The sequence below is a fragment of the Polypterus senegalus genome, chromosome 11 (assembly GCF_016835505.1).
Source record: "Polypterus senegalus isolate Bchr_013 chromosome 11, ASM1683550v1, whole genome shotgun sequence".
Taxonomy (NCBI): domain Eukaryota; kingdom Metazoa; phylum Chordata; class Cladistia; order Polypteriformes; family Polypteridae; genus Polypterus; species Polypterus senegalus.
The window spans coordinates 73,717,154-73,861,332 of record NC_053164.1 but is presented as its reverse complement, the minus strand read 5'-3'; the positions used below and the strand labels follow the sequence as shown (position 1 = coordinate 73,861,332).

Sequence of the window (144,179 nt, the reverse complement as noted above, 5' to 3'; positions counted from 1 at the left end):
CTTTATTTTCATGATGAATTAATTTTCCTGAAGATACTTATTCCAGTACAAGACTGGGAACAAGGCCTGCCCCACAGGCATCAGGAGCTCAGTGATCTTTGAAGACATGCCAGTTCTATCACAGGCTGCACTAACCTTTAACACCCTCACTCAGTGGGTCAATACAAAGTTACAAGTTAACCTAACATGCATATATTTGGGATCTGGGAGAAAATTGGAATACCCAGAGAAAACCCTAGGACACACAAGGAGTCTGTGCATTCTCCATACAGCATCAGATAACGTCAGAGGTAGGATTTGCACCCAGATCTTCAGTGCTATGAGGCAACAGTACCAAACACTGAATGATCATGCCGTATTTAACCTTTTATTTTTTATTTGACATATATATCTCTATAGGCTAGATTCTTCAAAGTATACTGTTTTAACAACATTTAGAGAAAAGCTGTTGATAATATTGGCTTATTAGTAATCATTGTGATTTATAATTATTACTGTATAGTAGTATAGTACAGTATTGTATAGTAGTTTTGTGTCATGGCTTTACTGTATGAGGTATGTGATCTCTTTTCTGAGTTTTAGTGCATATACAGTACAATTCATGTTATGAGACAGTACAGTCTGCCAAAAATGTATTAATCTCACTTCATGGTATTGTGAGTTGTTAAAAGAATTGTACGGTAAAATCAAAGTTGCATTAGTACAGTCATATTTTAACTGGTTCTCTATAAAAATTAAGTATAGAGTGTACTAGGTATTTACTCTTGAAGTAAAGCAAGACAAGTTCATTTTTCTTACCTGCATACCTTTTGTGCTGCTTTTTGTGTATATTGTTTTTAAATCCATCATATTTCCTAGCTGCTTAAGTATCTGATAATTCAAATCCACCATGAAAATAGAAGGAGTAAGAAAGCAGTACACAATGGCCTTCTGCTGGCAGTTAAATCCCACGTCTCATCTTTCAACCAAGATTACCTAAACTGCAAAATTACTGGTATGTGACTAAAATTTAGAAATGATTAAGAAAGTGCAAATCTGTTGTTTGGCTGTTGCTCCTTCTGGTTTTTCTATACTTTATCAATTTATCTTTGTTTTATGTACTACTAGATCATGGCATGCTTCCACATGTACCTCCATCATTTTTACAATAAGGTTTTGCTTGTAGAGCAGGAGCCAATGGAGAACATGCTGGGTATCTCTGGCACTGCCCTCCAGTGGTTCAAGTCCTATCTGACTGATAGGCAAGAGTTTGTTAGTCTTGGCAACAGCGCCAGTCACACAAGGAGTTCCTCAGGGCTCTGTCCTCTGCCCTCTTCTCTTCTGTATTTATATGCTTCCCCTTGGCCATATTATTCATAGCTATGGACTGGGCTATCATTTTTATGCAGATGATACTCAACTCTACTTCAATGTTAAAAGTGGAACTTCATCAGAGCTTTCTCAGCTCACAACCTGCCTTAGTGAAATTAAAACCTGGATGGAGCAGAACTCTTTAAAATTAAACTGCAACAAAACTGAACTCCTGCAAATTGGGACTAAAATGCAACTTAATAAAATGAGCTCCTTCCCAGTCAATAGACCTGCCTCTACTGCAAAGAATCTTGGTGTCATTTTTGATTCCTTCCTTTCTTATTCCGCCCACATAAATCACATTAAGAAACTTTCTTACTTTCACCTCCGTAACATATCCCGTGTTCGCTCCTTCCTCTCCTTCTCGATTGCTGAGAAACTTGTCCATACTTTTATCACATCCCGCATAGATTATTGTAACTCGCTGTTGGCAGGTGCCCCTTCTAATCTTATATCTCAGCTCCAGCTTATTCAAAATTCAGCTGCAAGAGTCCTTACTCGAACCAGCAGCAGCGAGCACATCACACCCATCCTGCTCTGTCTTCACAGGCTCCCTGTGTCTTACAGAATCGAATATAAAATCCTACTAATAACCTACAAAGCCTTAAATAACTTGCGCCAAACTACATTAGTGAACTTCTCCATCACTATGTGCCTGCCCGCTCACTAAGGTCCTCTGATTCTGGCAATCTTGTTGTGCCCCACACTAATCTACACTCCATGGGTGACAGGGCATTCAGCTGTATAGTGCCCAGACTCTGGAATGACCTACCGAAATTAATCAGGTCAGCTGATTCCATGAATTCTTTTAAAAAACAACTTAAAACTCACCTGTTCAGGAAGACTTTTAGCTCTACTTGACTTCATTCCCCTTCTCTCAGTTTACCTCTCTGTCAAGATGCTCATGTAACCTGTGTGTGTGTGCTAGACCATCAATTCTGTTGTCTGTTAGGCTTTCTCTGAATTTACTGTCTTAATCTTCTTTATTTATTTATTTGCTTTTTACTATGCTATATACTGTATACCCTGCCGTTCTTTCTTATATTCTGTAAGTGCCTTGAGCATGGGAAAGGCGCTATATAAATAAAATGTTTTATTATTATTATCTACCATAAGTGTTTGTCTTCCCATACTGTTCTCCCAGGACCAGTGTATATGTATTGACCCAAGCTCTTGCTATTCTGGTAGTTCTTTTGGTCATGGCATCCATTCACTATCCACAAAGCTTAATTAGCAACTGCCAAGAGAGTCAGTTGCTGTTTTTTAAACATTGTTTTATTAATGTTCTATAGATAAAATCTGAATCTTTCCAAGTACATTTTTTATAAGGCAAGAAAGAACTATTTATGTGAAGATATTATATACTCAGCAAAAAAAGAAACGCCCTCTGACTTTCAACTGTTTTTACTTTCAGTAAACTTAATGTGTAAATATTTGTATGAACACTAAAAGAGTCAACATCATAAGACATAAACTAAAAATGTTTCACAATGTGTCCCTGAATGAAGGGAGGCTCAAAATCAAAAGTACCAGTCAGTATCTGGTGTGACCACCAGCTACTTGAAGTACTGCAGTGCATCTCCTCCTCATGGACTGGACCAGATTTGTCAGTTCTTGCTGTGAGATGTTACCCCACTCTTCCACCAAGGCACCTGCAAGTTCCTGGACATTTCTGGGGGGAATGGCCCTAGCCCTCACCCTGTGATCCAACAGGTCCCAGACGTGCTCAATGGGATTGAGATCCGGGCTCTTCCACTGCGAGGATGATCAGCTGTCCTTCCTGTCTCCCTGTAGTGTTGTCTTAGGCGTCTCACAGTGCGGATATGGCAATTTATTGCCCTAGCCACATCAGCAGTCCTCATGCCTCCCTGCAGCATGCCTAATGCACGTTCACGCAGATGAGCAGGGACCCTGGGCATCTTTCTTTGGGTGTTTTTCACAGTCGGTAGACAAGTCTCTTTAGTGTCCTGCGTTTTTAGAACTGTGACCTTAAATGCCTACTTTCTGTAAGCTGTTAAGGTCTTAACGACCATTCCACAGGTGCATGTTAATTAATTGATTATGGTTAATTGAACATGCATGGAAAACATTGTTTAAACCCTTTACAATGAAGATCTGTAAAGTTATTTGGATTTTTAAAACATTATTGTTGAAATACACAGTCCTGAAAAAGGGACGTTTCTTTTTTTGCTGAGTATATATTGTTGTTCATAAATGCATTTTAAAAAGTTATTTATAGATATTCTGCTGTTTAACCGTAATATATAAGCTATCTGACTTCAGGTTGTATGTCTGATCCCTCCATTCCTTACAAAAATAAAGCAGACAATCTTTTTGCTTTGATCAAAAATATTTTAGAAACTGATGTAAAGCTTTGCCAACATGTTAAAAGTCTGTTAGTGAAGCTGAATACATTATTTAATATATTTTTTTTGGATCAAAACTTACAGTATGTTAATCACATCAGGCTTAAGTAAATGCTAAAGTTGAGTTGACATTTTGATGTTTTGTTCGTAGTTGCAATTGCAGGACCATTCAGCTCAGTGATGAAATATGATACTGTTCATCAAGGTAAATAATTTTGAAGTGAACTATAATAAGCAGTAGTTGTATTAGTGCCTAAATGTACAATGGATCAACTAATTTTTATTCTAAGCCTTTATATGCTCTAGTCATTCTTATGTTTTGTAGGATTTTCCAAAAGTTTATTCCTCAGAAGTGTATCCATCCATTATCCAACCCGCTATATCCTAACTACAGGGTCACGGGTCTGCCGGAGCGCTCTGCCACGAATGTCAAACTGTTTTGTTTTGTTGCGTGTGATAAGATATTTTGATTTTGGTTCAAAGTATTTGAAGCCCACTGACTCTGATCTTGTCCTGCCATCAAACAGAGGTACCCTTTAAATAACAACCAAGGGCTATTTCTTGGCCAGCTCCCAGAATCATATTAAGACACGCTGGCAGATCTCTATGACTACAGTGCAAAGAGGATAATGCTCTTTAGTGCACTTTAAAAAATGTCAGTATATTCAATGGTAAAAATACTGTAAATGGTGAAAGTAAAATATATTTGCAGGAAAAAAGGAAAGTTACCTTATGTTCTACTGAAAATTACCTGTATATCTTAAAAAATACATTTCATTATTTTTTACAGCCAAGTTCTGTATAATCAATATTTTTTTACCTTCAACATATGCTATATACCATTTACTGACACATTACAGTTACACTGAAAAAATTGCTGTTAATTGTACTATGTAAAACTGTTAAATAACGAAAGTAAACAACTGTAAAATGGTAAAGCACTGTTTCAGTAACATTGAAGTTTCTATGAATAAGGAAACACCTTCTTTTACGTGTTCCATATTGTTCCTGTTAAACCACATACCTTTGAACAGTAGGGAAGAAATCTTAAACAAAGTTAGCAGACTCATTTTTCCTTGCGTGTTGAAGGTTTTTTGAGGTTATGGAAGTTGATTTATGGTGGGTTGTATTGGATAAGCTGGCACAGCTGTAGGACACCATACACCATACTGTACAAGCAAACTTTACTTCGCCACCAGACAATGTGCCGTAACTTTCTTAAACATTGAATTCTTTTCAATGTGCATAATTAAAAGATTTGTGTTTGCTATTGGTTGTTGTTACTTTACTGACGCAAACTGTGTACTGGTGTTTGATACTGACAATATTTTCTAATGGTTTATTGATTGGCATATTTATTATAGTGCATGGATTTCAGGCTCTGGTTAAATTTTCACTTCTATTGGGATGTGTTGTAAAAAATAAGTTATTTACTACAAAGATACACCATAGACCTAAAAATATTATCCCCTTCTTTTTTACTGTAAAATTCTGGCAACCACAGCTGCCAGTACTTTACTGTAAATGTAACATTTTTTTTACAGTGTGCTTTAATCTTTTCCTCTGTCTCTTACTTCTCTCTCTTTGGTGCTTACTTTTGGGGCATGCCTATCATATAAGTAAAATTTAATTTAACCTAACCTACTGTACTATACATCTGTGCCAAGCGCCTCAGCATATGCAAAAGTATGCTCTGATTGCAAATGGCTCTTTCTGTACACACCTGCAGACATTTTCTCAAATCCCAGACAAAACTGGCTATTACTTCTTAGGGGAACCTTCTGGAGATCACTTACCTGCTAGGTAACTCACAAGAATTGCTTAATAGCCTTTTGAGTAATATAAGGGTTTGTTTGAAGCAGTTCAGCCATGCATTTGGGTGTGGACAGGTATTCAAACAGTCCTGTTATAACCTAGAAATGCTGAAAAGATTTTCATTTTTATGGGAGGGCTTGTAACAGAAATATTATACAAACCATCAGAAGTGGTGTTGTTTGCATTTAAATAATTTATTTTTGTGCTCTGTAAATGTATAAGAAGTTAATTTTAATTAAATGGATTTTTCCTAGAGATAAAACACCACCTTTCAGGGTTTCCTTTAACTCCTGTTGAAGAATCTGAAGAAGTTGACAACTTCATTAAATATTGTGGCCAACTCCAAATCATCTTTCAGTTTCAGGTTCTTTTTATGTTTTATATACAGGTTTTATCATAAAAGTAATTACTCAGTTAACATCAAATTATACCTAAGCTTGTTTATATAAAATACTAAGTAGTTAGTTGTTCCATATGTTCATTATAATGTCTCAAAGACAAGGTCTCAGTAACTTTGAGAGAAAGTTAGTTGTTTCAGAATGTTTAGCAAGGGTTTTACTGATGAAGACTTCACTACTTCCTACTGTTTCACAAGGAACACTGTGTCTACAGTGTTGTTGGTATGGAAATCAGAGGGAAAGGCATCACCTATGGAGTTCCATATGAACCAAAAAAAATCTTCTTTACTGTGAAGCCCATGCATTTTTTGGAGACAGGAAAACAGAGACAAGCTACAGTACTACCAAAGAATGATAAATGGGCGGGAAACTGGGGAGAACAGTGGACCAGGAGATGAGAACAGTGAAAAAAAGAAAAAAAAAATGTGTTTTTTACCAAAAAAACAATCAGTCATGCAACTTAGCCAAATTGTAAAACAAAAATCAAAGCATGGATTATTTGCTGAAAGATTCACGACTAGAATATTTATACTAAAGTAAATAAATTCTATGAGAACATCCAAAACAATGAGTGCACACATGATGCTGGCTTAAATTCCAGGACTGTACCCCCTAATAATCAACTGTTATATGACAACAATGGAACTCTGAAATGTTGGCACTGGTTTAAATTTTTTTTCACTATTTACAGAACATGACAATGAAATAAGTCTAAATTCATAATTTACACAGAAGATGAAAGTAAAAATGGAATCATCAGGAAAAGCCTAAAATAGTTTTCTTGGCAGCAGCTCTGTATCATTTGACTGCAAATTTAAATGTAAGGAAGGAGCAGGAAATGTAATCAAAAATGGTCCTTTGCAAACTTAACTTGGAGGGATATTGTAATTGATGATTAAGCTACTTACAAATTTTAAATTGATTTGATTTTGAGCTGGAGGATTTTAATAATCAGATGCAAGTTAACTGAAATCCAGTGAACTTATTTAAGGACTAGGGTCATACATTTATACTTTTTACTATTAGTCATACTTCTTGCTACCTTGTTTAGAAATAACTCCAGTGTAGTAAGAAATTTGAATGGCTTTACAATGAAGCTACATAATGCTCAGTTCTAATTGGTAAAAATTAATGGACTGTCTTTTGAAGATACTGCCTATTACAAACCACATTAATTTCTTAATACAGTATTTCTAAAATAAAAAAATACGACATAAAAAAGTATGGTCATGTGATAACTGCTAACCTTAGTTTCAGGTGGCCAAACAAAAATTTTAGGCTTTAAATTCAGTGGATGCAGTTTTACCTTCTTTGCAGTCCTCTGGCATGTTGAATATGACCTTCCTGTCTGTTGGGCAAGATGTCGTAAAGGTTTCATCGGCAATCACTGGAGGCGACTGCAGATGTCATCTCCGTGTTGTGATATATTCGGTAGGCTTCCAGTATGTGCAGGTAGCACTGATCCTGTGGTTTCCAATCTCCGTGCCAGGTTCTGAATAAGATGTTTTGACGGTGTTTCCCTAACACTGTACTTCTACTTGAATGCTATCTGAGACTGCTTGATGGAACCGCTACACCAATACATCTGTACAAGAAACACCCTCTGCTGAATTGTGTACACCATCCTTCCCTGTACTGAATTTAAAAGGGAACTGCCAATGCAGTAACTTTGTATACATAGGAGCTCGCTATAGACACCAGTCTGGCAGACAGACGCTGATGTTGTTCTGCCCGCTGACAATCTCGCCAGAAGAGCGCCATGCCTCACTCTGTCATACACGGAGTACTGTTTCCTTTATTTCATTTGGATTGCTTCATTAACATGCACACGTACCGGTCCCGGTACATAACTACAATTGGACGACGTCACAGCCATGTCACAGCCATGTGTGCATGCCCCTCTGTCATGCACCTCGACATACTACACATCAAATGAAACCTCAGAGTCTCGTCTTTCCGATGATATAAACCATTTTGACACACAACAACCACAGTACTGACACTAAGTCCTTTTTTACAGAGAAGTAAATACTTTTAAGAGTTGACTTTTCCTACCTTTGAAGGCTCTCTGCAAGTCAAACATCAATATTTCCGAGCAATATTGGTCTCATTCTGTCCGTAAGGCTCCAGGGAATATAATCCAGTAAAACAATTAGGTCCAAAACACACGATAGATCCTCAAAGGGACAAAAACTCCAGAAAACGTTTCTTAACTTGAGACTAGCTCTGACATTTTTTTTCATTTCTATTGGTCATATCAGACGTAATTTGTTTCTGTCGGCAATAACCATGCTAAAGCATGTTACACGGAAGTGTTAGCTTCTGATTGACACCTAAGTTGGCCAATTACGAGGGGTCTGGGGGGTGACTGGAGCCTCGTATAGCCAACGAGTGTCACAGACAGCTGAACGATGATGCACAACTCCAAACCCTGGTAGAATCTACCAGTTTGATTGGACGCTGTGAGTGACACTCCAAACTTACAGCCAATGAGCAGCTGAGCACGCCGATGTGTAACTTGCCATGCCAACTTGTAAACAAAACCGAAGGGAGCTGTGCGAAGCTGGCATTTGTGCCAGTCTGCAGACTTGGTGCGTGGTTGTTTATTGTGATTTCACCAAGTTTTTTCGCATTTTAAATATGGATAAACGTACAGATAAACGTAAATACACTCTTGATGAAGTAGTAGAGGCATGTACGTGGCGTGACAGTGATGAATCGGACCAGGAGAAGTCTGAGGCAGAGAGCGACATGTGACATGCCCTTGTGCTTTCTGCCTGCTAGGGATTGCTACAATCAGTGGCACATGGAAAAACGCTGAGCTGTGTTGTAACAGTTTGTGTGCATTTTATTAAAAAAAAAATAAAAAATAAAATATATATATTTTTTTGACCCATAAGACTTGTTTTGACTATTTTTTTATTGAGATGTGTATTTTATATTGTTTTTATTATGGAATATGAATTTCCATAACTACTAGACTGACACTATGTGTAGATATAGATTCCTTTAGGTGTAAGCTTTCAGTAGAGCCCTCATTGATATATGTGGGTTGAAGCATTCAAAAGTTATTGCACTTTTTCCGTACGTTCCAAAATGTGGATAATGGATAAACCATAGGTCCCTATCAAAATCACCTGGACATGCCCACATAAAAACTGGTGTAAAAATGTCATTTTTACAGGTATTCTTTTCAAATTTGAAATGTGAGTAGTCAACAAGTTATTCTGTTGGTATATAGTGTGTTTCTGTCCCCACCTACCTACTGCAGCTATAGAGGCCTTTATTTTCACAAAAAAACTTAGGCGAAAACAAAAAAATTCATTTTTTCTGTGAGTTCTAATGTGCATAACTTTTGATCAGTCACACCTACAGTGATTCTGACTACTAAGGGTGAAACTAGAGAATGTTACCTTTACAAAGAGACCAAACATGTTTTTAAACTCCAGATAGTTCAATAACAGCAATGATTCTAATTTGGAGAGGTCAAATTACAAGCGATTTAGCAAAAATGACCCTGCTTGATAAGGGGTTATTAAGACAGTAATGTTATAATTTAGGGCTCAGCCCTAGAATTACCCAGTGGGTTTCTCAGACAGAGATTAAGCCTCGTCCTTGACTAAAAAGGTGCTTTAAACCACACTAACTGAAATGTGCTTCCTCAGTTATGGTTAGAAATAGTTCTAGATTTAGTCTAATCCTGAATTAACTGAGCTTACTTCTTGAAAGAAGAATGGAGCTATTTCAGGAGTAAATGGCAGGTTAAATTAAACCACCAAGGACGCAGGATTAACTTCAAATTAATCATTTGTCAAAGAAGACACATGGATTACTTGGAGTATGTCAATAAAGATCAAAAAGTACCACCAGCTAGACAAGTTTTGGCCAAACGAAGTGAACCATTGCAATATTTTGATGATATTAGTTTTCAAGTACATGCCATGGATATATACTGTATACTTAATGTTTGGAACTCAGGCTTTCGTCTGTGACCCAAGAAGATGGCCTGCGCCAGTTTCTTTGCAGGTGCTCATAACTTTAAGGTTTTTAGCATGTGACACCTTTAAACGAGAAACTGGGGAATAGTATATAAAGTCATTCACAGAGTAGGGCTATTTGTGAATTAGGAGGTCAATACATAAACATGCATGCTACAACCCGCCCATTTATACTGTACCACAGCACAACATTTAAAACAGATGTATTGTAATTTAATGGACAGTGACACAATTAATGTTCCCTGTTTATGTAATTTTTTTTTTATTGTATCACATATGATACACATTTATTGTGTCATTTTTGACTTGCTTAGGTATGTGAGGGGAGTGCAGCATTGAAAACGGACTGTTTGATTTTAAGACAGTTTCTTCATCGTGTCAGTCTAGTACATCCACAGGTAAAAAAAATAAGAATAATGATTTATGGAAAAGTTAACTGACATAAAATAGACAAAGAGCAGTACACTGCTGCTTGACTTTTTAATATAATTTAAATTTTTTTGTAATGTTATTTATAATTGTGCATGTCATTTTGTTGATTATTTTCTCATTTTTTCCTTCAAACTTGTATCCTTTATAATGTTTTTTCTTTATTTATTACCTTCATGAAACAATCTGGATAGTAATTCATAAAAAATGTTTTTAAAATTGAATTGACAAAGGCAATTTTCATTGTTGTTTTTAAGAAATTAATACATTTTCGATTTTTATTAAGTTTGAGAGTGATAAGGTTTCTTTTTTTTGTTTAGGTTCAGATCCATTTCATAAGGCAGATTAATTCTGATATTTCTTTCCAAAAATTTGGGTGAGAAATGTACATTCATTATGTCTTTTTATTTCTATATGTGTTATTGTGTGACATATTAGTTACTGCAACTGCCTTACTACCCTCCGGAATCCAAATTCGATTCAAAGCACATACATACATTTGTGTGAAGTGTGGATGTTCTCTGTGTGTCTGTGTAATGTAGGTTATCTCATGGTACTCCATTTTCTTCCCAAATTCTAAACATGTGCATGTTGAATAAATTGTCATCTCTAAATTGGCCCAGTGTAAGTATGTGCATGCCTTGCAATGGATCATCATCCTTGTCTAGCTTGGTGCCTGCCTTATGTCTTTTGCTGCTGGGATAGCACCTGTAACCCTGAAATGGATTAAGCAGGTTTACAAAATAATTAAGTGCATGTTTCCATGTAGTTTTTCCCTGACATATATAGAGTATTTGATTAATATTCTGTACCTACAGTATGTGGCTTGTTTTGTTTAAGTAATTATAATGTTTTCTTCATGAGGGGCCTAGTAGAACTTCTGTTTCAAATCAAGCCAGTGCATGTATACAGTTCTGTGACCATATGTAATTATTAAATTATCTTCAATATCCTGTTCTGTATACTAGAATAGTGACTGTGATGTTTAAATCCATTTAACTTGTTATCCGTCACAAGCAGATATGAATTAGATTAAGAATGAGTTTTTGGGAAATAGAAGGGAAAGAAAAGCTAGTTGTTCACCCTGTAGCTGCTCTTTAGCACAACATGAAGTTTTTGTAGTGTTTAGTAGGATAGGGGCCACATGGCACGCATTCAGTCTCTTCCTGTGCATTCCCTGTGTGTGCTGAGAGAGAGAGACACACACAGGTGCGTGCGCGAGAGAGACACACACACAGAGGTGCGCAAGAGACAGACACACACACACAGGTGCACGCGCGAGACACACACATGCGTGCCAGACACACACACAAACGCGCGGCAGATACACACACACACAGGCGCGTGCGAGACAAACAAACACACACACATGCGCGCACGAGACAGACAAACACACACACACAGGCACACGTGAGACAGACACACAGAAGCGCAGGCGCACGCGAGACAGACACACACGCAGGCACGCGTGAGACACACACACACACACACACACACACACACAGGCGTGAGAGAGAGAGACAGACACACACACAGACGTGAGGGAGAGACACACACACACAGACACAGAGGCACACGCTTAAGAGAAACACACGCGCGAGAGACAGACACACACACACACATGCAGGCCTGCAAGAGGGAGACACACACACACAGGCGCGTGCGTGCATTGTTGCAATGTTACTTTTCTTGGTTGTTTATTAAATTACGGATTTTTCAAATGTTCATTTTTTTCCCTGTGCTTAAAACTTATTAAAAAAAAGTGTTTTTAGCGAGCGAGTTGTAAGGCTATAGCACAAACTCTTGCAGTGTTAGTTTTCTCTGTTGTTCAAGGTTTTCTTAGTGTTATTCAATGTTTTTACATTTAGTTTACTATTACGCTATGCATTCAGTGGTGTATTTAACTATATTTGTGCTTAAAAACTTAAAAAAATTTATATTTACATACTGTTCATACGGTCTGGAATGGATTAATTGTATTTACATACAATCCTATGGGGGAAATTACTTTGGTTCCACTGTATTACTGTCAGACAAAATTACAGGCATTTTTCGGAAATACAAACCAGTATTACTGAGAGAGAAAATTAAAGGCACAAAATACAGTGACGCATATTACAGCCACATACAAGGTCCCTTGCCATTTAATATAGACTGTTCCTACTAATGTTTATGCACTACTGTTCTAGCGCCCGTTATTGTAGCGGGCTTAATGTCTAGTATATATATATTGTGATGGATGTCTGGCAAGAGTTGCCGGCCTTCACCCCCAGGCCGCCAGGAGGAGCTCTCCCGACAGCATGAACGTGCCCCAAGTTCCAGCATGGCCTCATGGACTTTGTAGTTTTTATACACAGCCCTGATGGATACCTTGGGGACCATAAGGAGTTGCTGTAGCGAGGCTCTTAGACTATTATGTGCCCTATAACCTGGAAGTGCGTCCTGGTCACGTGAAGGGGAGGAATGACGTACTTCCAGGTTGAAGAGAAAGACTTTTACCCTGACCCGGAAGTGGTAAGGATTTGTGGACTGTGGGGCAGAAACACCTCCGGGTCATGGGGTATTAAAGGACTCTGGGAAAGCCCAGACACTGAGCTGAGTCGGGAGGCAGGGTGGCTAAGCGTCTGGGAGAGGAGGATTGTGTATTGTGATTGTTTTTGATTTATCGGAGAATTGGAGGTTTTTTCCAGTTTTTATTGAAATTTAGGCATTTTAAGTCCAATTAATACCCTAAAATAATCTAAAATGGTACAGAGGTAAGTAGTAAACTGCAGTTTTTTTTTTAAATAAGTTTAATAAAAAAAAAAAAGTGTGATTCAGAGTAATACAAAAAGGCCTATTTCATTCAAACAAGTAATGGGTTAACAACCTATAGCTTTTCTGCAGCAACTAAAGTGAATGCAAACAAATTGTATAAGTGTCCCAACTTTTGTTGATTTCTTAAAGACCCTCTATCTGCAGGAAAGCAGTGCTGGAACAAACTGTGTTACTGTACTGTCAGATGCATCACAATCAGAAGTCAAGTCTCTGAGAGTCTACACCTTGTGTGATAGGTGCCTCACAGGACAACAGCTATGAGTGTGTGTGAATATATGTAAGAGTGTGCTCTACAGTGCCCTAGCCTCACATCTACAGTTAGTTTCTGCCTTGACTGTGGTACTTAAGTATTAAGTTTTAGCTCCTCTGAACAGATTCAGAAAGAAAAGAATTCGCTAAATATCAATTAAAAAGTAGGTGTTAATGATACATATTTACAGAGTACAAAGATCAGCACCAATGCAATTGTTTTTCTTCAGACTTCTTATTAATTCCTAATTATATTATATACTGTATTAGTCATGCAACAAGGCAGGAAGAAAAAGTTATATGTCAATCACTATCTTCATAATTTTACCAAACTAATCTAAATCTAGATATAGTTGATTTAGGCATTTGATGATTAAAGAAGCATTTCCATTTTATGTATGATGGAAATGTTTCAGGTACAGAAATAAAATCTGTAAAAAGTAAGAGAATGTCACACATTGTATTAAAACTGTATTCATATGTAATTCAAATAGGCCGTGGGTATTTTTTAAAGTCAATTCTGTTCTTTTTTCATTAGTATGAAACAAGATAGCAGGATTAACTGGAGAAAAATGGATCTTATTACAGATAGTACACATTTTGTTAAGTAAGTATTATATTGTGCTGTCAAAAAGCATCATTTGTGTATTACCAGTGTTTTATATTTCTTTTCATTGTGTAATTAATAGAGTAAAGTGATGCTAAATAAAAAAGCAGTACATAAATAATATATTAAAATAACTTCAAATTTGAAAATTACAATACAAGCATAATTTGACTTATAACATTTTTAAAATGGTTGTGTGATAGACATTAAGTGTTTTGTATTTAAAGTCCTCTTTTGCACACCTCTTTGTTTATTAGAATAGAAGCTGTTATAGTCCTATCCATTGCCACAGAGATCCTGGGGTTTGGATTTTGTTGCTATGAATTGAGAGACAATTTATGTTTCCATTAGATATAGCTGAAAAATAAACAAAGAACATACAATTGAAGCTTTTTTCTAGCCACATTTTGGGAGAACACATGCAGAGAACTGTCAAAGTTTCTTGTTGTTCAATTAAATATCTGGAATTAAAATATGCCTAGAAAAATAGTCCAGTTATGAAACCTGATAAATATCACCGGTCTACAAAAAATATTTTTTCTTTGCTACTGGGAACTTCAGATCAGCAGAGTTTTACACTGATTTCATATATGAAATCGGAATTAAGCTAGCACGTCAGGTTTTTGAAATACACATCATTGATGTTTTGAATATCAATATAATATATCAACATCATATCTGGATTTTGAACTCTGTCTCACCAAAATTGTTTGAATGTCTTTATTCTGAAAACAAACCAGAAGACGATACTAGAGACACTTTAAAACATCCATCCATCCATTTTCCAACCCATTGAATCTGAACACAGGGTCACGGGGGTCTGCTGGAACCAATCCCAGGGTGCAAGGTAGGGACCAATCCTGGGCAGGGAGCCAACCCACCGCAGGACGCATACACCCACACCCACACACCAAGCACAATTTAGAGCCGCCAATCCACCTAACCTGCATGTCTTTGGACTGTGGGAGGAAACCGGAGTACCCTCACGCAGACACGGGGAGAACATGCAAGCTCCATGCAGGGAGGACCTGGGAAGCGAACCTGGGTCTCCTAACTGCAAGGCAGCAGCACTACCACTGCGCCACTGTGCCGCCACTTTAACACATGTTTATGTCAATTTACCGCAATATAAAAGTGAGGTCAGCGTGCCTAAAAATGTTGGAGGCACTCACTTTTGCGCTTGTACTGCACATCCATCTCTCTTTGGAAGAACCAACAGTAGACACCCATCATGCTTGGAGTGAAATTTCCCCAATATCAGTTTTCTATCATGTTTATATCTTGATGAAATCTTTCCTTATGCTCATCGCTGACATCGCCCAGATTTGGTGGAAAAAAGTGGAGATGAGAATGTAAAAAAATGCATCTTCAGGGACCTTCTTGCTCCCATAAGCTGATACACTTTCAGCAGGTTCTCCACAAGCTCAACATAATTCTCTGCTCTGTGATTGCCAAGAAAATTCAGGACAACCCGCACAAATGAGGGTGCTGATTCAGTGGGCTTCAGTTTCCTTTTGAACTCATCGTCAAGCATCAGTTCACGGATTTCAGGAACAATAAAAACACCTTCCTTCATTTTGGCTTCACTTTTCTCGAGACCAAACTCCTTTCTTAAATGCTGAAAAGCATCACCGTTTCTGTCCATCGCCTTGACAAAATTTTCAAAGTAATGGTGAATCTAACGAACAAAATGTCCTGAAATGCAATGTTATGTTTAACAGTAAAAGCTCTGCCTACTGCACCGTCATGTCTGAGTTGTGTCATTATTCTTTAGAGTCATATAACACCTGGTAATCAGTAACAAATATTTTTTCTGCTATTTAAAAATTAATAATAAAATAAAATTAATAATGACAAGGTAAACAACTCACAGCTGTTAATAACATGTGGCATATTCTTTTATCTCAATGGCATCCCTAGTGGAATTACCAGTATTTATCAAAATGGTTATCCACCTTTACTGTCCAGTCACCCTAGTTGTCCAACACCAGGAACATCATAACTAAAAACTGGGACATGCTGGCCGAAAACAGTTTTCAGATTTGGAGTTGGCAAATGAAATCTGTTAAAGTAAAGGTGAAAGACTCCCAGTATCAAAATGCTCGTTGACCAATGTATTCTGTTTTGAATTTTGCCTTTAACTGCTTTGTTGAAGCAGCATCTTTTAAGTTAAAAGCTGACCAAGAAAAAAAATAAGCTACAGTTAAAATCTAAAGATATAATACATGTAACCATAACACTTAAATGAATATGTATCAGTCATCTACTGTACTTACATATTAGGCCAATCTATCCGAATATAAGCCTTTTTCATGTACATTTACTTTAATTCACAATTTTCTTAATTGATTACATTTTTTATACTTGCAGCAAGAGGTCAACAACATGTTGGTGATGTTTTGTTCTGAAAGAGATGTTATAATAACACAAAAACATAAATAAACATAAATAACAACAAAAATGTTCAGTAAAATAAAATCCAGATCTGAAAATATTTTGTCAATATCATGGAGCCTAGACAGAGTTTCATCTTTTCCATTTTAAACGGTTAAGCCATCATTGCATTAAAACAAAAAAGAGACTCCAATGAGCCTGCCTAGCATTTAGTCATTTGCCAGTTCTAAAATAAGTGAGATTCTTATGATTGGTATGTATCACAAAAGGGATTTTGTCCCTGGAGCCAGTGTCTCCAAAGATAGTTTAATAGCCAAGAGTTCATGCTTACCAACATCATAATTTTACTCATCTTTGGAGATTAATAAGCCCTGTATCAGATAATGTTTGAGCAGAATAGCACCTAGCCAAGAGTTCTTGCTTATCAACATCATAGTTTTACTCATCTCTGGAGATTAATAAGCCCTGTATCAGAGAATGTTTGAGGCAGAATAGCACCCACCCCAATACTGGACACAATGACCATTAAATAATGCCTTTAAATGTTCAAATGCTTTGGTGCTTCTGGGGTCTCACAACCAAGAAATATGAAACTCACATTTCTCTAGATTTTAGTCTATGTAAAACTTTTTTGTATGTTAGATACAAGTTTGTTAAGTCTTCAGAAAAGAGTAGGCGTATCATCAGTATAAATCCATAAATAGATTCTGTAAAAATTTACAAAACATCCAGTGCTTTTGCAAGTCCGCATGGTGTTAGGTTATGGTCTTTAGGTGTATTAAATGCCATCTCCCATCATCTCTTCTCTTCTAATTTGGTTGATTAAAGAGTAGATGAGAGGTAGTGGGAATTATGTTAATTATATTTGATTACATTTCCAGTAGTTGATATATAGTCTTTGTCCACCATTCTTTTTATCCACAAAGAAAAACACAGAACCAACAGAAGTGTTTGATGGTGCAATAAAACCATTCTGTAAATTTTCTTGCATGTACTTCTCCATTGCCTTATACTGAGGTTTAGAAAATGCATAGATGTTTCCTTTGTGTAGTCAGGGCATCTGGTAATAATTACAAAATCATATTTTCTACGTGTAGGTACCTCTTGAGGAAAGTCATTGTGAAACACATACTGAAGTTTACTATATTCACGTGGTAGAATACTGATATCAAAGATCGAGTCAGAACCAATTGAAAAAAAATAATAAGTCATAAAACAGAAAGGTATTACATTCTTGCTGCTGGCTGGTGATTAATAAACTGCTGCTATTCAACACAAAGTTGCCAAAGACTTTTATACTGTATGTATGTTACAACTGAAAAAGTTCTGAAGTGAGATGTAGCATATTTTCCATGTAAATGTACCTTTTAATTTGATAAGTGCTTCAGAACTCATGTTTTGCAATAAAACAAATTTCTTGTAATTTTTACATCTGATAAGTGACTGTCACAAAAGCATGGTGCATAAGTTTATTTATTGTTCATACCTGGGAAGGGTAATAATATATTGATTTAGGGTTCCTTTAGAAATTATGAATAAAGATCAGATAGTTTGACACTTAGCAAGACTTTGAGCTTTTCTCTGTTTATTGTCTTTTAGATCACTTCACCACAGTCTGACTGGACAGTGTGAAGAGATTCATCCAGTGAAAGGAAGAGGCTTATATCTATCAATACCAAAGAATGTCGTGGAATCTTGGTTTTGTGATGACATCACTATTTGCGCTTGGGCAGCTGTATGCCCATGTCTCAGACAACACCCATATATACCTGCCAGAATTGGCAAAATCAGCATATCCTTAATGTGATTTGCATTTATTACATTTGAAACCAATTTCATAAAAGTAATAGGTATGACGTGCAAGCGATTGAAAGTGGAGAAATGTAAAGGAAAGTTAAATGTATCCACAGTGCTGTATACTTTTTTCTAATTTTCTAATTACAGTACTGGAAACAAATGAAATTTATTCATATACTGTGTCTTAAAATTTCAAGAAATATTTTATAAAGTTTGTGAACACTGATTAAGTGGAATTATTTGTAGTTTTATTTTAAGATATAAAATTATATTTCTGTTCTTGCAATCAATGTGTATATTCTGAATTCCTTGACCTGCATACATATTTGTTTATGGACCCTCTCATCTGCCATTGCTTTTTGAAAATAATTGCAATAATATGCAATTCCTACAAAGCATGTGTCATTTGCTAAACTGGGATCAATATGATCTTCGAGGTGTTACATATGTTGACACTTCATTAATAGAAGGTACTGTTTACTTGACCTCCAATAAACTCAAGACATGAATACTAGGATGTATAAGATACAGCTGAATTTATAGTGCATGAGGTGAAGTAGTTTGAAATATATGAATACATATACTTGCAAAGGAACAGAACCAAAATCTTGCTATACATAAGAGATATTCTAATCTAATGAAGTAAATGATCCAGAAGAACAAAGACCAATTACCTCATTATTCACAACTTATGATCACTTTACAGATTTCAAGTAATTTACCTCTGGCTACAATACCAACATACCATTTGGTCTTTGCCCAAACTTAATAACCTAGCTATAGAGTCAATTAACACTATAATACATCATATATTTATACTTTCACAGACTTCTCTATAATTAGAAACTTAACTTTCCATTTCTGGGTTTACCGTCAGTTATTTATTTGATAGAGAGATTATGATTTGGCCTTCAAGTTGGTTCCAAGACCTTTGTTGTATATTCTTTTGTCTAGTGCCCCTTTTATAACTGTATTCAAGGTTTAAGTTTTTGTTTGTCATGTTTACATAGTTGCTTTATTATTTGCTTTAATAACAGAAAGAAATGAAACAAATCAAATCTATTATAAAATATTTACATGATTTTGAAAAAAAGATCTGTTGATTACAGTACTTCTAGCACTTTGATAGTGTATATTTACCTAGTATGATTAAATGATACATATGAAACCTCCACACTTTTTTTTAAAAAGACATATACCAATACCTGGAGTGATTTGTGTGTTTTTTAAAGCAACCATCCTCCCTTATTTAGTTAAATTCTGCATGTCATGTGTGTCTCTCAACAGTTGATGATTTCCAGTTTTTTTTTTAACATTTCCCACTGACGGGCTGCATGGTGGCGCAGTGGTAGCGCTGCTGCCTTGCAGTTAGGAGACCCGGGTTTGCTTCCTGTGTCTTCCCTGTGTGGAGTATGCATGTTCTCCCCGTGTCAGCATGGGTTTCCTCCGGGTGCTCCGGTTTCCTCCCACCGTCCAAAGACATGCAGGTTAGGTGGATTGGCGATCCTAAATTGTCCCTAGTGTATGCTTGGTGTGTGTCCTGCAGTGGGCTGGTGCCCTTCCCGGGATTGGTTCCTGCCTTGTGCCCTGTGTTGGCTGGGATTGGCTCCAGCAGACCCCGTGACCCTGTGTTTGGATTCAGTGTGTTGGAAAATGGATGGATGGATGGATTTCCCGCTGACACACACTTAACAAATCATCCACCCCCAATAACATTAGCTGCATGTTTGCCAACTACTAAACTACTAGTTGAAGTTGAAAGCAATGACAGACTGGATCATACTATGACAGAAGAAGAACATGGTGTCCCTGTCCACTTTAAATAGTCAGGAGTTTACAGAGGAGATATAAGCTCTGATTGTATTTACAGTGTATGTTTTTTGTATTTGCATTCCAATTAAGATTGTTATCTAGAGTTTCTAAGTATTTATATTCAGTCACTATTCCTATCTCCTTCTCCAGAATAGTGATAGGTGAACATGAATATTTTTGTCTCTTTAATTTAAATACTATTTCTTTGGTCTTTTTGACATTCAGACTAAGATGGTTCTTATTGCACCAGTTTACCAACAGTCAACTTAAGTTAAATTTTTACTCATCATAATAGCTATAAACCTTTTAACTATAGTGGAAATCTATTGTACATTTATAGAAATAACTAGCCACGCAACCTGTCTGATGGTTTGAAATGTAAGAAATTAACATTGACCTCAGTATTAACGTTTGCAGTGCACCATTTTAATGTATTTTGTAATGCATCCACCTTAATAAAACAATATGGGCCTGTGTATCTGTGTGCCCTTCTGGTTGATATGTCTGTATCATTCCAACACATGGCACATCACAGACATTAACACTGCTTTTGTAAATCTCATACCAAATGAAATATAGCAGAGACATATTCATTGCATTTTTTATTCCAATAGATGCATCACAAATACTTGGAATAATGCATTTTATTACTACAAATGTTTGTGATGTGTCATCTGTTGAACTGACAGAGACATGGCAACCAGACGAGTACACAGATATTTATCCTTTTATTAAGGTAAACAGAAGTATTTCAATAAAAAGTAGAAACAAAAACAAAATAAACTAAGTTTAAGCATATGAGTTTTAATAGAAGACAAGTCACATTTGCCCTTTTCCTAAGACTGTGTTCTCTATTTATTAATTTTGCTTTCTGTTGTAATCAGATGTTTTGCATTTTTTGTCATTTTGTAAGCTGTCATTGGGGTAGCAGCCTTACAAATATCGAGTCCCGGAATTGTGTGCTTTATGCAGAAAATGCAAGTTTTGTCCACATTTGCTTGAGTTTTCTAATTACAAACTGATGATAGTAAAGTGTTGTCTTTCAATTCTTTATTTAGTCCTTAAAAGAAGGTAAAATTGTCTGCTGTTAATACAACAGATCAATTACTATAAGAACAAAAAAATATTCAAATGGGAAATCCTTGAGTTTTTAAATTTGCATACAATATTCTACAAAGAACAAATAATCAATGCCTCTTTTATAAAAAAGTTCTTGTTACTTCTTAAATTGTATAGATAGTTAAGCTATTGAATATATTGTGTAGTTTTTTATTTTCTGTTTTTGTCTTTACTATTTTGTAGCTTTTTAGTCATTCTCTTTAAACAACTCAGTTATACAGTTATAAGTTTTCAACTTTTTTCTGCTCTATATTAGTATATATAATATTTGTCAATGTGTGTATACAATTTAAGTACTTATGACCTTGTATTAAATCCATTAAACGTGCATTTGTAACTTGGCCAAAAATGATGATAATGGCATCTGTGTTTCAAATTATGAATTCTTAAACTATTCACTTGTTGGCCACCATTGCTCTTGGTCTGTGTTTTAATATAATTAGTAATTTATATATTCTACATTTAATGAATAAATGACATGACAGATATTGCCAGATGTCTTTAGGTTATTAGTAATAATATAATTTTTTTTCAATATTATGTGAAATGTTAATTTGTTGTGTACGCTAATGGACCTTGCTTATGTTTAAAAGGCCAAGCCAGGTGTGATGTTAGCTACATTGTACCTTCTGACCAGAAAAACAGTGTTGAACAGACCCTTTGCATTTTTCTGTTTTTTGAATGCAAAACTACTTTTCAGCCAGAGCTTTCAGGACTTATTGGTATGTAGAAAATGTTTTTTATATTGCATAATTTATTTTTATGTAAACGTTAACTAGAAAAAATATTTCTGACGATGTGCTGTAGAATTAAAAAAAATATAATTGAAAGATTAAAACAAAAATAAGAAGTGGCTAGCACTGCTTCATTAAATATTACATTACTGTATAGTTATTTAAGTATTACTCATACACAAAATCACAATGAAACAGCAGATTCACTGGGAATATAACAAATGCATCTTTCAGTATTTTTAAAAATATTTCTGTAACTATTTATACTACAGTTAAATGTCTTTTAGCAAATCTAACAAGCATTGCTGACATATTCATTTTGTAAAGTAAATATTAAGAACTTCTTGGATTTATGGCAGTTTTTTATGGATTTAAAACTAGAGTCATGTTGTTGTTATTGGCTTTCTGATAGAGAAGGGCCTTTGTGATTTCCATCCACATCCAGAAAAAATTCCATGGCAAACAAAAGAATTGTATGCAAAAGTTATATCATTATTATAAATACTGTAGATACTCGAGTATTAGTCGATCTCGCAGATAAGTCGAGTGTATTTTTAAGCTGAAAATTACGAAATTTGTTATGACTCGCGTATAGATAGATAGATAGATAGATAGATAGAAGTCGAGGGTAAAACTTGACAGCTATCAAATTCTTTGAATTTCATAATTATACCCAATGTACCTGGGCCCAGACTTTCAACATTTTAATCTTTGAAGAATTTTAGAAAGTCAAAATTAAAACTCCAAAAACATTTTTATTTATTCACTTAAAGTTAGAATATTTCAAATAAATTCATATCAAAGTCCCTCGCATATAATAAAGTGGTCCTAAGTGTCTTCTTCAAATCCTTCAAAGTCTGATTCTTCGTCATCAGAATGTCCGAATAAAACGTGAAAGTCTTCTTCTGTGATGTCGTCAGCATAAACATCGTCCTCTTCGCTGTCGCCATCTGTTGAATCATCTGCTGCTGATTCTTTGTCTTCATAGATGGCATCATCTTCTGATCCATCCATAGCATTACTGATGCCGCATTTCAAGAACGACTTTTTGATCATTTCTGGTGGAATTGAGTCCCAAGCTTTGTACCATCTGCCAAGCAAGAGAGGACAACGGTGAAATGGGTTTTTTCATGGCCCGTTGTCTTAATAAGTACGGTCTTCTCACCAATACCTGCTACAGTTTGATTCCCTGGCATATCAAATGTCATTGGCGTTTCATCCATGTTACCAATGTTACTGAGATCAAAGTCATGCCTTTGTCTTTGCTTGATAATAAATTTATGAAAGGAACTGACCTTTTCTTGTAGATCTTTCGGCAGCTTCTGCACAATTTTTGTTTGCTGACGAAGGCACGGCCCATATCTGTTCATAAACCGCGCACACCAGCTGGCCGATGCTTGAAATTCCAACAAAGGCTTACCATTGATCGTTAAATACTTTCCTTCTTTTGCCAAATGAAGTGCCCGTATCCGAATGCTTGAACAAGTCACAATGTATCCATTTTGCCTGCATTCCATAATCCAGTCATTCAAGTCCTTTTCCAGACCACTGAAAGGTGAAAGTCCAAAACGCAATGCTTTCTTAGACTTTGGCATTGCTTGTAGAGATGACTTATTTTTTATCCAATTTCTTACGAGTTTTTCGCTAACGCAAAACTCTCTGCCAGCCACACAATTATTAGTTTCCTCAGCACGCTGAATAACTTTCAGTTTGAACGATGCTGGATACAAAGCTCTTGTCTTCTTTTCAGAACTCATGATCATACTGGTAAGAAGTTTAACTTAATATATTGATCTATTTTACTAATAAACTGCAATTAAATATACGTAGGCTAATAATGCAGAGCAAGCTTCTTCCAACGAATTGCGGTTCCAGTGTTTCGCATTTCCTTTATAATGTAAGCAGGAGTTCATATCAGGAAATTCCAATAAAGTTAATTGATAGATTGTTTAAGGGAGGAGAAATTTGGTGAGCGGAGTTGGATGAAAAAAAAAAAAAGAGAAGTGCTTTTTTGTGTAGCTCAGTACGGTATGTCCACAGTTGTATACAAATGTATGTATGGCAAATGGTCCACAAAACTGGGGTGACCATCTCTTTGTGCCTTTCCACACATCGAAGACTCAGTCGGCTACGCTACATAGGTCGCCCGCAAGCCAAGAAGAACCGATGCCGAATTCTGGTAAGGAGAGTAGCGGACTCTTAACACCCGCTCTTACAATAATGACTAACCCCCACCGTGTGTAGGCCTAATTGAGCAGTCAAAGCATATCAGGTAGGTGAAACTAAACTGAACCACAGTATCGGATGACAATGGTTATCAACTAATAGAGCGATAGCCAATAGCTCAAGTCATCTGGACTCGCCTCATTTAGCTTGAGCAATAAAAAATTTAAATGAAATGTTCATTGTATTGTATGTTGGTCCGTGTTTTATGATAGTTGGCACTACAAATTACAGTCAGTGGATTTCAAATTTCGTAGACTCATGTTTTGTAATTTAAGTAAAACCTGTTTATAAGCGTTAGATGCTAGGCGATTTAATGGAATATTAATGGTGGGCGCTAACTTAAACAACAAGCAAGTATATACGGTAAAACATCAGAAACGGATAAGCAATTGTGAATAAAATGGTACAAATGAAGAAGTAATGTAAAACTAAAAAATGCAACCAGTGTCATTCCCCCCACTCTTTGTGTCTGTCCCTCTCTCTCTCTGTGTACCCTGTATGCTTCCTTCCTTCTCACTTCCCAGTTCTAAGCCTAATGCATCCTCTGCAGGTAGTGATTTCTGGCTAAGACCCATAAGCATTTCTAGGGTAACTAGCAGGTCTTCTTTGAATAGAGGTACACCAAGTTAAAATCCCTCTTAAATGTCTTTTGGCCTATTTACAACTTTTCAGCATAGGAATATGTGATATAACATAATGGGCTGGAGAGATCCAACTTAATTATTACTAGTCCTTCCACATATCATCTTAAAAAAGACAACATGGTCTCAGTTCTCCCAAAACTTGAACCATACACTTGCACCTTCAGTCAGCCAGGAAGTATTCTACTCTTCTGCCAGCCCTCAATGGGCTTTCTGTCTTAGTCTGATTGTCTTATTTCAGACTTGTACTGGGTAACTTGTCCTGCTATACCCATAGCTTATATCCTTATGTTAGGAGCTTTCTTCTACAAAGTATTATGCCTGGCTATAAGTAGGCAGAAAGAGGTGCTTAAAAACATAAACGGATGGGACATGGTAATCAAATAACACACCATAGTCAAAACCAAACGTCCCAATAATCTTAAATACTAAAAGAGTACAATGAAATCATTATAAATACCTAGACCCAGTATGTTATCCTAACTCATAGTCCAAAATTGACTTACACTATTCTGTAACTTGTAACACTTTATACTAGAAAAACACCTGATAGAATATCCACAATCTAGGATACAGATTACATAACACTTTAGGTTCATAAAGCATTGCACCTATGACATAATGAATGTGACTTCCAAGGGCACATCCATAACAACTATATGACCCATCACAGTAAAGTGAAATACCAAAAACCCAGGAAAAAACTGTTAAAGAAGACACAAGTTACTCCTTCCTGCACTGGCATGTTGATTTTTTTGCCGTAATCAATGCATATTTTCTCTCTCTCTCTGCTGTGTTTGATCTTTTCTGTGTTCTGTGCCTCATCACCTTTTCCTCTTTTGCATCTCCTTGCCATCCAGAAAACTCATCACAAGTGCATATGGCACATTTTTAGAGTATCTTTAATGACTATGTTATAATTATAATGAAAGTAGCCTGGGTTTACATAAAATAATATTGCTTTCAACACAGTAATTAGCACTCATATAGTGCAGCTCCAGTAAACAGAGTTCTAATCCCAATTCGTGTTTGTGAGGAGTCAAACCATTTTGTCATGTGAGTTTTCTTCCAAAGGAAATGCGGGTTAGGTTGATTAGTTGATGCTGTTGTAAGCAAGTGTGCCCTGCAATTGGTTTTTGCCCTGTTCAGAGTTGGTTTCTTCTTTATGATAGGATAGTTTCTGATTCATCATATTCCCATATTGTATTAATTGTATTAAGTGGTACCAGGAAATAGATCAGTGTTTTCTTCATACAGTAATTTTATATCATCAGTTATAGCGTCTATGTCTAATATATGCTATGTTTTATGATGGAAAACCCACCTCTTTCACTGAATATTAAATGTACATCTTTCTTCAAATACCTATAGTTATATTTTGTGACCTCTTAGCCTATGATTAATTATTAATAATTATTAGTACAGAGTATTTGTGATTTGATTATACAGTATCTTTCTGTAGAAGTCAATCTGGAATTTCATATTAGACTGCCAAATCAGCTGAAGATATCTCAGCTTAATCTTTATTTCACCACTGTCAGGGGTGGATTCTTTGTGTTTTGGGCGTACCTTGTCCTTTGGTATGTCAGAGGACTGGGATTCTGTGATGTTTGGCTTTAGCCTCATTAAGATTTGGCACGAGAAGGGAAAGAGAGTTATATTAATGTATTTATTTCATCCCCATAATTGTAAGGGTCAGTTTATTGGCTAGGTTACCAATCATAATACCCGGCAATAAATATTTAAAAAGACTGCATCTACAAACAGAATTTAATCTTTTGATAACAAGAGAAGCAGAATGACTTATTTTTAGATCACAAACATGGAGAGAAGGCTAATAAGATTTTAGGTCAACAAATCCATAAACAGGGAGTTCTGCAAAGCAATGCAATAATAGGAAATACCTGTGCAACTGGAAATAAAATTATAAAGCATAAAGAGGTAAGTTTCACATTTAAAGAGTGCTATAAATCATTTAAAGAGTACTATAAATCCTTAAATTCCTCTAAGTGTAAAGAAAATAAGTCACAAACTAAGGAATTTCTTTGATAAAATACCAATGTCATATTCTTAGTGTAGAAGAACTTGATAAACCTCAGACACTTTTTGACTTTTCTAGAGTCTCAGTAAGAATGTGTTGTATTCTGTAATTTTCAATAAATTTATTATGTTTTTCCTTAATATATTCTTGGCTTTATATATGGAAGCTGAGTTTTTTATGCAAGATTTTAGAATATTTAGTCAGAAATTATGTATCTGACTTATTTTAAGGGAGTATATTTTGTTTACATTTTGCTGTGATGCCATTTTCTTTTCCTGTTGAGCATCTCTATTTATAGCCTTTTGTTTTTGCATATTCTTTTGTAATTTTTCCCAGAATACACTGGAATGTGCTCATTTGTGACATCATCAAGGCAACATTTTAATGTTTGTCCTCAGCAGTGGCAGGGTATCTGAGGTTTCTGAATATAAAAAGGGCTGCAGCAATCGGTTTTTAAGTAATTACATATTACAGCAATTATTCAATCTATTGAGTAATAAGATTAGAAATACTTTTGCTTTATTTAAGAGCAATAGTAAATATGCAAAAATAAAAAAGACCTCTCTTAAAATTAACAGCTAACTGATTTCCTTTTTTAGAAAAAAACATGTTTTGCTTAAATTGCATATGATACAATTATTTGTCAAAACTAATCCCATTTAGTGAATTTAAGTGCCATATTATGTTCTGGGGTTTAAAGAAAACACTGAAACACAAAAATAAATAAATTCAAAAATAATATATCAATTACAAAGTACTTTAAAAAGGGTATTCATACAGCCTAAAACTAAGGCATAAATCAATAATAATAACACATACAAATGCCTTTAAGTTGTACAATTTGACTTTCAGAATTACAAGTTTCAACCTAACTACAGCTCAGGCATAACATAAGTCTTTTAATGTATTTTTAGAAGGTTTTCTGGCATTTGTAGGAGGTAGATATGGTGTATGTTTGTGTGCGTGAGTCTTTGAAGGAGCATGTGGTGGTTGCAATGAAGAAAAGTGAGCATATTGACATGATTAGAACTGCTCTGCGCATTGATGCAATCTGATGAATGTTGCTGGAATACATAAAAAGGAATTTGCCAGTGTTGGATAGCATACTGCATTTATTTTCCACCATGATAGTGCATTTTCCTTTTTGGCCAGGGGATGTTCTCTTAAATACGTCAAGACCTTTTTCTGCATATCTTGGTTTAACTGCTGCCCATTATACTCTTCACAACTGGTGCTGGATTGTGATGATGATCCCAGTATGTTGACGAAGACAACCCTTGAGACGCGCTACAGGGTTATCTTGTGCTGTGCTGGAGACTCCAGTTTCACTTATATTGGGCTGCCTTGCTTCCTTTTTGAGACCACAGCAATGGTTTGTATTGTGCTTTGGACCTTGAATGCTTCATTAGCATTCAAGAACAAGTTTTCTAAACCTGGGGTCCAGAGTAGCAGCAATTAGAACTGTTTTTAGAGATTCAGGTTGAAACGCAGATAGTTCTTGTCATCTTGCTGTAATCTGTTCTGCCACATGAGCTTGGTATGACCTTATTGGTGCAGTTTTAAAAGCTCAACTCTGTATGGACTTCTTATGGCTTTATATTAGCTGTGAAAGTGAAGAGTTGGTAACATATTGTTGCTCACTCAGAAACACCATAGCTCCTTCAAATTGCTTAAGGGCCTAAAACAGCTCCTCAATCAGGTTCCACTGTTCAGGCTTGAGATCATGGTAGGTGTGTTTTCCTTTCTGAGTCACTGCTGGGTCAGAGAGTGCAGCAGTCACTGGCCATCCTTGTTCCAGCAGCCTAGATAACCTGGGCTAAGTGTTGTTCCATTGAGTACTTATGTCTTACACCAGCATGTGTTGCGATGCACCCATTTGCTGCTGCTTATCCTTTATTTGGGTACATGCCAGTTCACTTTTTTTTTAATTTTCAACAAGGCATCTTGCAGCAGCCATACACTTGGAGATAGCTTGGTAGTTTTTCACAGTGCTTTGAAAAAAACAAGTTCAGGGTGTGACCTGCACATTGCACTGATGCCCATCCATGTTTTTCTGCCAAAATCTTCACCGCTGCTACAACATTAACACCGTTGTCACAAACAACAGCTTTGATTTCTTTGGTGGAATTTCAAATTTGGCAATATCATTCTCAAGCCATTCTGCAGCATTTGCACTCATCTGTATCTCTTCAAGGAGCATTGTTGTCAGGCTGTGGGACTCCACTTCCCAATCTTTCCCAAGAAAGTGACATGTCACTCTCAGATACACCTCTGTAGCGACGCTCATCCAAATGTCAGTTGTGAGTGCAATGCTGTCAGTGTTCTTTAGTTGTTCATACTATTTCTCCGTCAATTCCATGAAGTAGGTTCTTGATGGAAGCATGTACCTGGCATTGAAAGTGGAAATCATCTTCTGAAAGCCTTCATCCTCCACCATGGACAGAGTTTGCTTGTCTGTGATAATGATGTTCAAAGTGCTGTCTGTGAATTCAGCTGCTTGCTCAACTGAACATGGTGCCATTAATTGCAAAAAGATTTCTATACAATGCTGTGATTTACTAAAAATAAAAGTGAAATAATTGTTCATGTTACTAGGCTTAAATATCATACTTTAAGTACATAAGACAGGCAGATATACTATTTATTATGTAGGGTTGCCCTACAAATGCTGGCTCTACTCAACTGCAAACAAACGGAACTGAATATACCTGCTGTATTGGATTGGTGCATTTTTGGCTCCAATTCCTATTTACACCACCTAATATTTTGCTTTCTGTAGTATTTTATGAATCACTGTGAGGTAGGTGTGTGTGTGACTAACATAATAACATGAAGAAGCACAGGCTTTCTGCAATTGACTGCATTTTATTTTTTGTGGTTATTTTCTTGAAGAAAATTTTGCTAACTTAGACACATCATAACTGGCCATCATATGTGTTCATAATCACATCTGGTCATAGTTAATATACATTCTTTACTAGCCTTCATCTCATCTAGTAATCATATTGTTTTGCAGTAAATACTAATGTTAACGTTACCTTGCGTCAGATCTGCTCTGCAGACTACATGTGTAGACAGGATGTTTAGACTGGATGCTTCCTTTTGAGATACTGAAGCATTAACGTTGTGCTATTGTGGTAGGCTATTTTGGTTTTACAACAGGCACACTATAGAAAGTTTTCAATTTTTTTTTAGCTTGAAATGATCCCAAACTTTTGACACTTTCTCTCACTTTCTCTGTACTATCTCTTCACTTTGACCCTCACTATTTTCTCAGTCTTCCTCCATTTTGCAATACTGCGGCATCAAATCACATCATCATGTCAAAGTTTCGATGCAAAGAATTTACTTTGATTATTTTTAGCAATTGAATTACTCGAGTTTCTCAAGGAATATTCATTTTTGCTCTTCTTAATAACTGAGTCTATTCTCTTATTTTGTGACTCTGATTTTTGTTTCTTGTTTTGGTTTTGACACTAAGTTCTGTTGACTCTTGTTTTTGACATTTTGCCCATTCACTAACTACAATTCTCCTGGTTATTTTTCAATGCTTTTTATTGTCTCTCAGGTTACTTGCAATTAGAATGTGGTACTTAACAAGGTTGTTAACTATCACCAATATTTTTTATGATAGCCATTGGTTATTCCTTTCTGAAGGAGAAATAAAGTGGATTATTAGAAAATTACTCAAACAGAAAATACCCATAATCATCTTTATCATAAGTCTTTGACCTCTGGATTCAAAAGTAATTTGAATTAAAGTGTTCTTTTTCCACTGAATTCTCTAGCAGATCAATTGGATACCTATTTGTTCATTAGTTTAAACTAGGGGGCTTCGCTCGCCAACCCCCGTGTTTGGTTTTCCGGATACACACTTTAAAAATGTTTTTTCTTTGAATTGTTGCTATTTCATTAGCTTCACTTTTATTTCATTACTTTGGTAAAAACAATATTTGGAATCTTTCGAGTCCCAATATACTGAATCTTTTAAATGAGGTCCGTGAGACATGTGTTTAATGCTGTTCACGTGTTTGGCCCCCTTGTTTTTTAACCTCATTATGACGTTTTACTTGGTTTTCTACTCTGTCTTTTATGTCTCCCCTCTTTTTGTCCTGCTTTTTTTCCAGTGACACCTGGTCCATGGTGATTAATTTTACACATTAAAATCTTGAAAATTGAGTTCATGAATATACATCAGTCTGGTTTGCAATGGAAAACAAATCTTGTTCTAAACCTTCTTTTTATGCATTGCTCCATGCTCCGATCAATACTATCGTCAGTATATATGCAGTACATTCATCCACCTATTACTTAAAATATGCATCTGATGTAGAATATATTTCAAGGTAAAGAAATTCTTACCTGTTGCTTATTTACTCAACAATCACCCTTTTCAACCTTCTCCGACCTACTCAGTATTTAACCTATGGGAAATGCTAGGAATTAACACACTTTGAGATGTTTATATAGAAAACATATTTACATTTTATGAAATATGCTCCAGATTTAATGTTCCAGCTGCACACTTTTTTCTGTTATATATAAATTAGAAAAATCTACCCAATTTTCCACACTTTACACCAATATCTGTCCTTTAGGCAGTACACAGTTAGTCTTGATGAAAACTCAGTCAGCATTTTAACAATATATAAAAAATAAAAAGAATCTTTACTTCAGTAATCCTAGGGAACAGTGAGAAAGGAACATTTCAATTAGGAAGACAGAAATTTGGTATCTCAGCCATACATAATAATAATATCCTATACTACACTACTAGTGTATACAGATATCTTGCTTAAATGAAAGAATTCCAACCCACCTTCTAGAATTCATTGGGTAAGAAAAGTTCTTGATTATCTCAAATTAAAAAAAATCTAATTCTCTGTAAAACAATATGGCTAAAACATTTTTTAAATATGGTAATAATTTTTTAATATAATCTTAGAATAAGTATGCTATGCTCATTATTGACTCTCTTATTCTGTTAATTGTTCTATTATATTTAAAAAGTTAGATGGAATTTTTCTTCTTTCTCCCTTTCTCTTGTTTTTTTTCTTTGTTTCTATTTTTCTCTTGTTTTCTCTGTATTGCTTTTGAAGTAAGTCATTGTATCTGTTATGTTTCTATTTGATTGGGTAGTATTTCATTGTAATGTTCTGCTTTTCAAAAATAATATATATGTATATTCTGCCAAATAAATGTTTTTACATTTCCCAAACAGAAAATTATGAGATCTGTGTTCAACATTTGGATGACATCTTGAACCAAAGTGCAGAAACAGTAAAAGAAGCAATATATTCTGTGTTGGACATAATTCTGAAAGAAATTTCTGAAAGGCAGAAGGTAGAGAAAATCACTTTCAAATACCTTGAAAAATATTGTCACGTCTGTAAAGGAATGTTAGGAATGACTACAAAATTTATTTCAAGGGAACAAAATAATTGGTGTCATATGTGTTACAACATGTGTAAGCTTTGTTAGCAGATACAGTAAAAAAAAACAAACAATAAGGTCAGAGATATATTCCTAAAGCGATTTAAAAATGTATAAATTAGAAGCTGTGACTTTTCCATTTCAGTGGTACAATCTGTTTACTTTGTTACTTAGAACTGATTCATGACAGTTTTCCAGGTGACCATCCTTTCACAAGTTGCTTGCTACTAGCCAAGAATTTGTTATAAAAGTTATTATTTCCAGGTTACTTTTGTTGTCACAAGCATTCCTCTTAAACACAGAAGGCGTGGTATCTTATAATAAAACCATTGCTATCAATCAATCAATCAATCAACATTTATTTATATAGCACATATTCATACAAAAAAAATGTAACTCAAAGTGCTTTACAAAATGAATAGAAAAATAGAAGACACAATAAAAAATAAACATAAGTCAACATTAATTAACATAGAATAAGAGTAAGGTCCGATGGCCAGGGTGGACAGAAAAAAAAAAAAAAAAGTGGCATATTCTGTAAGTTTTAAGTTTCTTTTTTTCACGCTGGGACTCAGGTACCCATTATTTCCATTAAAACTAGTTACCTTGTGTTTCGCTTTAAAACGCATTTCCATGTGGCAAATTAATATATACCTTGATTATAAAGAAATAACTTTGACTTGACTTTGAAAGAATAACTTTCATGTATTCTTTAAAATTACATTACTTTAGGATAGATAGATAGATGGATAGATAGATAGATGAATAGATGAATATATAGTATTTTACTTGTCACAAGGAGGAAGTTTATATGGTGTACGTGATCTTCTTGAAAGACACTTAAAAGACCCGCGAGACAAAAGATTGGCCACAGAGCGTTTCGCTGGGACCGTAAACATGAGACTTGGTGCCAAGAAATTGTCCCCAGACCGTCTCGCGGGAACGTGGAACATGAGATTCTTGCATGACACGCCCTACGTACAACCAATATCAAATAAGACCGCACGGGCAGCAAAGCACTCAGTTGTAAAGACATGTAGCAGAAGACATGCAGAGAAAGGTAAAGAATATAAAAGCAGTAAAATTCGAAAGTATTGTAGCATCCCAACCAGATTGAAGCCTTTTTTTTTGAGTGACTGTTAGGTCTGATTGAGGGAGGGCAGAGTACAGCATGGAAGACTGACAGCGGGGTATTGATTTAATGCCGTCTGTCCAATCCCAGCCAGCACAGGGTGCAAGTCAGGAAAACTTACTGAAGCTTTAAAGTAAAAGTGCAAATAATGAAACAATTCCAAAGAAAAAAAAAAGCTTTTAAAATTGTATATTCGATTAACCAAACACGGGGGTTAGCAAGCAAAGCGAACAGGGGGCGGAGCCCCCTAGTAATAATTATTATTATTATTTACATTTATATAGCAATTTTCTCACTAGCGGAGCCACTTCAACCACCACTAATGTGTAGCATCCACCAGGAAAATGCAACAGTATTAGGTGTTAGGTGATGAAGTGGTGACAAAGACAGGGGATGATTTGGGGTAAAAATGACTAGGCTGTGGTGGGCAATTTAGCCTGAACATCAGGATACACCCTACTTTTTAGGAAGGATGCCTCTTTTATGACCACAGAGAATCAAGACCGTGGTCTTATCCGAAGAATGGCACCAGTGTCCCCATCACTGTGCTGGGGCTTTGGGGTCCACATTCAGACCACAGGATAAGTGACCCTTTGCTGTCCTCACTATCACCTCTTCCAGCATCAACCCAGGCTTTTCCTAGATGGTCTCCCATCCAAGTATTGGCATGGCCCAATCATGCTTAACTATCCTATGTGGAGTGATATGATTCACATATTGAAGATATGTAAAATGAATCTTACTCTCAGATATAAAATGTATCTCTTGATAAAATATAATTGAAGGTGGAAATTGCATAATAAAGATAAATGCAGATAATCTTTTTGGGCTATCCCTTAATCCGTGTACATTCCAAGACAAAACAATTAAACGTTTCAGCATATATTGTACCATAAATTAAAATATCCTAGTAAAACCCCATTATATGATCACATACACTTTAATATACAGCAGCATTTTAGAGCATGCATAATACAGTTCCAAGCTCCTGCACATGAACAGGAAAATCTTTCGGTTTCCATTGGATCCCACACTTCAATCTATATGTCAAGATGTCTGTCCAAAAATCATTATGATTTTAAGGACTCCAAAACACAAAAACTATTCCCCCATACAAATTAACTCCTCTTATGGAAAACAGGTATTAAGCACACTTATTGGGAAATTATGTATTACTAATTTTTTCTGCCATTTTCTAAATCATAAGGTCACACTTTTAAAATTCATCTTTGGATTTGCATGCTAAGCCTCTCAGAACAGTAAGCTGTTCATTTCTTGGGTTCAGTTATCCTGTAAGAATGTGATACAAAATACCTTTTGTATTTAAATGGTAAATGTGTTTGAAATTGACAATAGGATTTTTTGTTGTTTTAAATGATTTTCAAATTTAATGGTTACTGTCTTAATCAAATATTTTTTTAAAAACTTAATTGAGGATTACTCATTCTATATTTTTAGGTTGTTATATTGACTCAAAATTTGTAAACATTTTTTATAATTAAATCTATTTGATCTCTATGTGTTTCTGCAGATACAAAATAAGATAAAACCAGCCCATTCAATCATCCTGGATGCTATTTCAGGGATCTTTTTAAGTAGCACTAATGAAGATTTTAGAACAGCGTGCTTGAGCACTATGAAGGTATGTAGTTTTTAGCATTCTTATATGCATTCTAACAGTATATCAATGTTTAAATCATTTAAAGTACTCTCTAATTACGTTATTTATTCAAGCACATACACTCACCTAAAGGATTATTAGGAACACCTGTTCAATTTCTCATTAATGCAGTTATCTAATCAACCAATCACCTGGCAGTTGCTTCAATGCATTTAGGGGTTTGGTCCTGGTCAAGACAATCTCCTGAACTCCAAACTGAATGTCAGAATGGGAAAGAAAGGTGATTTAAGCAATTTTGAGCGTGGCATGGTTGTTGATGCCAGACGAGCCGGTCTGAGTATTTCACAATCTGCTCAGTTACTGGGATTTTCACGCACATCCATTTCTAGGGTTTACAAAGAATGGTATGAAAAGAGAAAAACATCCAGTATGCGGCAGTCCTGTGGGAGAAAATGCCTTGTTGATGCTAGAGGACAGAGGAGAATGGGCCGACTGATTCAAGCTGATAGAAGAGCAACTTTGACTGAAATAACCACTCGTTACAACTGAGGTAACAAAGCATTTGTGAAGCCACAACACGCACAACCTTGAGGCGGAATGGGCTACAACAGCAGAAGACCCCACCGGGTACCACTCATCTCCACTAAAAATAGGAAAAAGAGGCTACAATTTGCATGAGCTCACCAAAATTGGACAGTTGAAGACTGGAAAAATGTTGCCTGGTCTGATGAGTCTCGATTTCTGTTGAGACATTCAAATGGTAGACTCGGAATTTGGTGTAAACAGAATGAGAACATGGATTCATCATGCCTTGTTACCACTGTGCAGGCTGGTGGTGGTGGTGTAATGGTGTGGGGGATGTTTTCTTGGAACACTTTAGGCCCCTTAGTGCCAATTGGGCATCGTTTAAATGCCACGGGCTACCTGAGCATTGTTTCTGACCATGTCCATCCCTTCATGACCACCATGTACCCATCCTCTGATGGCTACTTCCAGTAGGATATTGCACCATGTCACAAAGCTCGAATCATTTCAAATTGGTTTCTTGAACATGACAATGAGTTCACTGTACTAAAATGCCCCCCACAGTCACCAGATCTCAACCCAATAGAGCATCTTTGGGATGTGGTTGAACGGGAGCTTCTGGATGTGCATCCCACAAATCTCCATCAACTGCAAGATATTATCCTATCAATATGGGCCAACATTTCTAAAGAATGCTTTCAGCACCTTGTTGAATCAATGCCACATAGAATTAAGGCAGTTCTGAAGGCGAAAGGGGGTCAAACACCGTATTAGTATGGTGTTCCTAATAATCCTTTAGGTGAGTGTATATATGTATATACTGTATATGTGGATGTATGTGGATGTATGTGTATATATGTGTATATATATATGTATATATATATGTGTATGGATAGATGTGTGTGTGTATATATATATGTGTATATGTATATATGTATGGATATGTATATATATGTATGGATATGTATATATGACAGCAACACTCATCACTCACAACAATGACAAAACAATTACATTGACAGTCATGTTATGTTATTTTCAAAATGTTTCCTTTTCTTTTTCATTACTTCTTTAACACACTACTTCTCCGCTGCGAAGCACGGGTATTTTGCTAGTCTATACTAATAAAAGGCAAAGCACTCACTCACTCACTCACTCACTCACTCACTCACTCACTCACTCACTCACTCATCACTAATTCTCCAACTTCCCGTGTAGGTAGAAGACTGAAATTTGGCAGGCTTATTCCGTACAGCTTACTTACAAAAGTTAAGCAGGTTTCATTTCGAAATTCTACACGTAACGGTCATAACGGTCGACAACGTCCGCCATGTTGAACTTTCTTATTTATGGCCCCATCTTCATGAAATTTGGTAGGCGGCTTCCCTGCGCTAACCGGAACCGATGTACATACGTCGGCCGCTATATTGAACTTTCCAACGTCACTGATTCTCCAACTTCCCATGTAGGTAGAAGGCTGAAATTTGGCAGGCTCATTCCTTACAGCTTACTTACAAAAGTTAAGCAGGTTTCATTTCGAAATGAATTTTAATTTAATCCACGGCTTCTCCGCTGTTTTATTGTTCATTTATTACGATTATAGTTATTGTGTAGGTATTTTAGACTTACTTTACATTGTTCAGGTACCCATTTCCTTTATCATTCCAACCGTACCCCCATTAACATGTCTATCGAGGTGATCACCATCGATCAAAGAACTGTCACTTTCCGAGTGGTTTTCATGCCCGGAGATGGCACCTGCCTTTTCCATTCTCTTTGTTACTCTATTGCACGGCCGTATCAGGCTCACTCTTGATATCCGGAGGAACATTGTGTCTTGTATTGAATGACTGGGACAGGTTCAAGGTGTGTACTGATGACGGTACAGGAGATAATTATACTACACAGGAGCACTATAAGAGTGAAATGCTTAAGCCCTTCACCTATGGATCTGCATGTGAGTTGATGGTTGCCGCTGAATTGTTCGGTTGTCGCTTTCAAGTGTACCGAAATGGTCAAATATTTTACACCTTTCGACAACCGCCAATGCCTCTTAAACATCTTTGATTCACAGGTGATGATTTCAGTAGTGGACACTTTGATGTTTATGAATGTTTAAACTCTCAAAAGCTGGATGTGAAGTTATCGATGAAACCGGTTGTATACTTACACTTGATAGATGCCGAATGTCTCTTCAAGACAAGTCCTAAAAATGCTGTTGTAATTGAAACAAACCATGAAACTCAAACCGATTATGACAGCAGCAATCCAAGCTGTGAGATTTGAAACAAGATTACTTTTCACATGGCCAACTGTACGTTGCATGCTCAAGAGTAAGCTCAGCGCACAGCTTGGTCATATTACAATCGGAGGGCCGAACTCACAATGTGGTATACATCCTTAACAAATAATTATTGGTATATTTTCCCTCAGTTTAAAAGGTTTAATTTTCTTCTTAATAAAAATTTTAAGGCAGTACTTCGCCGCTGCGAAGTCCGGGTATTTTGCTAGTATTTAATAAAGTACAGGGGGCACCTTTGTGTGTTTCTATAACTCACAAAAAAATAGTGTAAAAATGTAAAATTACAATAAAAATATCAGTTACGTATCCATTGATACAAAAAAGAGGAATGAATATATTGAGAGCAAGTGGTTTTGGGCACTCTTTCACTTATCTCTCTATTAGCTATCTCAGTACTCACATTGCCCTAGGAATTCAAGCCTTTGCTCCATGTCATTGGCATCTCAAAGTTACACAGGTTGCTGCTAGGGCACTCTCTTTAAACTCTGTTCACCACATTTGATGTAACTGTTTCCTCTTTTTCACAGCACAAAAACAATCTATGCATTATTTACTTTTGCAAGGGCAGAAAATCTTGTAAGCAGGGTACAGTCTAAACAATATGGGGTTTGATACATTGTGTGAGGATAGCCCACCACCTTCACAAAATTGGCAAAATTTTGCTTTTATATATAAAAGATAATTCAGAAGACATTATTCACACATAAAAAGTCAAAATATTTATTCCACCCCTCTCAGTCAACATGTTTATTGCAACATATTTATACTCCACAGAATCTGGTAAGAATCTAAATGCTTTTTTGACAAATGTAGGACACCCAGCCCCTAATTCCTATTTCACTTTTGCACGTTATCTCTTCATGTCCAGGTATTTGAAAGGATAACTAAACACATAGATAGGTTGCTTATACTTCTGGTGAGCTATTTAAATCTAAAATACAAAAATATAATAAGTATGACAAATGGCAGGCTAATGGCTAACACATTCTTTAAATTCATGTTAATTGCCAATACATTTATACCATTCTAATGCAATAGTTTAAAATGTCTCATTAACTCCAGAGTATAATTTCTTCAAACTCTATACAATCCACTACTGGGGTACCTCCCTTACCCTAACAGAATATCCTCATGTTCAGAACTCAGTCAAAATCTTCCCTTCATCTGTGAAACTTTGCCCATTGTTTTCATGGCTTGATGTGCATGTCACGTACTTCCAGAATAAGCCACAAACATCATAAACAAAAAACTAAAGGGTCATGGTTGTCAAACAGGACTCTTGACCAATGACTGAGTGAGAGAGATGGCCTTCACTTCAAAATGCACAAAATATACAAAAAGGACAGAAACAAAACACTTATTTAAATATTAAAGAACTTGTGATATCAACAAAAACATGAAAATATTGAGCAAAGGAGAAGGACAAAAAATAAGGTAAAAAGGGTTTGCCTAAAAATGCATTCGAAGGGCACAGTCCATAATCCAGAAACAAAATCCAAAGCAAAAAGTCAGAAAAAAAAAATTTATTCCGAACAGTAGTTGTAAACAATGACAATTCTTACACTACAACAATAAATTGACCTTTGAGAGATTTACTCCTCAGCTTGAAATATAAATGCTGAGGGTGATCCATCAGCAGTGACTCATTGTGGCTGTGACTTTACGGGTTCCACCTATAAAACACAAGGACAATAACCTTTAAACAAATATTGTATACACAATATATAACTACTAAATAATATTAAAACAAATTAATATTAACAAAAATGACAAAGAATACAAGGAGAAGGAGGAGAGGTTTAGAGCATGTACTGATACAGCACATTGCCATACCCACCACACGACGAAGGGAACACAAGGGAAATAATAATGAAAAATGCCAGAAATAACAACCAAAAGGAAAACATACTTAAGCCAGGGTATAAACCCTGCCTGAAACATAGCATATCTGAATTTTTCTGGGAAAAGGATGCTAAGGATAGAGCTGCCAGACAAGAGGAAAAGAGGAAGGCATAATAGAAGGTTTATGGATGTGGTGAGAGAGGACATGATGGTGATGGGTGTAGCAGAGCAAGATGCAGAGGACAGGAAGATATGGAAAAAGATGATCCGTTGTGGCAACCCGTAATGGGAGTAGCCGAAAGAAGAAGATGATTATATTTCCATTTCCATGACTTCAATGTGTATAGATGTTGATCTTGTTATAATGGTGCATGGGTGGAACAAAGTGCAGTACTACTTATGAATTCATAACACAACTCTTTGGGTGTATGTAAAAGAGTACTTGAAAGAAAAAAATGCAGCAAAGATCAATAGGAATTTGATAAACAGAAAATGAGCTATACGAAGTGGAAAAATATAGCCCACAGCAGTACTCCGCTTATGAAAGCTATAAATTTCTTAGGCACAGAAATGTGTTTAACTGGCTCTCTGACTGAAGTTCACAATGATGTTTTTATGTATCTGTCTGTAACTCCTGTACCCTGTAACAATGATGATGACAAAAAGTTGGAGCAAGTACTGAATATTTCAAAATAAGAAGCATTGTTCACAATTAAAGGATATTACTTTGTGTATTTATGATCTGTTGTGGTATTTAGGAATTCAACTAAATGATTAATATGATACATGATAATATTAAACCATTTTATATAAAAGTTGAGAAAGAAAATGGTTTTTCACATGTAAAATGATGAGTTTTTGAAAAAAAAACAGCAACTATCTGCTTACTTTACAAATTTTAATACATTCAATATTATATCTTAATGTAAACTATTTTCAGGGAGGTGACTCTCAGGAACTGCTGATCAACACAGAAAAAGCTCTTTTGGAAGTGACATACAATCATATTTTGCCAAGTAGGATTTGCAAACAAAGAAAGGTACAAACATGAGCTCAAAATCATTGTGAACATCAACAGGATTTTCTGTAATGGAATATACTTAAAGATGAGTATTGTATAATTCAGTAGGGTACAGTATTATCACAGTAGAAACTCATGTGACATTCTTTTTTTTGGCATAGATTGAATTGTCTAAGAAAATTAAGAATTTTCTAAGAAAATATTTTTATTGAACATTTTGTCTAAACACTTTATTTCAGATCTCGAAAAAAGATGGTGATGGTTTTTCAGATACTGTTCAGAGTAACACATTTGCTGACAGAACCATGTTTGAAGTAGTATGCGCTGCTCAGAAGAAAGGTGTGTAGCTGTTAGGTTAATGCAGAGATATATCATTTTTTTGTAGGCAAATTATCTTAAAAAGTTTTCAAACAAGGAGGTGTTATCTACAGTATATGTGCATTTGTTGCTTAAATTTGAACTTGTAAAATTAACCAAATCAAATTAAAATTTATTTTAGAAATCTGAATATGTATATTTAGCAAACAGCACTGTTACTGTAATAATCAAGTTTGATTCTCATTTCTCATTGACAAATGGAAAAATTGAAAAGTATCTTTGCACTTTTTAAACTGCAGGTAGCCTATCTTGGATTATTTAAGATTTCAAACAAACAAATAGTGTAACCACATGATATATGGATGATTTTATTGATAGATTTTGTTGATTGTTTGATCGTAAATACTCAAAATTTTCACAGCTTTGCATTAGATTAATATATTGTGAAATAAATAGCTGCACACACAACAAAGGTTTGGGGCAGCCACCCATATACTTTTCTTGGCTGCAAAAGGTTTAAGTTTTAAGTATAATGTGTACAGATTTGAGTCCAAAAGAGAACTGACTCCAGTAGGGATGATTTTTAAGGTGGTGCAAAGGAAGTGATGTCATTGGGGCAGAACCAGAAGTGTTGTCATTGGGGCCAGGACCGGAAGTAGCGCCCTCTGGGCCAGAATCGGAAGAAATGACCGTAATCGGATACAGGTGGAATTTCTCGTGTCTGATCTGCAGAGAGAAAAGAGAAAGATTAAGTGCAACCCGCCGCCCCCTGGCTTGGCATAGAACCCAGAAAGGGCATCGGCATTGGCTTGCAGGCTACCCTGGCATTAGAAGGACGAATACTTGTATGGCTGGAGGACTAAGAACCACCTTGTGACCCGTGGGTTTGAGTCCTTGTGCAAGGCCATCCGCTGTAGAGGTGCATGGTCAATCACCAGGGTGAACTCACTGCCTAAAAGCTAGGTGATCACCCATTTAACCGCTAGGGCTTCCAGCTCCACTACCGTATACCTGGTTTTGCGGTCCAACAGTTTGTGGCTGAGGTACATTGACACTTTAGCTTAGCCTGGTGCCAAGACCTGTGTCTGAAGCGTCCATCTGGAGAATAAAAGAAAAAGAAAAGTTAGGAGTTTTCAATACTGGAGCTGACGTGAGGGCCTGCTTCAAGTCACTAAATGCAGCTTCTGATTTCACATCCCATACCACATGATTCTTGGACCTCTCTCGGAAAATGGGGTACAAACAGATGATAGTAGCCTGCTAGTCTGAGAAAGGCTTGGACTTATCGCTTAGTCTTCAAACGGGGCCATTTCAATATGGCATCAACTTTCAAACACTAGATAGCCTAAATATTTGATCTCTGATAACCCGAAAAGGCATTTCTTTGGGTTAATTCGTAGGCCAGTTTCACTTAGTGTCCACAATACTGCTTGTACCTGCTGTAGGTGTTCCCTTCGTGTGCTGGAATAGATAACATCATCCAGGTAGGCAGTACTATGAGTTATGGGTACGGAGCACTTTTTCCAGATGCTGGAAGGTCGCAGGGGCCCCATGTAAACCAAATGGAAGAACACGATATTGCCAGTGACCGCTAAGGGTGCTAAACGTGGTCTTCTCCTTTGCCGAATCCATTAAGGGAACCTGCCAGTACCCCTTTGTCATATCGAGGGTGGTCAAGAATTTAGAGTGTCCTAGCCTATTGAGGAGGTTGTCCACACACAGCATCAGATAAGCATGGAATCGGGAGACCTGGTTATACCAACAGAAGTCATCGCAAAATCTCCAACTCCTGTCAGGCTTTCCCACCAATACGATAGGACTGGACCAGGGACTATGACTCTCCTGTATCACATCTAGTTCCAACATTCGTTTGATCTCCAGCTCCACTTCTGCTTTTTTGCCTCAGGGAGGCAAAATGGGTGTTCTCGGACTACTACCCCAGGTTCAGTCACTATGCCATGCGCAACCAGTGAGGTTCACCCCAGGTTTTCATTCACTACCTCAGGGACAGCCTAGATGGCTGCTTCCAGCTCTCATTGTTGATGGGTGGTCAGATCAGGACCGAAGTTAAGGTTGGATTTATGAGCAAAGAGTGAGCAGGGCTGTCCAGAGGAGGGATTGGGATTCCTGTCCTTCCATGGCTTCAGCAAATTTACATGGTATATCTGCCTGCTCAATGGATGATTTGATTATTTTACCAAATAGTTTAGGAGCCCCTTCCTCTTCTCAACCTCGTACGGGCCCTGCCAATAGGCCAGTAAGTTAGAATGGGAGGTAGGACTGAAGACCATGACACGATTTCCCAGTCAGAACTCCCGTAGAGATGTGCCACAGTCGTAACAACAGGCCTGAGTTGCTTGCACCTTTTCCAATTGAGCTTTGAGAATGGGTCATATTTTAGCAAATCTATCGCGTAACCGTGCAATATATTCTGATGTGTTTGTCAAAGGGAGGGCCTCTTCCTCCCAGCCTTCTTTTAGAATGTCTAATATGCCTCAGGGCTGTTGTCCATATAATAATTCAAATGGTGAGAACCCCGTAGAGGCTTGTGAAACTTCCAGATATGCAAAAAGAACGAGGGGAAGGAGCTGATCCCAGTTCCTTCTATCCTCACTGACCACCTTATGAAGCATCTGTTTGAGGGTCTGATTAAACCGCTCTACTAAACCATCAGTTTGAGGATGATACACCAAGGTTTTTAAATGTTTTATCTTCAGTAACTTAGCTGTTTCCTTGAATGTTTCCGAGGTAAAGGGCATCCCTTGATCCGTGAGAATTTCCTTAGGGATGCCCACTTGCGAGAAGACCCCTACCAACTCCCACACAATAACCTTTGTTGTAGCTGAGTGCAACGGAACAGCTTCAGTATATCAGGTGGCATGATCCACCAGGACCATTATATATTTATGACCCCGGGCCGAGGGTTCTAGGGGTCCCCCCAAGGTCAACTCTGACATGTTTGAATGGGAGGAATGAGAGGAGCATGGTCCCTTCTGGAAATCTGCCGCAGTTGGCATTCCAGACAGGATACTCAAAAGCGACGGACCTCCTCATTGATCCCTGGCTAAACAAATTGGAGCTTGATACCCTCTAGAGTCTTTTCGGCCCCCAAATAGGCTCCGAGGAGATGGTTATGTGCTAGCTCACAGAGTTGCCGGTGGTAAGTCTGTGGGTCTAGCAACAGTGACCGCACCTCCCCCTGTGTTCAGCTACCCGATATAGGAGGTCATTATTGAACACAAAGTGAGGACCCTGTGGCATTGGATGGTGAGTGCAGTGGTCATTTATCAGAACGACTACATTTTTCACAAACTCAGGGGAGTCATCATTCCACTGTTCCCTTTTAAAAGAACCCGGAGTCTCCCTGAATTGGAAATGCAGTTGGGAGAGAGGGTCGGAGGCGACCTCAAGGGGCGTGGTTTCCTCCCTTGCTGCCGTGGTGTCTGTGTTTGATGTATCAGCATGCGACGGTCCGGGAGTTTCCACATCATTATTGGAGGCCACGCTCCTTCTCTCCTCCAGCTGTAAACATGATGTACAGTCAGCCAGGAACACCTTCTCAGTGTCCATCACTAGGCCCAACTGTTGTTAATGGATGGTGAGTGTTATGCCACTTTTACTGTTCAACCAGTCTCTCCCGAGTACGACCGGGAATGTAGAGTATTTCGTGACAGCTACCACCAGTCTTTTTACTGCCCCATTATAACTGACAAAGCACGAGGCGGACTTATACTGGCAGACGTCCCTGTGTACACAGGTTATACTAGTCTTAAGTTTAAGCCATTGTCGCGGTAACACCAAGTGGCAGGCAACAATTGAAATGTTACTGCCAGCTTCAAATATGGCTGATGTTTTAATTCCGTTCAATAGCACCTCCCCTGTATGCTAGGAAGCCAGAGGGTTAGCGAGAGCACAACACTCCCCCTCCTGTGCCTTCGCAGACCCCTTGCTCACCCCAGGAAGATGGACGCAGCTCTGGGGCACTGAGGTAAGGACACAAGATTGTCCAGGTTCACAGGGGTCCCTTTCTGGTTCCCCCGAGTAGGTCTCTGCCTTTATTGCCTGTAAGATCTCCTTTCTGGTTCCCTCGAGTAGGTCTCCGCCTTTACTGCCTGTAAGATCTGAATCATTAAGGCCATGTTCCTATTCGGCCGACCCCAGGCCGGCTGGGCGAGATTGGCTGGCAGGCCTCTTGAGTAGTAGCGTACATGCTACCTGCTCGACTATTTGTCGGGTGTTATTAAATCCCGGTCATAACCAGCACCAGACTGTAGTCCACAATTTCATGGCTTGGGGAGGCGTCGGAAGTTGGGGATTGAACTCCCACCGCATCAGTCTCTTCTTCTGCCAGCCTGGGGCACTCCCACCTTTGCCAAGGGTCTTTCCCTTTGTGGAGAGGTCCATTCACCCGGGAGCCCATAATCAGTCCCCCGTGTGTTCCCTTCTGAGCCCAGCCCTAGTCCGTAGGCCCTTCGTCCACTTACCCACAGCTCCTTAACAGCCCTTGGGTCAAAGTGTGCCTCGGGTTCCCTCTACCTACACCAATCGGCTCCACAGTGGGGGCGCGGGAACAGTAATTTCCCACCTGTTTTCTTAGTGATTGGATGTTTGGACAGTGTGTCCAGGCTCTTTCTAGGTCCATCTTCTGATTCTTTAAGGAGGCCATCTAGCCGACTATGCCACTGTGAAATAAATAGCCAGACACACAACAAAGGTTTGGGTCAGCCATCTGTATACTTTTCCTGGCTGCAAATGGTTGGAAGTTTTAAGAACAATATGTACAGGTTTGAGTCCAAAAGAGAACTGACTCAAGTAGGGAGGATGGCGGGTTTTTAAGGTGATAAAAGGGAAGTGATGTATTTGGGGCCGGGACCGGAAATAATACCGTAGGATGTTAATCGGATACAGGCGGAATTTCTCGTGTCTGATCTGCAGAGAGAAAAAAAGAGAGATTTAGTGCAACCTGCTACCCCCTGTCTTGGTGTGGAATTAGCATCTTCTGGTCCCTTTGGTTGCCTCTCAAATGCATGTGTGTAACAATATTAAAAGCCTGGGATGACCGTGTATTAGTAAAGTTGTTATAGAAGAATGGAATAACAGCACAATTGCAGTCAAGCAGATGTAAAGGAAAAACTAAAGAGGTGACGTTTTAAGAAAATTACTTTACCATTGTAGAGTTACAGAGAGTTGCAGCCACAAAGCTGAATGAGCTCTTACCAAGGTGGCTTCAGATGATATTAGATAATAATGAAAAGGGCTGTAAAAATTAGATGGTGATGGTGAATTAAATTTGATGCTATACATGTCACGAAAGTAGATGAGGCAGGTGAGGGGAGATATGCTCAATATTTTTTGTCCATATGAGAATACTTGTAGCTGTACTTTGAACTTGTTGCTATCAGTTGATACTGTATTTCAAGCAGAAATACTATTAAAATGTTAAGCGTAACAATTCAGTCAAGTATTGATGAAAGTATGACATATTTTTTCTTCATCAGAGAAGGAGAATAAGTGTTTGACAATGCTTCATAAATGGTAAAAAGAGATGTCAGAGATGTGTTTTTCAAAACTGAGAGTGCTGTCATGAATAACCACAAGACTGGTAACAAAAGATGACGAAAAGAGTTGGAAAAAGCAAAGGTCCAGTGTGCGTAATTAAGCTGAGCTACAGATCCTATATGAAGCCGTTTTGTTTTGCTTGTTTTTAGATGTAGGAAATTAGTTGACATCCATGTACATACTGTACGTTGTTAGGGCAGACAGTAATCTTGTCCATGCAGTAAGTCTGTGTGGACATCTCTTCACATACTTTGATCTGACAAGAAACTTGTGTTGTTTTTTTTTGGATGTTTAGGAAAATGCCATGGGGTTCAATGCTACTGTGTCCAGGGTGGGTTTTCTGCCTTAAACTCCATGCTGTCAGGATTGATTTAAACACCCACAACTCTGATTTGGAATAACGTGTGAGAGAAGGTTAATGATTTAATAGCATAACATTCTGAAACCCTGCTTAATCTGACTATAGGGATGTCTGTATCCCAATCTCAGTAGTACTGGGCCCAATTCAAGAGCCAATCTTTAACAGAGAGGCAGAAAATCATAGAAGCTGTGCTCACACACACACACATACATGCATCCATAAGGCAAACATAGGACTGCCATTTAACTTAACACGTACATATTTAGGATATGAGAGGAACACCCAAGGAGCCGGATAAAAACCCTTACAGACATAATGAGAATGTGGAGACTACACACAGATAGATAATGAAAAATAATTTTTAAAAGTAATTAATTTGCATGGTCTCCTTTGGCAGTAAACAGAATTCTGAACAAACGGCCATCAGTACAAAAACATTTACATTAATGAAAATAATTTATTACGTAGCAGAAAGGGTAGATCCATTCATCCTTTGCCTAAACCCATGTATTTGAGTTGGAGCTTAATTCCCACTAAAGTGAGTTTCCAGTGGTTTAATAAAAGTGGTACTATGAAAAGATAAGAAGGGAAACCATCTTGTATTTACTTTCACTAATCTAGAGATTCAGTAAAGTATTCCTTTTACCGCAATATTACTGCTTTATTTAATTTGTTCTTCTTAGCTGTTGTGGCAAAGGCGCTATATAGGCGTTAACCCGACACAGACTGACGACGGAGGCACGTGTAGAAATAAATAAAAAGGTTTTTTAATTTTTCTTCAGCCGTGGGGCGTGTCTTCCCCATGTCCCACAGGCCCAACACAGTCCCAAAACAACGCACAAAATAAATCTCCCCAATCCACACTCTTCTTCCTCCACTATTCCTCCCAGGCAGCTTTGTCCTCCTCTTTCCGACTCTGATGTCCTGAGTAGTGGCTGCAGGCTCTCTTTATAGTTCACCCGAATGTGGCTGCATTGCCGCCCACTCGTGCTCAGGGAGCCTTGCAGCTCCTCGTGATGTTGGCCACGGAGCCCAACAGGGATGAGCTCCAGTGTTCCAAGGTATTGGCCCCAATGTAACCTCAGGGGGGCTGCCACCAAATGTTCTGAGGGATGTAGTGTGCATCCCATGGCTGCTCCCCCAGATCCATTATCCAGGCATGGGTCCTAGCTGTCCGCCACACTGTATTTATGGAAATCCTTCCAGATTTTCCATTCAGCAACACCTTCCTTCTGCACAAGGAAATAAGGAAATACATACAGTATACTGACTGCATTTAACCTTTCAGACATAAGGAAGCAAATGTTTTTATGTTGCATTACTGAGTACAACATTTTGTACATTGCTTCATGTTGTACTAATTTTCTACATTCTATATTGCTGTGTGATACTTTACTTTCTCCAGTTGTCTGTGCTGGGTTTTTCTGGACAGTCTTATTTCTCTTCATATTTCAAAAGATGTATGTTAGGTTAATTGGTGGGTCTAAACTGGTCTGATGCAAGAAAGTTTGGGTTTGTGCCCTGTGATGGAATGCTGTCCAATTCAAGGGTAGCTCTGTCTAGCATCCATTGCTATCAACATCACTCCTGGTACCAAGATCCCTGAAGAAGTCTTAAGTGGATGATGCAGAAAGTGAATACATAGATATAAATAATTGTGGGTGAATAATTCTTTAGCAAATGAAAGATTAGAACGTTTATCCTTTTCCCTAACCCACTCATCCAGAGCAGGGTCACAGGGCAGCTGGAGCCTATACTAACAATAATTGGACACAAGGCAGAAATAAAACCTACACAGGCCACCAGTCAATCGCAGGGCAAACACCCACACACAGAAAGTAGGACCTATTCAGCAACACCAGTTCATCTCATCTGCATGTCTTTGAACTGTGGAAGTAAATCAGAGCACCTGGAGTACACCCAAACAAACATGGGGAGAACATGCAAACTCCACACAAAGAACACCCAGGATGTCAACCCTGGTCTCATTACTGCAAGACAGCAGCACTACCAATTCACTGCCATGTTGCCTGATTCACAAAGTTTAATGTTCAAATATCTGGAAATTACTTTAGAGAACTTATTTTTTGTGCAGTACAGTAAAGATATGTCTACACAAATAAAATGCAATATCTGTGTTTTTTGCTTTTATTATGGTGTTAATGGATTAATTTACAGTGCTGAAAACTACTAGTAATATGAGTAGTTAGTAGAATTTGCTGTTAAAAACTATAGTAAGCTCTAAGCATTACTTTGTGTAAGCCCCAATTAAATCAATTAATAATTGATTAAATGTGTCTTTGTTCTATATCCATCCATTTTCCAACCCGCTGAATCCGAACACAGGGTCACGGGGGTCTGCTGGAGCCAATCCCAGCCAACATAGGGCACAAGGCAGGAACCAATCCTGGGCAGGGTGCCAACCCACCGTAGTTGTTCTATATCACTGTCTCTTTTTGCAAAAGTAGATTTCTTTAAATATTATTACATATTTCTTTTGAAGAGACAGAAAAACAAATAATATTGATCTTTTATCTACTTAGGATACATGAAAAGACCAAGAAAAGCATCTAAAGAAAATCAAATTTTCAAAAGAAAATGCCAGCTGTCAAAACCAAATACAGGTAAAAATTACTGGCATAAAATGTGTCATCTTAAAAAATATTGAATCTAAATTGATTGTTGTTTTTTTATATTTTAATAATTAACTTGTGTTTTTAAAATTAGTAATATTATAACTTAGCTAGATGATAATAGAATCTGTAAACCTATCATTTCTGTTTCAAATAAATGACAGCTTGATGACATGATGGTAAGCATTGCTGCTTCACATTTTCGGTGACTATGTTCAGTTGCTGGCCATGTCATTGTCTTTGCAGAAATTGCGCATGCTCGTCATGTTTGTGTTATTTTATGTGTTTTCCCAGGTTCTCCCTTTTCTTTTATTATCCCACTGGATTAATTAGTTATTTATTGAAGGCTGTGGTATGTGATGTGTGAGTATGTCCTGTGATAGATTTCTGACACCGACTTCTGAATCCTGCCTGACTCAACAGTGCCTTCAGGATAGGCTGTCATTGCCCAAGATTGTATAATGGAAAAAACTGTCAGATAATAAACTGATAAACCAAATGCAACTAGTTTTGAAAAGTATTATTAATATAAATTGGTCAATTATACGCAAAACACAAGTGTCTATGACCTGAATATGACACTAATTTGTAAGCACAGCCTACTAAAACAACCTATGTTCTTCTTTTTGAAATAGCAGGTTCACTGCCAATCAGTACTGATCTCCAAGGGAACAAACATTTAAGGTCAAGTTCAAATTTATAGGTCTTTTGTCCATTCTCACAACTATTCAGTGCTGCACAGGTGTTATTTTTGGCTTTCTGAATGTTTATTACTAGTTGGTGGGTTTCAGGATCAACACTTTATGAATTTTCAGGAATAAATAGTGTACAATGGTGGCACAAGGCCAGAAGCTGTCCACAATGAGATCTTCCAGAGTTAAACAGACTTGCACACTGATCATCAGAGAGTACCTTTGCATGCTAATATAGGAAGAGAGGAGTTGTTGTGATGTGAGTAAGTAAGTAAGTCCCTCTTAGGTGTGGATATATTCCAAAAGGAAATAATAATAATAATAATAATTAATTACATTTATATAGCGCTTCAAATCATGTGGGAATGGTTTAGAGCAGTGTTTCCCAAACTTAGTCCTGGGGACCTCCCGTGGCTTCAGGTTTTTGTTTCAACCAGCTTTTGTTTTTAATTGAACTCCTGGGCTAATTAAGTGAACTGATATTTCCCAAGTTCTGTGTTTATGGAACAATATAGAAATTAGAAAACTAAGTTTGCTAAAAAAAAAAATTTTAAATGTACCAAGCAGTTATATAGGAATAACATGTGTTTTTTCTTTTTAACAGTATTTTCTTTCTGATTTTCATTTTACTTTTCAAGGTGTTCTAATTGTTTAATTAATCCATTATTTACTAATTAGCGGGTCTGACTCTAAAGTAGTTGCAGCCTTTGATTATTTAGTATTGTTGTATTGTTTTAAATTGTCATTATTAAGATACAGTGAAGAGGCAAAAACTGCACAGAGAAAGGGCAAATTATAATGAAATCAACAAAAGAGAGTTGAGCATTTAAATCTATAGCAAAAGCAGAAATATTTATAAATGTCTTATAAATGTAAAAATCGTGCTGCTATGCTTTTCTGAATGTCGAATAAAACAAAAAAAAACCTGCTAATTAAATGAGCTCAGTGTTATCAGGTGTTGTCACTGATTAGGAATGTGGTTGGAACAAAAACCTGCAGCCACAGGACAAAGTTTGGGAAACACTGGTTTAGAGAGACCTTCTAGCAATTGTCTGTCAGTAATCCGGCAGGGCACAAGAGGGCAGCATACATATCATGCACTATACAGGTAGGTTTTTTCCACCCCTATTCATGCAGAGAGGGAGGGAAGGGCTGGCAAGAGGCCACTAGGCCTCCAGGACTATAAGTGTCAGAAGGTACAGTGCATCCGGAAAGTATTCACAGTGCATCACTTTTTCCACATTTTGTTATGTTACAGCCTTATTCCAAAATGGATTAAATTATTTTTTTCCTCAGAATTCTTCACACAATACCCCATAATGACGTGAAAATAGTTTACTTAAGATTTTTGCAAATTTATTAAAAATAAAAAAATTGAGAAATCACATGTACATAAGTATTCAATACTTTGTCCATGCACCTTTGGCAGCAATTACAGCCTCAAGTCTTTTTGAATGTGATGCCACAATCTTGGCACACCTATCCTTGGCCAGTTTCACCCATTCCTCTTTGCAGCACCTCTCAAGCTACATCAGGTTGGATGGGAAGCATCGGTGCACAGCCATTTTAAGATCTCTCCAGAGATGTTCAATTGGATTCAAGTCTGGGCTCTGGCTGGGCCACTCAAGGACATTCACAGAGTTGTCCTGAAGCCACTCCTTTGATATCTTGGCTGTGTGCTTAGGGACGTTGTCCTGCTGAAAGATGAACCGTCGCCCCACTCTGAGGTCAAGAGCGCTCTGGAGCAGGTTTTCATCCAGGATGTCTCTGTACATTGCTGCAGTCATCTTTCCCTTTATCCTGACTAGTCTCCCAGTTCCTGCCAGCGTAAAAACCTCCCCACAGCATGAATCTGCCACCACCATGCTTCACTGTAGGGATGGTATTGGCCTGGTGATGAGCGGTGCCTAGTTTCCTCCAAACGTGACGCCTGGCATTCACACCAAAGAGTTCAATTTTTGGCTCATCAGACCAGAGAATATTGTTTCTCATGGTCTGAGAGTCCTTCAGGTGCCTTTTGGCAAACTCCAGGTGGGCTGCCATGTGCCATTTACTAAGGAGTGGCTTCCGTCTGGCCACTCTAACATACAGGCCTGACTGGTGGATTGCTGCAGAGATGATTGTCCTTCTGGAAGGTTCTCCTCTCTCCACAAAGGACCTCTGGAGCTCTGACAGAGTGACCATTGGGTATTTGGTCACCTCCCTGACTAAGGCCCTTCTCCCCAGATCGCTCAGTTTAGATGGCCGGCCAGCTCTAGGAAGAGTCCTGGTGGTTTTGAACTTCTTCCACTTATGGATGATGGAGGCCACTGTGCTCATTGGGACCTTCAAAGCAGCAGAAATTATTCTGTAACCTTCCCCAGATTTGTGCCTCAAGACAATCCTGTCTCGGAGGTCTACAGACAATTCCTTTGACTTTGCTTTGTTTGTGCTCTGACATGAACTGTCAGCTGTGGGACCTTATATAAACAGGTGTGTGCCTTTCCAAATCATGTCCAATCAACTGAATTTACCACAGGTAGACTTCAATTAAGCTGCAGAAACATCTCAAGGATGATCAGGGGAAACAGGATGCACCTGAGCTCAATTTTGAGCTTCATGGCAAAGGCTGTGAATACTTATGTACATGTGCTTTCACTATTTTTTTATTTTTAATAAATTTGCAAAAATCTCAAGTAAACTTTTTTATGTTAACATTATGGGGTGTTGTGTGTAGAATTCTGAGGAAGAAAATGAATTTAATCCATTTTGGAATAAGCCTGTAACATAACAAAACGTGTAAAAAGTGATGCGCTGTGAATACTTTCCGGATGCACTGTAATTACAGAATTGCAAATGAGATCAACAGAAAAAAACATAAAGACATGTAAAATAAGTCAAAACTAACAAAAACAACAGTAAAACATAAAATACACAAGAATTCTGACTGGTGCATAACATATCTCATAGTAAAAGCCTATGCATGATCCCACTGAAGGGTACCTGATTAATAAAGAGTCCCTGCAACTTTTCAGTGGCTTTACAGTGTCTAACCTTCCATCACTATAGGTAGCAGCAAAGCTTTAAAGAAGGCTGAGGCATGTCTGGGAATAGAGCAGGTAGCTTAGGGGCAGTACTCATGGCCCTTTGCTTTAAATGAGACTATTAGGTATGAGCACACTCAGAGGTTGTCAGCACCAAGAAACTGTCTTTGTTCACTTGTCTTAGAAGCCATTGCTAACTCCACCAATATACCACTGATATCACTATAAATGTCATAACTGGCTACTTACATCAAGGATCAGAGGACTTCTAAGATAAAATACAACAAATCACACTCATTTTCTCCTTACACTTTGTGAAACAAGGAAACAATTCGTAAGAAGGTTTGGGGTTTGTGGCCCCGTATACTGTAAACAAAAAAAAGGCAAAAACAGGTCTTCTTCTCAAAACAAAATATTGCATGAGGTTACAAAGATAAAGATGGCGGATTTGGAGGGACAATATAAAGGGGTAGACCGGATATTAGGCGTGATGGTTGCTGGGTAGACGTGGTGGTGGATGGGAACGTGACGTCATCTTTGAGGGACCAGAGGGAAGAAAGGAACCCGGAAGTGGAGATTGTTGTTTACTCCGGGTGGAGTTATGGCGGCGTCGCTTCATCTTTTCTGAGGGAGGAAGAGAGAGAGAGGTTAGTACACTGTTTTCATCCCCAGACGGTCTCATTGCTTTGCGCGTCCGGTCCTTCAACTGCTCCCGATGCGCTCATGCGTGACAACTTTGCATGGATTTTCTTGGTATTCCAGTTTCACTATTGTCACTTCTTGGTTATAATTTCCTGTACTTATTTGAGTATCTATTAACTTTATAGGAAGTTTTGTTGCTATTTAGTATGTTTAGTGAATTTATTTAATTGTCCAGTTAGTTATATGGGTGCTATTTTGCAATTATTTTTAGGCTTTTGTTTTTATTAGAGAATGCACCAATCACATATAGTGCATACCCCATTCTGATTATTTCCTATTTGCATGTACTTTCAAGTGAATTTTGAAGATGCCAAAATACCTATGGTGCTATAAATACAACTTTTGCATCTGTTAATTTTGTTGAACTTGACAACAAATCTGAGGTATAAAACTATAAAAGCGTAGACTTTTAGGTTCATTTCACAGAATAGCTTATGATGTTGTTGCAAAGTTGAGTCCTACTTTACCCAAATTTCACAACATATCTGAGTATTCATTATTCATTTATCTTTTGGTACTATTAAGACAAATACTTAACTTGCAACTTATTTTTATTATGCATCTCTTTTTTACTTGATTTTAATTCTGTTAATGCAATTTTTATCTTGAATTAAATTATGAATATTAATTAATATGTCTTTACATATTCTAGGAGGAGATGTGGCTTCAATAGCTATTAAAGATAGATGAGCCTGATGAGAAGAAAACATTTGAAGAAAAAAGAACCAAATAGCTATCTAATTGCACCATTCAAGGCACCTTTATTATACCTTAATGTAATCCAATGAATAATATCATATACATGTATCTTATGTTAAAAAAAATTGAAAATGAGCCTACAGTAAACTTAAATTTTACATTAAACTCTATTACGCAAGCATGGTATAACCATGTACTTGCAATATGAGTATATTATGAAACCAGAAAAGTTGTAGTACATTTTCATTGTTGTTTCATTTCTTTGTCCAATTTCAATTTAAAATATAACAATTTATTCTAAAACTAATCTTATGGATAGAAAATATTTATTCATTGTACATTTATGACCATGATTACAAAAAGCAGAGGACAATACTAACCCATTTAAATTTATTTTTGTAAAGTGCACTCTCATATGCGCAGATATTCAACAAAAACATAAATTATTATGTTGAGATTAGAAAAACAATATGGAAACATAGTATATAACAAAGAACTATTCCTTTCTAAGACTCTAGTACCTAGGGTGTTGTACCGTGTTAGCAATTATGAATGTAGTGAAAAGTCAAGCAAAATGATGGCTAACTAAAAAGATTACAATATGCAAGCTTACAATCCTTCAAGTGTGTGTTGAATTAACTTTAGAGTTTTAAGTAAACAATTTTATTAGTCTGACCATAAAGCATTACATTAGTCAATTCTGCTTAAAACAAACAATTTGTCAAGCTCCTCCACCATAAGAAACCCTCCTAATTTTTTTTAATACTTCTAAGCTGAGGAAAACATTTTTAGAAAGTACAGAAATATGACAACTGAAAGTAATAATAGTAGTAGTATTGTCTGGTGTATAGTGTACAATCAAATTCTTACCTGTGTGTCAAATCAAAATACAAAAAAATGCAAGTCTGTATGAAAACTAACTCATTAGTTCATGGTTAACATTCATCCACTGTTTTATTTCAATAATGTTATAATTGCTGTGAAGCAGACCTCTTACAGATGAAGAAGCACTTGTAAAATGCAAAATATAAAACAAAACACTATAACTAGATATAAATAAAAGACAAATGTATTGCAACTAAGATATTACTTTACGTAAAAAATTAATACATTTTAAAATTAAAAATAAAGGCACTATTAGATAGATAGATAGATAGATAGATAGATACTTTATTAATCCCAAGGGGAAATTCACTTACTCCAGAAGCAGCATACTGGCATACTGTTAAAAAAAAAATATTAAATTAAAGATTGATAAAAATGCAGGTATATCAGACAAAAACTTTGTATAATGTTAACGTTTACCCATGGGGTGGAACTGAAGAGTCATATAGTGTGGGGGAGGAACGATCTCCTCAGTATGTCACTGGAGCAGGACAGTGACAGCAGTTTGTTGCTGAAGCTGCTGCTCTGTCTGGAGATTATACTATTTAGTGGATACAGTGGATTCTTCATGATTGACAGGAGCCTACTCAGCGCCCGTTGCTCTGCCACGGATGTCAAACTATCCAGCTCCGTGCCTACAATAGAGCCTGCCTTCCTCACCAGTTTGTCCAGGCGTAAGGCGTCTGCTGCCTTCCCAGCACACCACCGCGTAGAAGACGGCACTTGCCACAACCGTCTGATAGAACATCTGCAGCATCTAATTGCAGATGTTGAAGGACGCCAGCCTTCTAAGGAAGTATAGTCGGCTCTGTCCTCTCTTGCACAGAGCATCAGTATTGGCAGTCTAGTCCAATTTATCACCCAGCTGCTCTCCCTGGTATTTATAGGTCTGCACTCTCTGCACACAGTCACCTCTGATGATCACGGGGTCCATGAGGGGCCTGGGCCTCCTAAAATCCAACAGCAGCTCCTTGGTTTTGCTGGTGTTCAGTTGTAGGTGGTTTGAGTCGCACCATTTAACAAAGTCCTTGATTAGGTTCCTATAATCCTCCTCCTGCCCACTCCTGATGCAGCCCACGATAGCAGTGTCGTCAGCGAACTTTTGCACGTGGCAGGACTCCGAGTTGTATTGGAAATTCGATGTACTGTATATAGGCTGAACAGGACCGGAGAAAGTACAGTCCCCCAAATATTAAAACATCGGGGTAAAAAGGTCACTAAATTATAAACTGTACACTGAGAAGTAAAACCTGCTAAGGAGGGAGGTGTAATTCGGGGACCAATTACAGTTATATGAAAAAGTTTGCTAATAATTTACTCTATGATCAACAAAAAAGATAACAGTGGTATGTCTTTCATTTCCTAGGAACATCTGAGTATTGGGGTGTTAACCGAACAAAGATTTTTAGTGAAGTAGTATTTAGTTGTATGAAAGTAAATCAAATATGAAAAACTGTCTGTGCAAAAATTTGGGTACCCTTGTAATTTTGCTGATTTGAGTGCATGTAACTGCTCAATACGGGTTACTTGCAACATCAAATTGGTTGGATTAGCTTGTTAAGCATTGAACTTCATAGACAGGTGTGTTCAATCATGAGAAAAGGCATTTAAGGTGGTCAATTGCAAGTTCTGCTTCCCTTTGACTCTCCTCTGAAGAGTTGACAGCATGGGATCCTCAAAGCAACTCTCATAAGATCTGAAAACAAAGATTGTTCAGTATCATGGTTTAAGGAAGGCTACAAAAAGCTATCTCAGAGATTTAAACCATCAGTTTCATCTGTTAGGAATGTAATCAGGAAATGGAAGGCCACAGGCACAGTTGCTGTTAAACCCAGGTCTGGCAGGCCAAGAAAAATACAGGAGCGGCATATGCGCAGGATAGTGAGAATGGTTACAGACAACACACAGATCACCTCCAAAGATCTGCAAGAACATCTTGCTGCAGATGGTGCATCTGTACATCGTTCTACAATTCAGCACAATTTGCACAAAGAACATCTGTATGGCAGGGTGATGAGAAAGAAGTGCTTTGCATGGTGGAAGAAGAACACCGCATTCCAAGAAAAACACTTGCTACCTACTGTCAAATTTGGTGGAGGTTCCATCATGCTGTGGGGCTGTGTGGCTAGTTCAGGGACTGAGGTCCTTGTTAATGTCGAGGGTTGGATGAATTCAACTCGGTATCAACAAATTCTTCAGGAATGTTCAAGCATCAGTCACAAAGTTGAAGTTACGCAGGGGTTGGATATCCCAACAAGACAACGACCCAAAACAGGAATGTCAAACAAGCGGCCCACATGACAGATCCTAATTAGCACTAAACTTTTACAAAATGATTACTATCGTTTGTGATTGAATCATTCTGCATCTTCGGCGTTACTTATTGACTTTTCTTACTTCTGCCTTCTGACAAAAGCATGTTTTCCCATGGCATTACGGAACCGGAAAAGTCATCTGCTAGTATAGTTGCAGCCGCAAAGTCGCAACTTAAGTGGTAGGCTGTGGTCCCACTACTGGGCTGCGAGAGAACTGCCAGCAACGGAGACTCACTTAGTGAAGGGCTACAGCAAAAAGGCAGCCCCCTTCACTGAGGACACTTTTCAGAACGCTAGGCAGGCGGGGCTCCACAGCTCAGTTGTGGACATTTGCACAACAATCCCCAAACAGAAACACTGTAAAAAAAATGTTCTTTCTTCGAACTTCGTACTGTTTTTTTGCTGTTTTTGTTTTGTGTGGTTTTAAGTGATAGCTTTTCCTTATTGCTCATCAACATTTGAAAAACATACATTAGAATTTAACTCATTATCACCCTTCTATAGAAACGGCATACTTGTTTTATGCAAAAAAGAAGAAAAATCTCGGGTTGCCATCGTATGCGAACTGCTGCATTTGAAGACGTTGAAAAAGCCGTTTTTATGTGGTTGCAGTGATGCTTGTTCAAGAAACATTCATATTAATGCGGCACTCATTCAAGAATATATGAAGTTTTTAAACTCTCTTGGGACCCGGACAAGCAATCTTACACGCGGCAATAGTGTTTCGGGACGCACTTCGGCGTGTCGTTCCCGTTGGGTGGGGGGCGGAATCCCAGATCCCAAAAGAGTTTAGAAACCTCACAATATGAAGAAGAAGAAAAGGATGATTTGGCTTCTGATTGATAACTGTGCTGACCACAACATGCTTCCGCACTTAGATAATGTTCACGTTGAATTCCTCTCACCCAATTGCACGGCAGTGCTTCAGCCATTGGATTTGGGCATCTTTCGCACCCTGAAAATGTATTATCGTAAGGAAATGCTGAGAAAGATTCTCGTCAGCATAACTTGTAGACAGGAGAAGATTAAATTAACGTGAAAGAAGCTATTGAAGCTGCTTCCATTTTCAACATCCTATCTTTGTGATGCACATTTTCTGCAGTGACAGCAACCAAAACGAGATTACGGGGTAGACTGAACATAAGCAACACACTTCGCGTGTCACTGTCTTTCATCCTACCCAGATGGGATCGTCTGGTTGCAGGAAAACAAGCTCAGGGCTCCCACTGATTCTGAATTATGGTAAGCTGTATAATTTCTATTACTAAATTCTAACTTAATAATAGAAATGTAATTAAAATTGTGTATAAAACAGCCCTACGAACCCGCCCATAATCACCCCATAAACTCCAACCTCCAACAACCCACCGGTCCCTGGAAAAATTTGCTTCTAGGAAAGCGGTCCTTGGTGTCAAACAGGTTGCGGACCACTGGGCTACACTACTGGCTGGACTGCTGAGATTAGCCACTGGGCAGAACTGACCATCACGAGTAGTAATAGCTCGCATATTTTCACGTTTTTTTGCTGTAGTTGTATGTAATTTTGTGCTAGTATTGTAACGAACAGTGCAGACTACAGCTGAAGATCTGAAGTGGACGCGAGAAGTTGGTGAGTTGTTTATTAACAGATTTTTGTGATTTTGAGTTTGTATAATTAGTGTAGGTCAGGGGGCTTTTTGCATATCGGTTTATTTTACAATATAAACTTTGAAGTAAACTTAGTAAAGTAAAATTAGATTTTTGGAGGATTTGTTTTCCAACTTGTATTACTGAGCAATGAATTCAGTGAGCATTTTCGTGATTTCAGTTCACACGAACAGGACTTTGTGCTGTTTACGTCACCATACTCTTACAATGTTGAGAATGTGCCTGAGAATATCCAAATGGAATTGATTGAACTGCAGTCAGATTCTATTCTCATAGCAAAATACAACAAAGTTGGTGTGCCAGGCTTGTATGCTTACCTGCCACCCTCGTATGTGCAGATCCATTAGTTGGCATTGAGAGTGCTGTCCATGCTTGGAAGCACTTACCTTTGTGAGCAATTGTTTTCGTTAATGAAAGCTACCAAAACCCCACATCGCTCAAGACTTACTGTTGAGCACCTTTCATCCCCCATAAAAGTTGCAGCTGCACAAGATTTCAAGCCTGATATTGACAAACTGGTTACTAACAAGAGATGCCAAGTGTCAGGACAAAAGTAATAAATCTCACACTTTAAGACTCCTATATAATCAATGAATATAATATAATAATATAAGGACCTAGCTAAGAGGCTAAGACTCTAATTGTACGCTGTTGTACGGAGATTGTATGGAAATAAATTGCTTAACTTTAAACTTTAAGTGTTACATTTTTTTAAGTTTTTAGTATTGGAAAGAAAGCTAAAGTAACTTTGTATAATAGTATAATAGCCCACCAATGGTAGTGAGTTTGACATGCCTGACCCAAAACAAAAGGCATCCATGCAGAAGGAGAAGAACAATGTTCTTGAATGGCTTTCACAGTCCCCTGGCTTGGAATATCATCGAAAATCTATGGGATGATTTGAAGCAGGCTGTCCATGCTCGGCAGCGATCAAATTTAACTGAACTGGAGAGATTTTGTATGGAAGAATGGTCAAAAATAACTCCATCCAGAATCCAGACACTCATCAAAGGCTATAGGAGGCGTCTAAAGGCTGTTATATTTGCAAAAGGATGCTCAACTAAGTATTGATGCAATATCTCTGTTGGGGTGTCCAAATTTATGCACCTGTCTAATTTTGTTATGTTGCATACTGCATATTTTCTGTTAATCCAATACATTTTTTTTTATTAATTTTATTACAATCCATACAAAGCAATCAAGTTTTTACAAAAAGAAAAATTGAGTTAAGAACAGATCGATCCCCACCCTGAGAGAGAGAGCAAGCCAAACGGCGTAAAATTTAAGGCTTGTAAACATACCTAAATTAATAAATTCTTTGTGCTTTATGAACTTATTTTAAAATATTACTGATTAGATCCTGCCATGTTTGTCTGTACGGATCCTTTAACTGAGTATTTGATTTTTTCGATTTCAAATAATATAACACATCGGTTTCCCACTGACTTAAAAGAGGAGAGTTTGGGTTCTTCCAGTTTTTCAGAATGAGTCTGCGTGCCAAGAGTGTAGTGAATGCAATCACAATTTGTTTGTCTTTCCCCACTTTAAGCCCCTCTGGAAGAACCCCAAACACAGCTGTTAATGGGTTAGGAGGGATTGTGAGTCCAAGGCTGTCTGAGAGGTAATTAAAAATTTTTGTCCAGAATAATGTTAATTTGGTGCAGGCCCAGAACATGTGACCCAGTGAGGCTGGGGCTTGGTTGCAACGTTCGCAGGTTGGATCATGCCCTGGAAACATTTTGCAGAGTTTTAGTCGAGACAGATGTGCTCGATATATAATTTTGAGTTGTATAATTGTATGCTTTACGCATATGGAGCTCGAGTGAATTCTCTGCATTGCTACTTTCCACTCCTTTTCTGATATATTAATTGAGAGATCTTTTTCCCAGTGTCCTCTTGGATCTTTGAAAGGAAGGGATTGTAAAATGATTTTATATATTGTAGAGATGGAGTCTAAGTCCTTGAGATTGAGCAATATTTTTCCAGCATGGATGAGGGTGCAAGATGAGGAAAATCTGGAAGGTTCTGTTTAACAAAGTTCCTGATTTGAAGATAGTGAAAGAAATGTAGCTGGAATGTTAAATTTGGAATGTAATTGTTCATAGGATGCAAAGACGTTGTCTATATAAAGATCTCTAAGCAAGTTAATTCCAAATTTTTCCAGATATTAAAAACTGCATATGTTTGTGAAGGTTGAAAGAGGTGGTTCTCTTGCAGGGTGCCACAGATAGAAGCTTCTCCGTCTTAAAATGCTTTCTACATTGGTTCCAGATTCTAAGTGAGTGGAGCACAATTGGGTTATTAGTGTATTGCCGATAACGTGTGTTTATTGGAGCACAGAGCAAGGAATACAAAGAAGTACTGCAGGATTTTACTTCTATTGCGGTCCAAGCCTGTGTATGTTCTTCTATTTGTGTCCAGGTTCTTATCGCCTGTATATTTGCTGCCCAGTAATAAAACTGGAAGTTAGGTAGAGCCATGCCGCCTTCTGCCTTTTGTCTTTGTAGGGTCGCTCTTTTGATGCGTGGATGTTTTGAATTCCAAATAAATGAGGTTATTGTTGAATCTAATTGCTTAAAGAATGATTTATTAATGTATATTGGGATGTTTTGAAATAAAAAAAGGAGCTTAGGAAGAATATTCATCTTAACAGTGTTAATTCTTCCAGCTAGTGTGAGATGAAGGGTTGACCATCTATGCAAGTCTTGTTTAATTTTTTCCATGCAGACGCGAAATTTTGTTGATATAGAGCTTTATGTTTACTTGTGATGTTTACCCTAGGTATTTAAACTGTTCTGCAATGATAAAAGGTAGGGTCTAATCTAATATTATATGCTTGAGAATTCACTGGAAAGAGTACACTTTTATTCAGATTAATTCTGAGACCAGAGATCTTTTGAAATTCTGTGAGTGCTGCTAAGACTGCAGGCACAGAATTTTCTGGGTCCGAATATACAGTACCATATCATCTGCATATAATGAGATTTTCTGTTCCAGTCCTTCTCTGCTAATCCCCTTTATCTGATCAGTATTTCGACAATGTATTGCCAGTGGTTCAATGGCAATGCAAACAGCAGCGTGACAAGGGCATCCTTGTCTAGTGCCACGTTCTAGTTTAAAGTAGTCTGAGCAAATGTTATTGATGCAAACTGAAGCTTCTGGGTTAGTATACAGTAATTTAATCCATGCACAAATGTTCGGGCCAAACCCAAACTTCTCCAATGTAGTAAAAAGGTATTTCCATTCAATCATGTCGAATGCTTTTTCTGCATCCAATGATAATAATATTTCTGGGGTGTTTGATTTAGTTGGTGAGTATAATACATTAAACAGGCGTCGAAGATTTGAAGATAAGTGTCGGCCCCTAATAAATCCAGTTTGGTCTTGTGATATTACAGAGGGGAGCACTTTCTCCATACTTGTGGCTATGATTTTAGAGAGTATTTTAACGTTGTTATTCAGAAGTGAAATTGGTCTGTATGATGCACATTGTAATAAGTCCTTATTTTGTTTTGGAAAGACAGTGATTAGTGCTTGGCGAAAGGTTTGTGGAAGAAATTGGTTATCTCTGGCTTCTGTAAATGTTGCTAATAGGAGGGGAGCTAGCTGAGCGGAGAATTTCTTGTAAAACTCTGCAGGGTAGCCATCAGGGCCTGCTGCTTTTCCACCTTGGAGTGACTTTATAGCATCTAGTAATTCTGATAACGCCAGAGGTTTATCAAGTTCCTCCACACTAAAAGCGTCTATTTGTGGTATCTGTAACGTATCCAGAAATGCATTAGATTGTGTATTGTCCTCTTTAAACTCCATAGTATATAGGGATTTACAGTGGGATGCAAAAGTTTGGGCAACCTTGTTAATAGTCATTATTTTCCTGTAGAAATCGTTGGTTGTTACGATAAAAAATGTCAGTTAAATATATCATATAGGAGACACACACAGTGATATTTGAGAAGTGAAATGAAGTTTATTGGATTTACAGAAAGTTTGCAATAATTGTTCACTTTTTGTTCAAACTTTTGCATCCCACTGTATAGTAGTCTCTGAAAGTGTGCATTATATTTTTGTGTTCAATGATTTTATCTCTGTTCGTGTTAGTGATTACCGAGATTGCGTTGCGCACTTCTTGCTTGTGAATTTGTTGAGCTAAAAGCTTATTAGCTTTCTCTCCATGTTCATAGTAATGATGTCTGGATTTGTAAATTAGTTGTTCAGTTTCTTTAGTTGTCAAGAGGTTTAATTCTGAATGTAGAGCCTGCCTCCTCCTATGTAGAGTCTCGCTTGGTAGTCTGGCATGTTCTTCATCTATTTTAGTAATTTCGCTTTTTATCTCTGCTACTTTCTTCGCTTCGGATTTATTTCTGTGGGAAAGATATGAGATAATCTGTCCTCTTAAGAAGGCCTTAAGAGTTTCCCAGAGTATTCCTGCAGAGATCTCGGGGGATGTATTTGTCTCTAGAAAGAATTTGATTTGTTTGGATATAAATTCCGTACAATTCTCGTCAGCTAATAGAAGCGGGTTGAGGCCATCTGCGGGTGAGTGTATGGGGCTTAGTAATTTCAGCTCCAAGATCATAGGTGCATGGTCCGAAATAACAATAGCATCGTATTTGCAAGATTTAATCTTAGGCAAGAAGTTATTGTCTATAAAGAAGTAATCAATCCTTGAGTAGCAATGATGTACTGGTGAGTAGAAAGAATATGTTCTTGAATTTGGGTTTAAAAACCTCCAGGGATCTGATAAGTTGTGATCAGTTATAAACTTTGTAATTATCTTTGCAGTGTTAGATGCGTTCCCCTGTGGAGGAAGTCCTATCTAAAAGTGGATTTAAAACACAATTAAAGTCCCCAGCCATTATAACTTTATGAGTGTTCAGATTGGGAATGGATGCAAATAAATTTTGTATAAATTCCTTATCATCAACATTAGGTGCATAAACATTTATCAAAATCATTTTACAGTTAGATAAGTCTCCCATGACCATTACATATCTCCCTTCAGGATCCAATACTACATCTGATGCTACAAATGGTACTGTTCTATGTATGAGAATTCCCACACCTCTAGTTTTCTTCGTAAAACTAGAATGGAACATTTGACCAGTCCAGTCTTTTTGCAGCCGGAACTGATCCTTGCTTAGTAAGTGGGTTTCCTGTAAAAATACTATTTTAGCATTTAGACCTGTTAGGTGAGAAAGTACTTTCTTTCTCTTTAATTCGTGATTCAGGCCTTTAACATTCCAGCTTACGAAGTTAACTGTCCCATCATGGAGACACTGATTCTGAGTTTTTGATGTCATTTTATAGTCTTAACTGGAAGTGAGACAGTTTAGGTCTTAATTTCCTATTTCCCCTAGAGTTGTTGCCATGCAGCTTATTATTACGTTGATAGTTATAATTATAAAGATTGAGAGGATAGATTAGGTATAGATCAGGCCTGCTCTCTTTCTCTCCCCCCTTAACCCCCCACCCTCCCTTTTGCCTCCCCAAGTGAGGCTAAAACCCACTTCACACAGTCCCAGTCCTCTGATATACCCAGGGACAGAGCACGTCCAAAGCACAACAAGCCCCAGTGCAGCGCTTTAGGGTTAAAAGATAGAGATATCTATTACCAATATAGTCTTTAAAAAAAAAAAAGATTTTGCACTTAAAATATATATATAGTCTTCAGCAATTTTAGTGCATTAAGATGATACACCCAGATAATAAACCCGGGATGGTGTTAAAATGTGTCCAGAATAAGCATAACAAGTCTTAATGCAGTAATAGCAATAACAATAAACCAAGGGTATGATATTGAACAGTCTCGTTTAGGGTAGAGATGAAATAATTAAAAAAGAAAAAGAGAAAAAAAAAGAATAATTAAGCACAATAAAACAGTAGTAATAGTAATACTAAGTAATAATGAGAATATATGCTGATAAAAACCCGTATTTTAAAATGAATAGATCAGACAGTAGATTGTTAATCCTTGCTTTATCATTAACCGCCATGACTCACTATTATGTATCAGAATTGTCCCGGGATCAGCTTTCTTAATTCCTTTTCTGCTTCTTCCTTGCTAGCGAAGACATAGAATTGACCCTGCCATTCCACTTTCAGTTTTGCCGGATACAAGAGGCTGTATTTGACGCTGGCTTGCCGTAACCGCTGTTTAATGTTATCGAAGGCTGCGCCTTTAGTAGCTGTTGCTGGAGAAGTCAGGGAAGATACGAATGTGGTTATTTTCATATACATTATAATATCTTCCTTGTTTCTGAGGAGTGCCATCACCTCTAGCTTAAATGATAATCGTTCAAAACGAACTATAAAAGATCTTGGTCGGGGTCTAACAGTGTTTGATCCGCGTGCACGGTAAGCCGCTGCTATCTCAGATTCTGCTTTAAAGTCCTCCCTGATTATTTTAGAAAAAAGTTCAGCTGCGAATTTCACAGGGTTTGAACTTTCTCGATTCTCAGGCAGACCTTCAATTCTGACATTATACCTTCTACTCCCATCTTCCAAAGCAGCCAGTCTGTCTCCGAGTTTTTTGCATTCGGAGCTGGCATTTAATGCTTTTTCCTCGGCACTGGCAGCTAAATGTTCGGCCATTTCAATCCGATTCGTGAAATGTCTTCAAATCCTCCAATTGATCAGTAAGCATGCTCAGTTTAACCGAGTTTTCCTGAATGCGCTCTTCTAAGTTGCACCTCTTGACGCAGCCTTTCATTTGCTTGTTGGAATTCCTGTTGCAGCCATTCATTGGCCTGTTTCATCTCCTGTTTCAGTTCCTGTTTCAGTCTCTCATGTGCCTTTGCCGTTGCTTTCTCATTAGCCTTCTCGCTTTTCTTTATATCTTGCATGAGCTCAGCGAGCATCACCTCCAGTTTAGACATTTCAATTGTGCTTTCTTGTACGTTAAATGAAGCAGCAGACTCTGCTGAAGCCGGTGACCCTACTGCTTCCGGCTCGTGTAATTGCGTAATTGAAGCCGCGGACTTCAAGGCCCTTTTCATTTTCAGTTGATCTTCTCTGATCGGCGAGCTATCCCGATCTGCATGCACGATTGCATCTTCGCTCCCCTTTTCGCTCTCAGACGGCGACGATGTCGCGGACTGTGGTCCCGAGGAGTCTGTACTTTCTCCCATCTGATCCAGGTCTGTCTCTGAAAGGCCGTATCTTGAACTGGGGCTTCTTGATCGTAGCTTGGGTGTAGCTTTAGTTTTCGATTCTTTCGGACCCACCTTCTTGTTGGCCATGTTTGTATATGCTTACATATACTGTAGCAGTCCCTCTCGGGTTGAATAAATACAAGATATCTCAGGGTAATAAGCAAATAATATGAAAAATAACACCGCTGATAGCGGAGCTCCGCTTCAGACGTCCATCTCTCGCATCGGACAAGACCAAAATCTCTCAAAATCCAATACATTTAATGTCACTGCTGAAATACTACTGTTTCCATAAGGCATGTCATATATTAAAAGGAAGTTGCTACTTTGAAAGCTCAGCCAATGATAAACAAAAATCCAAAGAATTAAGAGGGGTTCCCAAACTTTTTCATAAATATTCATACTGTAGTAGTAAACAACCACAGAGGTCACTAATAAAATGGGTTATGTTGTAGGATATGTATTATACAGAAATGACTTGCGTCAAAAGGATAAATAGCAGTGCTGCAGTTTTTTATGGAGTTTTCAGTTCAACAAAAATTAAGTTCACATTAGGCTTGAAGGCAATCCTGGTTTCACAAGACGTTGTCTTGCCATTCTCTTTCGACAGTAGTGTTATTAATTCCTAGTCATGCTGTCATGGTACTCTAAGTATTTCGTGGCCCAAATATGGGACACTAGACACCCTAGATGGGTCGTCAGGATGAATTTAAAAAATTAGACTAATATATCAGCCATCGCTTTAGTGTTTTATGTTAGATTTCAGTTCTGCACCCTGGCAAAGGGACATTTTGCTCCTGCATACTGGTGAATTGAAACAACTGACATACCTGTTATAGATGACAACCTAGTATACCTTGCACGCTCCATCAAGAACGTCAACGGACATGGATCTATTTCTCAAATATCCCTAACATCATCTGCACTGAATTCTTTAAATTCCAAATCAGCCTTAGAGTAATCCCAAAAATTTGAACCAACATGAATTTAAAGAACATCTATTCCCACACAGACTGAGATATTGGTTTACTTTTTACTGTCATGCGTGGTTTATCTGAAGTTCGGTACTACCAAATGAAATCATGAAGCCTTCCATACTATAACGAAAACAAATCATACAACCTTATTAAATGAAAAAAATCTAAATCTCGAGGCTCCCAAAAAAAAAGCATGATTGTACAGGCAGGCATGCACTCCGGGCATTGTTTGCCTTTTTGCACACCGAAATGCCAGATATAAGAAAGCTTGCACAATATCAAAACACGTCATCTTGCCTTGTGCAAAAGACCGAAACTTTTTAAGAGTTATGCGTACAAACCAAAACGAATTCCTCACAACACTCTTTTCCCTTACCCCTGACTTCAACAGACTTGTGAAAATCAGACAAGCCCAGTTTACCAATTAAAAAGACTAATGGGCAGTAAGTTTTATTTTGTAACTCCCGCCTGTCAAGCTAATTTTGGATTAGTACCATTGTACGCTATATTTAAATGTTGAATATTTATTTACTGTTATTTGCTAATGTGTGCCATTCAGGGGAAAATACTGGCTTGTTTACATTAAAATTATTGCTAATAAATGATCATCACTGAACATAAATGGATAAAACTGGGACCCAATGCCAAAAAAGTCAAAAACCATTGACTTAATTAATGGATATTGAATCATGTTATATTACCACTATGCAGCAAGTTGACAAAAACAGCAGCAGCAAATAGACCGCACTGCATCTGCCCCATAGATTATAATTACTAGACGCCGCATGACCAGTAGCATTGTACGTCAATGTCGCCGCCATATTGTGAGTGGCACTGCTGTGGAGTGAAGTAATGGACAAAGATACCTCACGCATGTGCTGCTTGGGATTGTGCAAACCGCTGTACACTCCAAACCAGATCCCGGGGGATTGCATTTTATAGGTAAGGCTGAACAATTGTTTTGGTTATATTTGGCCATTAGAAAATCCTGTTTTATAATAACTTTAGCTACGCCAGGCTAAGCTAGCAAAGCTATGCATTTATGTGCTCAAGTGAGCCTCCAAACATGTTTGGCTAAACATATTTAGTCACTATGTAGATTGTTGTTAGCTATTAACATTTATCAAACTCTGAAGTTTTCCCAAAGAAATCCACCTTAGGAAGCAGTGGGTTGTGCCCTTAGATGGGATTTTGAGAAAGCTGTCCTGTGATGTGTGCCATGCTAGTTAGGTAACAGATGCTGTACCGGCATCATATGATCAAAGCTACCACTTGCTCACATTAAAAAACAAAGGAGGTTTGATGATTCCTTCTGAGGGTACAGTCAAAGTGGTCAAAGTAGCCGAGCGTGTTATCCAACAGTCGACATTAGGGCAAGCTGTCAGTGTATCTTTGTTCAATCAGTTTGTTCGGGCTGAGATTGGTTCAGATGATGTGTTTTTTCTCATGGAGTACATTGAGGAAACACAGTTTGAAATTGACAACCATCATTTTATGCTCAAGTCTTTAGTTCTGTCTGTCTACCACAAACCAAGGTTGCACCATATTGCCAGGGTCAATACTCTCAAATTACAGGATCTGAGTGAGCGAGAGGGAGTGTAAGTCTGTAGGCATGGCCCCAACAAGGGTTTGGGGCTGACAGGGGGCCCAGGATCACAGGGGCCTGGCATGGGATAAGTAGATATTATGCACAAACAAAACGTATGAACATAAAGCAAGAGTTGATCCTACAGCGTTGAGTGTCAACTTCCACATAAAATATTTTGAAAACTAAAAACAAAATCAAAAAAAGTTTCAGATAAAAACATTTCTACATTCATTTTTCTACAACTTTCTCGCTTTGATATTTTACGAATCCAAATAAAACGTAGACCTCTCCACTGGTCGAAAATTTTGATATTAATTGCTGATTTCGTGTCATATAGTTACATATATTCTTTATTTATAAATTTTATAAACAATAAACTTAAAAAATTATACATGGTTTTAAACATGATTAAATAAGAAATACTTCACAAAAAATTAAACATTTATGTCACTTATTTCTGTAGATATAAAGAGTTAATTTCAAACATTTTGATTTTTTTCAAAATTGCTGTAATTTTCAAAAAGATGTAATTTCCGGCTTTTTGCAAGAAAATTGAGGCTTGCGACAACCGTCATTATATCAGAAAATTTTCTATAGGAAGCCCTACATTTGAAAAGTATATCAAAAATGCCGGAGTACATGAAAAACAAATTGTCATAGAACCATACGGATCTTCAACTAAATTGTATACAGAATCTACAGTTAAAGCTAAAAACACAAACAATTCTATTTATATTCACAATTGGTTTATAAGAAACCTGTTCTAATTCTTTTAAAGGCAAAAAAAGAAACAAGTAATATTATTTGATTTGTATGAGTAGTCAACTATTGCAGATAAATAAATTATAATTTATAAAAAATAATAGAATTTGCTTAGCTGCACAGATCCATTGTGGATTTGTTAGCCTGTTATCAAGAAATTCAGATTCTGCTGATTTCGCTATGCGCTACATGCTTGGAAGTACCTATTAAATACTTTTATATAGTTATGTGTGTAATTTAAAAACTTTGTAAGTAATTCATTTCCATGAATATTCAAATTCTGCATGTATTTTTAAAAAGTCAACCCTTCTTTATTCTCATATATACAGGGTGTTGGTTGAATGGCAAAATCGAACATAGCAATATACAGTATACATGCTTGACCCCTTTAGCATTGAATACAATTAAATGCCTAAGGAAATATTTCGGATCTTATAAAGGTCTGCTGATGACAGTGTTTTGGCACAAAATATTAGCAAGTATTGACAACAAGAACATTGTCATACAAAGTAAAGGAATAACACTCAATGTTGAAACTTCACTTGTAAAAGACCTAGTTCAAGAAATGCAGCATTTACGTGATTTGTGGGAAAGTGTTATACAGGAGGTGAAAGCAGTTGCTGAGGTAGTAGCAGTACAAACTAAATTTCCAAATAACTGAAAACTTTCTACAGAACCAGCATATGATTTCAAAATGTTGGTAGTTTTCCCAGTATTGGATTTTATCATCAGATTTAAAGACAAGATTTGAAGTAGCAGATGTCATATGTGAATTATTCTCGCCCATTTTGAATTTTCAGAACTTGGACAATGGTCAAAACTTGTACATACATATGAAGATGATCTGTCAGATGACTTACTGGATGAAATCTTTCACTTCAAAAGTATGTACAAGACAGTTTTGGTGTTGAAAAAAGCCCAATTAGAATTTTGAACGTAATTTATGACAAAAAACTTCAAGGTATATTTGCCAATATCTGTCTTGCTATTAAATTGTTTTGTACAGTCCCAGTTACTGTTTCTTCAGCAGAAAGATCATTTAGCAGATTGGCAAATTCATTAAAAACATGGAAAAGAAGTACAACTAGTCAAAAACGACTTAATCATCTAGCAATTCTGTGTATCAAAAATGATTTAGCTAAACATGTTGATTTTACTGAGGTCATTGAAAATTTTCCGTCAAAGAAAGCTAGAAAACAGATTTTGCATAATTTTTGATACTATTGTAAGTTTTTCATTAGGATCTTTACTTTATAAATATATTCAATAAATGTGCATAATACTTCTTATGTGTTCGCATCATTAACCTTGCTTATTTTATTTTAAATCCTATTGGGTATCACGTTTTCCTTAACACTAAGTGAAAGGCCTGCCAGAGATCCTGGCCTAGGGGCCCGTGTTAGAATGTGGGGGCCATGTCTGTAGGAGATCAGTGAGGTAGGGGGCAGCAAGACTGTGGAGAGCTTTAAATGTTGAGTAGTATTTTGTATTGTATTCAGTAGTGAACAGGGAGCCAGTGAAGTTGAGAGAGAATAGGTGTAATATGTTCAGAGGATTTAGAACAGGTTATTATCCTGGCAGCAGAATTTTGAAGAAGTTGTAAGCGATGGATATGTTTTTGTGGGATGCCACATAGAATAGCATTACAATAATCTATACGTGAAGTGACTGGGGCATTAACCACTACTTCAGTACTGTGTTGCGTAAAAACAGGAAGAAGTCTGGAAATTGTTTCGGAGATTGAAGAAGGCAGTCCGAGAAATGTTAGTTATATGGGAGGAATTATTTAATAAAAATAATTATTATTTAATAATTGCCATTATTAGTGTATAAATGGATATAAATTGCATTTAAACGATTCGCCAAAATCTGTTTTACGTAAACGATGCTGTTTTAAACGTTATTGTTTTTTCATCAGAAAACTCGGTTTCCACGTCTACCTGTATTAGTTTAAATGGCACTTTTGCCACTCGCAATGTGGCAGATGTGCTAATGTATCATGTCGACTGGGCAACACAGTGAATCCAGCGTCTATCTATAGGGTGGTCCAGATCTAATTATGCAATTTTCATTACGCATAATAACTTATTAAGTTTATTACATAGACAATCACCCGAAAAATCCCGGACCATTGAGAAGTATGTGAACTGACGACATGAAGAATTGTCTTTGCACCGAACTGGAATCGTCCCTGCATAAATCAAAGTCATCCAGACGATCTGGATCTGCATAATTTGACTGGACAACAACAACAACATTTATTTATATAGCACATTTTCATAAAAAAATGTAGCTCAAAGTGCTTTACATAATGAAGAATAGAGAAATAAAAGACACAGTAAGAAAATAAAATAAGTCAACATTAATTAACATAGAATAAGAGTAAGGTCCGAAAAAAAAAAAAACACCCTGTATATACGTCTATGGAAATACCCTTCTCCCTACAGATGCCTTTTGAGGTTTTGCGTCACTGACCGGGTCAATTGCAGTTGCTAACCAATCATATTTAACCTCTGTCTCGTAATAACGTGACGTTTGTGAAGGCGACGACCATGTCGAGAAGCATCCACTTGCAGAGACACAACACCATACGTCACTGTAGTTGTAGACCCGCAGTTACAGACCTGGAAGTGACGTCTTTGTCATTTCAGGACTGACTTCGTAAACTTACTTTTGCAAGGTTTCGGCAGGTCTCAGCAAAGCCCGGAAAGTAAAGTCGGGTCAAGGACCCGTTCAGAAATTAAGCGATAAAAATGAAAAGAACAAAAGTACATCAGACCAAATAATATCATTGTGAAGTTCAGAGGGTTTCTGCCATTACGACGTGTCATACATCAAACTAAACAATGCGGATCGTATTTGTGAAATATTAATTTTAACATTTACGTTGTGTTCGGGTCTGTGGGAATCAATTAACATGTCGGCAAAACTAAAATCATCAAGATCTGTGTTAATTGAAAATAGTTTTTCGTTTACATTCATGAAATGAAATATACAACATAATTACAATGTTTACACCATAATAAAGTTTAGTAGAACGTTAATAATAAAAGTGATTACTTTTTTTAAAAATGTACTAGGTATGTGTGCAATATTGTACTAAACCAATTTAGAATAAACATTTAAGCCAATCTAATATTTTTAAACATGTATGTGAAGAAAACGGCAATACATATTCTACACTGTATATTAATTGCATTATATAGAACTGCTCTAGTTTTGGTCACTTATTATTATAAATGATGGGTCATCAAAAGAAAGAAAATGAAATACTGATAAGAACACAATTTATTTATATAGCATCCTTCCTATGCCCAAAATTCAGAAAGAACAACAAGACCGTTATAACATTGGCTACAAATAATATCTCACTAAATAAAGATAAATACAGGGTTATACAAAACATTCAAATAGAATAAAAGACAATAATTCAGACTAAAATACAACATAAAAATCTTGAACAAATAGCATAAATTGTGATAAAAATGCAAACCCAGAGTACTTGGACAGATAAAGGGGGTAAACTGAAAGAAGGGGCAGAATGTCAGGTCTGTTTAATGTCTTCTTAAACAAATGAGTTAAAAAAAAATGGAGTCAGCTGATGTCATTAATTTAGGGAGGTCAGTCCACAGTCAGGGCGCTATATAGAGCTGAAGGCCCTGCTGTCACCGACAGAGTGCAGGTTAGTGAAGGGCCCAGAATGAGAGGACCTTAGTGGGCAGGTCAAGAACAGAATTTGATATTCAATCCTGTAAGACACAGGTGGAAGTGAAGGTGCAGCAGGATGGCTGTGATGTGCTCGCTGTTGCCAGTCTGTGTCAGGACTCTTACAGTTGAGTTTTGAATCAGATGGAGCAGTGATATAAGATTATATTATTATAAAATTAAGATAACTTAATTATTATACAGGTATTATAAATTAAGGCATGAGGGTTGCCCTGGACATGACATAAGCTACATAGGGTCTGACAGTAGGTCCAAGGATTTCATCCCGATATGTAATGGCAGTCAAGGTGCAGTTGTCTAGCCTGTAGAGGTCTGTGCGTCCATCCATGGATATGCCTCCTCAGTCTGACCATCACTGACCCACCACCAAACCGGTCATGCTGAACGATGCTACAGGCAACATAATGTTCTCCACAGCTTCTCCAGACCCTTTCACGTCTGTCACATGTGCTCAGGATGAACCTGCTCTCATCTGTGAAAAGCACAGGGCACCAGTGGTGGACCTTACAATCCTGGTATTCTATGGCAAATGCCAGTTGAGCTCCATGGTGCCCACTAGAGGATGTCGGGCCCTTGGGCCACCCTCATAAAGTCTGTTTCTGATTGTTTGCTCAGACACATTCATATAAGTGGCCTGCCTGCTGGACATCATTTTGTATGCTCTGGCAGTGCCCATCCTGTTCCTTCGGACCTGCTGATGGGTTAAGGACCTTCTACGAGGGGCCCTGTCCAGTTCTCCTAGAGTAACTGCCTGTCTCCTGGAATCTCCTCAGTGCCCTTGAAACTGTGCTGGGAGACACAGCAAACCTTCTGACATGGCACATATTGATGTGTCTGCCATCCTGGAGAAGTTGGACTACCTGTGCCAGCTCTGTAGGGTCCAGGGACCTCATGTATAAATGGTGCGTACGCACAGAAATGTTGCGTAAGAAGTTTTCCACGTTCAAATTGCGATGTATAAAAACTACACTTGGCGTAAAGCCACGCACTTTTCCACGGTACCTCATACCTTGTCGTACGCAAGTTCTCTGCTCGGTTTTGCAGACTGGCGGCACCCAGCGTCAAAACAGTGCTACTGTTCCTGTGTGGTTACACCTTATTTTCCTGACGTGGCTTTATAAATACACTGAAACTAACCGTATATATTGTTTATTAGTGTAACGCATCTGATTGTAATTAACTTATAACAATATAATGGTCCAGGGAATAGCCATAGTATTCCAAATACCATAACTGCTTTAGCATTGTTACTCTCACTGCACCTTCTTCTTCTTTCAGCTCCTCCCGTTAGGAGTTGCCACAGCGGATCATCTTTTTCCATATTACTCTCACTGCACCACTCAGAGTATTTATATCACTGTATCTGAGTGTGAATCACAGCAGCTGATCAGAAAGAGAATTATCGGTATACAGCTTCAAGGACACACTACCTCAGCCACGGCAAAACGTTTCAAAGCCTTTCCTGACTTCGCGGTTCAGAAACAGTTTAATCCCAAGAACTATAAACGCACTCAATCAATTGCTCCTTGTAGAACTGTTTGTACTTTTAAGTACAATCACCTCACTGTAAACTTGCACTACAGTTATAATATCGCACAACCTGAGCCACTTTATAAAGCGTGTATTTACATATGATGACGATATAATTTTTAAGGTGAAATGCAGCAAAATATGTTTATTATATTATACAGATAAAAATTTAACTTCATTTAAATAATCTATATTCTTCACTGGGAGTGTCTTGAAGGACAGAATAATTAAACATGTACTACGAAGATATTTCAGTGTTCTTTAAACGTTTGAAGAATCGGCGCTAAGCTTACAGATGGCTTAACTTCTATTACAGAGCTGATTGTGTGGTGATTGGGTATTTGGGGAAAGAAAAGCAAGGACTGCAGTGGCGGCTAAGCCAATATATACTGAATATAAAACAGAAAGAGAAAATAACAACACAGCTAAAAGCGCAGCGACAAATTTCGGCAAAAGTTAAACACTTGTGTCATGAGCACAAGGCGGCTATGCAGTGTCTGCAACGGACGTGGCCATCCACCGGGCATAAGCTACCTTACTGACATTGGTGGGCGAAGGAGCCACCGATTCTTCCTCTGCCCAGTGCCACCACAAACCTAGAGCCGCCCCTGAGTACTGCTGCAATAAATTATTTCATCGAAGGTCACACATAATCACTGCGCCGTGAAACTAATGTTTAATAACGTAGGCCTACTTTAACTCCTATCATCATAAAAATGATGTCACGTATACATCTCAGTATTTTAGTTATTCAGAGAGCTGTAATATCACGAATGTAATGGATTCTGTGTCCTGTCAGAGGAAGAGAGCCGGTTTAAGAAGCAAGTAGTGATTCACACACATAGAGCACATAGAAGATCAAATACAAAACAAAGCATTTAACGTGCTACTTTAATTACAATGTGATTTGAGAAACTGGTTAATTAAACGATTTTAAGATGAAGTTTATGATGTTCTACTTTAATGACAAAATAAACTACGTGATTAAAGTGGAAATGTCGAGATTGAAGTTGACATTTCGTGCTTTTTCCCCACTGTGTGCCTTTTTTCTCTGTACCCTAATAAGCTTTCATATGACACTCAGACAGTGGGCTACAACTCGCCTTTTCACGGCGACTTTGACATGTGACTTCTTTTTTATTTCCAGCACTGTGCGATTTTGTGAATGTGAGCTTTCAAGATTCTCCAACACGCTGTCACTCGATCAACTTCCTTTTGTTGATTATACCACGGTTTATTTGAACAAATAGTATGTTTTTCCTTTGCCTCCACTTGGTATTCGCTGAAATTCTTATATTTTCCCCCGTTCTTTTCCCATTGTCTTTTCACAGAAGGCGATTTATATTCATTTGCATATTCAAAGAGGCGTAATTCTGGGAGGAGTTGGGGCGTTACATAAAGTGTGTGCACGAGTGTTACTTTTCACGCTGATCGGGATTTATGTAGCGGAAGAACGTGGAAGCTGGAGTACGCACAGATTCCTGCATATGGATTTTTCTGTGCGTAAGCACATTTCGGCTTTTGTGCTTACGCCATGTTATAGTGCGAGTTCTATGCACGGCATTATACATGAGGCCCCAGGTATGGCCTCATTCTACCAGTAGTGACACTAACCATAGCCAAATGCAAAACGAGTGACAAAACAGATGAGGAGGGAAGAATATGTCAGTGGCCTCCCTCCACCTGTTAAACCATTCATTCCTGTTTTGGGGGTCATCTCACTGTTGCCCCTCTAGTGCACCAAAGCAGCTGAAACTGATGAACAAGCCTCTCTGCTACTTAACTGACCAGATCAATAGTCCACAAGTTTCACTAACTTGATGCTGTACTCGGATTAAAAAGGGGTTCCTTTAATTTTTTTCAGCAGTATATTTTAATGTAATATTGTGGTTTTATAAGTCACTGCTTAAATTACTGAAATACACTCAGTGATAGTTTTAGATAGCCCCACACTTCAGTCCTTCACAAATGCAGTAGTTTACAAACATCGTATTTTAATTTCTCTTTGAGATGCATGAAAAATAATTGTTTTGAATCTCAACTTATGATTACATTTTTGCTATGTGTATATTATTGAGGGACTTTTTTTTTTAAATCAGATGGTCACTTTATTTTAACAGGCAATGTAAATAACCTGTTTACTCTTCACCCTCAGATCACATTCTATTTGTTTATCAAGCAGAACTGAATATTTTCATTTTTTACACAATACTGTAATAACTGTACCATTCAGCAGGCTAAAATGACACAGTGAGACACACAAACACACTCATTATGCATACACACTACGGGTGCCGTCATTGGTTCCCCTGTGGCTTGGACTGTTCAATCTACACAATGGCTGGACATGCAGGGGTCTTTGGCACTTGTCGTTCCAGTAGCATGTGTGTCACCAATGGTTTACCTGCTCCTCTCCTTCTCCCTGTTCCAGTCTCAGTTCAAGGTTGTCGAGATGACAAAAGTATTTTTTTCTGAGATGTTTAGTATGTTGAAAAAATTGCCTGTGGCCAGCATCCAGCGTAATGTTTTCTCTAAATTCTCCACTCCTCTTTTTGTAGCATTATAATCCATTATCATTTCTGGCCATGGAATATCCTATCCCTGTGCAGGTCACATTGTGCACCAAGGATGTGTCATTTGTTTAGACAAACTTTAAGGTCTTCACTGGCCTATTCTGTGTGGCCAGGAGTTGAGATGGGAGCTCTGGCTTATTTTTCCTTATTGTGCTAAGCATTGTTACCTTCCTCTTGAGAAGCTACTGTCCCAGTTTGTGTAAAAGTAAGTTATTACATATGGCGTTGTGGTCCTGCAGCTTATGTCATGTCCAGGGCAACCCTCATGCCTTAATTTCTCACAGGACTTCCTCCATCTGACCCCTTTGTTAATGAAATGACATCCTCTGCTCTTCTGTATCTCTGTGCTTCCCCTTGAGCAAGTTATTCGTAGCTTTGGACTGGTTTATCATTTTTATGCAGATGATGCTTACATCTATTTCAGTGTTAAAAGTGACACTTCATCACAGCTTTCTGTGCTCACAACTTGCCTCAGTGAAATTAAATTAAAATTAAAACTTGAACAGAGAAAAACTCTTTAAAATTTAATTGCAACACAACTGAACTCCTGCAAAGTGGCAGTAAAGTGTAACTTAAGAAAACAAGCTCCTTTTCAATCATTTTGGGTGATGATCTCATCAGACCTTCTTTTACTGCAGAGAATCTCAGTGTCACTTTGATTCCTCCTTTTCTTATTTCACCCATGTAAGCCACATTAAGAAACATTCTTACTTCCACCTGTGTCACATTCCTTATGTATGCTCATTCCTCTTCTTTTCTAATGCTGAGTAACATGTCCCTGCTTTTATCACATCCTGCATTGATTATTGTAAGTCACTACTGGTAGGTGCCACTTCTAATGTTATATCACAGCTCCAGCTGATTCAAAACTTAACTGCAATAGTCCTGACACAAACCACCAACAGCGAGCACATCACAGCCATCCTGCTGCACCTTCACTGCTCCCTGTGTCTTATGATATCAAATTCTGTTCTTGACCTTCCCACTAAGGTCCTCTCATCCTGTGCCCCACACTAACCTGCACTCTGTGGGTGACAGCAGAGCCTTCAGTTCTATATAGTGCCCTGACTGTGGAATGACCTCCTGAAATTAATGACATCAGCTGACTCCATTCATTTGTTTTTAACTCATTTGTTTAGGAAGACATTATTAAACAGACCTGACATTCTGCCCCTTCTTTTAATTTACCCCCTTTATCTGTCCAGGTACTCAGGGTTTGCATTTTTATCACAATTTATGCTATTTGTTTGTAGTATTATATGTGGTATTTTAGTCTGGATTATTGTCTTTTATTCTATATGAATGTTTTGTATATCCTGTAATTGTCTTTATTTAGTGAAGATATTATTTGTAGCCAATGTTATATTGGTCCTGTTGTTCTTTCTGAATTTTGGGCATGGTGCTATATAAATAAATTGTGTTCTAATTAGTATTTTTTTTTTCCTTTTGATGGCCCATGGTTTATAATTATAAGTGACTAAAACTAGAGCAGTTCTATTTAATGCAATTAATATATAGCATAATTCAGTGTAGAATATACAGAAGCGTAGTAGGGCAACGGTGAAAAAAATATACGGACACAGTGAAGAAATCAGTAAGAATATGTATTGCCGTTTTCTTCACGTGCATATTTAAAAATATTAGATTGGCTTAAATGTTTATTCTAAATTGGTTTAAAACAATATTGCACACATGCATAGAACATTTTAAAAAACATAATCACTTTTATTATTAACGTTTTACTAAACTCTAACGTGGTGTGAACATTGTAATTATATTGTATACTTCATTTCATGAATGTAAACTAAAAAACTATTTTCAATTAACACAGATCTCGATGATTTTAGTTTTGCCGACATGTTAAATGGTTCCCACAGACCCGAACACAACGTAGATGTTAAAATTAATATTTCACAGATACAATCCGCATTGTTTAGTTTGATGTATGACACGACGTGATGGCAGAAACCCTCTAAATTTCACAATGATGCGTATTATTTGGTTTGATGTACTGTTTATCCCTTCTCATTTTTATTCGCTTATTTTAATTTCTGAACGGGTCCTTTACCCGACGTTACTTTCCGGGCTTTGCCGAGACCTGCTGAAACCTTCCAAAATTAAGTTTACGAAGTCAGTCCTGAAACGACGGAGACGTCACTTCCGGGTGTGTAACTGTAGGTCTACAACTGCGGTGACGTACGGTGCTGTGGCTCTGCAAGTGGATGATACTGGGACATGTCACAAAAGCGAATCTTTGATTGGTGTAGCGCAGTTTTTGCCGTAAACCAATTCCAAGCGGCGGGAGATTCTTGATTTCGCGGCACTGTCAGAGAAGTGGCGACTTTGGATACTTTGATTAAGTTGCTGTTTCCGTTTGGTTAATACGTTCTTTTTTCGTTGCAGCTTTTAAAAATAAAGCACAGCAGGTTGGATTTTTGTTAAATTGGTGCTGGTGAGTCAATCGGGAGCTTCCCTACGGAGCTGCATTGCACAAGGAAAATAATGCCGCATGTTAACATCGAGACGCTGAAATTCGAGTTGTCCACTTTTGATATTGATTACGAGGATGATTCTGTTCTTAATAAACGTAAGTCCTTCCGCAGTGAATATGCATGTCTAAATCTAGTTCGTTTTATTCAGATATACGTGTATGGGGCTGCAGAGGGACAGTTTGTTACAATTACTGTTAAGATCTAAGAAAGTGATGAAGAAAACTGGAAATGAAGTAACGATTCTCCTTTAAGTATATTGTTACAGAAAGACCTTCAAAAGTCATTTAACTTGCTTGTGTTGCATTTATTAAAAGAAGCGTGTGTGAACAGTATGTTATATGTGTGTATTTGTGTATACATTTATATATAATGTGTGTCTGTGTAAATCAGTGTAACTTAGAACTGTAATAGTGTCATTTTGATGAAGTCTGCCAGCTCTACATTATACTAATTTATTAGTATCTTGCGGTGGAAATGTGCAGTGAACGTGTTTGCAGAAAATTATTATTCATAACTCGTAGTCCTAGGTGGCCTGCGCATATGCATGCAGTACCACATCTGAGGGCAGTACTAGGTACTGTACACTGGTTTTAGATATTGGGGTGTTTTATCGCTTCCAAATTGGGCTTATTATATGTAACTGGCAGGTATACAGTACCACTAGCCTTGATTTTTTTTTTCATTGATCTGGTAGAATGAAACCAATGCAGCTTTTGCTCAGAAAATGTTGTCTGTTGCCTCACACAGTTTAAAGAATATAAATGTGCAACTATTAATGCATTCTTTGGTTTGGTACTTAGTGTGCACTGTATTATGTACTACTGAACCACTGTTACTTGTTCAGTGCCATCCATCCATCGTCTTCCGCTTATCCGGAGTCGGGTCGCCGGGGCAGCAACTTAAGCAGAGAGGCCCAGACTTCCCTCTTCCTGGCCACTTCTTCCAGCTCTTCCGGGAGAATCCCAAGGCGTTCCCAGGCTAGCCGGGAGACATAGTCCTCCAGCGTGTCCTGGGTCTTCCCCGGGGCCTCTTCCCGGTTGGACGTTCCCGGAACTCCTCACCAGGGAGGCGTCCAGGAGGCATCCTGATCAGATGCCCGAGCCACCTCATCTGACTCCTCTCGATGCGGAGGATTAGCGGCTCAACTCTGAGCCCCTCCCGGATGACTGAACTTCTCACCCTATCTTTAAGGGAAAGCCCAGACACCCTGCGGAGGAAACTCATTTCAGCTGCTTGTACTCGCGATCTCGTTCTTTCGGTCACTACCCATAGCTCATGACCATAGGTGAGGGTAGGAACGTAGATCGACTCCTTTTTCACCACGACAGACCGATGCAGAGCCCGCATCACTGCGGATGCCGCACCGATCCGCCTGTCGATCTCACGGTCCATTCTTCCCTCACTCGTGAACAAGACCCCGATATACTTGAACTCCTCCACTTGGGGCAGGATCTCTCCCCCAACCTTGAGAGGGCATTCCACCCTTTTCCTGCTGAGGACCATGGTCTCGGATTTGGAGGTGCTGATTCTCATTCCCAGCCGCTTCACTCTCAACAACAACATTTATTTATATAGCACATTTTCATACAAACAGTAGCTCAAAGTGCCTTACATAATAAAGAATAGAAAAATAAAAGACACAATAAGAAAACAAAATAAGTCAACTTTAATTAACATAGAATAAGACTAAGGTCCAATGACCAGGGGGGACAGTATGTAGGGAAAATCTGTAGGGATTCCAGACCATTAGACTGCCCAGTCCTCTCAGCTGCGAACCGTTCCAGAGAGAGCTGAAGATTACGGCCTGATGAAGCAGACAGGACAACATCATCTGTAAAAAAGCAGTGACCCAATGTTCAATGCCTTTTATACATTTTTAAACAAAAAAGACAACTGTATTTTTTCCCTACTTTAAGCATGAAGTTTAGGTTTAAGATTAGAATATGATTTAGATATGGGGTAAAAATGTCAACTGTTATTTATGTGTATTTTCATCATATATACCTTAACGCATTAAAGCAATACCAGTTTTTAGTTCTCTTCAATTTTAAGTGAGTGTAGGAAGTGGGATGTTTGACTTGCTTATTAGTTCTTTCCTGTTGCAACAATTTTGCAAAATGTAGCTGTGCAGTTTGGGATACTGCCTTTTGGAGCCAGTAGACATAATATTAGAAATATGAGAGAATTGCATGTAATCTTATTTCAACAGTAAAAAAAAGATTGCATTTTTTTTGGGGGTGGGGGGGGGAACTCATGCCTGCATGGGGTTGGTAATAACACAGGTAACGGGTGTTCTGACAGGTGACAGCTAGTGGGTTAGAGGTTAGGAATGTAATCAAGTGATAAGAACTTAACAAAAGAAGTAAAAATTTAATACTGCATGTGCTAAGGTGTAAATTCAATTCACCCTGTCCAGGTACAAAGGCGGCCAGTGAACACTGAATTTAAGGCAAGAAACAAATGTGGAGGATTTTACGACGGTCCATTGCAGCGCAGAATCGCACCACTAATCACAAAAGAGTGTACTGCATTCAATACTGTAACAGAAGCCTATAAATAAAGTATCTGTTTAGTTTTATTCCGGTTATTTGTAAATAGATATTTTGAAATTTTGTGATCTGGAGTTGCTAGTGGTGGCTAGTGGTCATACCTCGAGTTTTTTTCAGGAGCTCGGGTTGAGGATAGAAAAAGGAGATGGATAGTCTTTACTTCACATCACTTGAAGAACTAAGCATATTCTGCCAATTGATAGGTATTAATGACACATACTATTGATAACAGCTGCTGCAGGTATGAAATAACAGAATAATAAATATTTATTGATTGGCAGGAATATATTTCCATGTAATTGTGCATAAAAGTAAACCGACCATTTTAATTGCAGTAAGCAATCAGTCAGAACCACAGCACACAAATTGTGTATGCATAGTGGCTATTTTAATGTATTTCCTAATTTTATTTCACCCTTTGATGTATCTAAAATACAATTTCCAACATGTTACAAAACTAGTATTGGTAAAAGATTAGAAGGTGGCCAGGCAATTCATTTGTTGTCCATAACTGTTTCCATATTAAAAGTTCATATATAATTTAAATATATTCTTTATTTTAAAGTAAATCAAATAGTTTATACTTAGTGGTTTTATACTTTAAAGCAAGTGTAATGGGTGTTGCAGAGTGCATTTGGTTGAATGGCAGTACAAAAGAGTTACAATGGAAGCTCCTAGCAAGTACATTTCTTCTCATTTTGATCATTTGTGTTCTTTTGCTTCAGTCCTGGAACAGTGCACCTCTCACCATATAACTGAGAATACAATTGTATGTGAGTGGGTGGCTTTCTCAACAACACGTGGAGAGATAGTCCTCAATAGTGAAAACTTGGAACATTTCGAACATGAGGTAACTAATGCAATGAAAATTTGTTTTTGTATTTTCTTTGGCTATGTATACTTTAAGGTTTAAATACAAAAATAAACTAATAACCTCTGTTTCACTTATTGAGAATTTATGAAATTTGCACCATGTAGTGAGTTCCAGGTTTTTGCTGTTCTCTATTACAGATACTCAAAAAGAAAGTGGCAAAGTCCAGACAGACAGCAGCAAAAGTGATCAGCAAAGCACAACACACTAAAGACATCAGCTCCCTTCAGGAATTGTATCCTTTTAAATGTAAAGGTTCATTGCTTTGATATGTTTTATTTACTATTCTAATTTGTTTAATTGTCACACTACACTGGATTTATTTTCTGGAAAATACAGGGGTCTTGAATATAATGTTGACAATTTTAAAATTTACAGTACTTGAATATTGCTTAGTGTGAAAAGCACTTTCCTCAAAGTATTGCTAAGAATCACAGGTATAATGTCTTGTATTTGTAAAATGTTTCTAGAAGTAATTTGTATTTTAATTGAAATAATCAAATAACTTTTCTCTATACTTTAAAGTTGTTTCTTGTAATATAATAACATGAAACAAAAATTGAATGTTGCTGTTATTGCAGTTTTATCAGAAACTGATTGAAAATTTGCCAAAATTCAGTGAAGTCAAAGCAGTTGATCTGTTTGAGACATTAAATATTATTTAAAGCAGTAAGTAACTATCAAAGGTTTTGTTAATAGTGATGATGGTTTTGTTGTTTGAGGCATGTACAGTGTTGTGAAAAACTATTTGCCCCCTTCCTGATTTCTTATTCTTTTGCATGTTTGTCACACAATGTTTCTGATCATCAAACATATTTAACCATTAGTCAAATATAACACAAGTAAACACAAAATGCAGTTTTTAAATGATGGTTTTTATTATTTAGGGAGAAAAAAAATCCAAACCTACATGGCCCTGTGTGAAAAGTAATTGCCCCTTGTTAAAAAATAACCTAACTGTGGTGTATCACACCTGAGTTCAATTTCCGTAGCCACCCCCAGGCCTGATTACTGCCACACCTGTTTCAATCAAGAAATCACTTAAATAGGAGCTGCCCGACAAAGAGAAGTAGACTAAAAGCACCTCAAAAGCTAGAGATCATGCCAAGATCCAAAGAAATTCAGGAACAAATGAGAACAGAAGTAATTGAGATCTATCAGTCTGGTAAAGGTTATAAAGCCATTTCTAAAGCTTTGGGACTCCAGCGAACCACAGTGAGAGCCATTATCCACAAATGGCAAAAACATGGAACAGTGGTGAACCTTCCCAGGAGTGGCCGGCCGACCAAAATTGCCCCAAGAGCGCAGAGGCGACTCATCCAAGAGGTCACAAAGACCCCAGGACAGCGTCTAAGAACTGCAGGCCTCACTTGCCTCAATTAAGGTCAGTGTTCACGACTCCACCATAAGAAAGAGACTGGGCAAAAACGGCCTGCATGGCAGATTTCCAAGACGCAAACCACTGTTAAGCAAAAAGAACATTAGGGCTCGTCTCAATTTTGCTAAGAAACATCTCAATGATTGCCAAGACTTTTGGGAAAATATCTTGTGGACTGTTGAGACAAAAGTTGAACTTTTTGGAAGGCAAATGTTCCGTTACATCTGGCGTAAAAGGAACACAGCATTTCAGATAAAGAACATCATACCAACAGTAAAATATGGTGGTGGTAGTGTGATGGTCTGGGGTTGTTTTGCTGCTTCAGGACCTGGAAGGCTTGCTGTGATAGATGGAACCATGAATTCTACTGTCTACCAAAAAATCCTGAAGGAGAATGTCCGACCATCTGTTCGTCAACTCAAGCTGAAGCGATCTTGGGTGCTGCAACAGGACAATGACCCAAAACACACCAGCAAATCCACCTCTGAATGGCTGAAGAAAAACAAAATGAAGCCTTTGGAGTGGCCTAGTCAAAGTCTTGACCTGAATCCAATTGAGATGCTATGGCATGACCTTAAAAAGGCGGTTCATGCTAGAAAACCCTCAAATAAAGCTGAATTACAACAATTCTGCAAAGATGAGTGGGCCAAAATTCCTCCAGAGCTGTAAAAGACTCATTGCAAGTTATCATGGCAGCTTGATTGCAGTTATTGCTGCTAAGGGTGGCCCAACCAGTTATTAGGTTCAGGGGGCAATTACTTTTTCACACAGGGCCATGTAGGTTTGGATTTTTTCTCCTAAATAATAAAAACCATCATTTAAAAACTGCATTTTGTGTTTACTTGTGTTATATTTGACTAATGGTTAAATGTGTTTGATGATCAGAAACATTTTGTGTGACAAACATGCAAAAGAATAAGAAATCAGGAAGGGGGCAGATAGTTTTTCACACCACTGTAAATAACTTTGAGTAATGCTTGCTTTACTAGCTGTTTTAACAGTAATAAACCTCTCTTTAAATTAAAAAAAAAATGTGATTTCTTGCTTGTGGAAGGCAAAGCAGCAGCTAATTATTCTGCAATTTTTTATTATGGGAGAGAGTGAGGTAGATACTGTAACTTGCATTTAATCAATGAAAGTTTCCTTGATTGAAATGTGTGCAGAATCCAAGCAGAAGTGGAAGAGGAGAATCTTCTGGATTCCTACTCTACACCAGCTAAGGTATGTCCTAAATGGAAAAAAAGACAGACGGCAAATAAGCAATGATATAAGGAGAAGAGCTGTGTTAAAGTGACATTAGATATATCTTTTCTTTTTTTTTTTTTTTTTTAGAAAGGAATAAATCAATCATGTGTTATTCAGTCACACCTGGTTGGATTCCTGTTAATTTTATGCGACAATCATCATTTTTTTTTCCCAGGAAAATCAAAAATCTATCTAAATTTATCATGCAGCTGTTTTCGGTAGAGCTGCTGTACTTAACAAGGGATAGTTACAATTTGTTTTTTGCAGGGTTCTCAAAAAAGACCACTATCAACTCCAGAAAATCCACAATCTAAGAAGAGTCTTTTGGTTGCTTCTAGTCCTCTTCGACTTTTCTCACCTGCTAGTTTCTCACCAAGGTACTGACTAAGCATTTTTATAGTACTCTAATTTTGTCTTCTGTATCTTGATTGTAATGGGTTTTATTTTTTTTTTTAATCTTATGATTAAGCAAATTTTAAATTTCTTACCTTTTTTAACAATATAGTATCTTAACTAGAAATAAGTAGAATATATGTTTCAATCAATCAATCAATCAACATTTATTTATATAGCACATATTCATACAAAAAAAATGTAGCTCAAAGTGCTTTACAAAATGAATAGAGAAATAGAAGACACAATAAAAGATAAACATAAGTCAACATTAATTAACATAGAATAAGAGTAAGGTCCAATGGCCAGGGTGGACAGAAAAAACAAAAAAAAACTCCAAAGGCTGGAGAAAAAAATAAAATCTGTAGGGGTTCCAGACCAAGAGACCGCCCAGTCCCCTCTGGGCAATCTACCTAACATAAATCAAACAGTCCTCTTTGTATTTAGGGTTTTCATGGAAGGACCTGATGATGATGGTCACGTAGACTTCTGGCTTTCAGTCCATCAATGTTGGTCATGATGCTTTGAGTAGGTGGTGGTGGCGCAGGCCGCCACCACAAAGAAACCGGAAAAAGAAACAGAAGAGAAAGTAGGGGTCAGTACGGATTTTAGAGCCACTATGAATAGTTATTATGAAGAATTGAACATACAAAGTATCAGTATTAAGTTAAAGTGAAGTTATAAAAAGGCCATGTTAAAGTAATGTGTTTTCAGCAGTGTTTTAAAGTGCTCTACTGTATTTGCCTGGCGAATTCCTATTGGCAGGCTATTCCAGATTTTGGGTGCATAACAGCAGAAGGCCGCCTCACCACTTCTTTTAAGTTTAGCTTTTGGAATTATAAGGAGACACTCATTTGAAGATCTAAGGTTACGATTTGGAATATAAGCGTCAGGCATTCCGATATATAAGATGGGCGAGATTATTTAAGGCTTTATAAACCATAAGCAGTATTTTAAAGTCAATCCTGAATGACGCAGGCAACCAGTGTAGTAACATCAAAACTGGAGAAATGTGTTTGGATTTTCTTTTCCCAGTTAGGATTCTAGCAGCTGCATTCTGCACTCGTTGCAAATGATTTATGTCTTTTGGGTAGTCCTGAGAGGAGTGCGTTACAGTAATCTAGTCTACTGAAAACAAAAGCGTGAATTAATTTCTCCGCATCTTTCAATGATATAAGAGGTCTAACTTTAGCTATGTTTCTTAAGTGAAAAAATGCTGTCCTAGTGGTCTGATGAATATGCGATTTAAAATTCAGATTACAGTCAACGGTTACCCCTAAATTTTTTACTTCCGTCTTAACTTTTAATCCTAGTGCATTAAGTTTATTTCTGATAACCTCGCTGAATCCATTATTGCCAATTACCAAAATTTCAGTTTTCTCTTTATTTAGTTTGAGAAAATTACTATTCATCCATTCAGAAATACCAGTAAGACATTGTGTTAGTGTATCGAAAGAGTCGGAGTCATCAGGTGCTATAGATAAGTACAGCTGTGTGTCATCAGCATAGCTGTGGTAGCTCACTTTGTAACCTGAGATAATCTGACCTAACGGAAGCATGTAGATTGAGAATAACAGCGGACCCAGGATAGAGCCTTGTGGAACACCATATCGGATATCATGTGTCTTTGAGATGTGATTACCACAACTCACAAAGAATTTTCTCCCTGCCAGGTAGGATTCAAACCAATTTAAGACACTGCAAGAGAGGCCCACCCATTGACTAAGGCGATTTCTAAGAATTTTATGATCAATGGTGTCAAATGCAGCACTCAGATCTAAGAGGATGAGAACAGATAAATGGCCTCTGTCTGCATTTACCCGCAAGTCATTTACTACTTTAACGAGTGCAGTTTCTGTGCTCTGAAGCCTGACTGAAAAGTATCAAGAATAGCATGTTTATTTAGGTGGTCATTTAACTGCATAATGACTGCCTTCTCTAGAATTTTACTTAAGAAGGGTAGGTTAGAAATGGGTCTAAAATTTTCAAAGGCAGAGGGGTCAAGATTATGTTTCTTAAGAAGGGGTTTAACTACAGCAGTCTTAAGACAGTTTCAGTGATGTGTATATATAATATGCTTTATAATTAAAATGAGGCAAACACTGTAAATTCGAAGCTATACTTTACTGCGTCACAGTTTTCTTTCATTTGCATGCTTTATTGCTTAATGTGAACATTTTATTTTGATGGGGATTGTGCTGCCTTTTTCATAACTTGTGTCCTTACAGCTAATAAGCAGGTAATCTTGTATTGATTTTGCTTGGCTTTAAACTGGAAGAGTTGTTTACCTTACTATAAAGTGTAAAACATCTCACACTTTTTCTGTATTTAGTGATTTCAACAGTAAATGATTATTTCAATAGATAAATCGCCGGAGTTAGAGCTGATTTATACTTCACGCTCAGAACGCGTACGCGCCCGCATGATGGCTGCCATGCGTTCCCAGCGTTCATTTCATGCGTCCTCTGAGCAGGTCCTCAGAAATTAACGCAACACGTGCGCGAGTTGCAGTACCAGCAAAAAGTCAGGGGGCGCAGTGTGCTAAAAGTCAGAATGTGACGTCAGAGTCTCTGTTTACTATCTACATGTGACAGAAAGCCGCTGTGCAGATCCTACGGGGATAGATGTGCGTACTTCGCTGTTTGATGAATGGTTCAATGTGGTGAAGCAAAATGGCGACATACAGATGCATTCGTGGTGCTTTTATATTCAAGCGTTGCATATTCCCGATCGTAATGACACGATGCATTTTAAAAGTCTCTGCAGCATGCGTCGCGTGAAGTATAACTCCGGCCTTATACTTCACACGACGCATGCTGCAGCGGACGCTCCTGCTATGCAAGCATTGTAGTGTTTATACTTGTGCGTGTACTTTACGTAAATCTGGAGGAATCCACCAGGTGGCAGTGCGAGATATTATCACGGTGAGAACATGTTTGGGTTCTCTGTTGTTAATTGCCTAGAACACCTGTTAAATTCCGATGACATCTTACAGCAATATCTCTGACAAAGGATGTTTATTGATTAAATCCATCAATCCAGGGATGTGTCCATTCCAGGAAGCATTGGGCACGAGTGAGAAACAATCCCTGGACGAGGCCTCGGCTCATCTCAAGATTAATACACACATACACTAGCGTCATTTTAGCGGCACCAAATCCCCAAATCTGCATATCTTTGGAAGGAAACTGGAGCACAGTGTGGAATACAAGCAGGAAATACCAGCAACATAACTCCCTGCGAGACAGCAGTGCTACCGATCCGCCACCATGTCATCCCCATGTGTGTAATTATTCCCTCGTGTGTAATTATTAACAGTATTCATTATTTAAACAAAATTGTATGTAAAATGTAACATACACACTTTAAGTCATTTCATTTTGAAAGTGATATCAAGTATAAATGTAATATAATTTGTTCTGTGTGGTGATCTATTGCTGCTTGCGCTGCTGTCAGGTCCAAGAAGCTTGTAGCGATTAAAAACTGGGATGACGTTTACAATGGTCTCCTTTAATGATAAAGTAAACTACAAGGTTAAAGTGGACATTTTGAGATTAAAGCTGAAATTTCCACTTTAATTACAAAATACACGTTTTCACCGTGTCGTTTATTTTTTTCTCAGTGACTCAAATGCAGCGCTCTACATTATGTTGCTGTTGTGAAGTTGCAAAAAAAAAAAAAAAAGACGGCACAAAAGATATGTGAGACTTCTAAAATGTATCGTGTCATTACGATCGGAAATATGCGACGCTTTAATATAAAAGCACCACGAATGCATCTGTATGTCGGCATTTTGCTTTACCACATGGAACCATTCATCAAACAGCGAAGCGTGCACATTGATCCCCGTAGGATCTGTATAGAGACTTTCTGTCACATGTAGATAGTAAACAGAGATTCTGACGTCACGTTCCGACTTTTAGCACGCTGCGGCCCACCCCGACTTTTTACTGGTACTGCAACTCGCGCACGTGTTGTGTTAATTTCTGAGGACCTGCTCAGAGGACGCATGAAATGAATGCTGGGAACGAGTGGCAGCCATGATCCGGGCACGTACGCGTTCTGAGCGTGAAGTATAAACCGTCCCTTAACTTTTGAGACCACATCCTTGAGGGCCAGATGTAAATATTAAGCATTTCTTTTCCCAAATTTTAACATGATCCTGAATAAGTGTGTTGGCCAATAGAATAATCTTTACAGCTATACATAATTAAATTTAAAACCTCCTTTCCTGTTTTGAATCCAGCAAGAGACAAATAGCCAGCAAGAGCACATTACCACCAATTTACTAGGTTTTTCTACTGTCTATAGTCTAAACAATATACTATACACAAAAAAATATTTTTTTCCTCTATTGTGATTAGCCTTAGATTTCTATTCATTTAAAATTTTGATTACATTTCTAGGAATCAAAATTGTATGTAATGAATTTGTGCACCTTTCTTCTTGCACCTTTAACAGTTCAACGCCATCTCAAAAGTACAGTTCTCGAACCAGTCGAGGAGAAATTGTAAACACATATGGAATAACACAAGGCACCTCATGGTGCGGCCAAGGAGGAGCACAGACTGTGGTGCGCTTATGTGATATGAGTGAGGAGTCCCTTTCCAGAAATTACAAATATATGTTTCAGAAACTGCGGGACATCCGTGATGGTGAGTTATGTCCTGATGATATAGTAAAGTATGTTTTTTGGCAACATTTTACAAGTTAATGCAAGAAGTACAATAGGTGTTAGATGATTTGTTCATACTATTTTTGTTTGTTCATATATTTAAGTCTAAAAAAAATCAACTGCTTAATATCTAAGTAGTCTTCCACAGTTGCAATTTACGCACCATCCTTATGAAGTTTTACTGTATTAAAATCTGAATAATTTTGTATATACCTATGGTGTAACATTTGTTACCTTGAGATATATATATATATATATATATATATATATATATATATATATATATATATATATATATATATATATATATATATATATATATATATATATTATAATAATGTAACTTCTTATACCATGGCAAATCCAGAACAAAATAATAGTTGATCACTTAACAGCAAACAGTTAATATTAAAAGACTATATAGTTGTGACAGTAGATACTAAAATACAAGGATTAAATATTTTCCTCAAATAAGTCTCAATGTAAGCCTGTCTCATAATTGCCATATGGAAAGTAATTTACTTGTTTTTAGGGGTCTATTTTTGTTTGCTTGTATCCAACTATCTGACCTTTTGTTCCCAAGTGTATTATTATTTACGTCATATGCAATTTCTAATTTGGTAATCTTTGGCACATCAGTTTGTGATGAAAATGTGCACAGCATCTGAATGAATACAGTTTCTTAATGGTCCTCCTTCTTCTTATAACATGGACAGTTCAATATTTTGTTAAAAAAAACCCTTTTACTTGTTATTAAAGCCATCTTTAAAGTGCATATGTTAGTTGATTTGTAAACATGCATTAGAAAGGTATTTGTATTATAAATTTCCTTCATATAATCTTTATTTTATTTAGTCTTGGCTAATAAGATCGAAGATCTTGGTGCTACACTCAAAAACTGTTACAGTATTGAAGAGTTTGCATCAACTTCATTACCAGCACAGGTAAAGACTTAATCTTGTCTTTATTAACCCATAATTGAATGCCATATATTCATGTATGTTGTACCTCCATTGTCTTAGCTCCCAAATGTGTTTTAAAATAAAGACCGATTCCAGAAAATGAGTGAATGAATACTATTTGTAATTTTTTATTTATTTACTTTTCTTTTTAACTTGAAGTATTTTAATGTCTGAAACAACATTTCTTTAGGACATTCTTTGTTGCACATTTAAAATGTCATTTTAATGAAGTAGTTTCACAAGCATCATAGTCTGATTTCACTTTAGGCTAGAGACGGTGTACCAGTTTCTCTATCAACCAGAAGAATGACACAGAGGTGGCTTATCACATTTGTCTGCAGATACTTTACTGGCTAAATAGGGCTAAGTTAAAACTTATGTAATGGACTTGTTGTAGTAATGGCAAGTAAGATGTTTTACGCAGATAGTTGTTGTTTGATCATATTGAAAAGTCCTATTCTGTTCAGATACTAATGTGAGCAGTAAGGCACTACAGTCTTTCCCTCTGGCCAGTTGTATGGTAGGTATTTTATGTGAAAAAGGAAATAAATGAAAATTATAACATGAAAATACAATCTTTACAATTTTCAATGTCTATGCGCAAGAATGCTACAAACTTTTAAAATAAAATAACAGCATTTGCAGTTTAATTTTCAGTCTGCACAGCAATAAAGCTGCAAAAATGAAAAGTAAAATGCAAATAAGCACTGGGACCACCTGCTGTTTGTTGAATTTTCACTTTCCACTTTGCATTTTTGTCAAATAGCGTAGGTTAGTGGGTGGGGCTTTGCACCTAGAGTTTGCACAATATTTTGTTCTTCGTAGCTGTAGCCACTTCGCCTCTATACTGCGAGCTTCACAGTGTAACTGTTCCGCAAAATATGAAGACCATGTATAATTGTAGTTCTGAATTAATGTGCTATTTAATTACAATATTTAATGTGACAAAAATGTATTGCTTCATAATTTACATTTATTTACACAGAAGTGGAAATGGGATGCTCCTCCTCCATCCTATTCTGCTGTAGTTGACCGATGACTTAATTGAACTCTTTATCGTTACAGCTTTTTAAAATAAGGTGATACAGTAGTGATTATTTTAATTACTTTTGAAGACTTTCTATAATCCATAGGTTTTAGCTCAATTCATGCTTCTTTTTCCATCATTTTTATAAGATTTTTTTTTTTTTTTATCCCACCTCATTATGAGTCAGCAGTATATTTGTTTTGACATGTTTCAAGTTTTGACACATTTCAAATCATCTTGCTTATGCATAAAAGTGCATAGGGATGCATTTTATCCCAAGTTGGGTGTAAACCTGTCCTTTAGGCAAAGGAAATAGGGGCTACAAGTTGATCATTGTCATGATATATATTTTATGGGATCCCTTGCCTTTTTAATAGAAAGCCTTATAAATTAGATTTGATAAACATCTTGTGCAATTTAATGGTCATCACACAAAAACATCTGGTATAACTATCTGGTGGAAAAAGGTGAACCCAGGGTTAACTAATGCATTGTGCTTTGCATATGTCCGCTATTGATGTCAAGGTGTTTAAAAAGGTATCCATATTATACAGTATGTTTTACAAAGCAAAAGAAGGTTTTTCTTGCAATTTAAATCTTAATTGGATACAGCTATTAATAAAAAGGCTATCTTTGTGAAAGAAACTGTCCATCATAAACTTTTTAAATACATGTTTAAAGAAAATCTCACAGAGCATAAATTAAAACTTAATAATAAAAAAGATTAAAAGAGAAAAAGATTTGAGAGAGCAAGTAAAGCACGTTAAGGAGCTATTGGCAGGCACTTTGTTGGCCTGTCTTTACAATTAAAAATGTTCTCTGTCTATTTCCTTCTTCAACTCTACCTCTTCTATTATACACCATCAGATCTTGGATAAGTGTTTAGAGGCCTTTTTATTGACTGACTTGTAGTATAAGTGGAGCTAGAGATTTAGGGACATGTTTGACTTGTGGCTTTTTTCAATTAAGTCCCTGTATGAGTGCCACAGTGATCATACACATAATTTTTAATCTATATGGAACGCAAGCGGCAAACATTAGTAATTGATTTTTTTTTTTTGGCTTTTATTGTGACATTATCTTAATAGTGCAGAACTTAGGAAATGTACTGTAGCCACTTTACATACTCCATAATTCAAACAGAGAGTGATAGCTGCTCACAAATTTCTATCATGATTCTGCAACTTTAAAGTGTTGTACTTTTTTGGCAACAGCATAAGAGGATAAGAATGTTGAGTGTGTTTGAGAAATAAATGCCTTACAGGTCCTCAGTTGTCTTCTTCAGTAAATAATAACAACAACAACATTTATTTATATAGCACATTTTCATACAAATAATGTAGCTCAAAGTGCTTTACATGATGAAGAAAGAGAAAAACTATAAAGTAAGAATTAAAATCAGAGAACACTAATTAACATAGAATAAAAGTACACACCAAATACCAGTGTCATCTGAAAAAGAATCCTAAGTCGATTGAAAAATGAATGACATTACTTTTATTATAGTATGATTAATTTGGTCTTTCAGTCGGATAAATAATTGTGAAAAGGAATACTGAGTAAACTTAAACTCATAATTTTAAGAGATATGACAAATTATATCAAAATGCACCAAATTGGATACATGATGTTACTAATATGAACATAAAAAATGAAGACGTGCCTAAAAGAACCTTACAACTGTAAAGTTAAAAATGAGAAAAATTAAAGTGGGATGGGACTGCAAAGAAATAAGCTTTTATATCACTACCAGACTTTATTCTCTTTTCAGACACATATATGCCACGTGGACAGCCTGGAAGCAATTTTTAAATTGTTTAATATATTCAGTTTATATAATTAGTAACTTTTCCATACAGTATGTTTTAAGTGCTTGAATATATTAAAAATACCTCAAATATAATGAAGGGCAAATAAAGTATTTTACTGTAGTGAGATACTAGTAACCAAAGCAATTATGCAAAAATGTTAATGTTGATAGGCTGCCTAAGATCTACCCCAGCATTGTATACACCTTATGCCACAGTCCACCTTAAGAACACAGAATTTCCTGTTTCCAACCTCCTTCTACTCCTTCCTGTTCTTGTTTGGCAGGGGCATGCCTGCTCTGAGCATTGTAGTAAACTGTCACACTTCAGCAAGGTTAGGTTTAAAGTATACCGTATCGGGTAGCATCTAGGAGGTAATGGCAGGTTATTTTTTCAAATGGCTATGCCTGTATATTGCATTTCACCACACTGCTGTGCTAGGTTTGCATTACTTCGACCACCGTCCTTGGTGTTCATTACAGGTGTCCACAACAATGTTTGAAGTGGATAACCACTATCGCCCAATTTTTGACTACCTGTTAACTTGTAGCTGCTTTTTTCTGACCCACTGCCAAATTTCCGTTCAGATGCAGACATTATGAGTACTCCCAGGACACTTCACCGCAGTAGCTGTGAAAGATCCTTAGTGATTATAAATCACCTGTATGGTTAGTGAAGTAGGTTTACTTTTGGCACAGGTGCATGCAAAAAGAGGCTTCAAGGATGAATAAATATCGGCTACAGCCCAGTGCTTTAATTTCATTGAAGGGACAGAGACACGTTTAAGTCGATACTGTTCTGGTACCAAGACATCCCCTGAGAGCAAATTTTCTCAACCATCTAAGAAGAGTTTGGTGATGAACAATGCTTTTTCCAGCATGATAAAGCACTGTGCAAAAAGGCAAAAGTTGTAACTAAGTGGCTTGGGGAGCAAAACATTGAAATTCTGGGTCCCTGGGCAGTTAACTTCCCAAACCTTAATCCCATTGAGAACTTGTGGTCAATACTCAAGAGGCGGGTGGACAAACAAAATCCCACACATTCTGACAAACTCCAAGCATTGATTATGCAAGAATGGACTGCCATCAGTCAGGATTTGGCCTAGAAATTGATTGAAAGTATGCCAGGACGAATTGCAGAGGTCTTTAAAGAGAAGGGCCATCACTGCAAATATTGACTCTGCACATAAATTTAACGTAGTTGTCAACAAAAGCATTTAAAACTTATGAAATGCTTTTAATTATACTTCAGTATACCATAAAAACATCTGACAAAAAGTTCTAAAAACACTGAAGCAGCAAACTTTGTGAAAACCAATGCTCGTGTCATTCTCAAAACTTTTGGCCCGGACTGTAGGTTGAGTGTTACCTTTGTTTGAAGGTGCGAGATTTTCAATGATATGTTGCCTTTTCAGGAGAATGTCATTTTACTGGGACAGATCTGCTGTGACAGCAACGGCAAGCTCAATGCCAAATCTGTAGTTTTAGAAGGGGATTTGGAATATTCTTGTGGGATGCAAGTTCCTGTCGATTTGTCAGAACTTCGTGAGTACTCCCTATTCCCTGGACAGGTAGGCTACTAGATTTATATTCATTGCCATTTAATTTAGTTTTGTATAAAGTGTATTCAGTTTATTTATTCCAAAGTGCATTTTTATTGTATGCTTATTTGTTCATAGTACTACAAACTTATTAATGCGCCTGAAAAAACCTTTAAACTTGAATAATTCTTTAAGGATTGGCTGAAGAGTGAAACTACATATTAGTTTTTCTTTTTGTGCATCTCTTAATGCATGAAGTGGAAAAACTGTGAATGATTTGTGATTGATTATAATCTCATTTTAGAGACATGAGATATACTGCATTAATTCAAAATTACTTCAAAAACACAGCCTACTACACTCTAACAAAACTAGTACATTTGTCATCATGTATACCAGTCTGTAAGCAAGTTTAAATGTTTAAGTGCTGAATTTTTTTATTCCAATCCAAAAAATGTGTCACTTTATCTGAGAGTTCAAAATAATACTGTAAGAAATCCATAGGAAACATTTAAATGAATTGTTAAATTGGTTGCTATTGTACAGAGTGAAATCCTTTTGAGTGTCTGTAAATTTTATATGATTATATGTTTTCTCACAAACCTATTTGAAGTGATTTTTTTTTTTTTGATTTAGTAACAAATTTTATGCCATAGTCCTCACAATCGCCCCCACCCCCGTCCAATATTTATTTCCTGCATTATTCTGTAAAGAGTCATGTAGCACAAAAGTCTAACAGGTTTTCATATGTATAGTATAAAATAACAAGTCGTCTTAATTCAGTTACGGTGAGAAAGTAGCTTAAAGTTTATGTGTACCAACTGTCTAAATAAATAATACTGTTTTCTGATATTGTAAATTAGCTTGGATATAGATGTTTGCCAAATGTACAAACCTAGTTATGATTTATGTAGATTGTAGTAGGGGTATTGAGGACATTCATATCAAACTTGGGAGCACAAGTAAATTCCACATGAAAGAATGGTTAGTTAACCAGGGCTGAGCTAATTAGAATTGGTAATACTACCATGCCCAATGCATTTTCTGTCTCTGAGTGAAGAGACAGGAATACATTTGGATCTTTTCTGATGCTGCCTTCCCTCAACTACAGTGCACTCCTGATAAAGTAGTTAAGCACAGGATTCTTGCACACCTCCTGCTGTGAATATCCATGTATATATGTATTGTATTATATTATTATATATATTATATAAATAAATAAAATGACTACTGCTGTTTGTCAATTTGAATACATTTCTGCAAATGTTTGGGGCCAATCGACAATGTTTATTTACGTGGATGGAGTGTCCAGCCATTTGGAAATGGACAGTGTTATCGACCATTGGCTGAGGCCTACATTGAACCTATAAGATAGATATTTTATTAATCCCAAGGGGAAATTCACATACTCCAGCAGCATCATACTGATTAAAAAAAAAATAAATAAATAAAGAGTGATAAAAATGCAGGCATAACAGACAATAACTTTGAATAATGTTAACGTTTACTCCCCACAGGTGGAATTGAAGAGTCGTATAGTGTGGGGGAGGAACAATCTCCTCAGTCTGTCAGTGGAGCAGGACAGTGACAGCAATCTGTTGCTGAAGCTGCTCCTCTGTCTGGAGATGATATTGTTCAGTGGATTCTCCATGATTGACAGGAGCGTGCTCAGCGCCCGTCGCTCTTCCAGGGATGTCAAACTGTCCAGCTTCGTGCCTACAATAGAGCCTGCCTTCCTCACCAGTTTGTCCAGGCATGAGGCATCTGTTTTCTATATGTTGCCTCCCCAGCACATCACCGCGTAGAAGAGGGTGGTCGACACAACCGTCTGATAGAACATCTGCAGCATCTTATTGCAGATGTTGAAAGATGCCAGCCTTCTAAGGAAGTATAGTCGGCCCTATCCTCTCTTGCACAGAGCATCAGTATTGGCAGTCCAGTCCAATATATCATCCAGCTGCACACCCAGATATTTATAGGTCTGCACACAGTCCCCTCTGATGATCACGGGGTCCATAAGGGGCCTAGTCCTCCTAAAATCCACCATCCGCACCTTGGTTTTGCTGGTGTTCAGTTGTAGGTGGTTTGAGTCACACCATTTAACAAAGTCCTTGATTAGGTTCCTATACTCCTCCTCCTGCCCACTCCTGATGCAGCCTACGATAGTGTTGTCAGTGAACTTTTGCATGCAACTAGGAATACCTATAACTAGGAATTAGTAAAGAGCTGGTTCCTGCATTTTGCTCTTTGCTGCCTAGGATAGGTTCAGGCTTCTCATGAGCCTGTAATGGACAAGTAGGTACAGGAAAGTTTAAGCTGGTTGATTTAAATTGGTTATCTAATAAACCAATATTTTGGAATGAAACTCGAGACATCCACAAATAAGATCTATTGCCTGTTGTTTGCCATCCAAATTTACAGTAGAAATTGTAGAATATGCTACAGGTTATGGCTTTTAGTTTTCAATGCTATATATATATATAATATATATATATATATATATTACTTGAATGCTTAATTTAACAAAAGTTGAATTATTTAAGAAAATAATCTTATTTGAATGTATGGTTCATTTTTTTTTTTTCCTTTAATCTTTTGTCTCAGGTTGTTGTAATGGAGGGTATCAACAGTACGGGGCGGAAGCTGGTGGCTTCTAAATTGTATGAGGTAAGGTGATGGATGTAAAGCTGTCAATGTGCCTAAGTATGTTTATGTTAATATGGGTGGAATATGTGATTAATTAGAATGAGTTTGGTTTTTGGTCAAAAATCAAGCAAGTTTGTTTTAGAATGAAGAATCTATTATTACCCCCCTTTAATGTGTTACATTTTTTTAGTTCATTGTTTACGTGTATGAAGAACAAATCCTACTTGTACAGAATTGCAGAGAGGGTGCAGATCTTTGGGGAATGTTTGGCAGCCACTACATTGGAGACTGCTCAAGTTATTTCATATTCACAAGGATTGGTGAATAAAGTCATACTTAGATGGAAGTCCAAAGGAAGGCTGCCATTTATATTGGAGTTTTGTGGACAAAAACACTAACACATTATTTATGATGTCTGTGTGTTAAATTCAGATACAAGATAAAAATAGATTGGATTGGATTAATGTAGATATCAAACTAAGGTAGAAGTATGTTTTGCTGAGAATTTACAGAGATGCATACTAGGGCTCTGTGATATGTATTGTCTATAATAATCTAATTATTGTTTTAACGGTGTATGAGCTGGCATCATTTTTTGGAAAGTGAGTGACATAATTAATGATCAAAAATTTTCCTTGATAATTCACACATTCACTGCCTCATGTAACTAGTCTCACAGTGCCAGACATGATTCTCAAATGAGAATACACATCAGGGGCAATCTGTTAAAACATTTGTAGTGAATAGCGGTGAAATGCAGCGCTGCAAAGTCTCCATGCAATCGGCTTCTTACTAAAACACCCATTCTAATTCTTTTAGTCCATCCATTTAAAAACCACCGGGGTTCAGGGCGAGAGAGCACAAGAAACAGAACAAAATACTTGACACTGAGAGAAAATAAAACACTAAAGGTGTCATTATTCTGCGTTGGGCTGGTGCCCTGCCCAGGGTTTGTTTCCTGCCTTGCGCCCATGTTGGCCGGGATTGGCTCCAGCAGACCCCCTGTGACCCTGTAGTTAGATTATTGCGGGTTGGATAACGGATGGATGGAGGTGTCGTTATTTATTTAGGAGCTTAGAACAAGGTAACTGAAGCTTAATTATTAATTTGCACATTTTTTACTTACTGAGTGCTACAGCAGAAGAGACGCACATTTCTAATTAAACAACAATGTTAACTTCCTTTAGTTATTTGTTTAGATGTGCCATGGATACTGGGCATGCTTCTGAGTACTTCCCCTGATAGTATTTCAGGTGTTTAATTACTGAAATCTGCATCTCCTGTTGCCCTTCTTTATCAACTTTCTTAAGGGCAGTCCTTTTCACTTCCTTTTGATGGGATGTGACTTGTCATTTTCATCAAATACATATTTCGCAATTCATATTTTTATGAACATGGCAGTGTATTGTATCCATAAGCTTACTCTCTGTCAGCTCAAATTAAAGAAAGCCCCATTGATCTTTGCAGTAGAAAATCACCTCCCCTATTTTGATCACTGTCTTAATGAGGCATTGGATTGGTTTAGAAATGACACCTGGGAGTCATCCAATATTTCTACCACTCATTGTTGTCTCCAGACTTTTATATATTATACATTTGTAACCTAGTAGGACAGACTGGTAGGAAAAACGTGTGTGCATCTTTTTTTTCTTTCATTTTTTTTTTCCCATGTGCAGTATTTAAAGTACGTGAAGTTTGGATTTGGTGACTTGTACTATATGTTAAACTTTTGTTTGTGCTTATATGCTGCACAGTTCACTTTAAAACAGAGCATTTCAGTATTTATCAATGCCCTATATTTCAATTATGAATCCAAGGGAAATAAAATACTAATCATGTCTTTTTTACATTATTGGGAACCGTCTGTTGTTCTTGTTATAATAGTATTAGTTGGTCTTTGTTCAAATTTTTTAGAAAGTAAATCCTGCAAGGCTGCTTTGAAATAGGTTACTCATAGTTGCACTGGTTGATTTCAGTAATACTTGGACTGGTAATTTCAATGTTTTTGGTGTTTTTACTTGAATTGTTCAGTTTTCAAGTAAGTAAATAAATAAGATAGATAGATACTTTATTAATCCCAAGGGGAAATTCACATACTAGATAAGTTTTCCTTAAATATATTGTTTCCTTGAATATCATTAGTAAGCAGATGTTAACATCTTAGTAACAAGAGAGAGCTGTAGATAGTAAAATGTAAGATTTTTAAAAACACATTTTTGGAGGGTGCAAAATATTGCCTGCTTTATCAAATAAATATAAGAAAACAGAGATACCATTTTTGTCAATATTACACACCCCTAATGCTTGATATTGTTAGGTTTCTGTGAATAGACTACTTCATGCAAGTGGGATATTTTGCATGAAATAGTGTCCTATGAAGAAAAATGGCGATTTAGTTGAGAAATGGAGAGAGTGTGGCCATTGGTGGTTATTTTTCTTTCTTTCCTCAACAATTGGATGAATACATGTGATTTACACCAAAACAGTCTACAGGTATAAATGCTGATTTGCCTAATAATGATGATAATAATAATAATAATAATAATAATAATAATGATGATGATTGGTTCTTGTGGCTTTGTTATGGTATGAGTGCTGTTTCATGTTTTGATTTGCAGTTTCTCTTAGAAGGCAAGATAAATGTCAATGACTATAATGCTATTCTTTGTGAACACATTTATTCTAGTAAGTACAGTATTGTTGTTATGATACTTTAACATTCTGCAATCTGCTTAATGCTGCAATCTAGGATGACAATCGCACAACAGGCCGTGAATGGTTTGTGAATTACATGAAAAGTTTTACAACAGTGTACACCAAATCTCAAGCCCTGTGACACTCTTGGGTGTTTCTAGAACAGTATCTGAAAACAAGTTTTCCACCACATGCCGCCGTACATACAGCATTGAACATACTATAAAGTTTCATTTAAGCATAGGAATAAAATTAAGAACTTGCAAATTATAAGTAAGTTTTATGCAGCTGTCATATTTTCCTCTTTGATCTATGTAACGTTTTGCGACAGTTTTATTTGTGTGAAATCAGTTTATAGTTTTTTATGTTAAGGATTTAATTTCCATGCCTTAAATGTTACTGTAATTCAAACTGAAAGCATATTTTTATTAATGTCATGTTTTCATTGTATGTGTCACTCTGAGCAGCATCACATGACCAATTCAGTCACATCATTGACATAATCAAATATGACACATTATAAGTATGATGGCATTGACATCCTTTTTGGGTATTCTCAACAAAACTCACAAATTAGAGTTGGTGATAGTTTTCTTTTGTTCCTCAACCTTGGCATTTGGCTTTGTCCTTTGGTTTTGGTTACTTGTGCCTTCTTTGCTTTTATGGTTCTGACTGCTGTATTGGTGTGTGTGTGTGTGTGTGTGTGTGTGTGTGTGGTGTCTTTCAAATAACTTCAGTCTTGGAATATGATTTTCATTTCCTGGTTTATTTCCATTCTTAGAATTCTGAGACATTTTCTCGTAACATAAAACTGAAGAAGTCTTGTATGTGCTGCTCATGTGGTTTATATATTTAAATATGTATACATAATTTATGTGTTTTAGGGTGTACCATTGCCTTTTTATAGGCCAGAAGAGCAGGATGATATCTCTGATGGTAAGTATAAAAGGTTTTTTGATGTTTTTAACAAGAAAGTATCAATCAACTACCGATTCTTTTATACAAATTGTGCAAATCTATGTTGCTTAAAATTAATTCACTCAGTTTAACTGAAGCCTTAAGTAAAGGCAATATCTGTACTATTATTTGCTATTTCTTGTAATTGTTTGAATTTCTTAACTGTATCCTTTTGTATTATATTTAAAATTTAGAACAACAGATGGTTTTGGTAGCCTGTGGGCCATACACGACATCAGATAGCCTAACATATGAACCCCTTTTGGATTTGATTGAAATCGTCAAACGAGATAAGCCAGATGTCTGCATTCTGGTGTGTATCTAAGCTTTTTATTTTCTAATCTTAATGAGAATGTTAACCACTTTAGAATCTAGATATTTTTTCATTTCATAATGCCTCCTAACAATATCTGTTTAATAAATACAAGGATTTAGAAAAATCATGCTCTTCAAGTTAATTAATTCAGTCACTACATCCATTTTTATTTATTATGTTTTCCCTTATTTCAGTTCCACATCTACTTTTAAATTCATTATGCTTAAAATGTGATAATGGTTAGAATTGTGAGAATTTTTTTAAAGCATTAAAAAAAAAAAAACTTTTTTGACAGTTCTTAATAGTGAGGAGCGATCTATTGTGAATTAATGTGCATCCTCAGCAGGCAAGCATGAAATAATAATGAAAAAAATTCACACTTTTAATCACTCCACCTGTTTCAGTTTTGGGGAAAAAAAAATTACTTTTAAATGGCATTGCAGTGTTTTTCTCACACAGTGGAATATGAAGTACACATCCAGCATGAATGTGAGTTGAGGAAGGGACAACATGAGAAGTGGTATTTATTGAACAGAGGAATCAAGGCACAAGTGTAGAGCGCAGGATGGCAGCTCACTCACAGTTTTCACAGACCAGGCAGACCCAACAATGAATGCAAATGTGAGAATAAATTGTAGGACTATGGCAATGTGGTAGTTGACCGTAAATGAGGCACCTTTTGGGAGAAAAATTAATTTGAGAACCGTTATACTGAAATGCTGGCACATGTATTAAATTAAATGCACCCTCAATTGCATGTATTAAATCACATACGTGATTTGATGTTAAATTTGTACACTCTTTAAGAAAACTGTTTATTTTTTTATTTGCATACATTGTCATCTCTGGTGTTTCTGTGAAAAGATTGTAAGTGATCTGCATCGCAGATAGCACTCCAGAATGTGCTATCTCACATGTTCTCCTTTACCACAGAACAACTGGTGCTTACTATGCACTTCGTATAATGATAGCTTTACAGCTATATTAGACTTTTGTCGCACTTTTTGCAAAACTGCATCATTTCTTACAATTAAAGGCAGACATACCCATTAATGAGCAGGTGTTCCTCGTGGAAAGCTGATGTTCTTTAAAAACAGTGAAAGCCAAACTCCACAAGTCTGGAAATAAATTTTGAATAGCTGGTGATGTAGATAACATGTACACTATTCCATGTTTGGAGAAACCTCAGACTAAATTGCACGAGACGAATTGGTCATGTGACTTGTGATCTTTTTAACAGACATGTGAGAAGTACAGCTAACAATATGTTCATTTCCCTTTGGATGGTAAATAAGCTACATGATCAAAAGAGAAGCCTTCTCCATATCAAGCTATGGCCAAAATGAGACATTCGTTTTTTTATATATATTTTTGTTTTTCTCTTCCTCATTTTGTCTGTGAAGTTATATACTGTACCGTACAAATTATGCAATACAGTAATCCCTCCTCGATCGCCGGGGTTGCATTCCAGAACCCCCCGCGATAGATGAAAATCCGCGAAGTAGAAACCATATGTTTGTATGGTTATTTTTATATATTTTAAGCCCTTATAAACTCTCCTACACTGTTAACATTATTAGAGCCCTCTAGACATGAAATAACACCCTTTAGTCAAAAGTTTAAACTGTGCTCCATGACAAGACAGAGATGATACTTCTTTCTCACAATTAAAAGAATGCAAACATATCTTCTCTTCAAAGGAGCGCCGTCAGGAGCAGAGAATGTCAGAGAGAGAGAGCGCGAGATAAAAGCAAACAATCAAAAAATCAATACGTGCTTTTAAGTATGCCGAAGCACTGCGATAAAGCAGCATTTTGAAGAGGAGCGTCCGTATCCTCTAGGCAAACGGCCTCTGTGCAAAAACAGCCCCTCTGCTCACACCCCCTCCGTCAGGCGCAGAGAAAGTCAGAGAGGGTGAGAGACCGAGAAAAGCAAACAATAAAGCACCGCGCGAGAAGCATATCTTATATCATTGAGGAGTTTTAGTTAATTTGTAATACATGCTCTGATTGGGTAGCTTCTAAGCCATCCGCCAATAGCGTCCCTTGTATGAAATCAACTGGGCAAATAAACTGAGGAAACATGTACCATAAATTAAAAGACTCATTGTCCGCAGAAATCCGCGAACCAGCGAAAAATCCGTGATATATATATTTAGATATGGTTACATTTAAAATCCGCGATAAGAGTTAAGCCGCGAAAGTCGAAGCGCGATATAGCGAGGGATTACTGTAATGTTTTTTCTTATTTTGTATTTGTTTACTTAGATTTCTGGTACTTTTAAAATAATATACTGTTCCCTAAAGGTTAATAAAGTTTGAGTTTCTTCTAGAATCTAGAAAACCGACATTCAGCAAAAAATCTAGAGGGGTTCCATGGTCCATTTCAATTCTAATAGAGGTACTATGAAAGTATAAGTTTCAGAACCACTGTTGTACGTTAACAGGAGTAGAGTACACACCAGCTGCCTCTCAGAGTGAGCGTCTGCTGTCTGTTTTGTAGCTGAGGACTGACTTTGACTGGCAAACTGTGATGCAAGGTATCAGTGTGATTTAATTCCAGCAAATTGTCTTATTCAACATTGACTGGTAAAAATCTGTGATGCCATATTGGCCTCACAAATCTTCATTGGGCATTGAAGGGGGGAAAAAATAAGTTTGCCTAGGCCAGCTGGACAGTAAATTTTCTGGGGAAAATTTTGCAGTCAAGGTCACCCCCAATCAAGGTGACCCCAGAAAATTCACTGCGATTAAGGCTTAGGTGAATTTTGCTGATCAACACTAGTAGTGAAGATGTAGAAATGTTTCACTTTGTTGCATAGGTGAATAGATTATATTAAGTACATGTATCATTTTCTAAATATTCAATATCAAAAATAAATAAAAATTAAATTGGAGTATATAAAGCTAGTTTTGCTTTTTCTGGAATCCTGCGGTTATAGGCATGTTTGACCTATGAAGTAAATATAATCTGAAGTGATATTTTTCACAAGCATTAATACAGTATTTTACAATTTAAGTTACAATCTATTTTCCTTTTTACACAGTATAATTAAATTCTTCCTTCCATGGGTTAATGTTGAATTCTAGTAGTTGTTGAATTTGGATTTCTCTTGTGTACTGTTTTCAAAAGTATACCAGTGCGTGTTAGTTGTTAGTCCAGGAAGTAATTAAAACATAATTTAAAGCTCTGTATTGTCCTTTTTGGAGCATTGTTTTAGTGGTTACCTGCCATTTATGTAAAGATTATGTGGTACAACATCACTCTGGCCCAGTATTACTTATTAACATTTGGTATTGATTACATTTCTGTTCTAATTCAACTCAAATAAAAAGTAGCAGCAGCAATTATAAATATTATGGTGTAATTATTCTCCTTTGGAAAATGTAAAGTATTTAAAAGAATACCAAATTCAAACCGTGGGCACAGTGATTCAGAGGCTAAGTGGATCTAATCACTGTCTGCATGGGGTTTAAATGTTTTATTTTATATTAGTGTAGAGTTTTTCTTTGTGTTTTACTTTTAGTCCCACATCTCAGCCATATGCATTGTAACAACACTACATTGCCTCCATGTGAGCGATTATGGGATTGTATGATTGTGATATGCAATTTCATGTAATGCTTCCAGGATTAAATGTTCTCTGCTGCTTTCTGCAGTCTGAATTATATAAATAGTGTGTGTAAAATGGATGAACAGATGGTTGTATAAAATTAATATTGCTGCTGTTCTATACTCCATAAAATCTTACTAAAGGAAATTATCAAATACAAATATTTTATTTTTAAATGGTTAGTATTTTTTCAGTTTTACAGATGTGTAAGTAGATCTTTTGTAATCTTCAGCTTGATCGTTACTTTTAAACTTCTGTATAAAGGTAAATTGTTAAGAAAATGTATTCAGTTGCATTAGTAATTGAGATTTTTGACATATTTGTGTTCAGCAAATTAACTTTGTGTTGTATATTCATCATTCCATTGTGTGAAATTTTAAGTGGTTTCTGGATTTAACTGTATTTACTTTATATATTCTGAAATAGTCTTGGCATCTAAAATTGTAGCTAATAGATACTTTTAAATGTAGGTTAAGAATCAATTTCTTACTATGCAAATGTTCAGATTTTGCTGTCAACATTCTGATTAATTCTTTTTATCTGTTTAGCTGGGCCCTTTTCTGGATTCAAAACATGAGCAAGTTGAGGTAAGAAATGTATGAGATTTCTGCTCCTTTTGCATTAATCTGTACATTAGAAATAAAGTGACATGAAGAGGAAGGATGCAGACTCTCTTACTTTCGGTACATCAATTTTTATTATCTGCCTATATCATTTTAGCATTGCAAGTTACAGACCAAAAACCGCAAAACTTCATGCTACTACATGATAAATTTGCAATGCCTCTTGTAGATCAATTATGCTTTCCCACACATCTTATTTGTTTCTTGCCATGTCTTAACCTTTAGCCGCAAAACACCCTTACATACTGGTATCTTATTTTTTTAGCTGCAGTTGCAGTTTCAAAAATAGCCACCAGATGGCAAATTGCTTCATGTAAAAGCCTAGTACAGTAAAATCTTTCAGTTAAAAAACTTAGTGAAGGTCCTTATTGTTCTTGTTAAGGTTTTTATTTCCTTGATACTATGGTAGCTTATTCCCATCACTTTTTTTACAGTATGTGCTTTTTTTTACAATTATGGCTTTTATTTAATGTGTTAGTTTGTCTAGGGATGTTCTGCTGTATATTACTGGATAGATCACATCTGTACACACTGATTGGGTTTAGATCACATGCAAAATTAAATTGCATGGAACCTGAAACTGAGTCACTTTTAGCTGCCGGGTGAATCTTACCATAGAGTATATTATCTCTTTAAATCCAGCCTCATTGTTGGCTATTTTCTGCTATATTGATTTAACAAGCCACAAATTCATCTTGCTTATCTCAGTGTACATGTTCTATAACAACAACAACATTTATTTATTTAGCACATTTTCATACAAATGATGTAGCCCAAAGTGTTTTACATGATGAAGAAAGAGATAAAAAGATAAAATAAATAAGAAAATAGAACTAGGGACCACTAATTAACATAGAATAAAACTAGGGTCTGGTGACCAGGGAGGACCGGAAAAAAAAAAATCCACATGACTGTAAAAAAAAAAAAAATCTGCAGGGGTTCCTAGGCCACGAGAATGCCCAGCACTCTCTAGGCATTCTACCTAACATAAATGACACAGTCAGTCCTCATTGTATTCAGGGTTCACATGGAAGAACTTGATGATGACGGTAATGTGGACTTCTGGCCTTTAATCCATCAATGTAGGGACATCATGGTGCTTTGATCGGGTGGTGGTGGTGCAGATCGCCACCACAGAAAACAGGAGAAAGAAGAAAAAGTATAGGTTAGTATGGATTACGAAGCCACCAGGAATGATATTGATAAATAAATGCATATACAGAGTATCGAGATTAAACTAAAATGACGATATGAGAAAGCCATGTTAAAATAATGAGTCATTAGCAGTTTTTTTAAAGTGCACCACTGTATTAGCCTGGCAAATTTCTATTGGTAAGCCAAATTTTAGGTGTATAACAGCAGATGGCTGCCTCACCACTTCTTTTAAGTTTAGCTCTTGGAATTATAAGCAGACACTCATTTGAAGATATAATGGTACGATTTTGAGTGTCAGGTTAAAGACATTCTGAAATATAGGATGCAGCGAGATTATTTAAGGCTTTGTAAACCATAAGCATTATTTTAAAGTCAATTCTAAATGACACAGGTAACCAATATAGTGACATCAGAACTGGAGAGATGTGGTTGGATTTTCTTTTCCTAGTTAAGATTCTAGCAGCTGTTTTCTTTTTAGTTGCAATCGATTGATGTCATTTTTAGGTAGTCCTGAGAGGAGTGCGTTACAGTAATCTAGCGGTATGAAAGCAAAAGCGTGAAGTAATTTCTCAGCATCTTGCAATGTTATAAGAGGTCTAACTTTTGCTCTATTAACTGAAAAAATGCTGTCCTACACATCAAAATGAAAGGCAAACATTTGTCCTTTAGAATATTTATATCTTATGTTTTGTATACAAATGACAGTACAGAAAGTGGCAAAATTAAGTAATGTTTTTATCAAAAAATTTTGAGTTATTATTCTTATTAGTTTAAATGATGAAATATGTTTCTAAATACCATAAGTGATGCCTAATGAAATAACCAATAAAAGGTTATGAAATATCCAAGGTAACAAGTCTTTTCATTGTTTTCAGGTACAAAATAAAAATCGGCCTGCGTTTTTGACATGCTTTACTGAAAGAATAATATGAGATGTCCAAATGACGGCCAAACATTGCTGTTTCAGTTTCTTCACCAGATGTATAAACTCTGTGTCGTGAGAAGAAATTACAGCACAATAAAGAGCCAAACTTCATTTATGTTTTTAACAAAAAATGCACTTTAAATGTTACTTTTCTTGTCATAAGTGTTGGAGTATCCTTCCAAATAGGGCTGGGCGATATGGCTCAAAATTCAAATTTCAATATTTTTGGACCAAAAGTCAATATACGATATGCAACGATATTTTTTTCCTATCTATTATTACTTAAAAAAGAAGCCACACATTTATATTGCTCTTTAGTTATTTACATGTAATTGCAAACTTACCACTTTACATCATAGGCATAAACCAAAATATAATCATTAATGCAAGAAACACATCTAAACATTTACACAAGAAAGCCAGTTGTCTGAATATTAGGTGACGTAGGAGTAGATGCTTTATCTACTTTACTAGGTTTGCCTAAAAAAACTTAAAATAATAATGTTTCAATATGCTCTTTTCAAGCTATGTTTTGTAAATAAATAAAGTGTGGCAAGAACATGCATTCAGGTAACACAATTTTACAAATTTTGTGCAAGAAAGACAAGTCTGTCAACTGCCTCTGGCTTTAAAGATGCTCTGTGGCAGTTCACTATGTTGCCACCTCTGCTAAATGCCCTTTCTGAAGGCGAACTAGTGGCCTGTATGCAGAGATATTTTTTTACAAGGCGACTGAGTGTTGGAAAGATTGGTTCATGCTCTTTCCACCAAGCAAGTGGGTTTGTTTCAGTGTCAATTTCAGGTGCTTGTAGGTAGGTTGAAAATTCAGCTTCAATTGTATCTCTGTCAGACAATGTCAATAAAGATGTTGGCCTCTTAAACAAGCTACCAAGGCTTCGCTTCTCCTTTTTGGCTGGTGGTGGTGATGCTTCAGCTGCTTCTGAAAGTTCCTCAGCTAAGTCAGGCTGGGCACTGGTCTCATCATGTTGAAGGGTCTCCACTTCAGACACAACTGTGTTTGAACTCGTCATACTTTTCCTCAGGAATGTATGATCTTTTAAAACATGGATCCAAAAAAGAAGCACTGTCTAGTAGTTGCTGGGGTGGCAGGGTCATCAAATTTCTCTCTCAGATAATCAAGAATGTTGGTGTTAATTGACATAGTGAGCTCTGTGTCTTCTGGCTGGTGAGCCAAGATGCTAGTTTGAAAAAGGTGTAGCACTGGCTTAACATAGGAGACTGTAACATAGGACTGAACTGAGAGTGCATCTGTAAATTCCAGGAGGAGTTGAATAGCTTTATCAGTTGACTCTTGGTACATCTATGTCCTGCCATGTAAGTGCCAGATGTCTGGTTTTCTTTTCAGATGATAGAACTTGGGTGATGGCCCTCTCTTGTTCTAACACTCTCTGTATCATTGCTGCCCTTGACCCCCATCTTGTAAGGGATTCTGTTATGAACTGATGGGAAGGCAGATTGAGTTCTTTCTGTGTTGCGGTCAAATCCCTTCTCTTTTTCCAGCTGAAGGAAAAACATGCAACAATTCTTTTGCATACACCAATTGCCCGCTCAATGCGGGGATCTCTCATGCTTCTCTCTAAAACCAAACACAAATTACAGTCTTATTAATTATTTACATTACTGTTAATTAATATTTCTCATACACACTATTATTTACATTTATTTACTATTTCTTAGCATATTATTTAATTTAATATATTTCTTATACGTGCACACACACTTTACATTTATTATTACAAATTTTATATATTTATTACGTGTTATTTATTTTCAAACATTTCTCATACACGCACGCATTAGTGATGGGCATTTCGGCTCTTTTTAGTGAGCCGGATTATTTTGCCCAGCTCACTAAGAATAGGCTCTTTCGGCTCCCAAACGCCTCTTCATTTTCCCACTCCAGCCTTTTATAATTCAGCCTTTTATAATTCAGCCAAATTTAGCAGTGTTCTGACCCATGATTAGATGTTTGCACTTAGTGTTTCGCTACAAACACTACACAGACATCGGTTCCAAAAAACGGTAATCGTCTCCCACCGTTCACTAAAAGGAGCCGGCTCAAAGAACCATTTTGTTCGTGATCGACACATTACTAGCATGCACACACATGCCATACCAATCGCCAGATTCAGCCGGTGACCAAAGCACTGCAGTCTCTTTTATTTGTTCAGATCTTTAATCAAACTTGCAGCGTTATCCGTGGTAATGCACACTTGTCGCACATTGTCCAATTTCCACGATTTAAGAGCATCTTTTGGCGCTTTTACACTGCATAGTACGGCACGACACGGTTCAGTTCAGCTCACTTTTGGGGCGTTTTCCACTGGGAACAGTACCTGGTACCTGGTCCTTTTTTTAGTACCACCTCAGCCGAGGTTCCAAGCGCGCCGAACCGTTACCAAAACGTGGACGGTAAACTCTGCTGGTCACTGATTGGCCGGAGAAAATCGTCATTACTGCGTCACTGGCTATTCTTTTCTTTAAAGGTACACACACGTGGAAGTTTGTGTCCGGTCTCTCCATCGCTGGACGCAGTTTGTTGCATAAGTGGATGAATGTTTCTTCAGACATTCGAAAGTTCTCCAGCCACTGAGTGTTTGTAAAACCGGGAACAATCGCATCCCACCACTCTGAAGCACGGTTAAATGTCCAAACAGATGGTCTGTGGCGGCGACTTTTTTGCAAAATGTGGAAGATCTGTAATATACAGAATCAGCATTTTAATGTTACACTGGCAGTTAAGTTCATTTTATGCTTTGCAACAGTGATAAAAGTTAGCTAGAGACGTGCTTTTTTTAGATGCTTACCCTTGCGCGTCGTCGAGCTAAAGTGTTGTCGTTGTCTGCGTGTTGTTGTAAAAGTTCCACGGTGTCACGGCAGTAGAGGCGGCGCAACTATAACGACACATGAATAATCCCGCCCACTCTAAAGCGGTACTAAACTGCAGTCGAAACGCAAACCGAGCCGAACTGAGCCGAACCAAGGTGAGCTGTACTGAACCGTGCTGTGCCGTACTATGCAGTGGAAAAGCGCCTTTTGAGCCCCAGCGCAATCGGTTCTCCAGTATGGTCATCTGGTGCAAATCCTGTCTGAAGACAAATGCTTCTTATCTCCCAGTTTTCAATAAAATGAACCGTTAAGCTCATGTACGGTTGCATGGTATGATTAGTCCACAGATCAAGATGTGGTGGTGAAGTGGCGAACATTCTGAAGCTGATTCAGAATTTTCTCCTTTACCTCGTTATATAATTTGGGCAGCGCTTCTACGGCAAAGTATTTCCGACTGGGAATTACATATTTGGGATCAATCGTTCTCAGTAGTTTCTGAAATCCGTGTTTTTCGACAGTGGCAACAGGGACCATATCTTTTGCAATGTGGTATATTACTGCAGCTGTTAATTCCTTCCATTTGGGGCTTGTTTTTTCATATGGTATGCAACGAGAGAATGTTGCCGCCAGCGTGATTTTGTTTTGCGGCAGGGATGTGTTTTGTTGCGTTTTGAGCAGAGTTCTCGCGAAGTTTAATACATTCTTCATACTTCGTAACGTGTTTTGTTTTCAAATGATTGAAGAGGTTCGAGGTGTTGCCGCTCATCGTTCCTACTTCTTTCTTACAAAGTTTACATATAAAAGTCTTTTGTTCTGTATCATTTTGTCTAAAGCCAAACCATTTCCAAACAACGGAGGTCACATTTGTACCTTTTTTTGGCACTAAATCATCACTGATAGCCGTACTCATTTCTGCCTCCGTCTCAGCCATTGTTCTTACTGTTTAAGATAAGCAGGAGGCGGGTTTAATCGAAATGACTGCATTTAGGATGTGCTCTAATTAGCAGAAATAATGCACTACACACTTGTAGTGTTTTTAATAAAACATATTACATAATATATCGCGATAGGTTTGTTTCCAAATGATGCATTAAAAAATATTGTTCATATCGCGCCACTCTATATCGCTCAGGCCTACTTCCAAACACCACAAAAACAATACTGAATGCCTGTTTAAGATGGCTAGAAACAACTGGGGGAAAAGGCTATGAAATGCTATCAACCAATTCGCAGAGTGTTTTTTTACTTTTCTGAAGCAGTAAAAATGGAAAAATTCTTCCAACACCTTTAGTGTTTTCAAATAAATCACAATACGGTATTAGTAATTTGCCTAATGAAAAGAATATATTCTACATGTGTAGGCAAAGAGCAGGGGCCTCATGTACAACACCTTACATAGAAATCACACTAAAACATCGTGCATGAACAAAACTAGAAATGTGTATATGCACAAAAATGCAGATGCATAAAACTATGTGTAAATAAAGTTCTCTGCACTTTCCCTTTATGAATTCCAATCAATGTAAACTTAAACTCACATGCATGAGCCTGATTTCCCCCTAGAATTTTACCTGTTTGAATATGCAAATCAATATAAATAGCCCCAACTGTTCTGTATTTTGTTAAGACAATGGCAAAAGCCTGTGTGTTTTTTTTAAATAAATAAATTTCAGCAAATGCGAAATGGATGTCTAGCTCAGTGAAGTGTAAGCAAAGAAAAACATACTATTTAGTTGCTTATGCTGTGGTATTAGCAAGAGCAGCAAATTGATGGAAAGGCATTAAATAGTTCAAGTTTAGAAAGTTGCACAGAGCTCAAAATAAAAAGAAAAAAGGGGGTCTATTATCAAAGTCTTTGTGAAAAGGCAAGTCATAGCCTACTGTCTTGAGTGCAACACCACTGGAGGAGGTAGCGGAATTCCAGGGCTCACACTGTTTGAGCAGTGAGCTACTGCAATTAATGGTGAGACATTTCTATATCTTGCGACAACATTCATGAGATATATTTTTGCATCACAGATAATTTTCGCGTTAGTAGAGTGGAAATGCTTTCTGCTTACATAAGCAAGTTCATTCTGTAAGGGTACCCTTTATAGCAATGTGCATGAAGTTGATCTCGTGGATTACATTTGGAAAACCGGACATTGCTGTGAATAGGGCTTTGTTTGCCTGTTCGACCTTAGTGTAAAGAAATCATATATCTGGATGACAAGCAGATAATACCATCCTGTACAGCTGGCATGGTGCGACTCAGTGATGACTGAGCAATACCTGATCGGTTATCTGGTTCATGTTGAAAAGCTTAAAAGGTTTAAAACCTGAGGGTGGACAGAACTTGCAAAGGAGCAGGCGGGTGGATGCCAATATATAAAAAAAATAAAAAGAAACCACATAGAGTCAAAGCAGTGCTACTGTTTCTGTGTGCTGTCCGTTTACAAAATCCAGCAGAAACGTACATATGCATGGTCTGAGGTTGCCATGAAAATGTGCGTGGCACGTGAGCGTGGAAACGGGTGTACGCAACACTTCATACCAGAGGCCCCAGACCTTGTGCTCCTATAATAATCTACACACACATAGACTGAGACACCAGGCAGACATTTCAGTATGCCCCACGTTTATTTTTCAGGGGAAATACTTTCCTATTGTTCCCCTCAGCGACACAGTACATCAAGCTCCAAGGCAGGGCCTCTGGCCATACGTGACATTTATTATATTATATATATTTTTTATATATATATAGATTGAGAGCTGAATTTTTATTTTTGATTTGGACATTTATTTATAATGGTTGCACTTTTTTCTCTACATTACCCTAGTATTAAGAGATATTCATAGTGAGCTCAATGAATGTGAAGCATGCAGTTCTTTTGTTAATAAATCAAACCTAAATCTGTGCTTGGTGATTGGCATGAGGTTTTGTGTTTTTTTGCCAAACACAGCACAGTACATAATTAACAGACAAACCTACTTTGATTTTTGTCATTTCAGCTATGGGAACTATGTTTTGCTATGCTATGAATTAAGTATCATTTAATAATAGAGCACAAAATTTCTGAAGTCTGGAAAATTAATATACTGGGTAAACACAGGTAAAGTATAAGAGAGAAAGGCAGTGCTAAAGTCACTATTGACTAGTGCCAATAAGTTTCTGAAGTCTGACACTATCAGGCCATATGATATCACATACAGTCCTTGTAAACATTGACTTTAGATATTATGGATGTGGACCCACAGCGATCAGTGTCTGAGCTACTAACGCTTTCATTAATATTGTGGCCAGTCTTCTTACCGTTGTTACTTGTATCCTGTTAAGCACAGTTCTTATCGCATCTATCAATTTAAGGCTTTACTTTAAAGGATGGTACTTACCAGAACTGATGTGCAATTTTCACAATGATGTATTGCATCCAAGTTATCCAAAAAAAATATTTTGCACATCCTTTACACATCAAATATCTAAGATTTTCAGGTGTATAAAAGATTGAGATTTGTGGGGGTTAGGACACTTGTGTATGACAGAATCCACAAATATGTTTTGTGCACATGATTACTGGATATTCTAAGTTTATTGCAGTAAATGCAAATGGTGGGTGTAATGTAAGATAGAATGGTCACTGCGTAAGCAAATCATGTGTAAGGCTGGCTCCCCCAATAAAGTGTGTAGTTTAACAGTTCTTTAGTGCAGTGTAACTTTTTTTTTAAATTTTTACTTATGTGTATATTTATGTCAATAAACAACAAAAATAATTCATATTACAGATACAAAAGAAATCCAATGAAAACTAAGCACAAAATGATAAACATTCACAAAACAGTCCAGTTTCACAGATGCAGCTGATGGTCGTGTAGTTATGAAATGAAATCCCCTGTGACCAGCCTCCTGAAAGATTGAGTAAAGTTTTGTTCTTCCATGATACCAATGTATGTTAAGATTTGTAGAAGTTGGGAGTGTTCCCAGACAAAGACTTTTTCCAGCCCAGATGAAACCACATAAATAAGCAGTAACAGGACTAGAACATAAAACCAGATATACTGTATTCCAATAGGTGTAATTGTAATTCAATTTTGTAGTGAAGCATTGAAACTAAACTATACCACCGATTGCAATCCTGCCAGCATCTTATGGCTTATTTTTAAAACTACTGCTCTTTTCTGCAATAAGTTGTACAACTCGTAAAATAATTTCCGTTTAATTATAGATGACAGATCTGTAAATCCTAAACCCACAACCTGCAAGGGCCGACCTGTATGCTGTATGTGCTGTAGTTCTGTTTGAGCTCCTTTTATCACTCTTTATTGTTTACCTCATTTTCATTTAATTGATAAAGATACAAATGATATCTAGCAGTGCATAGTTTAAAATTGTGTATTGCAGGATTTTGTCACTTGTCAAATTGCTGAATATAATTTATAGTGCCAAGAATGAATAGGTTTATTAATGACCTGATTATTTTTTTTTAGGGCAAGTTCTGTATATGGCTTTTGCACAAATGTCTGATCAATTCATATCGCTGATTGTTGCCTTATTCATGATTTAACTATAACTTGAACACACATGGCTCTTAAATCAAAGATCTGCATAAATAAAAGAAAGGATTGATCAAAATAACATCATTTTTGTCACTAAGCACCCTGAGATTAAAGTGTACACGTTAAACTGATTACTTATTAGCTTCCAGGCAAGAGGAAAAAAGGAAGGCCTAAGAGAAGGTTTATGGATTTGGTGAGAGGAGATATGCAGGTTATGTGTATAACAGAGCAAGATGCAGAGGTCAGGAAGATATGGATAAAGATGATCTTCCCTGGCAACCCCTGACGAGAGCAGCTGAAAGAAGAAGCACAGCACAGTGGTTAGTCTCGGTAACTCTCAGATAAGAGTGTGCTAGGTTTAATTTAAGATGCCCAGTCATCTATGTCATGTTTGCATGTTCCTTCCCTACCTTGTATGTGTTCATTGGCGAGTCTAAATTGGCCCAGTGTGAATGTGTATATGTATGTTGCTTACTGTATTGTACCTCATGCTGCTTGGTTTGATTTTAACTCCTCCTTCTGGTTCAGCAAGTGTGAAGTAAAGAGGAAAGGTATAAGCAAGCAATCGACTGGCAGAAACAAGAGGAGCCAGGATAAAGGAGAGAAAGTAAGGAAGCTGCTTTAGGAGATTAATCTATGCAGTACTTAATAGATAAGTTAGTGGGTAATGATTCTACCCAGCAGAAAGAAGAATACCTGTGAAGAGAGGAATAAAAAATACGCTATAGTGTTTTGCTTTACTTTTATTTTGTGCCCTACCTATTTTTATATTTTAACAATTATTTATTTATTTTCTTAACTCCTATTTGCATCTGTTTGGCATTATCTGGGCTCAAGTCAAGAGTGGCTCCTTTCATCCGAAGTATTTTAATTCACACTGTTCAAAGCAGTTACATGACTTATTTTTATTTTGTGCTATATTTTGTTGTTATTGGTAGAGCTATCAGCTGATTGGGACATTTGAAGAGGTTTTCAAGCGATGCCTGAAAGGGATTATTGAAGGAACAAGGGGGTACGTATTTCCAATGCTGATTTTATAAAAACATACTAGGTGGTATTATTTATGTGGTCCTAGTAAATCTATCTAAACGTATTTGTTGATTTTTTTTTTTTTTGCTGTGGACAAATGTATTGTTAATGGTTTTCCAGCCATTTATAAATCCGATTTCATTTTTCCATGAGTTCTCTAAGAACAAACCTAATTGTATTATATTCTTTAAAGACTTTGCATCTCTATTTGTAAAAAACAAGTTAAAACAGAAAAACACGGATAGATGGAGAGTGCAAAGTCCACACAGATAATAGCCTGCCCTGAAATTAAACGTCTTTACAGTTTCAAGGGAGCAGTGATAACCATTGAATGTCCATTTTTAATGCACAGTACTACATGAGTAACTGCTTGTTTTTTATATTATATGTGTATTGGTAGTGTAACAATATAAAATTTTCTCAATATGATAAACATCATGATTTTTGGTTAACAGTGTAGGTTTGATTTGGGGTTATCTAGCTTGAGTTTACCATTCCACTCCTTGTTTTTGATTACTTTGCTAGCTAGGACTATCTGTGCCAAAAAAAGGAAAGCATTGTAAAATTAGAAGAGATGGGAAGCATCAGTTCTGAGGGGCAGAACCAAACTGGCCTGAATTCACAACCTTCTTTTGCATAGTATATTAGGATTGTAAGTGTATTTATAGAAAATATTATGAACCATACATCTTATAAAACCCTTATTTAAACTCTTTAACAAAGGTAGGTCAAATCTTCTCATATAATACTGTGGCTGTTCGTTTGTCTGTACAAGATTTTAAATCACCTGTAGCTCGCAAATCGTTTGAACTATTGACCTGAAATTAGGTACACATGTACTATGTGACACATACTAGCCGCTTTCAGGGTGATGATTGACCTCAAATATTCCTGTTTTTATTTGTATTTTATTTTATTGTAGAATCAACTCTCGGCAGCGGCCAGCAGGGTGGCTGTGCAGTGCATGCGTACGGGCGCCGCTCTCATCCCTACCTCTTACAAATTAAGTAATTGCGACACAAACCCTGACTTAATCACTTTTAACACGAAAAGATGCTGATGATAGAAGAGAAAGTGCGGGTTCCTAGGGTGAAGAAAAGAAGAGCTGCTCAGGAAGCAGCAAGTACATCAACCTCTGACTAAACGAATGCTAAACGTACAGAGAAAGAGGATGAAAACTATGCAGGCTCTAGTCAAATGTATTCACTGCATGTTATCGTGCAGTGCACCATTACTGGTTCAAAATAAAAGTACAATGACTGCTGTTAAAAGTAATTGTTCGTAATCACTCCTAACTTGGGTTTGCTAACATATTGTCTTGTATAGATTCTGAAAGTTAGTTTACCCGTTTTTTATTTTATATATCTATATATCATAAATGTCTATTTATTTATTTATTCATCCACTAACTTCCTTGCTTATTCCAATTCATGGTCCTGGAGGATCAGGGCTAATTCTGACAGAACTGGGCACAAGATATGGACATTTTCTAAACACCTATATCATTTTGCTTTGATATGCATTGTTCATTTCAATTAATAGCACTTTATTCCACGTGTTTTTTGTTTATTATTTGAACTCCATTTATCTTTAGAGTGATGAGGTTCTCACTATCCTGACTTCACTTACAGCTGTAGTGAAAATGTCCCCTGCAGATAGCTTCCTTTCACACTTGACGCTTTTGTGCCCAGTTACATTGATTTGAATACAGCTGCATTTGTGGTCTTGGCTTATTTTTTGGTTTTACAGTGGTAAATTTAAATGTCGATGGCAACCATTTCTCATTTATGCATATGTAACCCTCACACATCATGCACCCTTGTAGTGTTAAGCTGTAATGGGAGAGTGCATGTGTATCCAGACTAGGAAGCAATATAGTGTATTCTGTACTGTGCAATGATTGATCTATAGTATTTGAGTAAAGCAGATTTCATTTGTGCCTTTTTTTCCCCCCTGATTTGGTTATATCTTGGCTAGTTATTATTCTGCTCTGATTCCCAGATACAGTGGGTACGGAAAGTATTCAGACCCCCTTCAATTTTTCACTCTGTTATATTGCAGCCATTTGCTAAAATCATTTAAATTAATTTTTTCCCTCATTAATGTACACACAGCACCCCATATTGACAGACAAAAAAAATAATTTTTGAAATTGTTGCAGATTTATTAAAAAAGAAAAACTGAAATATCACATGGTCCTAAGTATTCAGACCCTTTGCTCAGTATTTAGTAGAAGCACCCTTTTGAGCTAATACAGCCATGAGTCTTCTTGGGAAAGATGCAACAAGTTTTTCACATCTGGATTTGGGGATCCTCTGCCATTCCTCCTTGCAGATCCTCTCCAGTTCTGTCAGGTTGGATGGTAAACGTTGGTGGACAGCCATTTTTAGGTATCTCCAGAGATGCTCAATTGGGCTTAAGTCAGGGCTCTGGCTGGGCCATTCAAGAACAGTCACAGAGTTGTTGCGAAGCCACTCCTTCGTTATTTTAGCTGTGTGCTTAGGGTCATTGTCTTGTTGGAAGGTAAACCTTCGGCCCAGTCTGAGGTCCTTAGTACTCTGGAGAAGGTTTTTGTCCAGGATATCCCTGTACTTGGCCGCATTCATCTTTCCCTCGATTGCAACCAGTCGTCCTGTCCCTGCAGCTGAAAAACACTCCCACAGCATGATGCTGCCACTGCCATGCTTCACTGTGGGGACTGTATTGGACAAGTGATGAGCAGTGCCTGGTTGTCTTCACACATACCGCTTAGAATTAAGGCCAAAAACTTCTAAGGACCTCAGACTGGGCCGAAGGTTTACCTTCCAACAAGACAATGACCCTAAGCACACAGCTAAAATAACGAAGGAGTGGCTTCACAAAAACTCTGTGACTGTTCTTGAATGGCCCAGCCAGAGCCCTGACTTAAACCCAATTGAGCATCTCTGGAGAGACCTAAAAATGGCTGTCCACCAACATTTACCATCCAACCTGACAGAACTGGAGAGGATCTGCAAGGAGGAATGGCAGAGGATCCCCAAATCCAGATGTGAAAAACTTGTTGCATCTTTCCCAAGAAGACTCATGGCTGTATTAGCTCAATAGGGTGCTTCTACTAAATAATGAGCAAAGGGTCTGAATACTTAGGACCATGTGATATTTCAGTTTTTCTTTTTTAATAAATCTGCAACAATTTCAAAAATTCTTTTTTCTGTATGTCAATATGGGGTGTTGTGTGTACATTAATGAGGGAAAAAATTAATTTAAATGATTTTAGCAAATGGCTGCAATATAACAGAGTGAAAAATTAAAGGGGGTCTGAATACTTTCCGTACCCACTGTAAATGATTGCTATAGTAGATCTAGGTATTACAGTACTTTCTCTGCTTAAAATAATGTGTAGATTTATTGACTTTTAGGATTCCAAACCTTTTTCCCCTCAAAAGGTTTTCTTTCCTATCATTGTTTTTTGATTAATAAATTATAGTATGGTTTTTAGCAGCCTTTAACATTAGAATGCAACATCTATTGTCTAATTTAGCTCCCTTGGAGAACTGCCACCGGCAGTAAGGGGACACCCTTTGGAGAATCGCCGTGGACAGTCATCCTTCCTTACCCCTTGGAGATTCACCACCAATTGTCATGCTGGTTTCACCCTTGAATAATCACCTCTTTCAGTTTTCCTGGGGGGTGGATTTCCCCCTTGGACAATTGTTGCTGATGGTCACGGCGGAGCAATGTTGTCTCCATAAACTGCCCTTGGCAACCTATCACGAGACACTTCACAAACCATACGTGACCCTTTCCCATTATCAGTGGTGATTCATATCTCTGGGTTACCCCAAAAGCTGGCAAGTTGCAACCGATAATTTAAGAAATTGTGGTGAAATGGAAGAGCGGAGATTTATTTTTATTAGTGTAGACATATGCTTTTTCTGATTTCTCTTATCTGTATAAGACTTTTTGCTTTAATTATTTGAAATGTAGCTCATATACAATAATTATTTTCAGTTTGACCTTTCAGCTTTCAGACACTGTTCAGCTGTTTCTTTATACTTTATGCTTTACTTCTTTAAAAATAGTCCTCCCAATGACTTCATGTTACTTCTCCTTATTGTGACGTACCCTGTTTTAGACAGACATTCCACGGGAAACAACAATACAGTATTTGATATAGTGAGTACTGTGGCACTTGCAGTATCTTCTGTTGAAAATGCAGTATTTAAATTAACAGCTCCATTTTTATGAAAACGAACAATGAAAATATGGTTGGGAACTTTTTTTTTAATTACCATTTGTTTTATAAGAAAATGGATATTAAGGTGACCCCCATCCTCACTTTCAGATTCTATTACATAAAGCTGTACAGTGTGTCCCAAATTCCTACCTTAGAACTTGTACATTTACACTCACCAACCTGTCACAAAGATATAGCTGCAACCCATATCTCCACTTGTTCCCTTTCTTTTACATCTGTGATCAGAGGCGACAAGACAGAGTGCCAAAACAAGCAGGAGAGAAGATTTGCAGTTTTTTTCATGCATTATATATTAAGTTAAAGTTTTTAAATGTGCCTGAAACAGAAACAAAGTAAGTGTGACAGAATGATACTAGTACAGCCTGACTGAGTAGCAGTTTGTCTTATTAGGAGCATAGACATCCAGTAGGCCTAGATAACCAAATGAACCCTGAGCTGATTGCTCTGTGAACGATGGACTAATAGAAACTACTGGGCTTCTCTCTTAGCCTGAAGTTGAGCTGGTTTCATGTTTCCCTTGATTCACTTGTTTGACCAATGTGGAGTTGTAGTGTAGGGCCAACTCCCTTTGTTCATGCCTCAGGCCCATTGATCAATCCTCTCTAGAGATGTATATCCTTGAAACATTCACCAGCACTAATTTTCACTGGGCTAGGTCAGACTTTTTTTCCCCTTGAATGTTTACACATTTCATGTAGAGATCCTAGATGACAACTTATTCTGTTTTTGACCTGGAGTCCTCGCAGTAGAACAGACCCATAGCAGAACAAATTTTTCTTAAGATTTTGTGTATACCTGCTCTGTTCTGTTCTTGTATGTGGTACATACAAGAAAAGCTTCTAAATGTTTTTTGTCTAAGTGCATACTTTTATTATATTATACATGAAATAAGTGCACCATCCTCATGCCACCATTTGTCCATTGTCATACATCAATTTTCCAAGTCATGCTGTGGCACTGGAGACGTACTGTATGTTAAATGTGACAACATTCTGTGAGCCTTCAGTTTAGTAAATTGCATCTGAAGTGATTGTGTTCTTAGTGTTACTGGAATGAGTGAAAATGTGTTCTATCTTCTCTTATTCTAATTTCATTCTCTCTGAATTTTATATTCTGTTTTTATAATAAATATTTCTGAGTAGTGCTTCAGAAAGAAAAAACAAATATATTGATATATTCCCTGCCTTGTGAATTGCAAGGAGCTTATGTTTTTCAAACTTGTATAGCAAAAACATTGTAAATATCTCCTTTGTAATCAATAGGTTGAACACCCAACTTGTGTTTGTGCCTTCCCTTCGTGATGTGCATCATGAGTATGTCTATCCGCAGCCTCCATTTGTTTTTCCTGAGATCTCCAAGGAAGACAGACAGGTAATGTACCCTAGTCCCTAACCACTGCCACCACTACCCCATCCCACTCTACATCTAAATCTTTTTTTATTTTTGCCTCTATGGGCATTTGGTTTTCTCTGATATTTTGCATACTTTTAGAGTTGTCAGTATTTGTTCCACCAGAGAGAAATGCTTATCTTGTAAACATGTGAATGTCAGTATGCTTTTGGACATCAGGCAGGGAAGTGTGCATAAATGCATCTACTTTATGCTTTTATGTGTGTTATCACCATTACAGGATGATAGCCTCCAACAATCTTATTTGCAGTAAAGAGCACAAGGCAGCAACCAACCATAGAGAACACTCTAGTGCACTGCAGTATAAACTTTCACATTCACATGCAGTAACATAACCAATTTAGAGAATCGAGTACAGACTCTGGATTCAGAAGAAGCAAATTTGACACCAACAACATTTGAATATAGGTCCTTTGTGTTACCAATTATTTTCCCATCATGCTACCCTCAAACATATAAAATATATTCTTGAACTTTGCTTGTCTTTGAAATCTGATGCTAGAGCTAAACAGCTGTTGCAAATATTACAGTCAAGTTAAACACTTTGACATTGTTAAATGACATGCTGTATGTTTAATAACTGTCACCAGGTCTTGATGCATTTCTTAATTCTGTATTTCAAATATGTGGTTTTGAGGGTGTGTGTGTTTTTTTATATATAATATATACAGTGTATGTATATGAAATAGTTTCTTTTTTTTTTTTTTATTTAAACAAAAAACAGAGAGTTCACCTGGTGCCGGATCCCTGTACTCTGAACATTAATGGAGTGGTTTTTGGATTGACCTCCACAGATATCATCTTCCATATGGGAACTGAAGAAATAAGCAGGTGCATAATAACAATGTTTTTGGTGCAATTGTTTGGAACCTGAGTCTTATGTAAAAACAATGCAGAACATTAGTTCTTGTTAATTAAGCTAAAAAGCTGTTATGGAGTGTAGACTGTGTCTCTGAAGCAAGATCTGGTAAACTTGTTAATGATGGTTAACTCATTATCTTTTCTAATACAAAAATATTTGATAGATAATATTTTCATGAGATTTATCAACATTCTTAAGGCAGTGTATAACTGACTTCTTTTCACTAAAAACATTATACTATACTCTGTGTATTTGTATAATATTAACACGTATAAAGCAATCCAGTAATGAATTAGTAAAACAGTTTAATCCAATTGAGCATTTTGAGCCTATATAAGTATTTTATACAAGTACCAACCCTGGACTGGATACTAGCCCATCACAGAGAACACTCACTCCAACGATGACTATTTGTAGTCAACATATATTTTTTGTCAAATGTAAGAGAAAAGCCACAAATAGATAAATAAAAATAGACAAAATTCTGTCATACTTGTACACAATTTGTACTTAGAAATAGTTTTAATTAAATGAGCCACATACACAGTTTAAAAAGAAAATTTATTTTACTCAATGGGACCAACACTGTTCAGTTTGTACATAAACTACACTAATCACTGAGCCAGCTGACACAATACATAAACTCATGCAGTCATTTCACTTTAAACTTGCATCATGATTTATGTTACTTTGTTGCATAGTTCTTTCCCTAGATGTATTTATTACCTGGTGAATTTTGTTTTGTACCCTTGCAAGAATTATGCTCAAAACATATATGTAAGTATCTAGAATAGTATAAGTGATATATTATTGGAGTATGAGTAATTCAAATTTGTTTTGTAGTATAATATGTTAGGATGGTGTAATTTTCATAATTTATTTTCCAGCACAGCAAACTTTTTATGCAAGAAAATGGTATACATTTACTGTACTAATGCCAAGATTCTTATCTTGGTTCCTCAAACTTTTAAACATCTTTTAGTATGTAAGGGGCAAAAATAATGCAACATAGATTCTAAGAGTCAGTCATGTTTTCAGTCATCTTTATTGTTTGTGGTTTACTATTAGTGAATAACTTGCCTGTATTTCATCATTGATTTTTGACCACCTTTGATTTTCATTTATCATTATTTGCCATTAAAGGGCCTTTGAAATTATTAACATTATCTTATGTATATGCATTTAAAGTGAACTGTCTGTATTGGTTAAACACAAACAGATGGAAAACATTAACTGTTTTCAAGACAGAAGTTTTTTTCGTATACTCATAAAAGTAGGGGTGCTTAAGAATATACATATGCAGAAGGGATTTTGGTGACTTGATGTATCTTAGTTTTGCTTCTGTTGCGTTAATGCCATCAAAGGGAGTTATATTTATAAATCTGTCATAAGCTTTTAATTTGTGGTATGTAAGTTTATGAATATTCTTCATCACTGAGCACCACCTTTTAAGTTAGTTTTGAAATTTAGTGGGTCTTGCTAATTTTTGTAGACAAATACTTTTAGTTATTTCTATGTCAAACTTTATTAGTAATATACTTCATACTATTTTGGTAGTTAATTCAAGTTAATTCTGTATTCACAATGTTGTCTAACATTAGCAACACATTCTCTTCCTGTCATTTAGGGGTGTTGGAACACAGGCTTAATATACCAGCTTGGATTCCAGAACATCCATCTATCCATCCATTCATCCTCTTCCGCTTATCCGAGGTTGGGTCGCAGGGGCAGCAGTTTGAGCAGAGAGGCATAGACTTCCCTCTCCAGGGTCACTTCTTCTAGCTGTTCCAGGAGAATCTCAAGGTGTTCCCAGGCCAGCCGGGAGACATAGTCCCTCCAGCGTGTCCTGGGTCTTCCCCGGGGCCTCCTCCCGGTTGGACGTGCCCGAACACCTCACCAGGGAGGCGTCCAGGAGGCATCCTGATCAGATGCCCGAGCCACCTTATCTGATTCCTCTCGATGCGGAGGAGCAGCGGCTCTACTCTCAGCCCCTCCCGGATGACTGAGCTTCTCACCCTATCTTTAAGGGAAAGCCCAGACACCCTGCAGAGGAAACTCATTTCAGCTGCTTGTATTCACGATCTCGTTCTTTCGATCACTACCCATAGCTCATGACCATAGGTGAGGGTAGATCGATTGGTAAATTGAGAGCTTTGCCTTACGGCTCAGCTCCTTTTTCACCACGACAGACCGATGCAGAGCCCGCATCACTGCGGATGCCGCACCGATCCGCCTGTCAATCTCGCGTTCCATTCTTCCATCACTCGTAAACAAGACCCTGAGACACACACTTCAACTCCTCCACTTGAGGCAGGATCTTGTTCCCAACCCTGAGAAGGCACTCCACCCTTTTCTGGCTGAGGACCAAGGTCTGGGATTTGGAGGTGCTGATTCCCATCCCAGCCGCTTCACACTCTGCTGTGAACCGATTCAGAGAGAGCTGAAGATCACAGCCTGATGAAGCAAATAGGACAACATCATCTGCAAAAAGCAGTGACCCAATCCTGAGTCCACCAAACCAGACCCCTTCAACACCCTGGCTGCGCCTAGAAATTCTGTCCATAAAAGTTATGAACAGAATCGGTGACAAAGGGCAGCCCTGGCGGAGTCCAACTCTCACTGGAAACGGGCTCGACTTACTGCCAGCAATGCGGACCAAGCTCTGACACCGGTTGTACAGGACCGAACAGCTCTTATCAGGGGTCCGTACCCCATACTCCCGGAGCACCCCCCACAGGATTCCCCGAGGGACACAGTCGAACGCCTTTTCCAAGTCCACAAAACACATGTAGACTGGTTGAGCAAACTCCCATGCACCCTCCAGGATTCTGCTAAGGGTGTACAGCTGGCCCACTGTTCCGCAACCAGGACAAAAACCACACTGTTCTTCCTGAATCCGAGGTTCCACTATCCGATGGACTGTCCTCTCTGGAACACCCGAATAGAATTTTCCAGGGAGGCTGAGGTGTGTGATCCCTCTGTAGTTGGAACACACCCTCCGGTCCCCCTTTTTAAAGAGGGGACCACCACCGGTCTGCCAATCCAGAGGCACTGTCCCCGATGTCCATGCGATGTTGCAGAGACGTGTCAACCAAGACAGTCCTACAACATCCAGAGCCTTGAGGAACTCCGGCCATATCTTATCCACCCCCGGGGCCCTGCCACCAAGGAGTTTTTTAACCACCTCGGTGATCTCAGCCCCAGAGATGGGGGAGCCCACCTCGGAGTCCCTAGGCTCTGCTTCCTCATTGGAAGGCATGTTAGTGGGATTGAGGAGGTCTTAAAAGTACTCCCCCCCCCGACCCACAATGTCCCGAGTCGAGGTCAACAGCGCACCATCCTCACCATATACGGTGTTGACACTGAACTGCTTCCCCCTACTGAGACGCCGGACAGTGGACCAGAATCTCCTCGAAGCCGTCCGGAAGTCGTTCTCCATGGCCTCCCCAAACTCCTCCCATGCCCGAGTTTTTGACTCACTAACCACCGAAGCTGCGTTCCACTTGGCCTGTTGGTACCTATCAGCTGCCTCCAGAGACCCACAGGACAAAAAGTCCTATAGGACTCCTTCTTCACCTTGACGGCATCCCTCACCGCCGGTGTCCACCAATGGGTTCGGGGATTGCCGCCACGACCGGGACTGACCACCTTATGGCCACAGCTCCGGTCAGCCGCCTCAACAATAGAGGCACAGAACATGGCCCATTCGGACTCAATGTACCCCACCTCCCATGGGACGTGGTCGAAGTTTTGCCAGAGGTGGGAGTTGAAGCTATGTCTGACAGGGGACTCTGCCAGACATTCCCAGCAGACCCTCACAACACGTTTGGGCCTACCAGGTCTGACCGCATCTTCCCCACCATCAAAGCCAACTCACCACCAGGTGGTGATCAGTTGACAGCTCCGCCCCTCTCTTCACCCGAGTGTCCAAGACATGTGGCCACAAGTCTGACGACACGACCACAAAGTCGATCATCGAACTGAGGCCTAGGGTGTCCTGGTGCCAAGTGCACATATGAACACCCCTATGCTTGAACATGGTGTTCATTATGGACAATCTGTGACGAGCACAGAAGTCCAATAACAAAACACCGCTCGGGTTCAGATCGGGGGGGCCATTCCTCCCAATCACGCCCTTCCAGGTCTCACTATCATTGCCCACATGAGCATTGAAGTCTCCCAGCAGTACGAGGGAGTCCCCAGAAGGTATGCCCTCTAGCACCCCCTCCAGGGACTCCAAAAAGGGTGGGTACTCCAAACTGCTGTTCGGTGCATACGCACAAACAACAGTCAGGATCCATTCCCCCCACCCGAAGGCAGAGGGAGGCTACCATCTCGTCCACCGGGGTAAACCCCAATGTACAGGCTCCAAGTTGGGGGGCAATAAGTATGCCCACACCCACTCAGCGCCTTTCACTGGTGGTAACTCCAGAGTGGTAGAGAGTCCAGCCCCTCTCAAGGAGTTTGGTTCCAGAGTCCAAGCTGTGCGTTGAGGTGAGCCCGACTATATCTAGCCGGAACCTCTCGACCTCGCGCACTAGCTCAGGCTACTTCCCCTTCAGAGAGGTGACATTCCATATCCCAAGAGCCAGCTTTTGTAGCCAAGGATCGGACCGCCAAGGTCCCTTCCTTCGGCCACCACCCAACTCACACTGCACTCCCATAGGTGGTGAGCCCATGAGAAGGAGGACCCACGTTGCCTCTTCGGGTTGTGCCCGGCCGAGCCCCATGGATGCAGGCCTGGCCACCAGGCCCTCGCCATTGAGCCCCACCTCCAGGCCTGGCTCCAGAGGGGGGCCCCGATGACCCGCGTCCGGGCGAGGGAAAACGCTGTCCAAATTTTTTATTCATCATAGAAGGTCTATTGAACTGCTCTTTGTCTCATCCCTCACCTAGGACCAGTTTGCCTTGGGTAACCCTACCAGGGGCATAACGCCCCGGACAACGGAGCTCCTGGGATTATTGGGACACGCAAACCCCTCCACCACGATAAGGTGGCAGTTCGAGGAGGAGAATTGGATTCCAGAACATTGCATCATATTAGAAAAACTGAGTCATACTCAGTACTGATTATTAAGAGAATTGTATCCAAAAATCTGGGCCTTTTGAATTCTGGAAGCCTAAGGTGCCTTTAAAATGTTAAGGGAAGGAAAAGTAAAATCAACAGATTTGTGAAAATTGATTGCAAAATTCTAAAACTCATTTATTTCTGTATGGGGATTTATGAAAGGGAAGCACTGTTCACTGCGAGCATTGATTGTAGCCTTTTAAAACTGTGTTTAGTGGCCACTTCTGGGTTAATACAGTCTAACATATGTATATTATTAGCTTCGGTCTTTGCTTTTGGAATCTTTTACTGTTTTCATTTGTTTTGGTTTAAATATAAGTATCACCAAGGTTCTATATTATAACTTCTGTCAGAGATGCATTATGATACCAGAAAAAAATCTGAATGGCGAAGGTGCATTTTATGTTACCTGAAAAGATACAAGATTGATAGCAGAGACAGTGACAGGGTTGCTGTTTTTTGTTTTAACTGTTACAGTTCACATTTATTTAGAGATCAATTTAATTTTCAGTTCAGTATTGTTTTATCTGTCCCAAATGACAAATTCATCAAAATAGACACAGGTTTAATGTAATGAATTAGAGTTGGGTCTGGTGAGAACACAGTGCATGGATTTTAGTGACTGATCATGCTTGGGATATTTTTTAGTAAGCACCTAGTCTTTTGAGTTCATTTCTAATCAATTCTGAAAAAGATTCTCCTGTAATAATGTTCAAATGATTACAATTGGACAAATACAATTTAAGGTCAAAAATGTGCCAGGGTGACACTATACTAACTTGTCACATTCATTAATTATATTTAGAACACTAGATTACAGTATATGTTTGGAAACAAGAAGGCAGTAATGAAGAGTTTTATTTGCAAATTGTGCTTTTCCCTGTGATTTCCCCATGCTTGTTTCAGGATATTGTCTTCTCATTATTTGACAAATGGTCCTGATGGTCCTCTGATTTCTACCCTAATGTTAAATGTGATATGCACAGGGCATATTTGAGCTCCCAAATATGATTTGATGTTCAAAACAGCATTTTTGCAGGTTTATAAGGTTGTTTTGATGTGTGCAGAGTGTAGTGAATTTCTTGCATGTCTACTGTACAGTTTAGTGGTGCCATGATTAGCAAATATAACAACCTTAATTCATAAAATCTGTCTTTCATACCCAAAAAATCTCAGAACAGTTTTCAACACTTTTCTAGCACTAGGAGACATGTTAGTATGTTTTGGAAAATGATTTATATAAAAATAGTTATGTAAGTCCAAATACTATTTTAAAATAAAAATTCATAGGTGGTACTAATTAATGGATTGTAGTAAAATAATATATTTCCTTGCATCCCGCACATGCATAGTATAACTGAAAATAACTCATTTTTGTCCTTCGGGCTGATGACTTGGAGCCCAAATATAAAGTTTAGATCTAAAATGTTACAGGAAGTAATACGTTACAGACAGCTGTAATTAAAGATTCTCTTTTTTTTTTTTTAAGCAATAATGACTTTTAATAATGTCTTTATATCTATTTATGAATACAATAGAAACTGCTCTTGATTGCCAACTGACATATAAATTAATTCTTTTGTTTCCTATATTTAAAAAAAAATTCTCTTTAGAAACTATGCAAAAATGTATTATAATGTCCTTAAAGTATGCATTCCTTATCCTTTCTGAAAAGCAGTAAGAGCCTTAACTTGGGCAAGGCGTAGCTGAAAAAAGAAAGTATCATTGCAATCTCTAGGACATGTAAGGGCATTTCAGGTAAAGTGACATTTTAGAATGCTTGACTTATTTGCATGATGTTTAAAAAAAAAAACGGCAACAAACTGCAGTGAAGTGTGGAACTGAAAAGTGGCAAATTTTGGATTTGATATCACTAGTATCCCAGTTGGAAAGAGTTAAACGATGTTGAATTAGCAGGAGATCTCCATAACTGCACAGCAAAGCATCCAAAGCTAAGACAAGTGGGACAATGTTTTCCTTGTAAGTGACAGTAGGTTAGATAGAAATCTCTAACCCATTAGGTAGTAGCAGACAGTCCTGGACTTTAAGGCCAGGTTTATACTTCATGCGATGCATGCTCCGGGGACGTTTCTGCTACGCAAGCATTTTATTACTGTTTATACTTGCGTGTGTACTTTACGTAAATCTGGAAGAATCTACCATGTGGTAGTACGAGATATTATCACGGAGAGAACAGGTTTGTCTTCGCTGTGTTGTGAATTGCCTGGAACACCATTAAATTCCAATGATACCTTACTGCAATATCTCTGAAAAGAATGTTGAATGATTAAATCCATCAATCCAGGGATGTCTCCTTTCCAGCAAGCACTGGGCACGAAGCAGAAACAATCCCTGGATGGGGCATCAGCTCATTGCAAGGTGAATACAAGCATTCACATACACTAGCGTCATTTTAGTGCCACCAGAGCACACTGTGTAAACCCAGCAGGAAAACATGTAAACTCTGGGCAGGGAATACCAGTGACGTGACTCCCTGTGAGACAGCAGCGCTACCGTTCTGCCACTGTGTCGCCCCTATGTGTGTAATTATTAACAGTATTCATTATTTAAATGAAATTAACGATTTATCTGTAAAATGTAACATACATACTTTAATGCGTTTCATCATGAAAGTGATATCAAGTATAAATCTAAGGATTCTAATTGTGCAGAAAGTTGGAATAGCATACATTTAATGTGTTCTGTGTGGTGATCTATTGCTCTTTGCCGCTGCTGTCAGGTCAAGAGGAAGCCTCAGGAAAAAAAAGACGGTACAAAAGATGGTATGTGAGACCTTTAAAATATGTTGTGTCATTATGATTGGGAATATGCAACGCTTGAATATAAAAGCACCATGAATGCATCTGTATGTCTGCATTTTGCTTCACCACATCGAACCATTCATCAAACATCGAAGCGTGCACATCGATCTCGTAGGATCCACATAGACTCGGCTTTCTGTCACATATAGATAATAAACAGAGACTTTCATCACACTGCTCTACCTTGACTTTTTGCTGGTACTGCAACTCAAGTACGTGTCGCATTAATTTCGGACGACCTGCTCAGAGGACCAACAAATGAATCCTGGAAAAGCGTGGCAGCCATGATGCATATGCGTTCGGAGTGTGAAGTATAAACATGCCCTAAAGATTGTGAATGTATTTTTCATTAATGTAGGTAATATATAGCACATGAAGCACTGAAACGACTGAAGAGAGTTTGAGCTTTGTGCCCTTTAAGGAAAAATAGCCCTAAATCTAGAAGCAATTCCTAGGATTGGTTTTGAAGGCCCTCAAGAGGCTTAGCAAGTGTAGAGTCAAGAGAATGGAAGCCAGGAAGGAATGATTGATCTCTTGTGATTTACTCTGTGTTTGAAGGTAGAAAGTTCTGTCACGTGGACTGCTTGCTAATTCATATGTAATGAAGTTACAGTGATGAAGATGAAAATTACGATAGAATTAGGCTGGGAAAATTACTTTGGAGCGAGTGAATGATCCTGCACATAAATGATAAGGCATACTCTTCATATGACTTTGAAGAGGGGATTCTCAAACCTTAGCAAAACATGCCTAAGTGCAGTTAAGGGTGTATACAAAACTAGTCACAAAATTATTAGAATAGCTGTTTCAGGCCAATTAATTCCACAGTTATCAATTAATAATATGTTTGAACAATTTATTGTCATAAATACAGATAATTAATAGTTCTCTCACCAATAATGATGGTTCATCCAGGTTAACTGGCAGAAAAGTTTTAAAAACTACTCCAAAAGCCTAGCCTTACAGTGGGGATAAGGTTTTAGTAGTAGGCATTGTTTAAAAACACTTCTGGCAAAAACATATAGCTAAAGACATCAGTTTTAATACAATTTTATTTTCTTTATTGAGAACAAAGATTTTCACTTAGTTGAATGTTATTACTGCTGCTTAATTTATTACTGCTCCATAATTGTAAAGGATAACACCATTTACCATCATCATTGTTTTAACATAGTGCTTTAGCTTACTGTTTTTCTTACAGTTGACTGAAATCTGATATCTCTTACTGACTGTTTGTTTTATTACCATCTCCAGACTGGTGAGGATTTATAACAATATTCGTGAGACCACCTAAAGTCTCTTTAGACCAGTGGTTCTCAGCCACAGTTAATTTCTTGGGTGCTGACTGAAAATATAATTATAGCAGGAAAATACTTTTCTAAAAACCAGCAAAGGTGTCAAAGTTATGTTTCTAAAGCAGACTGCTTCATCAATATTCAAAACATGTTGCCTATGGCATGCGATGACCTAGTTTTCTCAGAGGCCATCTTTAAAGTGTGTTTCATATGTAGATTGTATTTGTATATAGCTTAGCTGGATTACATTTACACCTGGCATTAAAATTAAAATGCATCCAGTGTCTACATCATGTCCAGACAGAAGTTGGAAATACTTCTCACATATGTACAGCAACTTGGAGCTTAGTCATCACTCCCGTTTTATCTGTGCAGAACAGTGCACCACAGCTACCAGTTATGATACCCAGGTTGCCTGCAGCTGGTATCCTTTTGAACCCCGAACGTTTATAGTCATGAAACCAAGGATGAGCCAGTGCAATAAGGACTCGAATAAGAAAAGGCCAGTAAGAAGTGTGCAGTGATTTTATTAAAACAAACCAAAATGGTGTTCAAAACAGAATAAAGTGTGGTGCAGTTCATCTTCAAATAAATAAATATAATCTATAAAAAAAAAAAAGTAAATCCAATAAATAAATAATCCCAAATAGAGATAAAAACCTCCGGTTTAAAACACAGTCATGGTCTGCCTACGTTAAAACCAATCATGAATCTCCATGCATCCATCCATTTCTGTGTACCTATAGCTCACTTTTGGAAGTCTTGTCAGTGGCAAAGAATGCTATCTGGTTGATACGGTCAACCATTTTACTGGCCTGTGTCCTCAATCCCATCCCTCAGTGTCCACGAGGATCCCACAACTCCTGTTCCCTTTACTCACCACCTTCCCACTGCATCTATGGAACTAATCTGGAGCATTACTGCTTCATAAAGGGCCTCTTCCTGACTGTTGTACCTCCTTGCTGCTGCACCGGCTCAGCTGTGATCCTGACGAATTTTCTTTCTGATCATACGTTATCTTTCTCTGGGTCTTTCTTTCTTTTCACTTTCCCCATTACTCTTTTCCCAGCATCGTTTTCTACCTTGTGAGCACAGCTGCTATTCCTGAAGATCTGGAGAACATAATTGGGGAACAGCTGAGCCAGTTGTGCTTACAAGAAACGGTTAATCAGCTTGCATAGCCAACCAAACACCCTGCGACCACACTCAAAAGCTGAGAGACACTTTTTATTTCTTTTTTTTTTTTTAAATTGAAAAACGCTTTTGCCACAGACCCTAAAATACACTGCATCATGGTAATGCTGTATGTAGTTAAAAAGGTAATGTCGTCTTGTGAAGTTTGCAACTTAATTAACTGCTGCCCACCTCCCTAAACAATGCTTCTGTCTTTTCTGCCGATTTGGTTGTTGTACAGTATATGGAGAGAAAATGCATTTGTTTCTACTCATGTTCAGTGTGACCATTGCTGATGGAAATGCACCAGTACCAAATCAAGAGGATGGCAATGTGTTTGTAAATAAGTTTTTTAAAAAAAACACCCAAAAAACTCTGCCATGACTAATTCTGCATTTTAAATATTACTTTTGACTTTTTATTTTCAGAAGCAGTTTTTTTATTCTTAATTTTAAATAGTAATTTATATGGCAAATGAGTAGAGAGCAACTTTTGTTGTTGTTTTATGAGAGCTGAACAGCTTTTGTTGTTATCAAAAGTATATGCACTGACAAATTAAGTATTTCAGTAACTATTGACTATTATTTCTATCGTTAAAAAATGACTTCTTTTATGTTATGATTGAGAAATTCAGGCACTGGTAGAAATAACATTTTTAATAGAGACATAAATGTTGTTCCTGAAATTTGCTACTAATTTTGTATATTGATGTAAGAAAAACACAGTCAGTGTAATGGCACTAGCAGCAAATAAACGTTTGTTAATAAAGTTCCAAAACAAGCAGCTTTGTCATGACTGCAGCAAAAGCATAAGAGGCTAAATCTCATGGCCTCTGTAGGGGACTTCTCTTATATTCTCATAGTACATTAGGGCACCCTTGGTGGAAGAACGGTTGAGAACCACTGCTTTAGACCATACTTGGTTTGTTGAAATTGACTGTTTTTTGTTATCTTTTTATTTATCTCTTTCACGTTTTTATGAGCTCTCAATAGGCTTGTGCTCCAACAACATCTGTATTTTAGGCTAATCTTGTTTTACATTATTAAGTTTTTTTATTAGGTAACAATAGTTTAGGCTAAAAGCCTAAAATGTTGAGATTTTGTCATAGAAGAACTATAGCCGAAAAGGTGTTGAAACTGAATGAACAAGTACAAAATACTGATGTGTGCAGCACATATTAAGTTTTGACGTTATTATTTTTAACTGCATTTGTTGTGTTTGTTGAATTATTCATTTTCATTGTCACTTTTCTTACTGTTTGATTGTGTCACAGTCAAAACTATTGTACAGAATCAAATATGAGAATCATCACTTGTACTAATGTAAAAAAAAAAAAGAAAAGCTTTAGGTAGAAAACTTTAAATCTTTATGTAGAGTAATGTACACTATGCATTTTTGTTTCCAACAGAAATAATTGTTTTTAATAGTATTTTTATCAACTAGTACTAATACTTAAAATACTGAAATGGATTGTGACACTGTTGGGTTTTATGAACATTATGTTGAAAGGTTATAAAAGTAATTTAATATTTTTTCTATTTAATTTTGTGTGTGTGTGTTTGTATGTATGTATATAATCATATGAACAATTTGTTCTTGGCAAGCTATAAAGCCTGTTGTCTGTGATGGAATGCATCCTAGAAGTGAACAGAAATGTTATCCATGCTCGTGCAGCAGTGGAGGAACAGATAACAGATGTGTTGTGTTGTTTAAATGTGCAAGACAGGAAAGAGAAGGGAACATTCTTGTAAAAGATAGTTTTAAGTAAGGAGGGGGTTGGTAATAAAATCTTATTTATTATGTGCATGTTCTTTTTTTTTTTTAATGCCTGCATATGCTGGGTTCATGTCCAAATGCCTGTTAGTTGTATTTTCATTATATAGCCATGTTTCAGCCAGTTTTGTGGCACTTTTAGTGTTAGCTTTAAATTTCACTTACACTGAGTCATATTTAAATGTTTGTCCAGTTGAACTTGTATTTGTGTAAATCGGAGGCTGTGGGCTTTTTCTTCTGACTGCAATGCGATGTTCCTATATATGTGCGGCAAGTGTTTTTGATGTTTGTCCTACTTATACAGCTGGACATGAATTGCTTGGTATACTGCAAACCGTGTTGCGTGTCTCTGCTGCCAATTTCCTGCTTTTAGCACTGAAAATGACTGTGTGCAGAGTGTTTGTAGGCTTGTGTGCTACTTTGATGCCTGATCTGGACAAGATACATCCTGTACCTTCTGATACTCTGTGATGATGAGGAATTGTGTGCCAGGTGGGATGGTGGTAGTCAGGTTAGAGTCAATTATTTGCTGGGGTCTCTGGAGTCTCCTATGTAAACATTGTCTGATGAATGTCTTTGGGTAACTGTTTGATGTGAACAGTTAGAAAAGATAGCTCTTTTCATTCTTTTTAGTCTCCTTGGTATTACAATGGGTGTGAACTCTTCTGTAACAGTCTTATCCATTGAAACAGGTAACGATGCCACCGTGATTATAGGTATTTATCATAAGGAATGTGAAGCAGACAAAATACTATACTTTGCTAGCAATCACCCGTCATTGCATAAATGAAGCTGTGATATGTCCAGGAAATTGAAGCATTGGTTTAATTCTTTTTCCATAGTAAACTGGATACCCGGTTAATATTGCACTGATGTGGTAATAGAAATCCATTCAGCTTGCTACTTTTTAATACCACAAATGTGTCGTTAAAGTAGTGTGTCCAAAGATTTGGAGTGTATGGAGTTAGAGCCATGCTTTCAAATTGCTGCATTACCAGTTCTGCTAAGAATCCTGATAATGGTGATCACACTGGCATGCCTTCTTTGTGTCAGCAGTACTTCCCTTTAAAGTGAAAGTGAGTTTTCTTGGAAAGTGAAACTAGATGCATTTTATTGTTCGTGGCCAGCTTAGATCATGTTGTTATGGTGTGGTTGTTATTTAGCTTTTGTTTTCAGAGTTTATGTGGTCAGATGAATTGGAATCATGGTATACAGTGATTTGATATCCAACAAAACCATGATTTCATCCTCGTAAGTTTGTAAGTGATGGTGTCAGAGAGCATTTCTTCTATTGCTGTGACATATTGCTTTTTGTCTAATACAACTATCGTGCCTCCTTTGTCGGCCGGTGTGATAAAAATGTTGTTATCATTTTGTAGCGATCTTAAAGCCTTCTGTTCTTTTAAAGAAACATGTACCGTTAGACATCTTACATGTAACTGGGTGGCCACAACACACCTTATTTCTATACACATGTAAATGGCATCTCTGAGCAGTTAATTTTGTGATCATAAAATGTTTACAATTCTATTTAAGTATCCTCTGAATTGAAAAATTCTAAAAGCTCCACACTGCTTTTTTACATTTTGATAACTGAAATAGACTGATTGTTTTGCACATGTCAAAGGAAATGTTATGTATCAACTGTCATCTTAAAAAAAAAAAAAAGTGTAAGACTTTACTCTTCATGTAAAATGTATATTTTCCCTAAATTTCTAAATAAAATATAAATGGAAAACACATAATTAAGTATTTTAATGATTCATTTTTAAATCCTCTCCCCACTGTTTCATTTTAGTTCTGTTGGTTCTGATCGTTTTACCCGGATTTTGAAGCACATCTTAACACAAAGAAGGTATTTTTGCTTTATGAAAAAATAAATCTTTGCTTTTAATGCTAATGACTGGTACTCTAGGCTTTCTTAAAAGTTTACCAAATACACCCAAAAATGAATTAACTGCATTATAGCATTTGAAACAGCACATGTATACTCTTTGACTTGATATCAATATTAGAATTTTTCTTTTTAAATTGATAAGCCATCTAGAGAACCTTTTAGATTGCTGATAACACATTTGTTAATAAATTATTACTTATTTAAATGCTGAAATAATTTAGAGGAGATTGTGTGTTGGCAGTTACTATCCACTGTATCCACCTGCAGAAGAAATGAATATTGATTATGAGAATTTTCAGCTGTATGCACAAATGCAAGTCACTCCAGACGTCTTCATAGTGCCCTCTGAACTACGCTATTTTGTGAAGGTGAGTAAATATTTATGGAAGTTAAAATTAAGTTTTATAGTTGTACACAAAGATTTAATGTTCTACCCATGACTTGTTTCTCTTGACACTTTTCACAATTTTATTAAATGGAAGTCATAAGACTTGAGTAGCTGTTAATATAAAAGTAAATGTTTTGGTTTTAAAGTCTTATTTTGTGAATTGTTATTTTGATGTTATTTTGCTTTATAGTGTTGGTCCCAGATAATTAGACTGAGGTTTTGCTCTAATGTACTTTTTAAATGATGGGTTGCCCTGTATATATTGAAGTGACTTGCTAGATTTGTTATTCCCTCCCTCAGATACAATCTTTTTATCCTGGTAAAGGTTTCAGAAGCAACAGGCTGAGCCCAGCTAACCTGGTTACCCTATGCCCAAAAACACACTCTAGCCCTCTCCTGTTTTATTCCCTCAAGCTCTCAGACCAGCTTATAGCTCTGGGTTCTTAAGAATAATCTATTTCCAGTACACATCCTGTTAAAAATATCCTTCATATATGCCATAAAGACCACATTTTGCTTTCTTCAATCCTGAGAAACAGTGACTCCCTTATGATTAACTCTTTACTTTGCTATGGAAAGTCAGCTACATTGTTCAGAAACATGGCTTATTATAGTTTTTTGTATTTATGAAACCCATCTTTCATAATGACCAGTAAAATAACAGCTTTATCTAAGTACTTGGTTCATGCTTCACCAATCCTAATTCAGGTAATGCCCATAGCACTAGTGCCATTATACAATGCTACTAGTCAGTCTGTCTCATTCAAGAATAAGAACCCAAAGTATTTAACTCTTCCACTTGCAGCCATTTCCTTTTCTCCTGAAAAGAACAAGAAGTCTTTTTCAGCTATCAAGTAAATTGAATAAGTGTTTCTTCAAATCTGATTTTTTTTCTGTCTTTTGTTGATTTATGCTACAGATTATGATCAGATGAGGTCAGGAAAGCAGCATCATTCACGAGTAGCAGAGATTCAGTTGTTGGGTTTGCCTTCAAGATTTTATTGTAACTCTGGTTGATCCCTTGTATAAACTACACATAACACCAAATAATACACTATTCTGGCCTTAGCACCCTGTTGTCTTGAATGTGTTTCATGATGTGATCCTAAACCAGGTCCTCATGACACATAGCAGTAGAACATATAGACTCCCATAACCTTTCGGCAGGATAGCAGGACTGAACATGATGTGCAGTCTATAATTTTATTTGATAATTTTCAGTCAGGGATTTAACAGTCAGCCAAAGTCTTAATTTCTGTAACCTGGCATATTTTTTTGTAGGAAACCTGAGGAATATGGTTCCTCTGTAAATGGTACCCACTATTTTGTCTCCTGTCCATTTTTCAGTATAACTGCCTTGAGGTTCCTTAACTACAGTGTTGAAGAAAAATTGTATCCACAACTTGTTTAAAATATTTTGGCATTTTCAAATTCTAACCTCACAGCCTTGTCTGTGCAGTAACCTAATTGCACCAGATTCTTTCTTTCCCAGGTTTGACACACATACTGGTAGCTCCTTACACATTAATTCTATCCTTTCTTGAGGTCAGTTTAGTGTTATTGAGAATAGCTTGGGCAATATATGTCTTACCCTTCCTGAAGTGTGCAGTGGTTTGTCCGAAGTGCTTTAAAGAAAATGCCTCTCCTTGATCTTGCCTACTTCCTTCCATTTCATGACCTAATAGTACCGTATAGTTCATTGTGCAGTCTCATCTGTTTCTGCTGCAAAAAATGGCCTCATTATGCATCTTGAAGGGTTCTCTATCTCCACTAGTAACATCTTGAACAGATCCATTCAGAATTTGCATGTCCTCCAAATGAATGTGAGATCAGCTAATTCGGCCTTAGCTGTAGGTAAGTTCTGAAGTTTGTAGTGTGACATAGTTCTTGTTGTGGGCAATTCATGACTAGCACAGAAATCATGGCATTTTATGTGTCCCCCAGTCACACTTGTGTTATTCCTCATGTACATTTTTTAAATGTTCTAATAGGTTAAAGTTGATATACAGTACCCTTTAACAGCCCATGACCTACTGTTTTAATAGAATAGTCTGATTAATTATTAATTGAGCATCAACAAATAACAGTCAATGTTTTCTTGCCTGCAACCAAACATTTTGCTGAGACAATTAATTGTGTAATATTCACATGGTCTAGGGAGAGACTGCTGCCAACCAAAAAAGTTGGTTCACAAACAAATGTTTTGGGCCAAGGTAACCACTCTCAAGATTTACATTATGCCATTACAATATTATGAGGGTATTTTTATAATCCTTCAATCAAATTATTAACCTTAATGAAAATCTCCACAAACCACTCGATATTTTTGAATAAAGCTGTAATAAAGTATATATTTTTGTGGCTGAAAGATGTCTTTAATGCTGCTGTCTTTAGAAATTGTTTTGCTTACAAAGCACCACCTTTAAAATTGTCAGGCTAAGTATTCATATCCAAGCCTTTTTTCTGTCATAGTTAATTCATGTTTGTAATTCCTCAGGATGTCATTGGCTGTGTATGTATGAACCCTGGGCGATTAACAAAAGGTCAAGTCGGTGGGACATATGGACGACTTTTCATTAAACCCAAAATTAATTTAGAAAAGGAGCGTCAAAATCCATGCTTGGCAGCGCAAGTGGTGAAGATCTGAGTGCCAACATACCTGTTTGATGACATCATTCTGTGAGAAGCCTACTGAAGGATTTAGTAAATTGGAAAACCGATCCCATTGTCCAGTGACTGAGAAAATGTGTTTAAAGACTATTATCCAAGATATTCCCAGAGTCGAGGCTAACCATAGTGCACATCTTGACACTTTATAGAAGACATCTTTATTTTATCTGAAGTGTCACCACAGCTTCTTTAATAACCACCAGAGAGACTGCAACTGAATCAGCACAGTGTTCTATGTACATACAGCTCACTTCATGTGTTAAAGGCAAGAACAATAAAACAAAAGTGAGAGCTGTCTAGGTCTGATGCTTGGAAAGGATTATTCCTTAATTGCCATATAGTGGCTAGGGTAGAATGCTGTAAATAGTTTTTCCAATAAAATTCCTAAAGGAAAACATTGCAACTGCTCTTTAAAATGTCATTGTAATCTTCAGCATGATTTGTTTTAGCCAGAGCTAGTAGTAGTAGTAGGTTATGGCAATGGAATTCATGATGATGTATGACAATGGGGGAAAAAAGCATCAAATGTGCCCATGAAAAAAATACAAAACTAAACATTTTATAAACAGTTAGCCCTATGATGGGCTGGTCACTTGTCCAGGGTTGGTTCTGCCCTTCCCCTAATGCAAAGACCCTAAACTAAATAATCTGGTTAGAAGATTAATGGAACAATTGATGGTTCAAATTAGGTTTTTCACACTTAAAGCGGCATGTGTTTAGAATTCACAGCTAATACTAAATCATGATAAATCACTTCTGTCTCTGAAGATTAATTGAATACCCATTAAGTAATGCTCAGATCTGGCTTTCATTTCATCTTCTAATGTATACATAATGCTGGAGAGTGGAAATTCCTGTGAACAGTTCCTGAGATGAATATTCAAGTTTGTCATGCTGTTTCCTGAAGCAGTGTGGGATGCAGTGCGTGGGAATGCTTCCTTAGATGAAGTTGATACCAATCCATTCAGTCCCATAAAACAGTTGGGCACATGACAGACCATATATCTTACCAGAAACAGTAATCCAAGACAAACCACAGGTAATCCAAAAAAGCAACAGAATAGACAGACAAGCAACAGTGATCCTCCTTGCATCTTGCCAGTTCCTCCATTTAAAGGTCCCACCTTCTTCCCTATCAACTCTAGCATCCTCCGCTGTTGTCCAATAGAGTAACACACTCCGAGCAGCTGAGATATGTGGTCCTTTACTCAGTAGCAGTACTACATTCCCCTCTTCCAGGCCATTGTGTATGGCCGGACCAAAGCTTGAGGTTGGCTGTATTCACTGTGTCTTCCTTCTTAGTCCCTGGCAATTCCATCTCTACTCCGTAGGTCACCAGACCTTTCCGCTGGACTCTTATTGTGGGGCCAAACCACTTCAGAGCCAGTTTTGATTTGAATTTGTTAAAAACTTTAAAGGGGGGATGAGTCTTGATCCAGACTTTCACACCAACTGAAAACTGAGCAGGCTTATGTTGCTAGTTATATAAGCAAGATTGTCTGGACTATCCTGCTATCATCCTGTCCTTCACCTGTTGTGAAATGTGGTGGATGGTTTGAAGCTGGTCATGAATGGATGTACAGTATCTGGTTTGGGTATATTGTGATCCAGAATCCTTTCTAAAGGACCAGTAAGCTATCTACCTAAAGCTAACAATGCAGGGGTCTCGCCTGTAACCTCATGCAACTGCCATGTTCAATGCAAACCGGATTTCAGGCATCCATTTAGTCCAATCCTGATGGTGGTCTCCAACAAAAGATGCAATCATGGCCTTCAGGGTCCATCCAGTTCACCTGCTCAGTATGATTTGTTTGCGGGAGCTATGCTGTAGTCTTCAGCCAAACCACCCCCATTGCAGAACCATAGCTGTGATAATGTGCTTCGGCACCCCCAATCGGGTAAATAACTCATCGTTCAGTGTAAAGCATATCTTCTTGGCTGTAGCGTTAGCCATTAGGAGTAGTTCCACCCGTCAAGTAAAATAGTCCACAGTTGCCATCTGGTACGTCTTCTGGTCCTTGGTGGCTGGAAATGGTCTTATTAGGTCCATGCCTAGGCACTCCCCTGGTGTGGCATTGGTCACTCTTTGAACTGTCCAGAGAAGAGACCGGTGGGGTTTTGTATTGCTGACAGGTGGTACATGTGCGGACATATCCTCAGCCGCAAATTTCTCCTCCAGGATCTTATGGTGTTTTTAGGCGTCTAAGGTCACCATTGATCTGTCTATCATGTTAGTATTGTAGGAACTTGGGAAAATATGTATGTCCCGGGCACTACCAACTGATAATGGTAAACCTGATAAAGTGTCCCTCGAAGTTCCCTATAATGTATGTGATCAGGCCTCTTCCCCAAGCCCTCTCTCAGCCCATGACATACAGGACTAGCAGCTTGAGACTGAACAGTGTCCTGCATGTTCAGGGAAAAATCAGGCTAAGGTTTGGAGACCAATACCATGGGTGCTTGCTCATGCACCTGGGACAGCACATGGGGCAT

At 37.4% G+C, this 144,179-nt stretch overlaps 1 protein-coding gene across 1 annotated transcript; it reads left to right on the top strand.

Moving 5' to 3' along the window:
• Positions 1-80,089: 80,089 nt before the first annotated feature.
• On the top strand, positions 80,090-141,981 carry pola2 (polymerase (DNA directed), alpha 2). Its single transcript, XM_039769047.1, has 18 exons — positions 80,090-80,397; positions 83,577-83,701; positions 83,863-83,957; positions 86,264-86,321; positions 86,613-86,722; positions 91,200-91,393; positions 92,269-92,357; positions 96,625-96,780; positions 99,355-99,417; positions 102,975-103,026; positions 103,242-103,360; positions 107,525-107,563; positions 118,001-118,074; positions 123,591-123,699; positions 124,463-124,569; positions 138,530-138,586; positions 138,870-138,996; positions 141,514-141,981. Exons 1-18 carry the CDS (start codon positions 80,313-80,315, stop codon positions 141,661-141,663), a joined length of 1,809 nt encoding a protein of 602 aa, XP_039624981.1. The 5' UTR covers positions 80,090-80,312; the 3' UTR covers positions 141,664-141,981.
• The last annotated feature ends 2,198 nt before the right edge of the window (positions 141,982-144,179 follow it).

Coding starts and splice junctions, on each gene's coding strand:
- pola2 (XM_039769047.1), top strand. CDS start 80,313: ATGCCGCATGTTAACATCGAGACGCTGAAATTCGAGTTGTCCACTTTT. Junction 99,418..102,974: donor TGGCTTCTAAATTGTATGAG/GTAAGGTGATGG, acceptor TATGTGTTTTAG/GGTGTACCATTGCCTTTTTA. Junction 138,587..138,869: donor CACATCTTAACACAAAGAAG/GTATTTTTGCTT, acceptor GTGTGTTGGCAG/TTACTATCCACTGTATCCAC.